The 144,179-nt window shown below is 49.7% G+C and overlaps 1 protein-coding gene across 2 annotated transcripts; it reads right to left on the reverse strand.

Moving 5' to 3' along the window:
- Positions 1-4,160: 4,160 nt before the first annotated feature.
- faah (fatty acid amide hydrolase) lies at positions 4,161-113,947 on the reverse strand. Of its 2 annotated transcripts, none has more exons than XM_072510681.1 (15): positions 113,686-113,947; positions 92,234-92,347; positions 83,372-83,512; positions 77,499-77,632; positions 74,197-74,403; positions 70,833-70,873; positions 68,686-68,822; positions 57,425-57,550; positions 49,843-49,940; positions 48,839-48,938; positions 33,009-33,052; positions 31,556-31,595; positions 26,640-26,748; positions 18,850-18,995; positions 4,161-4,612 (listed from the first exon to the last, which is right to left on the reverse strand). In XM_072510681.1, the coding sequence occupies exons 1-15, from the start codon at positions 113,902-113,904 to the stop codon at positions 4,487-4,489; spliced, it is 1,782 nt and encodes a 593-aa protein (XP_072366782.1). In that variant the 5' UTR covers positions 113,905-113,947; the 3' UTR covers positions 4,161-4,486. The 2 variants fall into 2 exon arrangements, with proteins under 2 accessions (XP_072366782.1, XP_072366783.1); XM_072510682.1 differs by having other exon boundaries at positions 68,698-68,822; positions 113,686-113,946.
- Positions 113,948-144,179: the final 30,232 nt, after the last annotated feature.

Genomic DNA, 144,179 nt, shown 5'->3' on the forward strand with positions numbered 1-144,179 from the left:
TTAGGGGACAACAGAAAGCTACTAAAAAAGCCATAAAGAAGAGTAAGGTAGACTATGAAAGTAAACTGGCTCAAACATAAAAGCAGATAGTAAAAGCTTCTACAAATATATAAGACAAAAAAGAGTGGCTAAGGTAAATATTGGTCCTTTGGAAGTTGAGAAGGGAGATTTAATAATAGGAGACGGGGAAATGGCTGAGGAGCTGAACAGGTTTTTTGGGTCAGTCTTCACAGTGGAGGACACAAATAACATGCCAGTGACTGATGGAAATAAAGATACGATAGGTGAGGACCTGGAGATGATTGTAATCACTTAGGAGGCAGTATTGGGCAAGCTAATGGGGCTAAAGGTAGACAGGTCTCCTGGCCCTGATGGGATGCATCCCAGAGTGTTAAAAGAGATGGCTAGGGAAATTATAAATGCACTAGTAATAATTTATCAAAATTCACTAGACTCTGGGGTGGTCCCAGAGGATTGGAAAGTAGCAAACGTGATACCACTGTTTAAAAAAGGTCGGCAGAAAGCGGGTAATTATATTGGGTAAGCTTAACTTCGGTTGTAGGGAAAATGCTGGAATCTATCATTAAGGAGGAAATAATGGGGCACCTGGAGGGAAATTGTCCCATTGGGCAGACGCAGCATGGGTTCACAAAGGGTAGGTCGTGTCTGACTAATTTGGTAGAATTTTTTGAGGACGTTACCAGTGCAGTAGATAACGGGGAGCCAATGGATGTGGTATATCTGGATTTCCAGAAAGCTTTTGACAAGGTGCCACACAAAAGGTTGCTGCATAAACTAAAGATGCATGGCATTGAGGGTAAAGTGGTAGCATGGGTAGAGGATTGGTTAACTAACAGAAAGCAGAGAGTGGGGATAAATGGGTGTTTCTCTGGTTGGCAAACTGTAACTAGTGGGGTCCCTCAAGGATCAGTGTTGGGCCCGCAGTTGTTCACAATTTACATAGACGATTTGGAGTTGGGGACCAAGTGCAATGTGTCAAAGTTTGCAGACGACACTAAGATGAGTGGTAAAGCAAAAAGTGCAGAGGATACCGGAAGTCTGCAGAAGGATTTGGATAGGTTAGGTGAATGGGCTAGGGTCTGGCAGATGGAATTCAATGTTGCCATGTGTGAGGCTATCCATTTTGGGAGGAATAACAGCAGAATGGATTATTATTTAAACGGTAAGATGTTAAAACATGCTGCTGTGCAGAGGGACCTGGGTGTGCTGGTGCACGAGTCGCAAAAAGTTGGTGTGCAGGTGCAACAGGTGATTAAGAAGGCGAATCGAGTTTTGTCTTTCATTGCTAGAGGGATGGAGTTCAAGACTAGTGAGGTTATGCTGCAATTGTATAGGGTGTTGGTGAGGCCGCATCTGGAGTATTGTGTTCAGTTTTGGTCTCCTTACCTGAGAAAGGACATATTGGCACTGGAGGGAGTGCAGAGGAGATTCACTAGGTTGATCCCAGAGTTGAGGGGATTAGATTATGACGAGAGGTTGAGTAGACTGGGACTGTACTCATTGGAGTTTAGAAGGATGCGGGGGGATCTTATTGAGACATATAAAATTATGAAGGGAATAGATAGGATAGATGCGGGCAGGTTGTTTCCACTGGTCGGGGAAAGCAGAACTAGGGGGTATAGCCTCAAAATAAGGGGAAGTAGATTTAGGACGTAGTGTAGGAGGAACTTCTTCACCCAAAGGGTTGTGAATCTCTGGAATTCCTTGCCCAGTGAAGCAGTTGAGGCTCCTTCTTTAATTGTTTTTAAGAAAAAGATAGATGCCTTTCTAAAGAATAAAGGGATTCGGGGATATGGTGTACGGGCCGGAGAGTGGAGCTGAGTCCACAAAGATCAGCCATGATCTCATTAAATGGCGGAGCAGGCTCGAGGGGCCAGATGGCCTACTCCTGTTCCTAGTTCTTATGTTCTTATGATAGTGGCGTTTAAGGGGCATCTTGACAAATACATGAATAGGATGGGAATAGAGGGATACAGACCCCGGAAGTGTAGAAGATTTTAGTTTAAACAGGCAGCATGGTCGGCGCAGGCTTGAAGGGCCGAAGGGCCTGTTCCTGTCCTGTTCTTTGCTCTTTGAGATAGACAGATTTTTAGTAAGCTAATCAAGGGTTCTGGGGATAAGGTGGGAAAGTGGAATTGAGGATTATCATATCAGATCAGTCATGATCCCATTGAATGGCGGGGCAGTCCCGGTGGGCCGAATGGTCTACTTCTGCTCCTATTAGAGTATAGGACAGACTTGGTAACTTGTGCATCCTTGCAAATCTCTCTATGTCTGTAACGGTATATTTGTGGATGGTGAAGTAGTGAAATGTAGTTATTTTTTTCGTTTAATAAATGTTTTATTCAAAAGTTGATCAGCTGACTCTGTTCAGTATACACTTTCTACATTTCTGAACAAAAAATAAACACTAGGATTTGTCTGTCCTAGTTCCATCCCAGGATCTGACTTGTGCAGTAGTAAACACCAGCTGGGATTGTAGCACGCTTCAAACAGTGAGAATGGGGTCATTTTCAAATCCGCACTAATTTCAAATGGTCCTGCTGAATTTGGGTGTCTCACATGGGCGATACACACCCAAGGCCCCTCCCCACGTCATGTATCCCGCTGTCACCCAGATTTCCCATTGAATCCATTCCTTGCTCGCCACTAGGAAACCCATGGTTGGGGGAGGGGAGGGATGCTGGTCATCGGCAGGACTGGAGGATCCCATTTGTGAGAATGGTTGGAAAATCCTTTGCCCAGCCCTCCTTTTTTACTTTTTACTGCACACCCAAGGAGTGATTTTCTTATGAGACTCTTTCTCTGGTATGCAAAGTTGATGTAAGGCTGGTGTAGGCTAAAAGTTTTCTCTGGTATGCTGAGTTGACGTAAGGCTGGTGGTGTAAGCTAAAAGTAAAGGTCATGGAGCTGAGGCAAAAAGGAGAAACCAGTGTTACAGATGTTAGGGAAGGACCAGGGAACCAGTAATTGCAGTGTGAGGCCTCCCGTAGTTTCCCTATCATTGCTCGTTTTCAACAAGCCACATTCTCTCGAATAAAGTCTATCAATTAAGACTCTGCAGCTAGAACTTTCCTGGCACTAACATTTTTTTTAAAAATCAATTCATGGAGCAATTTAGCATGTCCAATCCACCTACCCTGCACATCTTTGGGTTGTGGGGGCGAAACCCACGCAAACACGGAGAGAATGTACAAACTCCACACTGACAGTGACCCAGAGCCAGGATCGAACCTGCGACCTCAGGACTAACCCACTGCACCACCGCGCTGCCCTCCTGGCACTAACATGGCAGTTCCTATTAGTGGGCAGCATTAACATTCCCAATTACAAAGGTTGTGTGTTCAATTCCTATTCCAGAGGCTTCGCCACGCCACCTAGACTTGACATGGACAGGATGGTAGCACAAGTGGCTAGCACTGTGGCTTCACAGCGCCAGGGTCCCAGGTTCGATTCCCCGCTGGGTCACTGTCTGTGCGAAGTCTTCACATTATCCCCGTGCCTGCGTGGGTTTCTTCCTGGTGCTCCGGTTTCCTCCCACAGTCCAAAGATGTGCGGGTTAGGTGGATTGGCCATGCTAAATTTCCCTTAGTGTCCAAAAAAAAGGTTAGGAGGGCTTATTGGGTTACGGGGATAGGGTGGAAGTGAGGGCTTAAGTGGGCCGGTGCAGACTCGATGGGCCGAATGGCCTCCTCCTGCACTGTATGTTCTATGACACTATGACACCCTCCTGATCTTCGGGCACTCGGTGTGGGTATTGGGGGGGCAATGGCAAGGAGGGAGCTTGAGCCTCTTCCCTCTTTCCTTATCTAAATTCATCATTGTTGACTAACCCACACTTCCTGGGAGCAGATCAGTCTTATTTCCAGTCCATCCAGCAGTGGATTTAGTTCCTATTCCAGCTGTTTCTTCACCTATGACGCAACCCCAACCCACCCATATTTGGGAATGAAGGTTCAGGCCCAAGTGTTTTCCCAAATAATCAGTCTAAACTGTTTTACTAATTCTTACACACTCGAGGAACAAGAACATCCAAGCGCCCAATTAGTCAGTTTCTAAGTCACATCAGTTATCCAATATTGTAATTTCCGTTTGTCAATTGAAAGAAGCCGTAAAAAAAAAGAAGCTGAAGCCTGATGTTACCGTTCTAGAACCAAGTGTCAATTTATTTTGTATCGGGTTACATTTCAATAAATTCCCTATCAGTTTAACAGACCAATGTTTTATAAATTATAATGATGCGTATGGAGAAATAAAGCATAGCCAATATCTTTCTAACATGTCATCGCTTGATTTCAATCTTTTAAAATCATAAAATTAAACCTATTACTCTCAAATTAAATATCGATCACCCAATTCCAAAGATTGTTGCTGTATCCCTGATATCCCGGAGTAGAGCAGCATCTGAGTGGAGGTTCAGCCAGGAGCAGCTATACTTGAAAGGCTGCTCCAATGACTGATGTAGTTAAATGGTCCTCTTCTTTTGACTAACTCTTTCCACCTCTCTCATCAGGCGCAGGCAGAGTTCATCCTGCCAAGGCAAGGCTACACATTGCACAGCTAATGGGAGACCAACAGCTCCTGATACACCCTGGAACACAGGAGAGGAACAAGAAAATAAGATCATATGCACATGAGATGATAAGTCTTTGTACAAATTAATTATCATCTTAAACTGTTTACACAGCAAATATTTTATTGATTTTGGGAGATAATCAATTATTACATTAGTTCTTAGAGGCAAAACCAAATGTAAACATAAATCATATAGCATTAGCTTCCCCAATCATTCTCACACTGGATTAGAGCAAATTATATTTCAAGTATGTCTCAATGCAAGGTAACCTCCTTTGTGCTCCGTTGCTCACTCCACAGAGTCAGAGGTCTACAGCACAGAAAAGGCCATTCGGCCCATCGAGTCTGTGCCAGTCAAAAATAACCACCTAACTATTCTCATCCCATTTTCCAGCACTTGACCCACAGCCTTTTATGCCTTGACATCGCAAGTGTACATCTAAATGTTTCTTAAACGTTATGAGGGTCTCTGCCTCCACCACCCATTCAGGCATTGAGTACCAGTCTCCTATCCCTGCCCCTTAAATCTACGTCCCTGGTCTTGATCCCTCCACCAAGGGGAAAGGTTTCTTCCTGTCTACTCTATCTATGCCCCTCAATGTTATGCATCTCAGTCATGTGCCCCCTCAGTCTCCTTTGCTCTACGGAAAAGAACCCAAGTCTATCCAAAACTCTTCAGCCCAGGCAACATCCTGGTAAATCAACTCTGCATCCTTTCCAGTGCTGTCATATCCCTCCTACAATGTGGATTCCAGAACTGCACACAATACTCTAGCTGTGGCCTAACCAACATTTTATACAGTTCAGCATAACTTCCCTGCTCATAAACTCTATGCCTTGGCTGAAAAAGGCAAGTATACTATATGCCTTCTTAACCACGGTATCCACCTGCCTTTCTACCTTAAGGGCCTGTTGTACATGCACACCAAGGATCCTTTGATCCTCGGTGCTTCCCAGAGTTCTACCATTCATCATGTATTACTTTGCCTTGATTGTCCATTGTAAGGATGCCCTCATTACCAAAACGATAACCAGTGCAGATGACTTGCTGGACAGACCACTGGCTCATCCACTCCTCTTGGGCGTCATTCTCCGACCCCCCGCCGGGTCGGAGAATGGCCGTTGGCCGCCGTGAATCCCGCCCCCGCCCCCGCCGAAGTCTCCGCTCCCGGAGATTGGGCGGGGGCGGGAATCCAGCCGCGCCGGTTGGCGGGACCCCCCGCTGGATTCTCCGGCCCGGATGGGCCGAAGTCCCGCCCAGAAACTGCCTGTCCCGCCGACGTAAATCAAACCTGGTATTTACCGGCGGGACCAGGCAGCGTGGGCGGGCTCCGGGGTCCTGGGGGGGGGCGCGGGGCGATCTGACCCCGGGGGGTGCCCCCACAGTGGCCTGGCCCGCGATCGGGGCCCACCGATCCGCGGGCGGGCCTGTGCCGTGGGGGCACTCTTTCCCTTCCGCCTCCGCTACGGCCTCCACCATGGCGGAGGCGGAAGAGACTCTCCCCACTGCGCATGCGCGGGAAACTTTCGGCGGCCGCTGACGCTCGCGCGCATGCGCGGGGAAACTGACAGCGGCCGCTGACGCTCCCGCGCATGCGCCGCATTTCCGCGCCAGCTGGCGGGGCAACAAACGCCATTTCCGCCAGCTGGCGGGGCGGAAATCCCTCCGGCGTCGGCCTAGCCCCTCAATGTTGGGGCTAGGCCGCCAAAGATGCGGAGACTTCCGCACCTTTTTGCCGGCGCGATGCCCGTCTGATTTGCGCCAGCTTTGGCGCCAGTCGGCGGGCATCCCGCCGTTGGGGGAGAATTTCGCCCCTTATGTCCATCAAACTCCACCAGAACCAGCAGAAGGTGAAGAAACAAAGAACAAAGAAAAGTACAGCACAGGAACAGGCCCTTCGGCCCTCCAAGCCCGTGCCGACCAGGCTGGCCGACCATGCTGCCCGACTAAACGACAATTTTCTACACTTCCTGGGTCCATATCCCTCTATTCCCATCCTATTCATGTATTTGTCAAGATGCCCCTTAAATGTCACTATCGTCCCTGCTTCCACCAGCTCCTCCGGCAGCGAGTTCCAGGCACCCACTACCCTCTGTGTAAAAAAACTTGCCTCGTACATCTCCTCTAAACCTTGCCCCTCGCATCTTAAACCTATGCCCCCTAGTAATTGACCCCTCTACCCTGGGGAAAAGCCTCTGACTATCCACTCTATCTATGCCCCTCATAATTTTGTAGACCTCTATCAGGTCGCCCCTCAACCTCCATCGTTCCAGTGAGAACAAACCGAGTTTATTCAACTGCTCCTCATAGCTAATGCCCTCCATACCAGGCAACATCCTGGTAAATCTCTTCTGCACCCTCTCTAAAGCCTCCACATCCTTCTGGTAGTGTGGTGACCAGAAATGAACACTATACTCCAAGTGTGGCCTAACTTAGGTTCTGTAACAGCTGCAACATGACGTGCCAATTTTTATACTCAATGCCCCGGCCAATGAAGGCAAGCATGCCGTATGCCTTCTTGACCATCTTCTCCACCTGTATTGCCCCTTTCAGTGACCTGTGGACCTGTACACCGAGATCTCTCTGACTTTCAATACTCTTGAGGGTTCTACCATTCACTGTATATTCGCTACCTGCATTAGACCTTCCAAAATGCATTACCTCACAATTTTCCGGATTAAACTCCATCTGCCATCTCTCCGTCCAAGTCTCCAAACAATCTAAATCCTGCTGTATCCTCTGGTAGTACTCCTCGCTATCCGCAATTCCACCAACATTTGTGTCGTCTGCAAACTTACTAATCAGACCAGTTACATTTTCCTCCAAATCATTTATATAGACTACGAACAGCAAAGGTCCCAGCACTGATCCCTGCGGAACACCACTGGTCACAGCCCTCCAAACAGTTTAGAAAAAAGATCAACGATATCAGCTTCAAGAAGGAAGCATGCAAGTGAACTTCCAACAATGTCTTCTCCAAAATCTCCAAAGTGCATTCTAATGGAGCGGAAGACAGCCATCATCTCCGGCTGCGAAGAAACAATCGGCCACAAGACCAGGAAAAACCAAGGCTGGTTTCACGAGAATGATCACACATTACAAGGCCTCAGCGACAAGAAAAGGAAAGCTCTCCGCACCTGGCAAAACAACATAACCAGCAAGGCAAAGAGGAGAGTTCATCAATTAGCCAAGGTGGAGGTACAAAGAACTAGGGAAATCAGGAAGCAATGGTGGATGGAGAAAACTAAGGCGCTGCAACTCCGCACCAACAAGCACAACACCCAGGGCTTCTTCCAGTCCTCTGGCACCTCTCCTGTGGCCATGGAGGAATTGAAAATTATTGCCAGCTATTTCTTCCCTTGCCTTACTCAAAAACCTGGGTAATATTTCATCTGGCCCTGAAGATATATCTACTTTTAAGCCTGCCAGGCCACGTTCTGTTAATTTCTATTTTATCACAATCCTTCTTTCTGATTGCTATACCCACATTGACGCTCTCTAATGAATACCAACACAAAGTATTCATTGAGAACCCTACCTACGTCCTCTGGCTCCACAGACAAATTACCTCTGTGGTCCTTAATGCGTTAAGACGTTTTAGTTGCTGTGATATGAAGAGTCTAGTTCTGTTCCTTTTTCACAAACACACATTTATTTCCTTCCAACAGCCTTTGCACAAAACTCTCACTATACATCACCCGCCAGAGGCCACCAGAAGCCCCTTTACAGATCAGTGTCAATTAATGGATACTTAACATAAATGAGACAACTAATTGCAATGTCTCTTAACCCATTACTTAACATAATTCTTCCAATTCTTTCCCTAGTTGTCCTTTTACCCTTAATGCACTTGTAAAATTACTTAGGATTTTCCTTTATTTTACCTGCAGGATTTTTTCATGTCCCGTTTTTGCTTTCCTAATTTCCTTTTTAAGTTCTCTCTTGTGCATTCTATACTCCTCTAGGCATCTGCTGGATTCACCCCTCGATATCTGACATAGCCTCCCTTTTTCGCTTTATCCAATGCTGTATATCCTTTGATATCCAGGGTTCACATGACTTTTTGGTCCCACCCTTTTTCTTTATTGGAACTTGTTGGTTCTGTACTCTCCCTATTTCCTTCTTGAATGCGTCCCATTGTTCTGTCACAGATTTACCCAAAATCTGCTCCCAGTCCACTCTGGCCAAATCATAGCTGATCTTAATCAGTCTTCCCCCAGTTTAGAACTTTGATTTCAGGCCCATCCTTGCCCTTCTCCAGGAAAATCTTGAATCTAATGGACTTATGATCACTGTATCCAAAATGCCTGTCCACTGATACTTCAACCACTTGCCCAGCTTTGTTACCTAAAATGAAGCCCAGGACCACCCCCTCTCTTGTAGAACCTTCTACGTACTGGCTTAAAAGGTTCACCTGGATGTTCCGCTCCCTCTAAAGCCTTTCACACTCTGACTATACCAGTTAATATTGGGGAAGTTGAAATCCCCACCATTACTACCCTATTACTTTTACACTACTCAGAAACTTACCAACATATCTGCTCTTCTATTTCTCTCAGACTGTTTGGGGGCATATAGGACATTCCCAGCAATGTGATTCCTCCTTTTCCGTTTTTACAATCTACCCATTTGGGTTCATTTGATGAGCGTTCTAAGATGTTATCCCTCCTTACTGCTGCAATTGATTCCCTGATCAAAATTGTGACACCCCCACCTCTTTTACCTCCTTCCCTGTCTCGCCTGTAGACCTACATCTAGGGGCTGGTTTAGCACAGGGCTAAATCGCTGGCTTTGAAAGCAGACCAAGGCAGGCCAGCAGTACGGTTCAATTCCCGTACCAGCCAGCCCAAACAGGCGCCGGAATGTGGCGACTAGGGGCTTTTCACAGTAACTTCATTTGAAGCCTACTTGTGACAATAAGCGATTTTCATTTCATTTCATCTGGGAATATTGAGCTGCCAATCATGCCTCTCTCTTAACCATGTCTCAGTAACAGCAGTGACATCATTTCCCCCATGTTGTAGTTTGTGCCCTCAACTCATCTGCCTTGTTCGTCAGACTCCTTGCATTAAAATACCATCAAATCTTGCGAAATTCCCCGTGACCTATTTGGCCTATAACTTTGACACCTACCTGACTGATTTGCTGTCTGTTCTAATTTTGGCTGTGCAGCTCCCCCTCCTGAACCGTCCTCTCAGGATTCCACCCTCCACCAAGTTAGTTTAAGTCCACCCCAACAGCATTAGCAAACCTTCCTGCAAAGACGTTGGTGGAATTTTGGTTCAGGTGCAAACCGTCCGTCTTGTACAGGTTCCACCATCCCCCAAAATGGTATCACTGTCCCAGAAATCTAAAGCCCTACCTTCTGCACCATCTCTCCACCCACACCTGTCTTTACTCACCAGCATGTGGTACTTCCGCTCCTCACTGGCATGGAGCTATGGTTTACCTCGGACTCCTGAGGGGAGGGGGGCTAGGTCTTCTGTGAGGCATCATGGCTGAAGTGTGGCAAGTGGAGCTGCCAGGCTCTTTAGTGCTAACTCTGACACAGCAGTTAGAATGCCCACTGAATTCGCGCCAGCAGGATGCTGGCCCATTTGCATGTCCTGACTCTCTTACCGAATAGCGCCCCCAATGGGAATGTGAACTGCAAGCAATTCAGTCCCTGCGTCAACACGTAAACATCTTTCCGGAGAATCCCGCCCTAAGTGTGGTAGGGAGCGGGAATTGCCACGAGCTTCCCGGTGCTCGGTCCAGCAAGGCCAGAAATGCCATTCAACGTTAGCTGGTCCACTTAGAGGCCCCACTGGCTTCTCGCCGCAAATGAAGGCTCGCCAGCTATCAAGGTCGAGCAGCACTTAAACAGTCAACCCCAGCCAGCTCGCAACAAAGGCGCCCATGAGACCGGCCCTAAGATTCGGGGATGCAGATTTGGACAGGATCCTAGATGCAGTGAAGGCCAGGAAGGATGCCCTGTTCCCCCGAGGGTCCTGGAGGGTCAGTCACAGGCAGCCACTGCTGCCTGGGATGAGGTGGCAGCGGCTGTGAGCGTGACCAGGAGGACAGGCCTCCATAGCTGGAAAAAGGTTAACAATCTACACCAGGCAGCACGAGTGAACAGATACCAATGCCCCTCCACCCCACCGAAACCTTTCCATCCCACACGAGCATCCACACCGAATTCTCAATGACACCCCCAACCCTCCCTCCATCTTCCCTCTCCCTTCAACCCCCCCAACCCTTCCATCATATCCCTCCTCCCACCACTGTGAACCACGTGTGTGGCTAACGATGCCTTCTCTGTGTCTGCTCAGGAAAGCTCTCCCATAACCATCAGGAGATGGCCCAGACTGGCGGTAGGATGCCGGACGTAAGAATCCTCACGTTCTTTGAAGAACGAGCCTTGGAGGTGACTGGAGCTGCCGAGGACAGCGCGGTCACCCACACAGAGGCTGGTGGATGCCGCAGAGGTGAGGAACCACTGAGCTCCACCTGAAGGACCTGACAAATGTAAATTGTTATTGTCTTACTGACTGACCCATCCCTCACACTGACCACATGTCCATTCTCCCGCAGGTCCTCTAACCAATGGCGCTGGCCCATCCAGCATCGCACCCTCTCCAGCCTCCCAGGAGGCCACCTCAGAGGGGAGCACTGAGGAAGACACAATCGAGGCATCACAATCATCCCCACCCTCCACCAGTGCAGATACACGCACCTTGGTAGGAAATGAGAGGGGCCAGGCTTCTGGGGCACAATCTGGAGGGCACCACACAGCTGCTGATGCACATCAGGTGGAGTCAGGAACGCCCAGGCCATTTAGCAGTCGGAGGTCTGCTGGATCCCAGGACCCTGCTGGGTCCCAGCCTGATGCTGAGCCTCTGGAAGAGGTTGTCCAGGAGCTGATGGAGACGTTGGAGTGCAGCCAGGACATTCAGAAGGCAATTTAAGCAACTCTCCAGCAGGTCCATAGCTGATTGGAGGAGTCCCAGAGGCTACGGGTGCAGGAGATGTCACCGGCAATGCCTGGCACTGAGGCCAACACTGCTAGGGTGGCGACGGTAGTGGAGAGCCTGGTGCACAAATTTAGCACCATTAGTGAAGGTGTCACGCAGTCGTTGACGGCCATGGCTGAGGGTCTTGACAAAATGTCTGCCTCACTGGGGGGGGGGGGGGGGGGGGGGGGGGATGTCACCCAATACTAGACTGACCTTGATGAGGTTCTGCAGGACATGTTTCACTCTCAGATGGGAATGGCCGAGGCGCTGCGGAATTTGTCCCAGTCACAGGTGGGTATTGCCGAAGTGCTACACATTATGTCCCAGTCACTGAGGAGCGTCGCCGAGGGCGTCGACACGATGGTGCAGACCAAGGGAGCCGCCAGGGCTGGCAGGGCCAGATGATGCAGGGGTAGCCTGGACTCTAACTAGTTGCCCCTCCGTCCCATGGTGAACCCCAGGGCCCTTTGGGCACTGAGCGGGAGGAGGGGCCGCTGAGTGCCAACTCGGACTGGTCCCACGGAGTGGGGGTGGTGGTCATCAGAATCCCCGAGTTCCACCCCTCTAATGAGGCTGCATATCACAGCCAGCACATGGGACAGTGTGGCATGGCTGTACATGTACCGCCGACAAATGAATCGGGCCCTCCGACCCCAGAGGACGCCCGCCAGGGGCATCGAAATAGCGAATTGGCAATCATGGTTAAGTGAGCACTTCACACAACCTAATTGGGTTCCCATTGGTGTGCGGGCCATGTAGCATGTGGGAGTCATTGCCTAGCATCCCAATCATACCTTGCTGCCTGGACACTGTGCCTGAACACTGCGGGAGGCAACACCACACACGCAGCAGACAACATCCGAATACCCCGAATAATCCGAATAATAATTATTATATTATTATTATTTTTTATAAAAAATTTAATTTAGTTGTTAGCCAGATCTTGGTAGAAAGTTAGAGGAATGGCAGGGAAGGGAGTACAATGTTCCTCCTGCAGGATGTTTGAGGTGAGGGATGCAGTTAGTGTCCCTGCTGATTTTACCTGCAGGAAGTGCTGCCATCTCCAGCTCCTCCAAGACCGAGTTAGGGAACTGGAGCTGGAGTTGGAAGAACTTCGGATCATTCGGGAGGCAGAAGGGGTCATAGATAGCAGCTTCAGGGAATTAGTTACACCAAAGATTGGAGATAGGTGGGTAACTGTAAGAGGGACTGGGAAAAAGCAGTCAGTGCAGGGATCCCCTGCGGTCGTTCCCCTGAGAAACAAGTATACCGCTTTGGATACTTGTGGGGGGGACGACTTACCAGGGGTAAGCCATGGGGTACGGGCCTCTGGCACGGAGTCTGTCCCTGTTGCTCAGAAGGGAAGGGGGGAGAGGAGCAGAGCATTAGTAATTGGGGACTCTATAGTCAGGGGCACAGATAGGAGATTTTGTGGGAGCGTGAGAGACTCACGTTTGGTATGTTGCCTCCCAGGTGCAAGGGTACGTGATGTCTCGGATCGTGTTTTCCGGGTCCTTAGGGGGAGGGGGAGCAGCCCCAAGTCGTGGTCCACATTGGCACTAACGACATAGGTAGGAAAGGGGACAAGGATGTCAGGCAGGCTTTCAGGGAGCTAGGATGGAAGCTCAGAACTAGAACAAACAGAGTTGTTATCTCTGGGTTGTTGCCCGTGCCACGTGATAGTGAGGTGAGGAATAGGGAGAGAGAGCATTTAAACACGTGGCTACAGGGATGGTGCAGGCGGGAGGGATTCAGATTTCTGGATAACTGGGGCTCTTTCTGGGGAAGGTGGGACCTCTACAGACAGGATGGTCTACATCTGAACCGGAGGGGCACAAATATCCTGGGGGGGAGATTTGTTAGTGCTCTTTGGGGGGGTTTAAACTAATGCAGCAGGGGCATGGGAACCTGGATTGTAGTTTTAAGGTAAGGGAGAATGAGAGTATAGAGGTCAGGAGCACAGATTTGACGTCGCAGGAGGGGGCCAGTGTTCAGGTAGGTGGTTTGAAGTGTGTCTACTTCAATGCCAGGAGTATACGAAACAAGGTAGGGGAACTGGCAGCATGGATTGGTACCTGGGACTTGGATGTTGTGGCCATTTCGGAGAAATGGATAGAGCAGGGACAGGAATGGATGTTGCCGGTTCCGGGGTTTAGGTGTTTTAGGAAGCTCAGAGAAGAAGGCAAAAGAGGGGGAGGTGTGGCGCTGCTAGTCAAGAGCAGTATTACGGTGGCGGAGAGGATGCTAGATGGGGACTCTTCTTCCGAGGTAGTATGGGCTGAAGTTAGAAACAGGAAAGGAGGTCACCCTGTTGGGAGTTTTTTTATAGGCCTCCTAATAGTTCTAGGGATGTAGAGGAAAGGATGGCGAAGATGATTCTGGATAAGAGCGAAAGTAACAGGGTAGTTATTATGGGAGACTTTAACTTTCCAAATATTGACTGGAAAAGATATAGTTCGAGTACAATAGATGGGTCGTTTTTTGTACAGTGTGTGCAGGAGGGTTTCCTGAAACAATATGTTGACAGGCCAACAAGAGGCGAGGCCACGTTGGATTTGGTTTTGGGTAATGAACCAGGCCAGGTGTTGGATTTGGAGGTAGGAGAGCACTTTGGGGACAGTGACCACAATTCGGTGGCGTTTACGTTAATGATGGAAAGGGATAAGTATACACCGCAGGGCAAGAGTTATAGCTGGGGGAAGGGCAATTATGATGCCATTAGACGTGACTTGGGGGGGATAAGGTGGAGAAGTAGGCTGCAAGTGTTGGGCACACTGGATAAGTGGGGCTTGTTCAAGGATCAGCTACTGCGTGTTCTTGATAAGTATGTACCGGTCAGGCAGGGAGGAAGGCGTCGAGCGAGGGAACCGTGGTTTACCAAGGAAGTGGAATCTCTTGTTAAGAGGAAGAAGGAGGCCTATGTGAAGATGAGGTGTGAAGTTTCAGTTGGGGCGATGGATAGTTACAAGGTAGCGAGGAAGGATCTACAGAGAGAGCTAAGACGAGCAAGGAGGGGACATGAGAAGTATTTGGCAGGTAGGATCAAGGAAAACCCAAAAGCTTTCTATAGGTATGTCAGGAATAAGCGAATGACTAGGGTAAGAGTAGGGCCAGTCAAGGACAGGGATGGGAAGTTGTGTGTGGAGTCTGAAGAGATAGGCGAGATACTAAATGAATATTTTTCGTCAGTATTCACTCAGGAAAAAGATAATGTTGTGGAGGAGAATGCTGAGCCCCAGGCTAATAGAATAGATGGCACTGAGGTACGTAGGGAAGAGGTGTTGGCAATTCTGGACAGGCTTAAAATAGATAAGTCCCCGGGACCTGATGGGATTTATCCTAGGATTCTCTGGGAGGCCAGGGAAGAGATTGCTGGACCTTTGGCTTTGATTTTTATGTCATCATTGGCTACAGGAATAGTGCCAGAGGACTGGAGGACAGCAAATGTAGTCCCTTTGTTCAAAAAGGGGAGCAGAGACAACCCCGGCAATTAGAGACCGGTGAGCCTCACGTCTGTAGTGGGTAAAGTCTTGGAGAGGATTATAAGAGACAAGATTTATAATCATCTAGATAGGAATAATATGATCAGGGATAGTCAGCATGGCTTTGTGAAGGGTAGGTCATGCCTCACAAACCTTATCGAGTTCTTTGAGAAGGTGACTGAACAGGTAGATGAGGGTAGAGCAGTTGATGTGGTGTATATGGATTTCAGCAAAGCGTTTGATAAGGTTCCCCACGGTAGGCTATTGCAGAAAATACGGAGGCTGGGGATTGAGGGTGATTTAGAGATGTGGATCAGAAATTGGCTAGCTGAAAGAAGACAGAGGGTGGTGGTTGATGGGAAATGTTCAGAATGGAGTACAGTCACAAGTGGAGTACCACAAGGATCTGTTCTGGGGCCGTTGCTGTTTGTCATTTTTATCAATGACCTAGAGGAAGGCGCAGAAGGGTGGGTGAGTAAATTTGCAGACAATACTAAAGTCGGTGGTGTTGTCGATAGTGTGGAAGGATGTAGCAGGTTACAGAGGGATATAGATAAGCTGCAGAGCTGGGCTGAGAGGTGGCAAATGGAGTTTAATGTAGAGAAGTGTGAGGTGATTCACTTCGGAAGGAATAACAGGAATGCAGAATATTTGGCTAATGGTAAAGTTCTTGAAAGTGTGGATGAGCAGAGGGATCTAGGTGTCCATGTACATAGATCCCTGAAAGTTGCCACCCAGGTTGATAGGGTTGTGAAGAAGGCCTATGGAGTGTTGGCCTTTATTGGTAGAGGGATTGAGTTCCGGAGTCGGGAGGTCATGTTGCAGCTGTACAGAACTCTGGTACGGCCGCATTTGGAGTATTGCGTACAGTTCTGGTCACCGCATTATAGGAAGGACGTGGAGGCTTTGGAGCGGGTGCAGAGGAGATTTACCAGGATGTTGCCTGGTATGGAGGGAAAATCTTATGAGGAAAGGCTGATGGACTTGAGGTTGTTTTCGTTGGAGAGAAGAAGGTTAAGAGGAGACTTAATAGAGGCATACAAAATGATCAGGGGGTTGGATAGGGTGGACAGTGAGAGCCTTCTCCCGCGGATGGAAATGGCTGGCACGAGGGGACATAACTTTAAACTGAGGGGTAATAGATATAGGACAGAGGTCAGAGGTGGGTTCTTTACGCAAAGAGTAGTGAGGCCGTGGAATGCCCTACCTGCTACAGTAGTGAACTCGCCAACATTGAGGGCATTTAAAAGTTTATTGGATAAACATATGGATGATAATGGCATAGTGTAGGTTAGATGGCTTTTGTTTCGGTGCAACATTGTGGGCCGAAGGGCCTGTACTACGCTGTATTGTTCGATGTACCCAGGGATAGGACACAGCTCCGGGGCTGGAGGGGCAATTGGTTAAAGTCCCGGCTACCCCTGCATCATCTAGCTCTGCCAGCCCTGGCGGCTCTCTTGGTCTGCGCCTCGGTGATGCTCCTCAGTGACTGGGACATACTGTGCAGCACTTCGGCAATGCCCACCTGTGATTAGGACAAACTCCGCAGCGTCTCGGCCATTCCCATCTGAGAGTGAAACATGTCCTGCAGAACCTCATCAAGGCAGTCTAGTACTGGGTGACATCCCCCCAGCGAGGCAGACATTCTGTCAAGACCCTCAGCCGTGGTAAACAGCTGGCTGCCTCCTCCTCTGATGTGCATCCTGGGGACATACCTAGATGCAGTGGTAGAGCTAGGAAGGCAAAGCACATTGAGGATCACTGAGGGCATTGGGGGAGGCACCATCGGGAGAGTGGGGAATTGTTACACACAATAAACACCGTATACAACCAATATGATGCCTGTGTCATTTTCGTCCGCATTGCGGACCGACCTCTGAACCCTTGGCCCATATCTCCAGACAACCTCTTTCCTCGTGGTACTCACCCACCCTCCAACCTCGGAGCTGTGTCCCATCCCTGGGTTTTCGGATGTTGGCTGCTGCGTGTGTGATGTTGCCTCCCGCAGCGTTCAGACACAGTGTCCAGGCATCAAGGTATGATTGGGATGCTAGGCAATGACTCCCACATGCTACATGGCCTACCCACCCACTGGGATCCACTTGGGTTGTGTGAAGTGCTGACTTAACCACGATTGCCAATTCTCTATTAGCAACAGCATTCAGCTCCACGGCCAGAGACCTCGGCAGTCGATGGTGGTTATGAGTGGTCGGCGGGGCAGATGGGCAGGGACAAGGGTTACCCCTGGAACGGGTACACACTATCCAGGGATGGGCATGGTGGTGCCACACGCTGTTGCTTCCCAGTTGCCCCCTATTACCTACCCCAACCTCCCATGGCGGCCCACCCTGCAGAGGGTCCCCTAACCTCAGCCGAGGGTTTGCCACCCCTCGCCGAGCACTGGGGTGGCAAGCGCAGTACCCCAGGCTCTTTGCCTGTGAGGGAAGATGGCTACTCACCTCCTAGGGTCCCCGCCTGGTTCACGTTTTTCAAAAGGGATACTAATCGGCACCAGCATGACCATTTGCAGGAGAGGCCGATGAATCGGAGGCCGTTGGATATGGGGTCGCTCTCGTTAATTGTATGGAAATAGTGCTTTATGTGGTGATAATTGGTTTCTCTCCATGCCACGGCGAGATCCAGATATCGCCTAGGGAAGCAGGCGGTTGCATCGTAAACTGTTTGGCGCCTGGCACGGTTCTAGTTTTCTGCCTCTCCCGCTATTCACTGACCTCGTTTCACTTGAGCGAGATCGCAACAAGGCATAAGAATCGCATCCTTAGTCTCCCAAATGGAGAATCCTGCCCTTAGTGGCAATACTGTGACCATTAAGGAGATCAGACTTGCTTTGGGAATACCAGCCACAGAGGACTATGTTGGCCACCGATTGGTCTCCTGGCGGAGCACAGGAGCACCCCAACGTTTGCTACTGTCTTCTCATTTAAATGATACACTGGAGATAACTCCCTTGCTCTTCTTCTAAATAGTTTCATGGTATCTTTTACATCAACCTGAGGGAACAGACAACACATCTCATCCAGCAGCATCTCAGTACTCCATTGGAGTGCCAACCTAGCAGTTTGTACTCTAGAGTGGGGCTTGAACCCACACCTTTTGACTCAAGAGATGATCAAACAACCAACTTAGCAACGCTAATGCCCAGGCACAAGACAGGATAGTTTACGCCAGATAATTAATTTTAAATGGTGCCGTCAACCTGTAAAGTCGAAACCAAATGATAGGAGCCGAATAAGCTGCTTAGTCAAAGGAAGAGGTAACTGTGCACGGCAAGAAACCAACAATATCAAGAAGCGGTGATGGCGGTCATCAAAAGGCCAGTACTGATAGCTTTGCAACTAATGTTGTTGCTATGACAGGTGCAGGGATGTGCAAAGCTCCAGAATTAAAGAGCTGTCACTCTCCTGCTCGTGGGGAGCACACAGGAATTCCCAGACCCCAGGGAAGATGACTCCACATGAATGCATGGATGAGTCTGTCACTGTGGATCAATGCAAACAGCCCCACTCCACCGGAAAACCCAGGTTTCCGGCAGCTCCAGCAAAAATAGATATCGGGTTTCTCTCCATGAGTTCCAAGTTTATTTGGCACATGCTGATGGAAGGTTATGCAACAAAAACTAACAGGATAGGACTTCCAAACCTTGGAGCGAGGTATCTTGGACTAATATCATCAACTTTCTGGACATGATATGAGCGTTTCATTGCAGAGACTTTAGAATCGAGGCTCGTTTTTTCTGATCAGGCGCACTAACCTTTTTGAAATTCCTGTCCCAGAGATCATTACAGTAACCTACGTATCCCTTCAGCTCCTCTTCATCCTTCTCGGTTACTGTACTAACTGGCACAATACCAGCTGGGAAATCCAACAGGTTGAAAATCACGTGGAAGCTGGCTAGAGCTGTGAGAGGAGAAAGAAAAAGTATGTTTATCCACAATATTTTAAATGATCCTCAAGTGAATGTCACAAGGTGTTAGGAATTAAGATAGTGAGATGGCAAGGTGCTGGGCATGAATACGGGTGGAGGAGTTTACATGGAGGGAGAGATTAAGGGAGCGTACCAGTGCAGTGCACTTCAAGAGGAGGGAAAGCTTGATGAATTGAGATGGAGGTTGAAATCATGTGGGAGGAGAAGTCTGTTCAGCGCAGAGACCAAGGGGGGAAAGGAGGGAAGATATACATCCCTTGAACCAATCTTGATCACGCAGATGATGCAATGCTGTGGGTGTGGAAATAAACGGCCTTAACAATGGAAAGAGGTTTGGGCTTTAAAGCTCTGCTCCTGGATGAACAACATGCCAAGACTGCAAATGGTATTGTTTAGCCCGAGAGAGCGACAGAGGCAAAATGGTATTGGTGACAAGGGAGTCAAGGATGTTTCATTACAGGGAGGGAGCCAGAGAAGTTTTGAAGCATCACCGCCACTTTAGAGGAGGAACTACAGTTAATATCGTTCTGTAATCTAGTGAAAAGTGCTTTGTTTTTCTCATGCCGCCAATAATGCAACGAAATCTTAATGAATCTGATTCATAGTTCACAGTCTGAGATATACATGGTCTGTAGGAGTGTTATTTATTTGTCCACCTGTCAGAAAGCTCCAAAAGCTTTAGGGAAATTTGTACTATGCTGAATGAGATAATCAGCAGCATAATGGCTCCATTGTTCATCCCAGGGTACTACCTCCCTGATTACTTTGTGTATTACGCTTTGGTTCATAAGAAATGTGAATTTGCCCATGGAAGCTGCACTTTGAACTCGGCTTGTTAATCCAGAACCCTTTTGTATCGATTTGAAGCAAGTCAAGTTTTCCTGTTCCAGTGATTCCATATTACACCCCACTGAAATATTCAAAGGAAGAGTACAAATTTTCCAAGTCCCTCAGCTCCTGATGCTTCTCTCAACAAATAACACTAACAAAATAGATTAACTCATCTTTCATCTGATAGTCGCTGTGCAACATGACTTTGTGTAAAATAGTTGCTGTTGTGTTTGCCTAAAACACAGTGGCCACGAGCCTTCCGGGTGCGGCGATGACCAGCTGAGTCGCACGTTTCGGCAGCTCCCGGTGGAACGGACTTTTGGGCTCTTAATAGGAGCCCCATCGGCAATTTTAACGGCAAATAACACTGTGCGGTAATCCAGAAGGGAATCCCCCCGGGACATGGATGGAAAAAAGAGAGGAAAGTAGCCGGATTGCGGTGGATCCTCTAGAGCAGCGGCCAGGAAGGCAGGCACAAAGCAAGATGGCGTCGGAAGGAGGCAGTTTAATATGGGGCCCTGACCAACAAGAGTTCCTGCGGCGTTGCGTAGATGAACTCAAAAAGGAGATGAAGAAGGAGCTGTTGGCCCCGATATTACAAGCGATTGAGGGGCTAAAGGAGGAGCAAAAGACCCAGGAACAGGAGCTTCGGGTCGTGAAGGCAAAGGCTGCTGAGAATGAGGACGACATACAGGGCCTGGTGGTGAATACGGAGATCCACGAGGCACAACACAAAAGATGTGTGGAAAGGCTGGAGGTGCTGGAGAATAATGCGAGGAGGAAGAACCTAAGGATTCTTGGTCTTCCCGAAGGTGCAGAAGGGGCGGACGTCGGGGCATATGTGAGCACGATGCTGCACTCGTTAATGGGATCGGAGGCCCCGACGGGTCCGCTGGAGGTGGAGGGAGCCTATCGGGTTATGGCATGAAGACCGAGGGCTGGAGAAATTCCTCGAGCAATAGTGGTGAGATTTCTCCGATATAAGGACAGAGAGATGGTCCTCAGATGGGCAAAGAAAACTCGGAGCAGTAGGTGGGAGAATGCGGTGATCCGCGTATATCAAGATTGGAGTGCGGAGGTGGCGAGAAGGAGGGCAAGCTTTAATCGGACCAAGGCGGTGTTGCATAAAAGGAAGGTCAAATTCGGAATGCTGCAACCGACAAGACTGTGGGTCACACATCAAGGGAAACACCACTACTTCGAAACGGCAGATGAGGCGTGGACATTTATTGTCGAGGAGAAGCTGGAGTGAGCGGGCCAGAAAAAAGAACGTTTGGGACAAAAGTGGGGGGGTGAATTTGTGGGATGAAGGGGGGAAAAGGGGGAAGAGAGGACTTCCCAAGTTGTTAAACCTGCGACCCTGTAACTTCTCTCTCTTCCCCATGTCGTGGGGGAGGGGGTGAGGGAGGATGAGGAGCTGAGGGCGCCGGCCATTGGGGGCGGGGCCAAAAGGGAAGCGCGGGCTTGGTTCCCGCTCTATGGTAATCATGGCGGGAACAGGGAAGCAGGAAGGAGGGGGCCTCGCACAGTGCGAGCCGAGGTCACGGGGGGGAAGCCGAGGTCGGCCAGAGTTTGCTGACTTCTGGGAGCAACATGGGGGGTGCAATTACGCTAGCTTGGGATCTAGCAGGGGGGGGGGGGGGGTTAACTGGGTTGCTGCTGCTGGGGAGAAGGGGGAGCTGGTATGGGATGGGGGGGGGGGTCGGGGCGGGGGGGCGCCGCCTGGGGGGGGTACAGCTACGTGGGAACCGGGTGAGGAGCTGGATTGAAAAAGAAAATGGCTAGTCGTCAAGGGGGGGGGGGGTAAAGAGCCCCCCAACCCGGTTGATCACGTGGAATGTGAGAGGGCTGAACGGGCCGATTAAGAGGGCACGGGTACTCGCACACCTAAAGAAACTTAAGGCAGATGTGGTTATGCTTCAGGAGATGCATCTGAAGCTGATAGACCAGGTTAGACTTCGCAAAGGATGGGTGGGGCAGGTGTTTCATTCTGGGCTAGATGCAAAAAACAGGGGGGGTGGCCATACTAGTGGGGAAGCGGGTAATGTTTGAGGCAAAGACTATAGTGGCGGATAGTGGGGGCAGATACGTGATGGTGAGTGGCAAATTGCAAGGGGAGGCGGTGGTATTGGTGAACGTGTATGCCCCGAACTGGGATGATGCCAATTTTATGAGGCGTATGTTAGGACGAATCCCGGACCTAGAAGTGGGGAAGTTGGTAATGGGTGGAGACTTTAATACGGTGCTGGACCCAGGGCTGGACAGATCGAGGTCCAGGACCAGAAGGAGGCCGGCTGCAGCTAAGGTGCTTAAGGATTTTATGGAGCAGATGGGAGGAGTAGATCCCTGGAGATTTAGTAGACCTAGGAGTAAGGAGTTTTCGTTTTTCTCCTATGTACACAAAGTATTTTCACGAATAGATTTTTTTGTTTTGGGAAGGGCACTGATCCCAAAGGTGACGGGGACGGAGTACACGGCTATAGCCATCTCGGATCATGCTCCACACTGGGTGGACCTGGAGATAGGGGAAGAAAAACAACAGCTTCCACCCTGGAGAATGGACATGGGATTATTGGCAGATGAGGGGGTGTGTTTAAGGGTGAGGGGGTGTATTGAAAGGTACTTGGAACTTAATGATAATGGGGAGGTACAGGTGGGAGTGGTCTGGGAGGCACTGAAGGCAGTGGTTAGAGGGGAGCTGATATCTATTAGGGCACATAAAGGAAAGCAGGAGGGTAGGGAAAGGGAGCGGTTGCTGAAAGAACTTCTGAGGGTGGACAGACAATACGCGGAGGCACCGGAGGAGGGACTGTACAGGGAAAGGCAAAGGCTACATGTAGAATTTGACTTGTTGACTACGGGTAATGCAGAGGCACAATGGAGGAAGGCACAGGGTGTACAGTACGAATATGGGGAGAAGGCGCGTAGGTTGTTGGCCCACCAACTGAGGAAAAGGGGAGCAGCGAGGGAGATAGAGGGGGTGAGAGATGAGGAGGGAGAGATGGAGGGGGGAGCGGAGAGAGTGAATGAAGTGTTCAAGGCATTTTATGAAAGATTATATGAAGCGCAGCCCCCGGACGGGAAGGAGAGAATGATGTGCTTTCTGGATCAGCTGGAATTTCCTAAGGTGGAGGAGCAGGAGAGAGTGGGGCTGGGAGCACAGATTGAGACGGAGGAAGTAGTGAAAAGAATTGGGAGCATGCAGGCGGGGAAGGCCCCGGGACCAGACGGATTCCCAGTTGAATTCTGGAAGAAATATTTGGACTTGCTGGCCCCGCTACTGATGAGAACCTTTAATGAGGCGAGGGAAAGGGGGCAGCAGCCCCCGACTATGTCAGAGGCAACGATATCGCTCCTCCTAAAGAAGGAAAAAGACCCGCTGCAATGCAGGTCATACAGGCCCATTTCCCTCCTGAATGTGGATGCTAAGATTCTGGCCAAGGTAATGGCAATGAGGATAGAGGATTGTGTCCCGGGGGTGGTCCATGAGGACCAAACTGGGTTTGTGAAGGGGAGACAGCTAAATACAAATATACGGAGGCTGCTAGGGGTAATGATGATGCCCCCACCAGAGGGGGAAGCAGAGATAGTGGTGGCGATGGATGCCGAGAAAGCATTTGATAGAGTGGAGTGGGATTATTTGTGGGAGGTGTTGAGGAGATTTGGCTTTGGGGACGGGTATATCAGGTGGGTACAGTTGCTGTATAGGGCCCCGATGGCGAGCGTGGTCACGAATGGACGGGGGTCTGACTATTTTCGGCTCCATAGAGGGACGAGGCAGGGATGTCCTCTGTCCCCGTTATTGTTTGCATTGGCGATTGAACCCCTGGCCACAGCACTGAGGGGTTCCAGGAAGTGGAGAGGAGTACTTAGGGGGGGGGGGCAGAAGAACACCGGGTATCTCTGTATGCGGATGATTTGTTGCTATATGTGGCGGACCCGGCGGAGGGGATGCCAGAGATAATGCGGATACTTGGGGAGTTTGGGGATTTTTCAGGGTATAAACTGAACATGGGGAAAAGTGAGTTATTTGTGGTGCATCCGGGGGAGCAGAGCAGAGAGATAGAGGATTTACCGTTGAGGAAGGTAACAAGGGACTTCCGGTACCTGGGGATCCAGATAGCTAAGAATTGGGGTACATTACATAGGCTCAATTTAACACGGTTGGTGGAACAGATGGAGGAGGATTTCAAGAGATGGGACATGGTGTCCCTGTCATTGGCAGGTAGGGTGCAGGCGGTTAAAATGGTGGTCCTCCCGAGATTCCTTTTTGTGTTCCAGTGCCTCCCGGTGGTGATCACGAAGGCTTTTTTCAAAAGAATTGAGAAGAGCATTATGAGTTTTGTGTGGGCTGGGAAGACCCCGAGAGTGAGGCGGGGATTTTTGCAGCGTAGTAGGGACAGGGAGGGGCTGGCACTACCGAGCCTAAGTGAGTACTACTGGGCCGCCAATGTTTCAATGGTGTGTAAGTGGATGGGAGAAGGGGATGGAGCGGCGTGGAAGAGATTGGAGAGGGCGTCCTGCAGGGGGACTAACCTGCAAGCAATGGTGACGGCGCCGTTGCCGTTCTCACCAAAGAAATACACCACAAGCCCAGTGGTGGTGGCTACATTGAAAATTTGGGGGCAGTGGAGATGGCATAGGGGAGGGACGGGAGCTTCGGTGCGGTCCCCGATAAGAAACAATCATAGGTTTGTTCCGGGGAGAATGGATGGGGGATTTGGAGCATGGCAAAGAGCTGGGGTAGTACAACTAAGAGATCTATTTGTAGATGGGACGTTTTTGAGTCTGGGAGCGCTGACGGAGAAATATGGGTTGCCCCAAGGGAATGCACTTCGGTATATGCAATTGAGGGCTTTTGCGAGGCAACAGGTGAGGGAATTCCCGCAGCTCCCGACGCAGGAAGTGCAGGATGGAGTGATCTCAGAGACATGGGTGGGGGACGTTAAGGTGGCGGACATATACAGGGAGAGGAGGGACGAGGGGGAGATCATGGTAGATGAGCTGAAAGGGAAATGGGAAGAAGAACTGGGGGAGGAGATTGAGGAAGTGCTGTGGGCTGATGCCCTATGTAGGGTAAACTCATCGTCCTCGTGTGCCAGGCTAAGCCTGATACAATTTAAGGTGCTACATAGGGCGCATATGACTGGAGCACGGCTTAGTAAATTTTTGGGGGTAGAGGATAGGTGTGCGAGATGCTCAAGAGGCCCAGCGAATCACACCCACATGTTTTGGTCATGCCCGGCACTACAGGGGTTCTGGGTGGGGGTGGCAAGGGTGCTTTCGAAGGTGGTGGGGGTTGGCTATATTTGGGGTTGCAGAAGAGCCGGGAGTGCAGGAGGCAAGAGAGGCTGACGTGTTGGCCTTTGCGTCCCTTGTAGCTCGGCGCAGGATATTGTTAACGTGGAAGGAAGCCAGACCCCCGGGTGTGGAGACCTGGATAAACGACATGGCAGGGTTTATAAAGTTAGAACGGATTAAGTTCGCGTTAAGGGGTTCGGCTCAGGGGTTCACCAGGCGGTGGCAACCGTTCGTCGACTACCTCACAGAAAGATAGAGGGAATGGAAAAGAAGTAGACAACAGCAGCAACCCAGGGGGGAGGGGGGGGGGGGGGGAGGAACTGGATGGACTCTCAGGGATGTTATTGTATATGTATATATGTATAGGTGTTTGGTATATGTAATTGTATATTGGATTGTTGGATTGTATTTTTGGAGAGTATTTATTTTGGACAAGGCAGTTGCCATTTAGTTTTGTTTTTTTTTGTTTTTGTTTATATATTACTTATTTATTTGTTTAAAACTGGCCACGGTTATTTATACTGCTTTATTGTTGTGTAAAAGAAACACTACGTATTGTTATGTTTGGCCAAAAAGCTTGAATAAAATATATTATTTAAAAAAAAAACACAGTGGCCACACTTGAAAAACGCCTCGAAGAATGTTAAGACGTTTCTGTCAGATGGCCCAATATCAATAACTCTGTCAAGATTAATTCAGATGTTTTATTTCACTAACAGTGCCTCTTAGTCACTTTTGCTGTCCAGGTTTCGATATTCAGCAGAATATCATATAAACTACAGAAATTACATAAAAACAATCAGAATTACATCAAGTGGCATTTACACTGCGTGGCTGTCAATCTAACTGACAGCCCAAAGAGAGCTCTAACCATTGTTGCTTAACATGCATGTGTAAAACGCTGCTCCACACAGTTCAATTTTAGATCGTTTTACACCTTCTGAAAATAATGAAGTAAATTCTGCTTCCATTCATAAGTGCCTGGAAGAACAAAAGACCTCCAAGGACTTTTTAAAACGAGGTTCCAGGCCTCAATAGAGCCATACTCCATAGAACTCCTACAGTGCAGAAAGAGGCCAATTGGCCCATCGAGTCTGCACTGACCCTCTGAAAGAGCACCCTACCTAGGCCCACTCCCCCGCCCTATCCCTGTAACCCCATAACCCCACCTATCCTACACATCCTTGGACACTAAGGAGCAATTTAACATGGCCAATCTACCTAGCTTGCACATCTTTGGACTGTGGGAGGAAACTGGAGCATCCGGAGGAAACACACGCAGGCACGGGAAGAATGTGAAAATTCCGCACAGACAGTCTTGCGTTTGATATTAGATGCACAGGGCAAATGAGTTGCCTTTACCATGGACATTTAGTGATTAGATTTTATCTTCGAATGCCGCCAGCCCGACTGAATGTAAAAATATTGTATTCCCTACAATACCATTTTATTCTCAAAGTGATGATCACTGGATTGTTACCTACTTGTTAATTTCCCAGCATATCCGGCAGTGAGAGCTGGACCTAGCGCTGGACAAAGTAAGACATCAAGGTTTGCGCTTTTCCACTTGCTGATGTACTCCTCACAGTAAGCCTAGACAAAACACAAAAACTGAAGTTTTCTTAACGGTGAGCCGCTTGACTCAGAAATTAATTCAACCAGGAAACTGATGAGGGAATTTTAACCCAGGTGTAATTTTAACTGGGCCAGTTATAAGTTCCACTCAGCAGAAAACATGCTCAGTGAAACAGAACGAAATTTGCTTCCTGACTAGATGCTGAATTTAAAGGAGCACTCATAAGGAATCTGTGAATAGTACATTTGGAAGCCAGCTTCCAATTTGTTTTCTTCTATTTTTTTCCCATCTTATCTACCCTCTGTAAGCAATCACAGGCTATCATGTGTTGATGAACAGTTAGAGGAAGAGGAGCAACAATCTGAAGAACAAAGACTAGCAGCAACCGGGCCTGGTGAAGACAGCATTTGTGATAGGGTGGGGGTCAGGGAGAGGTGGGTCCGCTTGTCAAAGGCTTCACCCAGCCCACAGGATTTATAAATGAAGACATAAGTCTGAAGTGGCCAGAATTCCAGGGAAGGAGAAAGCAAATGCTTCTGAAGTACTCCAAAGGTCTCCCTGAAGCACGACAACCGTGACATCAGTGACCGGGAAGTGCTCGCTACCAATCATTCAAAATGGCAACAACTTGTCGGTTGAGTTGTATTACAGTTGAAGTCAAATTGTTTAATGATGAGGAACAGCGGTGGCAGAGAAGAAAAGGAAGCAATTCCGGCACTCTGGATCCTACTACCTAGTGGGATGTTCTGCTCGATGTGCTCAAAGATTTGTGGGTCGAGAATCGGCCTGTTCAGACAAATGAAGAGCCATGGCAGAAATTCACAACCCCGAGTAGTCATTATCCTTGAATCAAAAGACAGCCAGCTATAGCCTTCAAGTTGACTTTGCACCTGCAACTCATTCAATGTGTCCCTCGGCGCTCTTTTTTGGGTTTGGGCCTAAAGTATAATTTCTCACTGTTACTCTGCACTATTCCCTTTTGTTTGTTTTTGAGATATTTTTAATACTAGCTTTACCACTTGAGCCCTCCCTCCAATTTCCTATTTAAAGTCCTGTGACATCCCCACCTACCCTAACTCCTACTGTTTATCCTTACTCCTAAGACCCTGGCCTCAGTTCAGTTCAGGGACATCACCAACATCCTAGGAGTATCCACTGACCAGAAGCTTAACTGGACCAGCCATTTAAATACATAAAAACTACCAAGAGGTTGGGAATTCTGTGGCAAGTAACTCACCTTCTGACTCCCCAAAATCTGTCCACCACCTACAAAGCACAAATTATGCAATATTCTCTACTTGCCTTTTTGCCTTGTCGCAAAAAGTTGGTTTATAGGTGCAACAGGTGATTAAGAAGGCAAATGGAATGTTGTCCTTCATTGCTAGAGGGATGGAGTTTAAGATGAGGGAGGTTATGCCGCAATTGTATAAGGTGTTAGTGAGGCCACACCTGGAGTATTGTGTTCAGGTTTGGTCTTCTTACTTGAGAAAGGACGTACTGGCACTGGAGGGTGTGCAGAGGAGATTCACTAGGTTAATCCCAGAGCTGAAGGGGTTGGATTACGAGGAGAGGTTGAGTAAACTGGGGCTGTACTCGTTGGAATTTAGAAGGATGAGGGGGAACTTATAGAAACATATAAAATTATGAAGGGAATAAATAGGATAGATGAGGGCAGGTTGTTTCCACTGGCGGGTGAAAGCAGAACTAGGGGGCATAGCCTCAAAATAAGGGGAAGTAGATTTAGGATTGAGTTTAGGAGGAACTTCTTCATCCAAAGGGTTGTAAATCTATGGAATTCCTTGCCCAGTGAAGCAGTAGAGGCTCCTTCATTAAATGTTTTTAAGATAAAGATAGATAGTTTTTTGAAGAATAAAGGGATTAAGGATTATGGTGTTCAGGCCGGAAAGTGGAGCTGAGTCCACAAAAGATCAGCCATTATCTCATGGAATGGCGGAGCAGGCTCGAGCAGGCTCGAGGGGCCAGATGGCCTACTCCTGCTCCTAGTTCTTATGTTCTTATGAATGCAACTTTCACAACACTCAAGAAGCTCGACACTATCCAGGACAAAGCAGCCTGTTTGATTCATATCCCATCCAGCACCTTAAACATTAACTGCCTCCACAGTGCCTGGAGTATGTGCCATCAACAAGATGCACTTGCCAATATCCAAAAAGGACCATCCTCTACCATCTAGAATGACAAGGCTAGTATATTTACAGGAGCATCACCAGCACGTGCACATTCCCCTCCAAGCCACACAAGATCCTGATTTGGAACTTTATCACCGTTCCTTCACTGTTACTGAGTCAAAAACACGGAACTCCATTCCTATCAGCCCTGTGGGTGTACCTACACCACTCTGACTGCAGTGCTTCAAGAAAGCAGCTCACCATCTTCTTCTTAAGAGCAATTAGCGATGGGCTGTAAATTATGGCTTTGCCAACGAAGCCCATATCCCTGTACGAATAAAAAAAATGGAGCCTATTCTAATGGTAGTTGCTTCTTGTCTTAATACTGGTCCTAATGCCCCACTAAATAGAAACCCTCTTTCCCCAGCATTCCTTCAACTACATCTTCACCTCCTTACCCCCATGCCAATTGACACACGAATCAGCTAATAATCCACTGGTCCCGATACGCAACCCTCAAGGTCCTGCTCTTCAATTTACTTGCTAAACAGGACCTTTTGTCTAATCTTCCCAATATTGTTGTTCCCAACATAAATCATTAGAACTAGATCCTCCTCCCTCACCAATATCGTTTTAAACTGGTTTGAGATGTTCCTCACCTCAGCACCGGGCAGGAAATCTGCCATGTAGAACTCTCCATCCTGCTTACAAAAGGTTCTATCTGTTCCCCTACAACTACCACATTAACTTACCCTCCTCCTCCTCCCTCTTTGGATGGCATCTTGCTCCAAGGTGGCTTGATCTGTATTCTGGCTGTCATTCCAACAATCTTTACCCTATCCTTTCAGGCAGCAAGTATGGTGAACTTATTGAATAGGAAGTTTCTGCAGCTCTTCATTCACTAGCTTAACTGGGTCCCTATTACTCTGCACACTATCTTTCATACCAAACCCTTTGTGAACCTGCATCTCTATATGATACATAAACTGTTGAAATACAGTTTCCCCCTCCCTTTCATCTCAGAGCATCTCCAACTTGCACTCAATGACTCGGAACCGGAGAGATTCGAGACAGAAATATCTACTGCGGAGTGCTCACTCGCAACAGTTTCACCATCCACTACCTCCCACATTGGGTTGGCCAGACACACAATCTGCTCTGCTGTATTTATTTTGTGGTTTGTTTTGTCTACACACTTAAACTTGTACTGAGCAATAAAATAAAACATGAGACCAAAATGTTTTAACGTTTACTGCCTCGAGTTTACACGAGCCACGACAAGTTTTGGAGGCTAAAGGCAGCCTTTACGCCCCAATTCCCACTTGAATGAAATTCCCAACTTCAGCACTCTGTTTACAACACAGTTTGAGCCACCAACTCAGACATGCTGGTGAGTGGCTGCCCGCCTAAGCAGGGGCACAAAATCATGAGGGGACGGCGCAAGTTCAATCCTGCACAACGTGTAGTCAGCCTGCAATTCTTAAAGGGAGGTTCATTTTGGCTGGACGAGGGCCTGGAAGTCACTTCAGTTTGACCTGGGAAAAACACAAGAATGGGATTACAGTTGGGAGTGCGCTCCAATATTTTCTGATGCTGCACTGGAGGCCTTGGTGCAGGAGGTGGAGAGAATGAGAAATATAATTTGTGCACAGGGAGCCTCGAGGCCCTCCAGACAATCCTTGTGAAGGCAGTAGGCACAGATAGCCATTGTGATCAATGCCAGCAGTCTAGTTCCTGACGGCCTGGACATAATGGAAGTTCAATAACCTCACAGGAGTGGTCAAGGCCAGTAAATGCATTTTCAAATGCCATATCCTACCAACTGCATCGCTAGACTCAGACACTGCTCAAAGAATCACCTCAGCTACCAAGAATCTCTATAAACCATGACATATACGCCACATATATGGCTTCACCTCATCCTCACCTACTTAGCACTGCTTTAAGCCTCATATCAAATCACACAACCTGCAACGTTAGCTATTCAACCATGAAAACCGCTTCATCCAGCTGAATGGTGAGAGACTGAAATCCATTTCCATTGAAGAACATCTCAACAGTTGACTTCCTGTGCCTGCAAATTGTGTTTGTGAGTGTGCTGTCATTGAAACCCGACACCATGCAGAAGCTGGCAATCCCCACAAAGCTGTTGGCACACCTCGGAGGAAAGAATGAAATAAAAGGTAAATGACAAACTCTGTGATGTTGCAAATCTCTTCTATGCAAACCTGGGCGGAACCAGGCAGTACAGGTTTGTTGCCATGGTCTGTCACAGCCCATGACACTGCTGGCTGCCCCACTGTCATTTGTTGCTGAGAGCAGCATTACTAAGCTCAAGGCAAGACTTCCACTTGTATCTGGGGAGGAAGCACAGTCAACAGAACTGCCGGCCAATTGAATGGTTGGCATCTCAATAGGCCCAAGTGCAAGTGGACGCCTGCTTGATCTTCTTAAATTTGAGATAGTTAGCAGGCAGGTAGGCTGTAGAGGCCACATAATGCATTTACCGAGCACCCCCCCCTCAAACTCACTGAGTATAAAATCCAGCCTATTACAGCATGTGCACTTACAGATAGTCATTGATTCTCTTGGACCCCTCACTCATTCACATTTAAAATATGCAAAATATAAGCAAAAATGTTTCAACTGAAGAGCAAATTGAGCAAAATCTGAAAGATACAAAAGTTAATCTCACCTCGATTGCAGTGTGCAGCTTCCACAGTTCATCAATTGATCTAGAAGGATATAACAAGAAGACACAGCGAATCCAGAAAGGAGGAAGGCACAAGGAAAGAGAATGAAGGTTTAGAGTAACTGCATTCATTGTAAGTCTGGAATGCTGTAATATTACCAAAAATAAACCAATGTTAAAAAAATTTAATTGTAAACCATTGGATATATTCAGAATCAAAATGTTTTACTTTGTAATTTTGTCTTTAACAATTACACAATTATATAACTACACAGTTAAAATTAGTTTTTTAAATTTAGTATGACAGGGGGTTAGTAATCTGCTGGCAGGCACCAAGCACAGAGTAACAGTCAGATCACCCAACCATAGTCCCAAATGACAATAGGAATCTCTCTCCATTAAAACAAGATAACTTGGCAACTCCTTGGGTGAAATTCTCCGGTATCGGCGCGATGTCTGCCGACTGGTGCCCAAAACGGTGCAAATCAGTCGGGCATCGCGCCGCCCCAAAGGTGCGGAATGCTCCGCATCTTGGGGGGCCGAGCCCCAACCTTAAGGGGCTAGGCCCGCGCCGGACTAATTTCCGTCCCGCCAGCTGGCGGAAAAGGCCTTTGGTGCTCCGCCAGCTAGCGCAGAAATGACATCTCCGGGCGGCGCATGCGCGGTAGCGTTAGCGCCCGCTGACGGCATTCCCGTGCATGCGCTGTGGATGGAGTCTCTTCCGCCTCCACCATGGTGGAGACCGTGGCGAAGGCGGAAGGAAAAGAGTGCCCCCACGGCACAGGCCCGCCCGCGGATCGGTGGGCCCTGATCGCGGGCCAGGCCACCGTGGGGGCACCCCCCAGGGCTAGATCGCCCCGCGCCCCCCCCCCCAGGACCCCGGAGCCCGCCCGCGCCGCCTTGTCCGCTGGTGAGGTAGGTGGTTTAATCTACGCCGGTGGGACAGGCATTTTAGCAGTGGGACTTCGGCCCATCCGGGCCGGAGAATCATTGGGGGGGGGGGGGGGGCCGCCAACCGGCGCAGCGCGATTCCCGCCCCCAGCCGAATATCCGGTGCCGGAGAATTCAGCAACCGGCGGGGGCGGGATTCACGCCAGCCCCCGGCGATTCTCCGACCCAGCGGGGGGTCGGAGAATCTCGCCCCTTGTTTGAGGGTTGCCGCTCTGCAATCGTGGGGCAAGACAGTAAGGCACGGCTTTCCAAGAAATACCACAACTGGTATAGAGACTGACGTAAGGGGCACGGGCATCATTCTGCATCAAGCCAACAGAGCTAACCACCCGCCAGACCATACAATGTACAACATACACAAATCTGCAGCAATTCCACAGAGTGCTGATAGTTGCAAAAAGGTTTCCTGAAGAATTATCACCACACTCAAAGACAATTTTCTAGGTGTGTTCAGCCAGAATACAAAATCAAAATATGGAATGAATGAGGGTGTTCAAAGCCTTACCTTACTCCAGACAGGTATCTGCAGGTTTCTGCAATCCTAGGACACTAAAACAAGTAAAAGGTTGCATGCACTTTAGAAAAGTACTGATTGAACCCAAACAATAATTATTCAGATATACTTCATAGAATTCCTACTGTCAGAAGGAGGCCACTCGGCTTATAGAGTCTACACCAACCCTCTGGAAGAGTACCCTACCTTGGCCCATTCCCCCATCCTATCTCTGCAACACCATAATTCCACTTGACCTTTGGCCACAAAGGGGTAATTTGGCATAGCCAATCCACCTAAGCTGCACACCTTTGAACTGTGGGAGGAAACTGGAGCACTCGGAAGAAACCGACGCAGGCATAGGGGGAATGTGCTAACTCCGCGCAGTCACCCAAGGCTGGGATCGAACCTGGGTCCCTGGTGCTTTGAGGCAGCAGTGCTAACCATTGTGCCACCGTGCCGACCCCCCTCCACCCGCACCATTTCCCCACCTCACCCTTTCTCTAGCCACCTAGCTCTCTCTACCCCATAAACACACAGACCTTTGCAACTCAACACACAATGTTGGATAGCAGCCATAGGATATTCTGGTTATTAACATATACATGTAGATATAGTCCCACATCCCTCAAGTAAAGACAGTGATGCATAATACAATGTGTGAGATCTTCCACTTCTTCACACCGGCGGGATCATCTGATTCCACCGATGGCACATCCCCGCCGCAGGTTTCCTGGCAGCATGGGGTAGAATCAATAAGAAATCCCACCCACTGCCAAGAAACACGCCTCAGCGAGGCCAGCAAATCTCATCCAATGGTTATCTACAGATAGGTCCCGCTATATTGTGGGTTCTTAAAAATCGGGCGGCGCGATGCTGCAGTGGTTAACACTGCTACCTCACGCCGCAGAGAACCCAGGTTCAATCCCAGCCCCGGGTCACTGTCCGTGTGGAGTTTGCACATTCTCCCTGTGTCTGCATGGGTCTCACCCTCACAACCCAAAAATGTGCAGGGTAGGTGGATTCAGTTATGCATTTTCCTTTTTCAAGAGGCCCAGCAGAGATTTGATAACGGCCACAATGGAGAAATGCCGCCCGTAGACATACTTATGGAACTTCCTGATGCCAAATATCACCGCCAAGCTTTCCTTCACTATTTGGCATTGTATCGTTCCCCCGTCTGCAGAGTCCTCGAAACTGAAGCAAGAGGCTGCTCCATCCCATCATCCCATCGACACCACCCTGATGCCAGAGAGGGAGGCATCACAAGCCAGAGCTAGCGGTCAAAATGGGTCAAAATGGGTGAAGAGCTGCGAGGATGACAGACGCTTCTTTAGCCCAGCAAATGCTTCTTCCCGTAAGGCAACACAAACCCACTTCTGGTTCTTCTTTCGTAGTATGTGGAGGGGTGCCAACAGGGTAGCTAGGTTTGAGATGAATTTTCCACAATAATTCATTGGGCCCAAGGATGACTGGAGTTTATTGCCATCACTCGGGGTTGGGGTCCCTTTTATGGCCTGAACCTTCACCTCCACTGGGTTTAGGCCATCTCGGTCCACCCTGAACTCCAAATACGTTACTGCCTTTGGTCTGAGCACACATTTGCTCCTCTTCAGCTGGGTGCCAACTTGGCCGAATTATCCGAGCACTTCCTCCAGGTTTCCCATGTGTTCCTCGTCGGTGGCATCTGTGACAAGCACGTCCTATAATTATACAGCTACCTTTGGCAGTCCTTGAAGAATACCTTCCATCACTCATTGGAAGATTGCCGGAGCTGACGAGGCCCGAACGGGAGGTGGATGTACTCAAATAACCCTCTGTCGGTGTTTATACTTGGATATTTCTTGGATGCAGAGTCCAGTTCCACCTGCAAATAGGCAGGGCTCATATTGTAAAGGAACATCCTCCAGCCAGTTTCGCGTATAAATCTTCCACCCTGGGCATCGGGTAACGGACCAGGCACAAAACCCTGTTTACCATGGGTTTGTAATCTCCTCAGAGTCAGACATACTTGTCCGGCCTCATGAGGCCCACTCCGCAAACTGTACTGGGCATATGATTTCCAGATTTTGTAGGCATTGCAGCTCTATATCAACTTCGATGAAGACGTAGGGTCTTGCCCTAAATTATGTGGGTTGAGCCTCCGGGTCCATGTGTATATGTGGTCCCCTTTATTCTGCCCAGATCCTCCTCAAGTACATCAGGTACTTTCCCAGGACTTCCATACAATTTTCTGTTCCCTGCACCATGACTAAGGGTAGCTTGACCAATTGCTGTCAGTGTGTCACCGGAGTCACAGTGGTCCACCCGATGCTCAGTGGTTTGCCTGGATAGGTTGCCAACCTGGCCTTGGTAGCTTGCAGTGTAAGTGGCAAGATCCCAGAACGGAGCTGGGGAAAGGTCTGTTGGTCCGCAATGGAGACAGCAGCTCCCGGGTCCATCTCCATCACCAGAGGATGCCCGTTCACTTGCGACGTGACCCAGTTCGGCGCCACCTTTGGGGCGGTGATGCAATTCAGCTGCATCATACCGACTTCTTCTGGTGGAGCCATCTGCAAGGCCCTGGCTCATGATGACCTCATTGGCTGTCCTGGACAGCTTTTTCACTGCTGATTCCGGAAACCCTGATCACCAGGTGTTCTCCAGCCACAAATCTGGCAATGTGACCTCCCTTTCGTACTCAGGGGAGATAACCAGCAGGTCTTCAGTGGCTCCTGAGTATTGGATCCGTCTGCGTAATTGCACCTTGGCTTACCTCTTGGTAGATGATCTGGCTATTCTGGTACTGCCCTGTGATGTTGCGGGAGTCCAATACGGAGGTCAGGTCAAACTATGGACCCCGTAGTCCATGGACCCATAAGACCATAAGACATAGGAGCAGAATTAGGCCACTTGGCCCACCGAGTCTGCTCCGCCATTCAATCATGGCTGATATTTTCTCATCCCCATTCTCCTGCCTTCTCCCCATAACCCCTGATCCCCTTATTAATCAAGAACCTATCTATACCTGACCCTGAAGCTCCTTTACCCCTTTGCATTTTCGCGGGGTAGTGACGACTCAATGGCCCATTTCAAGTCTAACATGGGCTCCCTCTGGGGATTTCCTTTCAAAGGCATTTGCTGTAGGCCAAAAGAAAGCCTACATCCCGCTGTTCTTCCCACAGAACTCAGTCCGTTGACAATAGCGATCAACCACATGGATTGTCTCTGAACTGCTCAATTGGTGGCCCTAAATGGACACAATACACAAGGACGTGGCTTGATCTGAGCTGCATGCTGTTTGCGCAGGACACCCTCAGGACTGTTCCAGTCATGTAGTTCAACATTATGGGTGGCACGGTGGCACAGTGGTTAGCACTGCTGCCTCACAGCGCCAGGGACCCGGGTTCGATTCGGACCTTGGATGACTGAGAGGCATTCTCCCAGTGTCTGCATGGGTTTCCTCCAGATGTTCCGGTTTCATCGCACAGTCCAAAGCTGTGCCGGTTAGGTAGACTGGCTGTGCTAAATTGCCCCTTTGGGGTTGCAGTAATAGGAAGGGGGATTGGGCCTAGGTAGTGTGGTGTTCTAATCAGAGGATGGTTGGCGTAGTGTTCACAAAGACCACAACTAGCTTTTATATTGAACAAAGCTTAAGATTTATTTACACTACTTAATTGGATTCGACACTTACTGCTATATAATAAACAGTTGATAATAAACATTCACAATCTACACTCATCAACAATCTAGTCATCTACTACTAATCTCTACACTAATACAATAACTATGATCTACTCTCACTCACACTATCTTTCCTACAGTCTGTCTTCTCACCTTCTCCTCAACCACTTACCCAGAAGGTTCAGCATTGATGCCTTATATAGTTCTGCATCTAGCTCCCCCTAGTGGTTGATTTGTATATAACATTAACCCTTACAGTTCTGTACATTTATCATGTCACATTCCCCTTTCTTCGGAAAAAAGTTATAAACTCTAACTTTTTTTTAATGAATATTACATTAGTGAGCATGAATGATTATCCTGTTTTACATTCAGTTGCAAAAATAAATGTCATATCACTGGAGTGATTACAGAGGAATAGTTATGTCATTACAAATTCAGTCTATTCGGTGGTTTCCTCGTTCTCGTTGATCTTTTCAGTGGTCTTGTCGAAGTATTCAAGTTGTCTTCCAAATTGTCTTGATTCGTTGTTGATAATGAAGAATTTGGAAAGTCAATGTTTTGGAAAATGGCATCCTGAGCAATAATGTTCGGAGTGTGAAATGGAACATAATTCTTTATCTTCAGTAATGCTCTTCTATTTCTTTTAAACATTGTTCCATTTTCAGTTTGTGCCAAATATGATCCTGGTGAAATTTGTCGTAATACTCGAGCAATATGTGACCATCCTCCACCAGGATTTTGTATTAGAATGTAGTCTCTTTTTTGCAATGTCGTTAAAGGTTTTGTGTGCCTGTTGTAGCAGTCTTTTTGTTTTCGTTTTTGTAACCTCAGGCGGTTATGTAGTTCTTGTTCATCCATATGCTGAATCGTGATTTCTGGTAACGTGGTACATATTTTTCTTCCCATCAACATCTGGGTGGGCGGAGCTTCCGGTGGCGCTCGCGAGCGAAGTGGCTGCGTCGAGAAGAGGCTCCTGCTGGTCCGCGATATTTCGGACTTTTTCGGGGGTTTCCCAGTGATTCTTTCTTCCCGGGTTTCTTCGGCCTTTGGGGCCTGAGGGACGGGCGTCGGGTCGGTCCGGTTTGGAGCCGGTGAGGAGCCCCGCGGGAGTGTCCAGCAGCCAGAGCGGGAGGCATCGATCCAGAGGTCGGATGCATGGGCGGAGCTTGACACGAGGCAAGGCAATCGAGGTGGCAGGCCCGAGTCCAGAACGCGATGTAGAGGGGGACTAGAGCCACATTGGGTGGCTCCCACTGAAAATGGATCCTTGAGGAGTTTGAAGTCCGGTCCCCAGGGGAAGAAATTTTTTGATTTTGGAATTTTTGGAAAAAATGTTTTTTTGAAAATAATTATTTATTTTTTTTCGGATGAAGAAAGAAAGAAAAAATAATAAGTCGTTAGAGGATGCGAAAAGCAGCTAGGAAGAAGGAAGAAAACCCGGGCTCGCCGTTGAATGAGAAGGCCAGTAAAAGCGCTGACAAGATGGCGGCGGATGCCGGACCGCATGGTGGGGCCGCACTACTTACGGTGGAAAGGATGACCAAGGTGATGGCGGTGGAGCTGGAAAAGTAGTTTGCGAGGCATATGGAGGTTCACTGGAGGGTGAAAGACCAGGTGAGACTTAAAAAGGTCTGGGTTAGTCAGGTGTTTCACTCTGGACTTGACGGAAGGGCTCAAGGGGTAGCGGTAATGGTCAGCAAAAGAGTACGCTTCCAGATGGAGAAGGTGGTGGCAGATCAGGGGGGTAGATATGTGATTGTGACAGGGGCGCTGGAGGGGAGGTTAGTGGAGCTGTTAAGTGTATACGGCCCCAATTAGGATGATGTGGGATTCGCAAAGAAGGTGTTTGGGGCCATACCCGACTTGGACATACACAAACTGACAGTGGGGGGGACTGGAACTTGGTGTAGGAGCCAAGGTTGGACAGGTCATGGCCACGCTCGTTGGTCCCATCAGGAGCGGTGAAGGCGTTAGCTGGGCTGATGGTGGAAATGGGAGGGGTGGACCCTTGGAGGTTTCTGCACCCGAGGGAGCGGGAGTACTCGTTTTTCTCAGCAGTCATAAGGTATATTCGCAGAGTGACTTTTTCATGGTGGGGAAAGCTTTGCTGGCTGGGATTAAGGGGTCGGAATACTCGGCAATTCCGCATTGGGTGGATATGGTGCTGGAGAAGGGGGTAGCGCAGAGGCCGGAGTGGAAATTAGATGTGGGACTTTTGGGGGACCAAGGGTTCTGCGACAAAATTGAAAAGGTAATTGAGGAACATGTAGGTTTCAATTGTACAGGTGAGGTGTCGAAGGCAGTGGTCTGGGAGGCTCTAAAGGCGGTGGTGAGGGGGTGAGGTGATTTTGTTTAAGGCCAGGGTGGACAAAGAGGAGAGATTGGAGTAGCAGAGGGTAATAGATGAGATGTTGGAGGTAGATAGAAGTTATGCAGAGGATGGGGACTCAGCAAAGCTGGAAAAGTGGAAGGAACTACAGGCGAGCTTTGACCGACTATCTACCAGGAAGGCGGTGTGCCAACTGAGATGAGCAAGGGGTGCAGTTTATGAACATGGAGATAAGGTATGTTAGCAGGTCAGCTCCGGAGGGAAGAAGCGGCAAGGGAAATTGTGCAGGTGAGGGATAGGACAGGGAAGTTGGTGGTGGCTCCGGATCTGATTAACAAGGTTTTTGAGGAATTGTATGAGAGGTTGTACAGGTCAGAGCCACCTGGGGGAGACCGTGAGATGCAGGAATTCTAGATGGGTTGGAGTATCCGAGGTTAGGGGAGGGGGACAGGGCTACATTAGAAGGAGCGATAGTGGAGCAGGAGATAAAGGGTGCGCTTGGGAGGATGCTGTCGGGGAAGGTGGCAGGGCCGGATGGGTTTCCGGTGGAATATTATAAAAAATTCAAGGATAAGCTGGCACCCCTGATGGTGGGAATGTTTGACGAGGTGATAGGGAGGGGGGTGTTGCCACAAACTTTGGGGCAGGCATCGATTTCCCTGTTGCTAAAAATAAGATAAGGATCCGATGGAATGGGTGTCGTATAGGCACATATCACTTCTGAATGTGGACGCAAAAGTATTGGCGACAGTACTGGCAGGTAGGCTGGAGGAGTGCCTTCCGAAGGTAATAGGGGAGGATCAGACGGGGTTCGTGAAAGGTAGGCAGCTCTTTTCAAACATTAGAAGGGTATTGAACGTCATTATGGCACCGGCAGAAGGGAAGGAAACAGAGGTGATTGTGGCACTGGAGGCTGAGAAGGCATTTGACCGGGTAAAATGGGAGACTTGATGGCAGTTCTGGAGCGATTTGGGATTGGACCAAGATTTGTGAACTGGGTAAAGCTACTATATAAGGAGCCAAGGGCGAGTGTCCACACAAACAACATCAGCTCGAGATACTTTTCTCTCCACCGTGGGACTAGGCAGGGATGTCCTATGTCCCCCCTGCTGTTTGCACTCGCGATTGAGCCATTGGCCATCGCATTAAGAACATTAAGAAGTTCGGGGGTATGCAAAGGAATAATGCCGGGGGGGATAGAGCATAGGGTATCCTTGTATGCCGATGACTTGCTGTTATACGTGTTGGAACCGAGTGTGTTGATAGGGGTAATATTGGAGCTGCTTCGAGTGTTTGGGTCTTTCTCGGGGTACAAACTAAATCTAGATAAGAGTGAGTATTTTGTGTGTCTCGGCCGGGGGTGGGGGCAGGGGTGTGGGGGCTGCCATTCCGTAGGCAGGGACTCACTTTAGGTACCTGGGGGTGCAGGTTGCCCGGGAGTGGGGGGGCTCCACAGGTACAACATCAATAGTTTGGTGAAGAGAGAGTGAAAGCTGATCTGGCAAGGGGGGATGGTCTCCCTTTGTCACTGGCGGGTCGAGTACAGGCGGTTAAAATGAACGCGCTGCCACGATTTCTGTTTATTTTTCAATGCCTGCCTATTTTCCTGCCAAAGGCTTTTTTCAGAGAGATAGAGGGAAGGATTACGTTGTTCATATGGGGAGGGAAGGTGACCAGAGTTAGAAAGGTGCTACTACAGAGGGGAAGGCAGACAGGGGGTTTGGTTCTTACGAATCTGTTGTATTACTACTGGGCGGCGAATGTGGATAAAGTGCGGAGCTGGTTCAGAGGGGTTGATTCCCAGTGGTCCAGAATAGAGGAGAGTTTGTGCAGGGTGTCAGGATTGAAAGCACTAGCAACAGTGCCGCTCCCGCTAGCCCCGGGGAAGTACTTCGTCAACACTTCGGATTGGGGGGCAGGGTCAAGGGAAATGCCCATTCAGGGGAACCACAGATTTAAGCCAGGGAGGTGGGATGGAAATTTCGGAAATGGGAGGAGAAGGGGATTAAGACACTGAAAGATTTGTTTCTTAGGGGTCGGTTTGCAGGATTGAAGGAGCTGGGGGGGGGGGAATCACGTTCATATGTTTTGGTCCTGTCCAAAGCTAAAGGATTACTGGAGGGAGGTTTTTAGGGTCATTTCTAAATTGGTGCACGTGAAACTGGACCCGGGCCCCCGGGAGGCCATATTCGGCGTGTCGGACCAGCCAGGGTTGGAAACGGGTGCGGAGGCAGATGTTGTAGCCTTCGCCTCGTTAATCGCCCGAAGACAGATCCTGATGGGTTGGAGGACAACCTCTCCACCCTGTGCCCTGGCGTGGCGGGGGGACCTGTTGGAATTCTTGACTCTTGAGAAGGTTAAGTTTGAACTGAGGGGAAGGATGGAGGGGTTCTACAATTCATGGGCATTATTCATCATGCACTTTCAAGAACTGGATAACATCGAACATTAGTTGGGGCGGGTGGGTGGGAGGGTTGGGGGGAGGCGGGCGGTTTGTGTTGATGGTGACTGTGGGTGATTCTGATTCCTTTTTGTTATTTGTTTATGTGAACATGCGGGCTACTGTTTGGGGTTTGGTGGGAGGATGGGATCGTTGTTATTGATATGGGGATTGACATATTTGTTACTGATTATTGTTTATTGTTGGTGGGCGTAAATTTGGGAGAAAATGTGAAAAAGGAGAATAAAGAAATATTTTCAAAAACATCTGGGTGGGTGACAAACCTGATGACAAACGACCCTCTGTATGTCAACAGTGCTAATGATAAATCTTTGTTGTCATCTAGTGCATTGCTGAATGGCTCCTTATCTGTTCCTATGCCTTTCTCAGCTTTGCCATTGGATTGGGGGTACAATGGACTTGATGTTATATGGTTAAAATGATAACGTTCTGCAAATTGGTGTCCATCACCAGCTGGTGAAGCAAGGACCATTGTCAGAGACAACGTATAATGAAATTCCTCATCGAGTAAAAACAGATTTCCCTGCTCGGATTACAGATCGAGTCGTTGAATCATTGATGCACAATCAATGACCACTAAAACGATGTGGAGATGCCGGCGTTGGACTGGGGTGAGCACAGTACGAAGTCTTACAACACCAGGTTAAAGTCCAACAGGTTTGTTTCAAACACTAGCTTTCGGAGCAATGCTCCTTCCTCAGGTGAATGAAGAGGTCTGTTCCAGAAACACATATATAGACAAATTCAAAGATGCCAAACAATGCTTGGAATGCGACCATTAGCAGGTGATTAAATCTTCACAGATCCAGAGATGGGGTAACCCCAGGTTAAAGAGGTGTGAATTGTACCAAGCCAGGATTGGTAGGATTTCGCAGGCCAGATGGTGGGAGATGAATGTAATGCGACATGAATCCCAGGTCCCGGTTGAGGCCGCACTCACGTGTGCGGAACTTGGCTATAAGCTTCTGCTCGGCGATTCTGCGTTGTCGCGCGTCCTGAAGGCCGCCTTGGAGAACGCTTACCCGGAGATCAGAGGCTGAATGCCCTTGACTGCTGAAGTGTTCCCCGACTGGAAGGGAACATTCCTGCCTGGTGATTGTCGCGCGATGTCCGTTCATTCGTTGTCGCAGCGTCTGCATGATCTCACCAATGTACCACGCTTCGGGACATCCTTTCCTGCAGCGTATGAGGTAGACAACGTTGGCCGAGTCGCACGAGTATGTACCGCGTACCTGGTGGGTGGTGTTCTCACGTGTAATAGTGGTATCCATGTCAATGATCTGGCACGTCTTGCAGAGATTGCCATGGCAGGGTTGTGTGGTGTCCTGGTCACTGTTCTGAAGACTGGGTAGTTTGCTGCAAACAATGGTCTGTTTGAGGTTGCGCGGTTGTTTGAAGGCAAGTAGTGGGGGTGTGGGGATGACCTTGGCAAGATGTTCATCGTCATCAATGACGTGTTGAAGGCTGTGAAGAAGGCGACGTAGTTTCTCCGCTCCGGGGAAGTACTGGACAACGAAGGGTATTCTGTCGGTTGTGTCCCATGTGTGTCCTCTGAGGAGGTTGGTGCGGTTTTTCGCTGTGGCGCATTGGAAATGTCGATCGATGAGTCGAGTGCCAGTTCCCGTTCGTACGAGGGCATCTTTCAACGTCTGTAGATGTCTGTTACGCTCCTCCTCGTCTGAGCAGATCCTGTGTATATGGAGCGCTTGTCCATAGGGGATGGCTTCTTTAATGTGTTTAGGGTGGAAGCTGGAGAAGTGGAGCATCGTGAGGTTATCCGTGGGTTTGCGGTAAAGCGAAATGCTGAGGTGACCGTCCTTGATGGAGACGAGTGTGTCCAAGAATGCAACTGGTTTTGGAGAGTAGTCCATGGTGAGACTGATGGTTGGATGGAACTTATTAATGTCATCGTGTAGTCCTTTAAGTGATTCTTCGCCGTGGGTCCAAAGGAAAAAAATGTCATTGATGTATCTGGTGTATAACGTCGGTTGAAGGTCCTGTGCGGTGAGTAGGTCCTGTTCAAACTTGTGCATGAAGATGTTGGCGTATTGGGGTGCGAATTTGGTCCCCATGGCTGTTCCGTGCGTCTGGATGAAGAACTTGCTTTCGAAGGTGAAGACGTTGTGATCCAGAATGAAGCGGATGAGTTGCAGAATTGCGTCTGGAGATTGGCAGTTGTCAGTGTTGAGTACTGAGGCTGTTGCAGCAATGCCGTCGTCATGGGGGATGCTGGTGTAGAGTGCCGAGACGTCCATTGTGACGAGGAATGTTCCTGGTTCAACTGGTCCATGGGTGCTGAGTTTCTGTAGCAAGTCCGTCGTGTCGCGACAGAAGCTGGGCGTACCTTGTACGATGGGTTTCAAGATGCCCTCGATGTAGCCAGAGAGGTTCTCACACAAGGTCCCATTGCCTGAAACGATAGGGCGGCCTGGTGCGTTGGCCTTATATATTTTCGAGAGGCAGTAGAGATCTCCAATGCGGGGAGTACGTGGGATGAGAGCACGTAGGGTGCTCTGAAGATCTGGATCCAAGGTCTTGATCAGTCTGTTAAGTTGGCGGATGTGTTCCTTGGTCGGATCTGCGGGTAACTGTCTGTAGTGTTCTTGGTTGTTCAGTTGTCGGTATACTTCTTTGCAGTAGTCCGTTCTGTTCAGTACGACAGTGGCCCCTCCTTTGTTTGCTGGTTTGATGACGATGCTGTGGTTGGTCTTGAGCGCGGATGGCATTGCGTTGTGCTTGGGTGACGTTCGGGGCTGTCTTGTGAATGTGACTGATGAATCTGGCATTGACGCGACTCCTGACGGCTTGAGCATACATGTCGAGTCTAAGGCAGCGGCCTTCCGGAGGGGTCCAATTCGACTCTTTCCTCTTCGGTTGCCGCACCGCAGATCTGTCGGTCTGCTGTTCCGGTTCATTGATAGTCTGTTTGGGTTCGCTGTTGGCCTCTTGGGGTCTGTGGAAGAATTCCCGGAGCCTCATTCGCCTGATGAATTCCTCCGTGTCTGCCGCGAGACTGATGGGGTCCATTTTGGTGGTGGTGCAGAAATTGAGCCCTCTGCTGAAGACTTCGATTTCGTCTGGTTGAAGGGTGTAGTCTGACAAGTTGACAATAGATTTCCCTGTATTGTTTTCTACTGTGGCACCAGGGGTGGCTTGGTTGCTGCCGGTGGTGATGCCAAGTTTCTCAAGCTTTCTGTTCTTGGTGTGCATATAGGTGGCATAGTATTGTTGTCTCATCTGTTTGGCGGTGTTCCGCAGCTGGTCTGCTGCATCCTGAGCGCAAGTTGAGAATATGGCCTCTATCTTGGTTTCCAGGTTGCGTATTCTGCTGTAGAGCTGGCGGACGAGGTGGTTGAGGAGTGCGAGAGAGGTGCGACGGCAGAGTTTCTCAGCGTAGTCTGTGCTGTAGGTCGACTTGAGTGGGTTTGTGATCTGTTTGTGATCCTTTCGGGATCTTGTCTGCTTTCTTGCATCTTTGTAGAAACTTAATGTCAGTGTCTATATGCGCGATCTTCCTGGAGATCCTCTCCACTTTGAGCCGGCAGTTTGCGGTGTCGATGGTAACCATGATGTGGAGATGCCGGCGTTGGACTGGGGTGAGCACAGTACAAATATTATTTGTAGCTCTTGATAAGGTATCAGCAGCAACTAATTCTTGTCCTGGCTCTTTAAGCTTGACTTTTGAATTCTTGGTTGTGTGTATCCTTTCATTTATCGCAAGCATCCGCCCCAAGTAGCGATGATTTGTCATTTTCTACTATTTGAAAGTCAATTGGCATACTGATGTCTCCATTCTGAACAATGAGACAGCAGGAACTTCTCGTGGCTATGGTATTTCTATTATAGTCAGTCAACCAACAGGTTGATTTCTTTAATGTGGTGTGCTATATGCTCGTCTTAAATTCTTTTCCATTATTAAATTTGTGTGTGCTCTTATATTTATCTTAAATAGAATTTCAGTCTCATTTATTTCAAGTAGTACAGTCTACTCTTTAATAATTATTGAAAGCCGTAGTACTGGTTTGTAATTACATTCCAGTGCATTAATCCTAGTAATTGCATCAACCATTAAAGTATCCTTTAGTGCATATTGGGAGGAATCATCATTATCAGTCAAGATATTCTTTCTTTTCCTTCACTCTGCACACTCTGAATCTTCCTATAGCCATTGTAGGATTTTTAAAATTTATTCGCTGTAAAAGCTGTTGCGAAATGGCACTGTGCTGCAAAGTGATTGAATTTGCAACAATTGGAACATTGTTTGTCTTTTGTTTCTGTGGGCGTGGCCAAAGCACGTGCATGTCATCATGCTTGTGAAATCACTCTCAAAATGGCCACCAGCCATTGTATGCAGTTTTCTATGCTGCGACACAGCATTATTGGCGACAGCCACATTTCCCAACTTTGCACCTTTTTCGTTTGCCCAGAACTCCGCATAGTCAGGGGATGCTTGTTCACTGGCTTTGCACATATGAATCGCTTCATCCAGCGGTCGTCTCAGCAAATTTTCTCGCAAACGTTCGTCATTAATCCCAAAAACAAGCATTGAATCAGCAACGGAGGAGGTTACACAACTGCGTTAACTTTAAAGCAGTAATAAAATAATCTACCAACCCCCCCTTTCAGCTGCAGCCTTTTTCTGAACATGTAGCGCTCATAGGTCTCGTTCACTTGCTTTTTGCAGTGAGCACGAATTTCTGTAGCACTATGTTATACTTTGTTTTATCCTCATCTTCAGCAAATTCAAAGGAGTTAAACAACTGTAATGCCTGCAGTCCAGCCAAATTACGAAGAAGCACTATTTTCTCTGATCGCAAGCATTTTCTAGCGCGGAGGCAGATATGAAAACTCCAAACTGCCATTTGAAAAATGTCCAATTGTGACATTGTTTACCGACTGTTCAGAAGTAGTCAGGTTTCTTCAGACTTTCCATCGTCTGTGTAGATTTTTTGATCGGTGTAGCTGGGTGATTGTTTTCCTCAATTCTCTTAAAGCTATCCTGTCTAATCTAACTGCTTATTATTTTTAGAAATATACTTTTGCCGCGAAGTTGGGAAATGTGGCTGTCGCCAATCATGCTGTGGTGTTCTTTGTGGTTCTAATCAGAGGATGGTTGACATAGTGTTCACCAAGACCACAACTAGCTTTTATATTGATCAAAGCTTAAGATTTATTAACACTACTTAATTGGATTTTACTCTTACTCCTATATAATAAACAGTTGATAATAAACATTCACAATCTAGTCATCTACTACTAATCTCTACACTAATACAATAACTATGATCTACTCTCACTCACACTATCTTTCCTACAGTCTGTCTTCTCGCCTTTTCCTCAACCTCTCACCCAGAAGGCTTAGCATTAATGCCTTATATAGTGCTGCATCTAGCTCCCTCTAGTGGTTGCTTTTGGACAGCAGTTCTGTACATTTATCATAATGTCACAGGTAGGATGGTCTTTCAAAGGGTCGATGCAGACTCAATGGGCCAAATGGCCTCCTTCTGCACTGTAGGCATTCTATGATTCTATGATTCAAATGTAAATTAGCTCAGTAGAAAGGTTTGCAACAGAGTGAGGAAAACGGTCATGTGTATAGAAAGGGGGATGATTTGTGCGTCTGCCTCAATGTTGAGCTACTATAATGTTTCAATTCCTAGCCCTGATAGCCTGCAAAATAAGGCAAGATTTTCACATTGAAGAAGGAACTAATCTTAGAGAAAAACAAGCAGTCTCCCACAAGAGATACATAATGTAACATTTTGCACACACTGTCACTGAATGTAAAATTTGGCTCTTTAAGTAAATTCTAATCCTGAAAAAATGCTGTGCAAAGATTCACCTGTGAGCGTGTAGGTTTTTCCAGGATTTAAATGAAGGAATTAGACCTTTTATTTAATAATAATAATCTTTATTAGTGTTACAAGTAGGCTTACATTAACACTGCAATGAAGTTACTGCGAAACTCTCCTAGTCACCACACTGAAGATTATTATTATTATTACGGCGCTGTTCGGAGAATTCAGAATGCCCAGTTCACCTATCAAGCACATTTTTGGGACTGTGGGAGGAAACCGGAGTACCCGGAGGAAACCCACGCAGACCACGGGGAGAATGTGCAGACTTTGCACAGACAGTGACCCAAGCCGGGAATAGAACCCGGGTCCCTGGCGCTGTGAAGGATCAGTGCTAACCACTGTGCTACCGTGGAGGTAGTGCATCTGTCACCATTATTTAGTCAAGAAAGGGGATGGGGTTGGGTGGACAGACCTGCAAGATCCTGATTAAGTTCAGCTTGAAGGGGTTGATACCTTCCCCTATCTTGAGTCATCATCACGGACGATATAGAGGCTATCAAAGAAATCTGGGCTAGATGGAACAAGTGTCAGGCATTGTGAACTCATTAAAAAAATTGTGGTGTAGTCATAGCATCTCGAATACAATGAAAATTCATCTTCTTAACCCTTTTTGCGGCCGGTGACGATGTATAGCTCTAAAAGCTGGACCATCGGGAAAAGCCACGAAACTTGAATTTGAAATGAAAGAACTCAGACGGATATTGTGAGTGTCATGGACAGCCAAGCGGACAAATTTGTGAGTGCTCGAGAAAGCTGCTGTTTATAGGAACGTTATCTGAGGCAGTGATGTCAAGGAAGCTCACTTACTTTAAGGCATGATGCAAACAGGAAGGGAGCGTTTGGAAAAAAAAGAGGTATTGCAAGACAAAACACCAGGAAAACGTGCACAAGGAAGACCCAAGATTAGGTGGATGGATAATAACTGAACGTGGATTGGCCTGTCTATCAGACAGGGAGTATGGAAAATGACTGCTCATAGTGCGGCCATCCCTCGGAAAGAGGACAGATAAAGTGCCTGGATAAGTGAAATTTGATAGGAAGGCATTGTATTCATTCCAAATGTTTGCAAAATGTAATTTTAAATCCTCTTTTTTTCAAACATCTATTTTTATATTTATGCATGCACATATAATACGGGGTTATCCAGGGCAGCACGGTAGTACAGTGGTTAGCACAGTTGCTTCACAGCTCCAGGGTCCCAGGTTCGATTCCCGGCTTGGGTCACCCGGTGCGGAGTCTGCACGCGCTCCCAGTGTCTGGGTGAGTTTCCTCCGGGTGCTCCAGTTTCCTCCCACAGTCCAAAGATGTGCAGGGTGGGTGGATTGGCCATGATAAATTGCCCTTAGTGTCCAAAAAGGTGGGGTGGGGTTACTGGGTTACGGGAATAGGGTGGAGCTGTAGGCTTGGGTATGGTGTTCTTTTCAAGGGCCGGTGCAGATTCAATGGGCCGAATGGCCTCCTTCTGCACTGTAAATTCTATGATTCCATGATTCTAAATGGCTCACATTTTGGAGAATGTTTTACTTACAAAAGGTTTCAGAAGAAAGCCGATGATCCTCTTCAGTAATTTAGGCAGCTTCTGTATCATAAACAGATCATTCAAAGTCGGATCGATTATGTCTCCTTTACTAGAAAACATAAAGTCATGTAAGAATCAGCCGTGTTCCCTTGTTTGTATGTGGACATGTCAAAGCACATAAGATGGTTGGGAAAGGTCAGAGGAACAAAGCTTTCTACCTATCGAGTGCTCACAGATCAGAGTTACATCCTGAACCATTCTGTGAAGATCCCTAATTTGCTGCAAATCATCCGTTTATATAAATGACACCGAACATCGAAAGAACAAGAACTGAAATAATGCTAACAACAGCAACTTTCTTAGCCACTTCAATAAAGGAGACCGAGAAAGAATGATCATAATAGGCACGCATTAGGGCACTGGCACAATTTTGGAGTCCGAACCACTGACCATATTCCTTGGACTTGATTTCATTTGACCTTTGATCCCTGCAGATGGATGCCCTTAACTTTTCTTACTTAACCGAATCGTGTGATATTTCCGATACTGAGCACGAACTAAGGTCGAGTGGTCAGTTGTCTAATATGAATTCAGAATGATTAGGAAACCACGAACAGACTACACCAGACAACAGCCAAGTTAACTGATAACATCTGAAGATAATTAGACCATAAGACATAGGAGCAGATTTAGGCCACTCGGCCCATCAAGTCTGCTCCGCCATTCAATCATGGTTGATATTTTCACATCCTCATTCTCCTGCCTTCTCCCCATAATCCCCGATTCCCTTATTAATCAAGAACCTATTTATCTCTGTCTGAAAGACACAAGTGATTTGGCCTCCACAGCCTTCTACGGCAAAAAGTTCCACAGATTCACTACCCTCTGGCTGAAGAAATTCCTCTTCACCTCGGTTTTAAAGGATCGTCCCTGTAGTCTGTTGACAAATCTGAATGTTTCAAATTGCACTGAAAAGACATTTTCTTCAACTCTTTTGCTAAAATGAGACTTACAATCTTTGCACCAGTGTAGCGCCTCCATCAGCCCCCATGCCCCTTAATATCAACTCATTCCACGCATATTGAGCTCTCAGATGTGTGAAGGGAACCAGCTGAAAAATAAAACATGAAAAGTTCATGTAAAGGTGAGCAATAATAATGGAGAATAGCAACACAATCTGCTCAGAAGTAGCTGTCATTCTTCCCACCAACCAAAATGATTTAATATTTCAGTTGAAGTATTTAGAATTCTTAGTTCCACTTATAATCACACTTTAGGAAATAAAAATCAATGAATACAAACCTTAACATAATCAGGAACAAACTGAACTAATCTTCACTCAAGGGCCTAGTCTTGACCAATGTGGTGTGGAATGAAGACTCACTCTTAACTGAGTTAATATGGTTCTTCTTAACAAAAATTGAATCTGCTCCTCATTGCCCACCTATTTCACTTCCAGCCAGACGATTAGGACATGAATTCACCCTGCACCATTTTTGCAAGGATTTGGTCACATCACATACATAATACTATCAAGGATACATCTTTATGGTTGGTCACAAATAATTAAAGGTTAGAAAACATTTCTATAATAATAATAATCTTTATTGTCACAAGTAGGCTTACATTAACACTGCAATGAGGTTACTGTGGAAAGCCCCTAGTCGCCACATTCTGGTCCCTGTTCGGGTCACAGAGGGAGAATTCAGAATGTCCAAATTACCTAACAGCACGTCTTTTGGGACTTGTGGGAGGAAACCTGAGCACCCGGAAGAAACCCACGCTGACACAGGGAGAGCATGCAGACTCTGCACAGATAGTGACCCAAGCCGGGAATCGAACCTGGGACCCTGGAGCTGTGAAGCAACAATGCTAACCACTGTGCTACCAAGCTGCCCTTTTCAAATAAAGGGTGAGATCTTCAGGCCTGCAATTTATTCTGGTCCCACCGATGGCGCACCCCAGCGGCGTAGGGTGGGTTCAATGACAGCGGTGTGACCAGAATATCGTGCAGGCGTGGCCGCCTCCCGCCATTCAAAACACGCCACGAGGAGGCCAGAGAATCTCCCCCAAAGAGATTAAGCACATGCTATCCAAGTTGCTCACTCCCCTCGATTTTAGGTTGGTCAGACTTATTGATCTGCATTTCATCTCCCCTCCCCCACCCCCACCCCCACCCCACCCCCTCAACCCCTCAACTTCACCCGGCAATTCAGTTGCACCCCAAAAGAACTCCAATAAGTTTTTTAACTGGCTTTAATGAACCCATTTTGGCTTTTATTTACTGCCTTGCCCCAGTCGAAAAGACAGCAGAGAATTGATAGCACGATCAGCTATGATTTTTATTGCAATGCCAATAGCTCATTCATTCATACTACAGGGCTGTACCCGCTGGCTGTCCACGCACCCGGTTTAGAAATAAGCAATATTTTTAATAGTTTAGTTTAATCAGATATATTTTGTACCACATATCCTCAACCTTGAAACCCAGATTGCACCACTGGCCAATTCATCGAAATTGCTTCTTCATACGTCATGTTATCAGGGGCGTCATTCTCCGACCCCCCAGAGGGTCGGAGAATGGCCGTTGGCCGCCGTGAATCCCGCCCCCGCCAGTTGCCGAAGTCTCCGAAGGGAGAAAAGTCGGCGGGGCGTTAATGGCGCCGCTGCCGCGGAGAATGTCACGGGTCTGCGCAAGGCAGCCGATTTTCGGCCTGCTGATATTCTCCCTTCCGGATGGGCCGAAGTCCCGTCAACGTGATAACCGCCGGGGTGGAGGTTGGGGGGGGGCCGTGCCGGGGTGGAGGTTGGGGGGGGCCCGTGCCGGGGAGGGGGATGGGGGTGTCCGTGCCGGGGTGGAGGTTGGGGGGGGGGTCCGTGCCGGGGAGGGGGATGGGGGTGTCCGTGCCGGGGTGGAGGTTGGGGGGGGGGTCCGTGCCGGGGAGGAGGGTGGGGGTGCCCGTGCCGGGGTGGAGGTTGGGGGGGGGGGGGGTCCGTGCCGGGGAGGGGGATGGGGGTGTCCGTGCCGGGGTGGAGGTTGGGGGGGGGGGGGGGTCCCTGCTGGGGAGGGGGATGGGAGGGCAAGTGAGTTGGTCCACCTGGCCAGGTGCCAGCCTCCAACAGTTGGACCAATGCGGTCCATGCCAACTGGCTGGGGGGAGGAGGGGATATGGGCAATGATGACATGTCGTCGTTCCCCTCCCCCCACCAGGCCGTCATGTTTTCAGATCATCCAGCGATGTTGGCCGCCGTGGCGGCAGCCGCTCATGTCTATGTTGCCCTGGATGAGGAGGAGGAGGAGCGTGCCAGAGAGGCGGCGCAGGCTGCTGCAGAGGGGCAGGCGGCAGCCGCCCAGGCTGGAGGGACACCCGACCGACAGGACGAGGAGGGGGAGGAGGACGTCGCGGCCCCACGGCAACGGAGGCACCCGAGGGCGCCCCGTGTGTACCGGCCCAGGCAGTCATACCAGGACCTCACGGACCGGGAATGCAGGAGGAGACTCCGGATGAGCCGGGAAACCGTGGCACACATCTGCCACCTGCTGGCACACCTATCACCGCGTGGCACTGGCGGGGGACACCCTCTCCCCGTGTCCGTCAAGGTTACGGTGGCCCTGAACTTTTATGCAACGGGGTCATTCCAGGCACCGAGTGGGGACCTGTCCGGCATATCGCAGACATCGGTGCACCGGTGCATCCGGGCAGTGACAGATGCCCTATATGCCATGGCGCACCGCTACATCCGCTTCCCCGTGGACCAGGCCAGCCAAGATGCCCGGGCCGTGGGCCTCTCTGCCGTGGCCGGGTTCCCCATGGTCCAGGGCGCGATCGATGGGATGCACGTCGCCGTGCGGCCACCAGCAGATAACAGGGCCGTGTTCACTAATAGGAAGGGGACCTATTCGATGAACGTACAGGTTGTCTGCGACCACCGCATGATGATCCTGCACGTCTGCGCCCGTCACCCAGGCAGTATACACAACTCATTCGTGTTGTCGCGGTCATCCATCCCCGGCATGTACGAGGGACGCCATCCCCGGCTGAGGGGCTGGTTGCTGGGCGACAGGGGCTACCCATTACGATCGTGGCTGATGACGCCTGTACAGAGGCCACGCAATGAGGCGGAGAACCGCTACAATGATGCCCATGTAGCGACAAGGGGAGTGATCGAGAGGTGCTTTGGCGTGCTGAAGATGCGTTTCAGGTGCCTGGACCTCTCTGGGGGCGCCCTCCAGTATCGGTCAGATAGGGTCGGCCGCATCATTGTGGTGTGCTGCGTCCTGCATAACATAGCCCAACAGAGGGGCGATGTGCCGCAGGCAGAGGAGGGCGGAGTGGAGGAGCAGCAGGAAGAGGCGCAGTCCTCCCCAGATGAGGGGGATGGGGGTAATGGTCAGGGCAGACGGGGTAGACACAGGCGGGTGGCTGTCCACCGTTACCGGCTGGCCCAGCGGGCACGGGACAGACTGATAGACGCCCACTTCACTGACTAGATGGGCGTAGGAATCGGGTAGTATGGCCACAGACCGCACACCGTGGCAACAGCCGACCACCCACACCCCCCACCCACCCAGCACCCTCACCCCTCTCCCCAACCCCCCCCCCCCCCCCCCACCCCCCCATTGCCGATCCACCTGCGGCGCAACGGGCCGGGCTCACACAGTTGCGGGTGGACGCGTGTCTATCGCAGGCCATGGAGGATGATGACAACCCGCCCTGCGGTGAGCTCCTGGGTCTACATCGTTGGACTATGTCTGACCCATGGCCACAGTACCACCATCCACCCGGACCATCCCTGCATGCGGCTGTGACACTGCAGCGCACGGTCCCGTCCTCTGCCCGGGGGATGTTGATGGCGGCCCAGGGGGAAGGGGGCAGACTCACCTGGGGCTGAAGTAAGACCACCCCTCACACACACACTTGCGCTCAATGTACATGACACCCCCGCACACTTTGGACAGAGCACAAAGGCAGCTTCTGTAGGTGTAACATTGACTTTAATAACCAAAGGAGTTCATGCACGTGCCCTAGCCCCTAAAACTCATCTGTGCCCTGCAACCATGCCAACTTACTCAGTGTCTAATTGTTTGGCCTTACGGGCCCTTTGACTACGTCTACGTGGTTCCCCAGGCGGTACAGCAGAACTGGAGGTGGACTCCTGTGATTCCTGCCCTCTGACACTGGATCCCTTTGGCGGCCGTTTCCTGGGGCGTCCTGGCCTAGATGGGCCAGGCTGCGGCCCGGGCGACTGGGATGACCGGGCTGCCAGCCTGTCCTGCCCGTTGCCCACCCGATGCACCTGGGACGGAGGGGGGGGGGGGGGGGCGGGCGGAGGAGGGGGGAGTCCGAGGTGTCACGGTGTACCGGGACCTCCCCTACAGAGGGAGCCGGGACGGACCACACCACCTCCTCCTCCCTCGGGGTGCCCGATGGCCCCCAGGCCTCTACATGGGTGGGGGATGCAAACGGACTGGCCATCCGACGACCCCCCCGACATCTGGCGCTGCCAGTCCTGGAGGCCCGTGCTGGTATCGACAGGGGTCTGCAGGTTTGCAGCCATGGAGCCCAGGGGGTTGGCAAACCCTGTCTGTGACAGTGCGACGCCGGCTCGCACATGGCCACTGGCGCCGATGCCCTCAGCGATGGCCTGCAGAGACTGGGCCATGGCCTGCAGAGACTGGGCCATGGCCTGCAGAGACTGGGCCATGGCCTGCAGAGACTGGGCTATGGCCTGCTGAGACTGGGCTATGGCCTGCTGAGACTGGGCTATGGCGTTGAGCGCCTCTGCCATCTGGCGCTGGCACTGGCTCATGGCCTCCTGTGAGAGGGCAGCCATTTCCTGGGCCACAGACGCCGCCTGCACGGAAAGCCCCAGGCCTCGCAAACCGTTCCCCATGTCTGACACCGTCGCACCCATTGCCTCCACCGCGGACGCCACCCGTGCGGTGTCGGCCTGGGTGGCACGCATGACCGGCACCACTTCCAGCTCCTGGACGCGGGTGGACTCCTCCACCTGCGACCGCAGCCGCCGCAAGCCGCCCGTCACCCTCTTCGCTTGTCTCCGTGTCGGTGGTTGCATCGGATCTATGTGTGGGTGTGGTAACTGCAGGAACCCGGGATCCATCTGGGCGGCAGATGTTCGCTTGGGCTGGGCTGCCCTCCGACCGCCCGGCCCCTCTGCTGCTCCTACCTCCACCTGCTGTACCGGGACGACTGTGTTGTGCGCACCAGTGAGTGTACCAGACGCATCATCACTAAAGTGCCCAACCGAGGTGAGTGTTTCTGCGATGGTAGAGGGTGTTGGTGACAGCCATGGCGTTGTGTCGTGCTCTTCGTCCCACTCTGAGTCCATGGCACTTTGGGGTGGGGGTTCGTCTCCACCCATCCACTCCGAGTCACTGTCCGGTATTTCGTCTTCCTGGGTAGTGCTGTCCCGGGTAGTGCTGTCCCGGGTAGTGCTGTCCCGGGTAGTGGTGTCCCGGGTAGTGGTGTCCCGGGTAGTGGTGTCCCGGGTAGTGGTGTCCCGGGTAGTGGTGTCCCGGGTAGTGGTGTCCCGGGTAGTGGTGTCCCGGGTAGTGGTGTCCCGGGTAGTGGTGTCCCGGGTAGTGGTGTCCCGGGTAGTGGTGTCCCGGGTAGTGGTGTCCCGGGTAGTGGTGTCCCGGGTAGTGGTGTCCCGGGTAGTGGTGTCCCGGGTAGTGGTGTCCCGGGTAGTGGTGTCCCGGGTAGTGGTGTCCCGGGTAGTGGTGTCCCGGGTAGTGGTGTCCTGGCTCGGATGTGACGGGGGCCTGTGGCTGCCCCCCTCATCGCTGGGTGGTCGCTCCCGCACGTGACGGGGGTGTCGTCTCCCTGTTGCTCCAGGTCTCTCCGTCTCCCGAGGCCTCCGAGGGGCATCCTGCGGGCGTCGCATGCCGGAGGGTCCGGGTCTCTCCGTCTCCCGTGGCCTCCGAGGGGCATCCTGCGGGCGGTCTGCATCTGCGGGGATGGGTGCCTGGACGTTTGGTCCTGCGATACACAATGAAGCATGCATGGTTAAACATCAGGCAGTGATCAGGTGATTCGGGGGAGGGGGATATGGGGACGGGCTGTCGGTGGCTCACTTGCTACTACGCCCCCGACCTCTGCATCAGCACCCTCCCGGTCCTCAGGTCCGCCAGCCAATTCCAGGGCCCTTTCCTGGTGTTCGGTCAGTGGCCTCTCATCAGCGGGGCCTCCTCCAGTCCTCACATGCTCCCTATTGTTGTGTGCGCGCTTCTCCTGTGGGGGGGGGGGGGGGTGGCAGGGGTAAAAGGCAACACTGTTAGGCAGGTATATGAATGCACGCCATCGGTTGCGCGTGCATTGCAGAGGTTAAGGTTAGGGCTGGATTCACTTGGGGATATGGGGGAGGGGGGGGATATGGGGGAGGGGGGATATGGGGGAGGCTCACCCTGCCTGCTCTGACGAGGTCGTTCACCTTCTTGTGGCACTGGGTGCCTGTCCGTGGTGTCAGGGCCACAGCGGTGACAGCCTCTGCCACTTCCCTCCACAGACGCCGGCTGTGGCGTGGGGCAACTCTGCGGCCGTGCCCGGGATACAGGGCGACCCTCCTCTGCTCCACTGCATCCAGGAGCGCCTCCACATCGCGTGACTCGAACCTCGGGGCTGAGCGGCGGCCAGCCATCCAGTCGGGTGTTGCGGTCGGGTATTCCGGTCGGGTGGCGGGGAGCAGCGCGGCCTTATGAGCCGCACGCCGTGCGGCGCATATGACGCTGCACGGCGTGAACCACTGCGCAAGCGCGGATCCCATTACGTCGCTGCTAGCCCATTTCGGGCCGGAGACCATCGACCCATTTTTCCGACGTGACGCAAGTCGGATTTGCGCCGTTTTTTGCGCCGATCGGCGGACTTTCCGCCGATAACGGACAATTTCGCCCCAGATTCCTCATTGGTAAGTTCTGCAGCTATGTTAGGGGAAACTGTTGCAAAGATTTGACTACAATAAAGACAGATGTGTTCCAGACAAAGTTTAAAAAATATATTTTGCAATTGTTTCCCTTATTTCTTCAAATAAGGGAAGACTACTAGTCTCCACTCAGTAGTCTCCCCGTGCTTTTCAGTTTGGCTTTTGACAGCAAGTGTCAGAAAACTATCTGATGTAAGCATTTGTGTGAGGGCCATGAAGAGTCCAGTGCGAGTTTGTAGAGTCAAACAGAAAGTAACTTTTATTTCCAACAATATTTACAAAGTACCAGTAGTTGACGACTGGTTCTCCCTCTCTAGCCAATACAATACTGGCCAGATCTATTTATACAACTGAAAGGGTAACGATTGCAGCACCCTGCCCCCCCCCCCCCCCCAACAAGACCAAAATGGAATAAATGGCTGAAATAAAAACAATTGCAAGGATATAGGGAGTGACCTGGGGAGTGGGACTGAGGAGGCACAGAGGTGATGGGCTGCCTGGCCCTCCTTCAGTGTTGTACTTGTCCGATTCTAAAGCACACTCCTCCTGAGGTAGAATCATCATAGACTGTTTTTATTTTATCACAAGAACATTCATTGTGTCTCTGGTCCCTATGACTATTGTCTATCCTTTGGCATAAATCAGTAAACCCACCGTGTGTCCAGCTTCCTCCAGCAGTTGTTTGGTTTCTACAACTGCACGTTTCATGCTGGGATTGGAGATCCAAAATGCATCATTCTCATAATAGCCTATCCTCAACCGCCTGGAGCTGGAAAACACCTAAAATGAAAGAAAATAGTTTCAATTATATTTACACGATGAGTTGTGCAAAGCATTGTGGGCAGCACGGTAGCATTGTGGATAGCACAATTGCTTCACAGCCCCAGGATCCCAGGTTAGATTCCGGCTTGGGTCACTGTCTGTGCGGAGTCTGCACATCCTCCCAGTGTCTGTGTGGGTTTCCTCCGGGTGCTCCGGTTTCCTCCCACAGTCCAAAGATGTGCAGGTTAGGTGGATTGGCCATGCTAAATTGCCCTTGGTGTCCAAAATTGCCCTTAGTGTTGGGTGGGGTTACTGGCTTACGGGGATAGGGTGGAGGTGTTGACCTTGAGTGGGGTGCTCTTTCCAAGAGCCGGTGCAGACTCGATGGGCCAAATGGCCTACTTCTGCACTGTAAATTCTATGAAAAGATTCATTCAGATAGGCCTTTTGTGAATTGAGTTTCTGTCAGAATAGGTAAACGACTCTGAATTCTGAGGCCAGCAGAGGAAGAGCCCAGATTTTCAGGCCTCCTTCATGTCGGAACAAATGGAGAAAGGCTTTAAAAAATGGTGGGCTGGTCCAGCTTATGGGATTCCTGCCCCCAATTCCCATTTGTAGGGAGCCCACACTAAGCACTCCTGTTCTTGCCAGCTCCACTGAAATTCCAATTGAAGAAACATTTAGTCTTGTCCAAAGAAACATGCAGCCATTGAAAGACTGGAAGAAACTGTCTGGTCATCTGCTCAACCTGTTTTTATTGATTCATTTATCAGATGGCTTCATTATGAATGCGTGGCTGAGTTCCAAAAGCTAAATGAGTCAGTCTGGCAGGTGTTCTGTTTACACAGTTCAAAGAGGATGGCTAGTGTCATTTAATAGACAGCTTTATTCCCATCTAATAACTTGATCGTTCTTTGTGGTGGTTTTTCAATATCTCTGTGCATACTTAGAACAAATTAAGATCTCTATAATGTAAACTTCACAGGCTATGTTTGATCAACAGCTTTAGAGAAGGGAAGATAGGGAATGTTTTTCAAAGGGATTTTGAATAGCTGTTTTGTTTCCTTCATGTGCAACCTACTTGCAAGTGTTATTATATGGCTGATTTGTTAAGTGCCTAGCACATACTGGGTGAGTGGGCATGGGAGATTTAAGGGAGCATAGGAGATGGGTGGGGAAAAAAGGGTAATCTCCAGCATGCCGAACAAACATGAATTGAACTGAGGCAATGTCAGGGGCATTTAAATCTGCTTGCCTCATCATCCAGCTGCATCTGTCGCTGCCTTGGCCTGGTTTCAGAAGCAGCTGGTCAGCCTCCAATAATGTCTGTCTCCCCAACACTAAAATAGGGCGACACAGAGTTGGGAAGCATGAGTCAGACATTTCCAACTCCTGCTTCCTGTAGCCTTGATGGAAGTCCAGCCCAGAAGGTGTGGAGGAAATATCTTTCACTGGCAATTTGCATGCAATTTAGGCCCAGGGATGTGTCAAGTGGTCTTTATCTGAAGACTTAAGGAGGTTGAGAATGCCTGTGTGATATGCAACTGTCCCTACCGCAACACCCAGCTAAATGCGCTCATTACGGGGCTCTGCACCCATTCGGTTAAATCGCGTTCATTATCTACGTCACAGGGTCACTACATCATTAATGCCTATTCCATAATGACTTCCCTAATTGTACATGGTGTAGCTGTGCCTGACATATGTTTTGTACAAAAGGCATCATGAGATCTTTACACTTGAACTCCTTTATTAACAAAAAACCATTAACAATTACTAATAGGTTATCTACCTGCACTTGCATTTTACAGAATTGTGCATCAAATATTTAAGATTCTTTGTTATTTCTCAGCCCTCATTTGCTTTTCTTGAAATATATATGCCTATTTCTTCTTTATTACTTGTATTGATTTATTTATCCATGGTAAATGGCTTTTACCACCTGTTATTTTTAAACCTTTAACACGTTTGTGCCATTTTTCTTTTGCAGTCCTCCTCACTGTTTTACCAAACTTCATAACTAAAATGAACCCCATGTATGGAGCAACATAATAAAGGTGCTTGCTCTGAAGCAGATATGTTAAATAAATCCGTTCTAACACGAATCCCAGAGATTGGGGAGAAAGGAGGGGGAAGAGCAACCGATGTCGGTTCTTGCTTATAAAATGCATTGAAGTAGTCATCTTATAAAAATAACCAAACGAAAAAAAAAACGAACAAATATTCAGCACAGACAACAAATAAGTGCAGATAGACAGAAGGAAGAAAGATGTCCAAAACCCAAAGGAAAGCTGCCGTGAAGAAGGGGGCGAATGAAGGGTCAGCTTGGCAACTGGAAGGATGGCGGAGGCTGGGTCGCTGGGTGGCGCCGCACTGTTCATGGCAGAAAAGATGACCGAGGCGATGGTTGTAGAACTTGAAAAACAGTTTGCAAAGCACATGGAGGTGATGAGGAAGGAGATGATGGCAGCATTGAAGGTGCTGGTGGAGGAGGCGATTGCCCCGGTGAAGGCGGCGATGTCGAGGGCATCGGCCAAGGCGCGGGAGCAGGGTGAGAAACTGAAGGGAGTGGAAGAGGCCTTGTCACAACACAGTGATCAACTCACCTTGATGGGTGAGGAGCTGCAGAGGGTGGTGGAGGCTAACAAGGATCTGCGAGCCAAAGTGGGAGGACCTGGGAAACAGATCTAGGCGGCAAAATCTGAGGATCGTGGGCCTGCCCGAACTGGGGGGTCTCATAGGGCGTGGAGGCCTAAACCGAAGGCAAATGAGCCGCCAAGAGCAGTGATTATTTGTTTCCGTAGGTACCGCGTGAAGGAGAAGATTCTGTTTTGGGCAAAGCAGAAGCGGGAGGTGCAGTGGGCTGGAGCTGGACTTATATACCAGGACTTTATTGTGGAGTTGGCGAGGAGGCGGGCGGCCTTCGGCCGAGTGAAGACGGCACTGTATAACAGCAGTGTGCAGTTCGGCATAATGTACCCAGCTAAGTTGAGGGTGACCTACAACTCCCAAAGACTTTTATTTTGAGACGATGGAAGCGGCAGAGGCGTTTGTGAAGGCAGAAGGACTGGGGCAGAAGTGAGAAATGGGACCTCGGATTGGTCTTGGACTGAGGGTAGGGGGTGGAGGAGTGTATGTAGCTCTATTTTTCACTGCATGTTGCTATATGTGTTAAATGAGTTGAAATTGCATATTTGGACAAGGTAAGAGTTGGCATTTTCTTTTGTAATGATGGCTCTTTGGGGTTTGCTGTGTTTACGCTGGGGTTGCGTGTTGAAGGGAAATTTCTTGGTTTTCCTGAGAACGGGCGTGGGGGACGGGGTTGGTGGGGAGTGGGGCCTAGACAGGGGCCTCCACACTGACGAGCTCAAGCTGGCCAGTGAACGGGAGTGTGGTGGGGGGAGGGGGGGGGGGGGGGCTGCGGCCATCAGAGCCTGATAGAACAGGTTTTGATGGGCCTAGGACAGGCATTTTCAAAGTCGGGTGTCGGGAGGGTCGGGAGGGTCGGGGAGCCGTCCGTCGCAGCGCTCCCAATTGTGCAAATTTGCGCGCAACAGCCTCAGCAGGCGGCTTTTAACAATGTCGGCTGCGAGCGGACTTCAAAACGACAGCCGCGACCATATAAAAAAATGTAGGCACACTTCGCATGCATGCCTGCTCATCAGTCGTTTTTATACGGTCGCGGCCATCATTTTGAAGGCCACTCGCAGCTGGCAGTGTTAAAAACCAGCTGCTGCGGCTGCTGCTCTAGAATTTGCGCAATCGCAGACGCAGGAGAAGTTTTTTTTATATTCAATGTAATCTTCCTTCCTGAAGGGAGGCAGAGGGCAGGTCACACCCCTCCCGAACGTCGATGTCACATGCTTTGGGCGCGAGTGCGATTCCTCCATTCTGTCAGCAGCAAACAAGTAAATGAGGACCAAGCAGGCTCACCACTCGCTTTAAAGAGAAAATGGTGGGGCGCGAATGTCAGCCGGCGTGAGTAGCGAAGGTTGGCTGGTGTGGGTCTCAAAGGAAACAAAGTTTGAAAAACACTGGCCTAGGAGGTGTGAAAAGTTGGGGGAGTGGGCCGATACTGGGTGAGGTGTTTTCGATAGGAAGTGGATGGGAGGATTCTGGGATGCGGGGGGGGGAACCGGCTCGGGCGCAGACTGGTGCGGGGGCAGATGTTAGCCTTTGCCTCACTTATAGCCCAGAGGCGGGTCCTGTTGGGGTGGAGGTCAGCTTCTCCATCCTATGATACGCCTTGTCAGGGGGGAACCTACTTGAATTTCTTTGACTCTCGGGAAGGCGAAGTCTTAGCTGAAGGGGGTGAAGAAAAGGTTTCACAATTCATGGGGGCTGTTTATTATGCACTTCCGAGAATTGGTTGCCATTGAACATTAGAGGAGTTGGGGGGGGGGGGGGGGGCAGCGGTATTGTTGTCTTTGGTTACACTGTTTATGGATTGATTGTTAATTTGTGTTTTGTAACTGGAATGTTTTGGTCTGTATATTGAGCAGGTTGCGGTTTGTGTGTGGGAGATCGTTATTGAAATTGTTTTTGTTTGTTTATTGATGAAAATGTTGAAAATGAGGAGAATAAATAGATTTTTTTTAAAAACTAATATTCAGCACAAATTTATCAGGAACCAACCCACACATTGGGCAAAGTGTCAGGAAATTACTTTCAGCCGTGAAATCCAAACCTAAATTAATGGAATGAAGGTTTTCTTTTAATCTTTGCAAACATCAGCTTCCTGCATGCACTGGCATAGAAATTTAACTAAGTCGGTGGTAGCGAGTGCAGTTACATGACAGTACAAAGCGACCCATTATTCGTTTCGAATTTGTAAATCAGGTCAGCCAGTGTGACTATTGGGGAAACAAAAACGTCAATGGAAATACTAATGGATTCGTTAATAAGGTGGTGTCGAAGATTATTTCATTGGAGCAGAATCAAGTAAAGTTTACCAGAATAATTTTACACTGTGAGCCCATGTAAAGAATTCAAGTCTGCACTTGCCATGATTTTCAGCCTGTTAAAAAAAATGGATACAAAATCCTGGGACTAACGGATGAATTCCAAACAAACGTTCCCATGAATATGAAGCCCATGTTGGGACCACAAATTCATAACATTTCCCTTGTATCTGTCAGGATAATTTAATTTAGACTTCCGGGTGCGGCTATGCAGAGCTAGGTCGCATATTCGGCAGCTCCCGCTTGGAATGGACATTTGGGCTCTTTTACAGGGCCCCCACGGCATTTGTTTGACATTTCCCGGTGTGGGAAGAAGGCTGCAGCATTCCCCTGACAGTGTCCCCCAGGAGTGTTGTGTCTTTTGGCTACCAGACCCGGCAGAAACAGTGAAGGATTTGGCTTGAGCTGCAGCAGTAGACGAGGGCCTCTTCCAGCATGCAGGCGGGGGAAGGGCAAGCTTAAAGCTGCAATCTGGCTTGACTCTATAAAAGGTGAATTCTAGCAGCAGAGGGAACAACTGTGAAAAGATCTACCAGGGCCATTGAAGAAGCAGGGACGAGGCTTCTGGTGGCGGCCATGGAGGAGTAGGTCGCGCATTCGGCAGCTCCCGTCTGGAGCCGACTCGCAGACCTTTTTCAGGAGTTTCCATAGACTTTTTGGGGCAGACTGGTGAAGCAAACACTGCCAACTTCTATGAAACGGACCAGAAGTGTAACGGCCAAAGGAGCGACACTGGAGCAACGGGAGAAGCGAGGGAAAGAAAACAAAATGGCAGCGGCCAAGGACAAAGGGGAACTGCAGGAGTTCATCAAGCGCTGCTTCGAGGAGCAGCGCGAGGAGATGCGCAAAGAGATGTTGGCGCCTATGCTTTCGGCAATTGAAGGACTCGGGATCACGCAGAAGGCCCACGAAGCTAAGATCTAGGAGGTACAGAAAAGAGTCAGTCAGAACGAGGACGAGCTCGTGGGCCTGGCGGTGAGAGTGGAGCAGAACGAGGCGCTACACAAGAGGTGGGCGGGAAGACTCGAAGACCTGGAGAACAGGTCGAGGAGAAGGAATCTACGAATCCTGGGTCTACCTGAGGGAGTGGAGGGGGCTGATGCCGGGGCATACGCGAGTACAATGCTCGAGGCGATGATGGGCACGAAGGCCCCTTCGAGGCCGCTGGAGTTGGACGGGCCACATCGGGTGCTGGCGAAGAAGCCCGAGGCAAATGAGCCGCCAAGGGCGATGGTGGTGAGGTTCCACCGGTTCACGGACAGAGAGTGGGTCCTGAGATGGGCCAAGAAGGAGCGGAGCAGTAAGTGGGACAATGCAGAGATCAGAATATACCCTGACTGGTTGCAAAGCGGAGAGCGGGTTTCAACCGGGCCAAAGCGGTGTTGCACCGGAAAGAAGTGAAATTTGGAATGCTGCAGCCAGCGCGACTGTGGGTCACATACAAGGGCCAACACTATTACTTCGAAACGCCTGAAGAGGCGTGGACCTTTGTACAAGCCAAAAAGTTGGACTCTAACGGAGGGTTTGCGAGGGTGGGGGGGATGTTTTGGGGTTTGATGTGTGATGGTTGTTGTATATAGGGGGTCAATCACGCGCAGGAAATGTTACATGGGCTGGGGGAGAGAGACAAGGCCGCGACAGGAGCTGAGCCAGAGGGGGCGGAGCGGGCTTTGGAAAGCGTGGGTTTTTTTCCCGCGTGCGGGAAGAAAGGCAAGAAGGGGAACAAAGGAATGCATATGGATTGGGAGACTCCCGCGCGGGGAGGTCAATGGGGCGGCGGGGGAAGCCGGGGTCAGCAGGCATCAGCTGACTTCCGGGAGTGATATGGGGGGAGCAAAAAAGCTAGACAGGGGTCTAGCGGGGGGGGGGGGGTTTGCTGCTGCACTGGCCGAAAGGGAATGGGACACAGAAGAGGTGGTCGGGACGGGGTTCCCCCCTCTGAGGGACTGGAGGGTGAGGGAGGCGTGGACACGGGACTGGCCCAGAAAAGGAGATGGCTAGTCGGTGGGGCGTGTGGGGGGTGAGAGCCCCTCCAATCCGGCTGATAACGTGGAATGTGAGGGGCCTGAATGGGCCGGTGAAGAGGGCTCGAGTGTTCACGCACTTAAAGGGACTGAAGGCGGACGTGGCCATGCTCCAAGAGACACATCTGAAGGTGGCGGACCAGGTCAGGTTAAGAAAGGGATGGGTAGGACAGGTATTCCACTCGGGACTGGACACGAAGAATAGAGGGGTGGCAATATTGGTGGGAAAGCGGGTGTCATTTGAGGCCAAGACTATTGTAGCGGACAATGGAGGGCGATATGTAATGGTGAGCGGTAGGCTGCAAGGGACGTGAGTGGTGTTGGTAAACGTATATGCCCCGAACTGGGATGATGCAGGATTCATGAAGCGCATGTTGGGGCGCATTCCGGACCTGGAGATAGGAGGCCTGATAATGGGAGGGGACTTCAATACAGTGTTGGATCCAGCACTGGACCGCTCCAAATCAAGGACTGGAAAGAGGCCGGCGGCGGCCAAGGTACTTAGGGGGTTTATGGATCAGATGGGGGGAGTGGACCCATGGCGGTTTGCAAGGCCGCAGGCCAGGGAATTTTCTTTCTTCTCCCATGTACACAAAGCCTACTCCCGGATAGATTTCTTTGTTCTGGGTAGGGTGCTCATCCCGAGGGTGGGGGGGGAAGGAGTATTCGGCTATAGCCGTTTCGGACCATGCCCCGCACTGGGTGGAACTGGAGCTGGGAGAGGAGAGGGACCAACGCCCGTTGTGGCGGCTGGATGTGGGAGTGCTGGTGGACGAGGTGGTGTGTAGAAAGGTGAGGGGGTGTATCGAAAGGTACTTGGAGGCCAACGACAACGGGGAGGTGCGGGTGGGGGTGGTATGGGAGGAGTTGAAGGCGGTGATCAGGGGAGAGCTAATTTCCATTCGGGCTCATAGGGAGAAGACAGAGGGTATGGAAAGGGAGAGGTTAGTGGGGGAGATTTTGAGAGTGGACAGGAGATACGCAGAGGCCCCGGAGGAAAGATTACTTGGGGAAAGAAGACGGCTCCAGACGGAGTTTGACCTGTTGACCACAGGGAAGGCGGAGGCACAGTGGAGGAAAGCGCAGGGGGCGACCTACGAGTATGGGGAAAAGGCTAGTCGGATGCTGGCACACCAGCTCCGTAAGAGGATGGCAGCGAGGGAAATAGGGGGAGTCAAAGATGGAAGGGGAGCCACGGTTCGGTGTGCAACGAAATTAAACGAAGTATTCAAGGCCTTTTATGAAGAGCTGTACAGATCCCAGCCCCCAGCGCGGGAAGAGGGGATGAGACGATTCCTAGATCAGCTGAGATTCCCGAGGGTGGAGGAGCAAGAGGTGGCTGGTTTGGGGGCACCAATTGGGTTGGAGGAGCTGAGCAAGGGTTTGGGGAGCATGCAGGCGGGGAAGGCCCCGGGACCGGACGGATTCCCGGTGGAGTTCTACAGGAAGTACGCAGACCTGTTGGCCCCGCTACTGGTGAGGACCATTAATGAGGCAAGAGAGGAGGGGACCCTGCCCCCGACAATGTCGGAAGCGACAATTTCTTTGATCCTAAAGCGGGACAAGGACCCACTGCAATGTGGATCGTACAGGCCGATCTCGCTCCTCAATGTGGATGCAAAGTTGCTGGCAAAAGTGCTGGCCACGAGGATCGAGGACTGTGTCCCGGGGGTAATCCACGAGGACCAGACGGGATTTGTAAAGGGCAGGCAACTAAACACCAATGTGATAATGATGCCATCGGAGGAGGGAGTGGCGGAGATAGTGGCAGCTATGGACGCGGAGAAGGCCTTTGACCGAGTAGAGTGGGAGTACCTCTGGGAGGTGCTGCGTAGGTTTGGGTTCAGGATAGGGTTTATCAATTGGGTTAAGCTCCTTTACAGAGCCCCGATGGCGAGTGTAGTGACGAACAGGCGGAGGTCGGAGTACTTTCGACTGTACCGAGGGACGAGGCAGGGGTGACCCCTGTCCCCCCTGTTGTTCGCATTGGCGATCGAACCATTGGCCTTGTCATTGAGGGAGTCTAATAAATGGAGGGGGGTGGTCCGAGGGGGAGAAGAGCATCGGATGTCGCTATATGCGGATGACCTGTTGCTGTACGTGGCGGATCCAATGGAGGGGATGGTGGAGGTCATGCAGACTCTAAGGGAGTTTGGGGAGTTTTCGGGCTGTAAGCTCAATGTAGGGACGAGTGACCTCTTTGTATTACAGGCGGGGGACCAAGAAAGAGGGATAGGGGACCTACCGCTGAGGAGGGCGGAGGGGAGCTTTCGGTATCTGGGGATCCAGATAGCCAGGAGTTGGGGGACATACATAAACTGAATCTGACGAGGTTGGTGGAGCAAATGGAGGAGGATTTCAAAAGATGGGACATGTTACCGCTCTCGCTGGCGGGTAGAGTGCAGTCGGTCAAAATGGTGGTCCTTCCGATGTTTCTGTTTGTGTTTCAGTGCCTTCCCATCGTGATCACTAAGGCCTTTTTTAAGAGAGTAGGCAGGAGTATTATGGGGATTGTGTGGGCGAATAAGACCCGAGAGTAAGGAGAGGGTTCCGGGAACGCAGTAGGGACCGAGGAGGGTTGACGCTGCCAAACCTGGGGAGCTACAACTGGGCAGCAAATGTGGCGATGATCCGCAAGTGGGTTATGGAGGGAGAGGGGGCGGCATGGAAGAGGATGGAGGTGGCGTCCTGTAAAGGAACGAGCCTGGGGGCGTTGGTGACGGCACCGCTGCCGCTCTCGCCGACAAAGTATACCACGAGCCCAATGGTGGCGGCAACGCTAAGGATCTGGGGCCAGTGGAGATGGCACCGAGGTGCAATGGGAGCATCGGTGTGGTCTCCGATCAGGGGTAACCACCGGTTTGTCCAGGGAAAGATGGACGGGGGGTTCCAGAGCTGGCATCGGGCGGGGATTGGAAGAATGGGGGACCTGTTCATCGATGGGACGTTTGCGAGCCTAGGGGCACTGGAGGAGAAGTTCGAGTTACCCCCGGGAAATGCCTTTTGATATATGCAGGTGAGGGTTTTTGTGAGGCGACAGGTGAGGGAATTCCCGTTGCTCCCGGCACAAGAAGTTCAAGATAGGGTGATCTCGGGTGTATGGGTCGGGGAGGGCAAGGTGTCGGAAATACACCAGGAGTTGAAAGAAGAGGGGGAAGCGCTGGTAGAAGAGTTGAAGGGTAAATGGGAGGAGGAGCTGGGGGAGGAGATCGAGGAAGGTCTGTGGGCTGATGCCCTAGGTAGGGTTAATTCCTCCTCTTCGTGTGCCAGGCTCAGCTTGATCAATTTAAGGTGGTCCACAGAGCGCACTTGACGGGGGCGAGGTTGAGTAGGTTCATTGGGGTAGAGGACAGATGTGGAACGTGCTCAGGGAGCCCGGCGAACCATGTCCATATGTTTTGGTCATGCCCGGCACTGGAGGGGTTCTGGAGAGGAGTGGCGGGAGCAATATCTCAGGTGGTGAAAGTCCGGGTCAAGCCAAGCTGGGGGCTAGCAATATTTGGAGTAGTGGACGAACCGGGAGTGCAGGAGGCGAAAGAGGCCGGCATTCTGGCCTTTGCGTCCCTAGTAGCCCGGCGAAGGATCTTGCTAATGTGGAAGGAGGCGAAGGCCCCCCAGCCTGGAGGCCTGGATAAATGATATGGCTGGGTTCATAAAGTTGGAGAGGATTAAGTTTGCCTTGAGAGGGTCTGCGCAGGGGTTCTACAGGCGGTGGCAACCGTTCCTAGACTATCTTGCGGAGCGTTAGAGGAAGGTTGGTCAGCAGCAGCAACAACCTTGGTGGGGGGGGGGGGTATATATCTTGCTCTGCGCGATTTCTCATTTTTTTGTGTTACGGGGCGGGGGGCGTGGTTATTGTTTGTAAGGGAGAAAAATGGTGTTAAAAAACTTTAATAAATATATTTTTTTTAAAAAGGATAATTTAATTTACCTGGATGTGTCGGACATGGTGAAAAAGCCCAAAAGAATTTCCATTCTTAACAGTCACATCCCTCACCTAGAGTAACATAATTACTGGGGGGAGGAAAGCAGGCACATGCTTACCACAATAACCCTCTTCCTATTCTGAAGAAATCTTTGGACATCCTCTCTAATGTTATGTGGTGGAGAGGGGTGGTGGGGGTGGACAGGAGGAAAGACAAAATTAGAAGATAAATATAGAATTCACCTCACACGTTACCTCGTTATTGAAGGGGATAGGTGGCACTGTGGGGTCCAACTGGAACATGTCTTCACATAATAGAGCTTTCATGCACAATACCAAGCTATCCACATCCTTGGCCAATGGGCCAACTGCACTCTCAACTAGAAAACAATAACGGTTGCATTACTTAAAAACATCTTCTTGAGTTCTACTGTGGTGAGCACTTTCTTTCACTTAATCGCTCTTTCATTATTATCAGTTTTCCCCACAAAATTATTTTATTTGCCTTTTACCCTCATCGTTTTGCTGTGTGGTCACCATTCTGGACAGGGGTGCAAATTTTTCAAATGCTGTGTTTTCATTGGCCGATGTAGATTAGCAGAGGATTGACTTTCCCAGGGTTGACCGAGGCGGAGGAGCAAATTGAAACTCAATAAGGATTCACTGCAATCAGAAATTTGTGACTCCACTCCACAGAAGCAAAATAGGAACTCATGCTGCATGTGTAGAGGTACAAGTCAGCAGAGGTACATTGGGTTGAATGGCTTCCATCTGAGCTGTGATTATAGAATAGTTACAAAACAGGAATCCATTTGGTCCATTGTAACCTCCTCAGTCAATGAATGGCTACCCAGCCTAATCCCACCTTCCTGAACTCAGTCCGTAGTCCTATAGGTCACATGCTCCTAATGGTGAGATCCTAGTGTTTTTTAAATGTGGTGAGAGTTTCTCCTTTCATCACTTTTCCAGGCAGTGTTCCAGCCTCCCACCATATAGTGAGGCCACTGGCTCAGTTGAGGCAGCTTCCCAGTGGCTGGCCATTGGCGCATCAGAGTCTGAGGCTCCATGCCTCAATGACAGTCATGAGGATGATAGCATGTCAGCGAGGCATTTCCCTCATATCTCAATTTCCCTACTGTCTTTGGAAGTCTTCACTTCATTGCAGCCTTTTGGTGCTGACCACCAAAAGCATCCTCATGGTCCCTGACCTGATTCTGCACTGCCCACCTCTTGCGGGGAGGCTGCCAAAGCTCCAAATCTTCTGGCTCACTGATTGAGCCAGCAGCTTTCTATTGTATTTAATAGGATGGTGAATGTGGAGGTGGCCAATTAGGAGACCACCTTTTGCTGCCAACAAGTGCCAGTCTAATAATCTGGATAAATTGCAAAGTATTTAAAAATAAAAATAAACTTAGAGTACCCAATTCATTTTTTCCAATTAAGGGGCAATTTAACGTGGCCAACCCACCTACCCTGCGTATCTTTGGGTTGTGGGGGCGAAACCCACGCAAACACGGGGAGAATGTGCAACTCCACACGGACAGTGACCCAGAGCCGGGATCGAACCTGGGACCTCGGCGCCGTGAGGCAGCAGGGCAAAACCCACTGCACCACCGTGCTGCCCTGTAAATTGCAAAGTTCGTGAAATTTTGCATTCATGCATGGTCAAGGTGCAATGTTAAAGTAAAAGAAGCAGTTAAAGTACTGGGATTTGTTAGTAGAGAGAAAAAATATAAGTAAGCAGATAGCATGTTATATTTGTAGATAAGTACAGGTACATTCTGGTTAACTAATTCAAGAAAAGAAGATTATTACTTGTGGAAGTATAGAGTCAAAGTAGTACAGGAAAATATCTGTTATCCAGCATGCTCTGGAAATGGGAGGGGCCGCTTAATCAAATCTGCCAGTTAACTGAGATGTAAGGTGAGTTCCAAATTTCCAACCAATGAGAAAACTCCAGGATGGTCATGCAAGTGTTGAGGTTTCACAAGAGGTGCAGGAGCATGCAAATAGAGTGAGCGGCCCCAAGGAGAAATGGTGCTGCAGGTTGAGAGCAAGAACTGACTGCCAATAACTGTTACCAGCGAGTTTGGCATCCTCACGCAAAACATAACCCGGAATTCTGGTTGATCGAGTTAGAGTGCTGGATAACAGAAATTTGACTGTAAAATTATTCTAGGGATCTTACAATTAAAATGACAATGGAAGGACAAGAAGCTAACCTTGCTCTCTTCAGAAGGAATGGAACTTTGAGGTGACCTTGGAGTAAAAATTTTGATCGGGAGTTAAAAAGTTGTTTCAGGCAAATTGTTCGCTATAATGAAGGGTAGGCAATTCCGGCAATAAGAGGAAACAAACTAAACATCAGCTGGAATTCTGTACAAACTCACCAGCACTCTGTCCAGGCATTGATGATCTGAGTCCTTTCTTGCTATATAACAAATCAATGAAAAATGTTACCAAAAAAAAAAAAGTTTCCTCTTCATGAACATTAACAAGTGCTCTAATGTGTTGGTCCATAGCAGTGAGATAATTGAGTTTAAATGGAAACTGGCACAGAGAAACTGAAAAAAAACATGAAAAACAGTGGAGTATCCTCCATTAACTGAATCATAAACTCTCAAAAACAGGTGGCTTGGGGCTGGTTCAGGGATTAAACATTTTAAAAGACTGAAACACGTCCACTTAAATTTTTATTGGAGGTGGGGTGAAGGATAGGCGACCACTCCAGTAGCAGAAAATATGTTGGTCATTTCAATATGTTAATGAGGCCATTTGCCTTCATTTTAACAGGAATGATGCCTCAACACCTTTTCTTAACCGTTCAAGATCACCTCTTCACTATCTATGATCTACCCATCAAATGTCCCACAGGAGGAGATTACTCACTCTGAGGACGCACCATCACACGGCTCATACACACTGTCCACCAACTCAGCTACACACACCCATGGTTAGACCAGCAAGGTAGTTCTCGGGTTTTTACATGGCATCTCACACTTCACAAGTATGCAAGATCAAATGGTGGAGATGAAGGCTGCAGTGACGAGTCCAAGTTGGTGGGAGCAGGACACTCCGAGCTCGGTTCAGCTGGACATGGATCAGTCTCTTCAGGGCGGTCGACATGAAGGATAATTCTGAAGCAGTAGGGGAGAATGTGTACAGTTCTGTCATCCTTCCGAGTCGCACTGCGCAAGATTGGAGAGAGAGTGGTAGAGTCTCTCTCTAATACGAGTGCCATGATGTCACTGGCCTTCACGGTGATGTGTATATTCTCATGAAAAGAGTGGCCATTTGCAATAGCATCCTGGTAGTGCAGGCACTGGAGTTCATAGCCCCTCACTCATAGCCTTTCCACTCAGAATGCCACCTTAGGCAAAGTTGATGAAAACCAAGCCTTGGCCATTCAACAAACTGATGCGCAGAAAAGTGTTCTCAGATCATTGTTATCGGTGGTGTCAGAGTGGGGGCAAGAGGTAGGAGATGACATTTAGGTGTAACTCTGTTCAAAGTGCTCCCACTTTTCATCATTGTCCCTCACCCCCATTCAGAGGCCTCCATGCTGCCTTCAGGCTCGAAAACCCAGAGGAACAAGACCATCTGAGCAGTCAGAGCAGGGATACGAGCAGCCTGCCGAAACCAGAGGTAGCACCATGTAGGAATTGTTAAAAAAAATAAAGAATTGTAGTTGCACGATGGTGTTTAACACAATGTTAGATAAGTTTCTGCGTGTTTCTGTAAGATTTAAATTATTTGTTTGCACCATGTTGTTAATTTTTACCTGCTGTCTGGCTTGTGGCAAAGTTGAATGTGAATTGGGTGACTATGACAGGGATACCTCATTGATTGTAGGGCTGGGGTGGGTGGGTGAGAGGGTTCAGAATTTGGCTGTAACGTGGGTGTATTGTTTCCATCTCACTAAATGATGCCAGAATTAAGGCCATCCATGTGCCATAATGGTATCCTTACCACATCAAAGTTTCTCCTCAGTGTGCTCCTCACCTTCTGCAGCTCCAGTCTTCCTCACTACTATTTTATGCAAGGTGCAGCAAATGTTGCATATCCAGGTTGAAAAGTAGTGAAGAGCAGCCCACCCCCAGAACCTTCTAGGCACCTGAAGTGCATCATCAGCATCCTGACTGCACATTCGCCTACAGCTCTTGTGGTCAGATGGCTGTGACTGTGTCTCTCATAGGCTCGCCTCCACCTGTGTGCTGCTCACAGGTGTCATCGGCCAGGTCTTCAGTGGCTCGTTCCTGTCTCTGAAGTGCCAGCTCTTAGCCCTGCTCTGAGATAGGATTAGCTCAGGGGAGGTGAAAATCATCATGGTGATCTTTATGCGTTTGGACACAAGCCATGCGTTCATGGAAGGGAATCGCCTGCGGTTGTCCAAGACTTCCAGTGTGGTCTGGGAGATCCTTGATTCACACATGTGCAGTGGATGACTCCTGGACCTGTTGGAGGCCAGTCAGAGCTGCAAATCCGAGTGCTCGCTCTAGCTGACAGGCTTAAACAGTTACAAAGTGCTTACCAGTCCGAGCGATGCCGTAGGTGCATCCCTCGAGATGTGTTAGTAGGCAGAAGATTCTGCAAATATTACTTGCTGATTCCTTGTAGCAGCCAGAGGTGAAGAAATCAAGGGCAGTGGTGACTTTGACTGCTACTGGCCATGCATGCCGAACAAGAGGCTTGACAAGAGATCTTTTTCCAGTGGCTGTAAATGTCAGTGGCCATCATGTCAAATCCTGAGCCTCTTAAGGATCATGTCCAGAAAGCTGATCATCTGTTTATAAACTCCTTGAATGGGGTATTGTGAATGGATAATGCCTTCAAGGGCTACACCTCTGTTCCCTCTCACCTTAGGGACAGAAGGTTGGTGAGGAAAAACCTGCAGCTGGAGCTGGTCCTGCTGCTTATCTTGGTCCTCACCGAAGGTTCAAGGTAAAGCAGCACATGCGGCACTCGTTCTGAACTGATGTTTGCCAGATGGGAAGTATAGATCAGGGTCTGGGTTCTCCGGTCTCCCAGCCACGTGTTTCACTGCGGCGCCCCAATGCTGGCAGCTGGATTCTATACTCTCTCTGCTTGCCAACGGGATTTCCCACTGAAGCCACCCCATTCCTCTGGGGAACCCGTCGGCGGGGTGCACTGCCAGCGGGAAGAATGAATGAATCCCCCAACGGCCAGAGAATTCCAGCCAAGATGCACACTTGTAACGGATAGTAAAATTACCTCCACAATTATTGCAAATGGCCTCCAAAGTAACGAAAGCACGTGCTCAGAGAATAAGTCCTGCGAAGAAGTGCCTTTCAATGCCACGTCCGACAACTTAGCGAACTCGCTCAACCCCCTCAATTCCTGCAGTTGTCTCGCCTCGGATTTACTGGCACGTTCCAAGAGGGTGGGAAACCCCTTCCCTCAGAATATAATTTAAGGAGCACAGTGCAAATGGCTGCAGAGTGCCTTTAAAGTGTCATAACTGGTAACCCACCTCTTCCAAAGTGGTTTCACATGCACAGTAAGAGTGAAGTTGAAGATGGAAGCCTGCAGATTGCTGCACACTGGCCATTCCAGCCCGTTTAACCAGCCATCCACTCTCACATCCACTCACTTCCAGCACCCACCCCCAAACACACACACACACACCTCTGCAAGATTTTGACATCCTGATGGCGCGAGGATTATGAGGAAATCGCCATTATTGAGAGTAAAATTGTGGTTGAACAAAAGGAAAAATAATTGATGCGTTTTTACCTTAGTCGTTTCCCAGTTGATTTGAAACCACAGATTCCACAAAATGCAGCTGGCACCCGGATACTGCCACCGATATCACTTCCGATGCCAAGAATAGAACCACCAGCTGCGATCAAGGCCGCTTCCCCACCAGAGGACCCACCGGGCGTGCGCTTGTTATCATGTGGATTGACAGTTTGCCCAAATATGGGGTTACTGCACTCATAGCTTTAGCAAAGAACACATCATTATTCGTCTCATGAATTGTTTCATATTTCCCTGCCTTTCCTACATTTTGATTTCTTACAACAGTTAATATAGCAACAGATTAGTACAGCCCCTTTCCAGATTCATGACAATGTTAACCAATAACCAGGGCAAGGAGCTGATTCCCCCATAGATTTTGCTCCCTTTAAGCAGCAAGCCTATCTGGCTCATACCCTGACAGCATAGGTGTAAAAATGATGTGTAAAATTTAATTTGATTGGCCGAGAGACCAGAGGTCTACAAAATTGTGAGGGGTATAGACAGAGTGGATAGTCAGAGACTTTTTCCCAGGGTAGAGGGGTCAATTACTGGGGGGCTTTGTTTTAAGGTGCGAGGGGCAAGGTTTAGAGGAGATGTACGAGGCAAGTCTTTTTGCACAGAGGGTATTGGGTGCCTGGAACTCGCTGCCGGAGGAGGTGGTGGAAGCAGGGACGATAGTCACGTTTAAGGGGCGTCTTGACAAATGCATGAATAGGATGGGAATAGAGGGATACGGACCCCGGAAGTGTAGAAGATTTTAGTTTAGACGGGCAGCATGGTCGGCGCAGGCTTGGAGGGCCGAAGGGCCTGTTCCTGTGCTGTACTTTTCTTTGTTCTTTGTAATAATCTGGTGAGTGAGTTTCTTTACACAGGTGCAGTGAACTTTCATTGTCTGACATCTGTATATGGTGATAATATGGGGCGGAATTCTCCGGAAACGGCGCGATGTCCACCGACTGGCGCCCAAAACGGCGCAAATCAGACTGGCATAGCGCCGCCCCAAAGGTGCGGAATGCTCCGCATCTTTGGGGGCCGAGCCCCAACCTTGAGGGGCTAGGTTGGCGCCGGACTAATTTCCGCCCCGCCAGCTGGCGGAAAAGGCCTTTGGTGCCCCACCAGCTGGCGCGGAAATTACATCTCCGGGCGGCGCATGCGCGGGAGCGTCAGCGGCCACTGACAGCTTCCCACGCATGCGCAGTGGAGGGAGTCTCTTCTGCCTCCACCATGGTGGAGTCCGTGGCGGAGGCGGAAGGGAAAAAGTGCCCCCACGGCACAGGCCCGCCCGCGGATCGGTGGGCCCCGATCGCGGGCCAGTCCACCGTGGGGGCACCCCCCAGGCCAGATCGCCCCGCGCCCCACCCAGGACCCCGGAGCCCGCCCGCGCCGCCTTGTCCCGCCGGTAAGGTAGGTGGTTTAATTTACGCCGGCGGGGCAGGCATTTTAGCGGCGGGACTTCGGCCCATCCGGGCCGGAGAATCGAGCGGGGGGGCCCGCCAACCGCGCGGCCCGATTCCCGCCCCCGCAAAATATCCAGTGCCGGAGACTTCGGCAACCGGCGGGGGCGGGATTCACGCCAGCCCCCGGCGATTCTCCGACCCGGCGGGGGGGTCGGAGAATTTCGTTCAGGATTTTTCTTTTGTGATCTCTTTTGTCAGTGTGTCAATCTTTATTTGCACAAGGTTAAGAGCTGTCAAAGAAGTGTCAATATTTAATGGTCTGTTTCATGTGACACATCTATAGGGTTCAAACAAAATTATGAGTTGCTGCTTTCTTTTCTAAGCAATTTCACAATGCCATTGTCACAATCGTATCATAGAATTTACAGTGCAGAAGGAGACCATTCAGCCCATCAAGTCTGCATAGACCCTTGGAAAGAGCACCCTTTTGTAATCCCACCGCCCCCACCCAACCCCATAACTTAAAAATGCCACCTAACCTTTTTGGACACTAAGGGAAATTTAGCATGGTCAAACCACCTAACCTGCACATCTTTGGACGTGGGAGGAAAACGGAGTACCTGGAGGAAACCCACGCAGACAAGGGGGGAAAGTGCAAACTCCACACACAGTCACCGGAAACCAGAATTGAATCTGGGTCCCTGGAGCTATGAGGCAGCAATACTAACCACTGTGCCACCGTGCTGCCCAGAATCAGTGATACCTATCGATATAACTATAGATATCATTGATTCTGTAGACAGTATGCACTGAGGGAATTGGCATGGAAGGGCCATGGGTTGGCCTGGAGGATATGAGGGGACATAATAATAATAATAATAATCATCTTTAGTAGTGTCACAAGTAGGCTTACGTTCAAACTGCAATGTTACTATGGAAATTGTCCAGTCGCCACACTGCACCCTGTTCGACTACACAGAGGGAGAATTCAGAATGCCCAATTCACCTAACAAGCACGTCTTTCAGGACTTGTGGGAGGAAACCGGAGCACCCGGAGGAAACCCACGCAAAGGGAGATTTATTCAGTCACTTTAAAGTAATGGCTTTACTCCTAGATATTTATTTTGTGTTGTTTTTAAACTGTGCTGAGTTTTAATACCTTTGAAGCTTTAATGAGGTTTTCAGATTGCTGTTTTTTTTATGTATGTCTGTCAGATCTGAGGCACTGGTTGTGCAGACAGATTCAGAATTGAACATGAACATTTTAGACTGATGCAGAACTGCACTATCCAGCCCCACTACAAGGCACATGCTTTTCTTGCAAGTGACATTTAACTTCTTGTCACTCGAGAGTCATTTTCATCTTTTCAATTATTTGCTATATATAAGCAGCAAAGGATTTTGATTGCTCCATCCACTCTGATCACAACAAAGTATGAACTGTGCTACAACCTATCGAGAGATATTAAGATGCTGGTTTATATCATTGCCCTATGCTTCTTGTTGAAATCTTGCTGAACGAGATTCCTCTTGGACTATGAGTGACTTGGACATAGTTTGTATTAAGTTTTCATTTTGTGGTAAGTAACATCAACTCTCTTTGCACTTTTTGTGCTCTGCTTACTATGGTCATCGCTGATCTGGTGCCATGCTTATGAAAAAATGAAATGAAATGAAAATCTCTTATTGTCACAAGTAGGCTTCAAATGAAGTTACTGTGAAAAGCCCCTAGTCGCCACATTCCGGCGCCTGTTCGGGGAGGCTGGTACGGGAATTGAACCGTGCTGCTGGCCTGCCTTGGTCTGCTTTAAAAGCCAGCGATTTAGCCCTGTGCTAAACACAAGCATTAACCCTTTACAGGTGTCACCAGCCTCCAATTGCAGCTCAATAATATATTACCTTAGCATGGACTGAGGGATATTAGTTTTCACAAAAGGAATAGCGCCTTGTTTCTTCAGCACTTGCACTATGACACTGTCCTTCATTGCAGGCTGCTGTAAGAATGTCTTAAGTCCACAAGTTGAATCATGATCCTGTGTTAAAAAAATGAAATGCTTTTTGACAAATAATACGTTTTTACTGTTTTACTTGTGTGACAGCATAAACTGCTAAAAATCATAACAGAATATACAGATGGTTTTTGCTCCCTTACTCATTTAGCCTAGGCGGAGGTCTGATGGAAAAAATTTGAGATGCGCTCTGCTTGGAGAAATGAGAATCTGTCTGGATTTTCAGCTGTTTAGCGTTTTCCGAAGGCATACGCATGTCCCATCCTTGGAGTCTATGGGTAGGTATTGCCGACAGTTGGGCACTTGCACAGCAGTGAACCCAGAAGAAAATTAGGAGGAGTACCAATGGGGCCCACGCATTTCATTTCTATGGCCTCTCAAAGCTTGTCTGGTCAATGCACAAACACTTTGCTCACCCAACTTGAAGGATCCCCAAGAAATATAAAGCATAAAGGACCTAGTCATGTGAAACTCTGCTCCTCTTTACTTATTTCCGCAAATGGGGAAAGGAATATCGCAGCCAATATGATCCAATTGTACAGTCATTATAATCATTGGTATTGTCACTAAACACCTCCAGGGATGCAATCACTTCTAGATCAGCACTGTCTCAAGGGAAGGAAGAAACATAACTCTTCATAACAGGCTTGCCCAAACTATCACTTGGTGGGGGGGCAAGGGGGTACATTTGCAGATTACTCTCACTCTGACAAATTCTGGAAAGATAAGGGGCTGGATTCTCCGGTCGCCGACGCAGAAATCGCGTTCGGCGAACATCCGGAGAATCACATTTCCGGACCGAATCGGGGGCACGCCACTTTCACGATGCTCCGCCCACTCCAAAGCAGCATTCACTGTGAGTACGTGGCCACGTATCGACGGCCTCAGCCCCCCGATGCTCCACCCCCGAGTTCCCGACGGCGCGGGACAAGTGTGGTCTCATCCTTCAGGAACACAGCGGGGCGGCTGCGGAATCAGTCCAGCGTCGCCACAGTCGAGGAGGGCCGATCCGTGGGCGGGGGGGGGGGGGTGATCCGGGGTGTGCGAGTTGGCCGAAGGGGGGACTATTTTGTGGGCCAGGTCAGCATGCGGCCTCCACCATGAAGCACGGCGCAGCCACAGACCAGGCAATTCTCCGGGACATATCGGCAGCTAGAGCCGGGTGCTCTACGCTGCCATCCTTCTAGTCCCCGGCCAAATGGGGAACGGTGGCTGTTTTGCGCCAGTTTTTCTGGTGTAAAACGCCACCGTACCCATGCCACCTTGGGGACATAGCCCCAGAATCGGAGAATCCAGCACAAGGTTTGGCACAACAATGTAGATGACCACTTGAAACATCTTAGCTACGGACCAAGTGCTGGAAAATGGGATTAGAATAGCTAGGTGCTTGATCACCAGTGCAGACAAGATGGGCTAAAGGCCCTCGTTCTGTGCTGTAAAACGTTATGACCGTATAAATTGAAATTCAAAACAAAATGTTGAGGTTTTAAGGAAAGAAACAATTGTTGAACAAATTTAAACAATGTCACATTGTTGAGCTTAAAAAGTTAGAAAATAAGTAAATAGACTAAAGAATGCATGAAAAAGCTTTGGCGGGTTCAATAAAGAAAAACGCCTTTGACTAAGATCAAATGTAGGATCAAACTCAAGGTCAGGTCTAATGCCTGTTCTGGTCAGTTGGGATCTAGTGTGTCTTTCTTGTGGGGACCATGAATTGGATTCAATTTGAATTGTTTTTTGGAGCAAGCAAGGTGATGGATTAAAGGTTTTCGCTGTCCACTCTGCGCATTGTCTTTGTAACTCTGAGAAAGGAATATAACTTTTTAAAAGAGCTAGAGAATAACTCAGGAAAGAGTAAGGCCATATAGGTAATGTGTGTGTGGACCTGGAAGATGTGGGTACAGTCATCAATGAATACATTGTATTGGTCTTCACAATGGAAAAGGAAGACATATGTGGACATCAAAGAATCCCTACTGTACAGAAGGAGGCCATTCGGCTCATAGAGTCTGCACCGACTCTTCGAATGAGCACTGTACCAATGCCCACTCCCTCCTATCACTGTAACCCCATAATCTAACCTGCACATCCCTGGGCACCAAGGGGAAATTTATCAAGGTCAATCTACCTAATCTGCACATCTTTGGACCGTGGAAGGAAACCGGAGTACCCGGAGGAAACCCACACACACATGGGAGCATGTACAAACTCCACACAGACAGTCACCCAAGTCCAGAATTGAACCTGGTCCCTGGCGCTGTGAGGCAGCTAACCAACGTGCCACCCATCAGGGCGGATGACTGCGAAATATTACAGGAAATTAACAAAGAGAGAGGCGGTACTAGCATGTTTAGCAGCCTTAAAAGTGGATATATCTGCAGGCCCAGCTGAGATATAATAATAAAAATCTTTATTGTCACAAATTGGCTTACATTAACACTGCAATGAAGATACCGTGAAAATCCCCTAGTCGCCACATTCCGGCGCCTGTTCAGGTGCACGGAGGGAGAATTCAGAATGTCCAATTCACCTAACAAGCACGTCTTTCGGGACTTGTGGGAGGAAACCGGAGCACCCGGAAGAAACCCACGCAGACATAGGGAGAACGTGCAGACTCCGCACAGACAAAGGTAATAATCTTTATTGTCAAAAGTAGGCTTACATTAACACTGCAATGAAGTTGCTTGCGTGTCTGCGTGGGTTTCCTCTGTGTGCTCCGGGGTTTCCTCCCACAGTCCAAAGATGTGCACCCGGAGGAAAACTAAAGCAGACACAGGGAGAACGTGCAGACTCCGCACATTCAGTGACCCAAGCTAGGAATCGAACCTGGGACCCTGGTGCTGTGATGCAACAGTGCTACCCACTGTGCTACGGTGTGCTGCTGAGGGAGGCAAGGGAGGAGATATCAGGGGAACTGACAGTAATTTTCAATTTCTCTCTGGCCACAGGCGAGGTGCCAGAGGATTGGAGCGTTGCTAACATTGCACCATTATTAAAAAAGGGAGGGAGGGATAGACCAGGACATTATTCAGTAGTCAGTCTAACCTCGGCAGTGGGGAAGTTACTAGAAATAATTCTAAGGGACAGAATATATCTGAGTAGAGACTGATTAATCAGGGATAGTCAGCATGAATTTGTTATGGGAAGGTCATATTTGGCAAATGTAATTTTCGAGGAGTAGTGTTAATAAGGGTATTGCATTTGACATGGTCTATATGGTCTTGAGCAAGCCTTTTGAAAAGGTCCCTCATGGCAGATTGGTCATGAAACTAAGAGTCTCTGGGATCCAAGGCAAAGTTGAGTATTGGATCCAAAATTAGCTGAGAGGCAGAAGGCAGAGGGTGATGATAGAGGGATGCTTCTGCGGTTGGAGGTCTAGATTCCAGTGGAGTTTTGAAGGGTTTAGTGCTGGGGCTCTTGCTGTTTGTGGTGTATGTTAACGATTTTGTCTCCATCTCATTATTGCTTAAGAAGAACAAGGACCCTGGGGTGTGTGAGTTGTACAGGGACATATCTCTGTTGAATGTAGACGCCAAGATATTGGCAAAGGTGCTGGCATAAAGGTTGGATGGATGCCCTCCAATAGTGATTGGGGAGGATCGAACGGGGTTTGTAAAGGGCAGGCAGATGTCCTCGAGTGTGAGGAGGCTGTTGAAAGCCTGCTCTGCAATCATACTTTCCTCTGAAACGGAGACAAACATTCAAATCACAGACATGAAACTATCAAAAACGGATCCAGAAACAGAGGTTGGGTGTTGGGGGATAATCTGTTATCATCCAAAACGGGCATGCAGGAAGTGACTGCATGCATCTGAATGGACAGGTGTGGCCTTCAAACCATGTTTCTAGGCTGCTCACCAGTGAAGAGGCCTCGCAGATCAGGTTACTGTATCACCAGCAGCAGTCCTCAGCTAATGCCTTCAGACTGAGAACGAGGTGTGACAAAGAGTGAAGGGAACGGTGGTTGGGATCAGGGTGGGTGGAATTGGCGATGTGGTAGGCGGGTGGCATAGGGTTGAGGTCAATGTTTCCAAGGAGAGAAATAATGGCCCAAAGTTTGTGAGGTTGGGAAAAGCATCCAGACTCCTCCTGGTCCTAATTATTTTGACACAATCACGTTTTTGACAGCAGTATGCCATGGTGTCTTTACGTTCTGCTGATTAGATCACATGTAGACCAAGCCAAATTGTTAAACAATTAAATGCACTTTTCTTATCTGAGGGTCAAATTTGTAGGCTAATGTTTTTCTCTATACGAGGGCCAGACAAATTCTCACCTCCCAAGTGAGAATTCATTCCCTGTGAACTCCACTAACTCCATTCAGGACCGCTCCAAACTATCACATTATTAACAGTGGACCAACCCATTACCTCACCAACTCATTCTCCAGCTCTTTGGAGCTTCATATTTTATATCAAGTTCCATAACAAGTAACTATCAAATTAAAGTTAGAAAAGTTAGAAAACTGGTTATCAAAAAAGGTCCAAAATGCATAAATTAGTCTTCATACGGTGTAGTTTAATACAGGAGTAAAAAGGGTTTTACCCAGACAGATGAAAGAGTAACTACTCAGAGACACAAACCACACAAAACATGCTGATCAATGAAAGCAACCGCTGAGCCCGTGTTTGCCGATTTAACATCATGGCAGAAAACTATGTTTGTCTTGTTATAAATGTCAGGTCAGCTTCCACAGGTTTGCTGACCACACCCAGCTGAAACTCATTTCAACCTCTCCACTGTCTCAGATCTGTCACACTGCTTGCTCAGCATCCAGTACTGGATGAGCGGTAATTTCCTCCAACTAAATACTGGGAAGAACCAAGCCATTGTCTTCCATCTCCACCACAGACTCCCTTTCTTAAACACCAATTCCATCTCTCACCTTGGCAACTGTATGAGGATGAGCCTTGCTGTTCTGTTTGAAATGAGCTTCCAATCATATGCCCACACCAGAACCTGCTACTTCCACCTGCGCACCTGACTCCAAGTCCTATCTCAATTTATTTCCTATTGAAACCCTTGCTATGCCTTTGTTCCTTCTCGGCTTCACACTCCTGGTGGACCTCCCATTTTCCACCCGACATAAACTGGAGTTCATCGCAAACGTACCTTCTACACATGTCCTTATCTGCCAAACACCTCTGTGCTCAGTGACCTACATTGGCTCCCAGTCTGGTGGCACTTTAATGTTAAAATTCCCATTCATGTTTTCAAATTCATGGTCTCGCCCCCTCAGTATTTGTGTAACCTTCTCCAGCTTTATATGCATTCAATATCTCTGCACTCCTCCAAATCTGATCGCTTGTGCATTCCCAATTTTTATTCCACCACCACCGGTTTGGCTCCATCCTATGAAATTCGCACCTTAAACCTCTTCACTTCCTCCTATTAGACATTTCTTAACACCTTCCTCTTTGTCCCTCTATCCCAGTATGCCCTTAAGTGGCTCATTGTCAAATCCTCCGATAAAAGTACCTTGGGAAGTTTTAATATTGGGACAGGCTACAAAAATGCAAGTTGTTGTAAAAATAACATCCTTCTCAAAGTGATTGTCATTAGATTTAATAGCACTCATCCACTGTTGTCGCAAATGGACAAATTCACCATTTCCTGCAAAGTCTTATGTTCCCAACTGGGTTGAAGTTTATCTGCTCCCTCATCTCCCCAGCCTATTTATCACTCTCAGCGGCCAGCTCCACCATGGGTGCATCTTTACCATTCTCCAACATACTTTCAGATCTCTATCAGTTGAGCCTCTACCTTGTAGTTAACATTGTCCTTAATGCTGACAGGGATGCCGTATAGAAGTCCTTTCTTATTCTGATGGAGATCCTGAAGCTGTGTTTGACATTCTGGAAGAAAATCTGTGAGGCAGTTCAGCTGCTTCGTGACTTCCAAGGCCTTCAAAAGAAGAAGAGTGCAAATCCAACATGACAAAGTAACTCTAAAATCATTTCTTCACTTTTGATTTGCTCATAGCATCGGAGCACCATTGGCTTGGGCAGCATTTATTGCCCATCCCTAATTGCCCTTGAAAAGGTGTTGGTGAATAGACTCATTAAATCGCCGCAGTGAACGTGGTGCAGGTATCCCCACAGTGCTGCTAAGAAGAAAGTTCAAGGATATTAACCCAGTATTAGTGAAGGAATAGCGATATTGTTCAAGTTGGGATGCTGTGTGATTTGGATGGGAACTTGCAGGTAGTAGTGTTCCCATGCTTCTCTTGCTCTACCATGCGGTGGAGGTTGCACATGTGGAATGTGCTGTCAAAGGAGTCTTGGCAAGTTGCTGCAGTGCACCTCATAAGTGGTACGAGGTGCCAATCAAATAGGCTGCCTTCTCCTGGATGGTGTCAAATTTCTCTGGTGTTGCTGGAGCTGCACTCACCCAGGCATGTGGTGAATACAACAACGCACTCTTGCCCCAACTGAGATCAACTTACTCAGAGCATATTGAAGAATAAACCTAGAACCTTGCTGATTGGTATGATTCAACATTGTCCTGCCCCCTGACACTGTCCGACCACACCCCTCCCCCACACGTCCTGGCTACTGCACATGGGTTCACTAAGCTATTGAGGGAGGTGCTATGAGAATTAAATATAGTCAGGCGAACAGAGACCAGGAGTGGACGGGGCCAGGAACGGAGACAGTCGGACGAGCCGATCAGCGCACGAGGCGGCGGAGCGCAGGTTTCACCGGAGCGAGAAGGGCAGACCAGCCACGCACAAAACCCTCACTCACTGTGGGGGAACTGGATGGCATCCCTCTCGGAAGCACCTAGGGAACACCGAGATAAAAACAGATATTCAGGCCGCAGTGAAAGACGCGGTGGCCGAAATGCTGGCACAGATACAGCTCGCCCTGCACAGAGCAGAAAAGAGGCTGGAAGTCCAAGAAGCAATAATCAAAGACTTCGAGAAAGCCGCCACTGACCAGAGCGAATGGATCGTGGCACTAGAGAAAGAGGTGGAGAGGTTGGTCGCGACACAGGGCAGTCTGAGGGGAAAACTCAAGGATCAGGAGAACCGATCAAGAAGACAAAACCTGCTAATAGTGGGCCTACCGGAGGGAATCTAAGATAGGGAACCCACAAACTATGTGGCCCAGATGCTGGGCAACCTGGTGGGATGGGAGACTTTCCCCAACCCACCAGAAATAGACAGGGATCACCGCTCGCAGCGACCAAAGCCCAAAGCAGGGGACCAACCAAGGGCAGTAATGGCAAAACTGCACTGATACCAGGACGGGAGCGAATCTTGCGCTGGGACAGACAGTCCAGGAATTGCAGTTGGGAAGGGCACGGTATCAGAATCTATCAGGACATTAGGGTTGACCTGGCCAAGCGCCAGGTGGAATTTAACAGGGCAAAGGCCGCGCTGTACAAGAATGGCATACACTTTGGTGCTGTACCCAGTCAAGCTCTGGGTCACATACCAGGGCAAGGAATATTTCTTCACAGCCCCTGCCGAGGCCGACAGGTTCATCGCGGAGTGTGGAGAAGCGATAGTTAGCAAGGAACGACAGCGCAACAGCAAGCCGACATGGAGGGGTGGGGGGGTAGGGGCAGTAGCGAAGTACCTATCTCCCCCCCACTAAACACAAGCAGCAAGCCACCATCTGAGAGACCGCTTCACATGGGAGAATGTGGCCTCATTATACAAAATGAGTAGCGGCAGAAGGAACGCAGAATGGCAATCAGGGAAAGTGCAGGATAATACAGGGAAAGAACAGGAAATACAGAAAGTGGGCAAGGGCAATATGGGACAGTAACTCCCGGGAGGGGCGTAATCACACAAGCGGGAAAGTGAGCGGCGGGAGCATGCAGCAGACAGAGGTCACGGCGCACCCCCAACAGAGGGGACAACGCCTGGCGGGGGAGAAGAGAACAAACAGCGGGGACAGGAGAGCAAAGGGGGAGAGAGAAAAAGCTAGGTGCAGAGCGAAAGCGACATTATGGCTACACAGGACCACAACCAGGGGGCTGGAGCAAAGAAGCACTGCAAGCAACCACTTTGCACCGTCTCTGGACGAAGGGAGATCCCGGAGTACAGGAGCCTAGCCACATGGTCCGCGGACGCACAGTTGATGGCCATGTTGGGTGCCCCCTGGACAAAGGGCAACCCAGGAGTGCATGGGCTCCCCAGGCAGGGAGACTGCAGACGATCAAAATTAATGTGCTGCCCAGAAGGGCCTACAGAAAACAAAATCCAGGGGGGCTAGCCCTCCCAAACCTACAATACTACCACTTGGCAGCGACAGTAAAATGAGTGATGGGATGGATAAAGGTGCCAGGTGCTGAGTGGGTGCGCACGGAGGAGGCAGCACTCCAATCCCCACCCAGAAAACATTCCAGCAGTCCAGTGGTGGTAGCTACGCTCCAGTCGTGGAACCAATTACGGCAGCAATTCGGCCTGACCGAAATGTCCGACAAGGCCCCCATCTGCAATAACCACAGGTTCACGCCGGCACTCACTGACGCCACCTTTAAAAGATGGAGATTGGGGATGGGGGGGGGATTGACAGTTAGAAACCTATACATCGATTGTAGGGTCACAACACTGGACGAACCGATGGAGAGATTTCAACTAGCAGGGGGCAATGACCTCAGGTACCTGCAGCTTAAGAACTGGATAAGGACATACCCACGACCACTGCGACAGACTCACGACCACTGTTACAGACACTATTAGAAGAACCACTGGACGCAGACATACTAGGCAGAGGGAACTGCAGTGACATGTACGAACGACTGTTAGAGAGGGCCGACACCGAACTGGATGTGAAGAGGAGGAAATGGGAGGAAGACCTGAGGTTTGAAATAGGGTGAGGACTCTGGACAAAGCACTACATAGGGTCAACTACACCTCCACATGCGCAAGACTAAACCTAATGCAACTAAAAGTGGTACATAGAGCCCACTTAACCAGAACCCGAATGAGGAGGTGGAGGACAGATGTGAACGGTGCCAAGGAGGTCCGGCCAACTATGCCCACATGCTCTGGTCTTCCCCCAGACTTGTTGGGTACTGGACAGCCTTCTTCGAGGCAATGTCCAAAGTGGTGGGGTTGAGGGTGGAGCCATGCCCGAAAGTGGCGGTCTTTGTGGTATCAGACCAGCCAGAACTCTTCATGGGGAGGAGGGCGGATGCCCTTGCCTCCCTGATCGCCCGCCGTAAAATCCTGTTCGGCTGGCGGTCAGCAGCACCACCCAAAGCTGCAGACTGGCTGTCCCACCTATCGGAATTTCTCCAAATGGAGGAAATCAAATTTGCCATCCGTGGGTCGGAAGATGGCTTCCACAAAACATGGGAGCCATTCACCCGACTGTTCCGGGACTAATTTGTGGCCAACCACTAAGTAGCCATGAGCTAGGAAGAGGTAGCCAGGGCACGATAAAAGAGGAGTGAGGAAAGACCCGGTGCTAGGGTCAAGGGTGTCTCGGAGGGGGTACAGGACATTCTGGATCACGCCAGTGATCGTGGTACACATCAGTACAAACGACATAGGTTTAAAAAAAAAAAAGGGATGAGGTCATAAAAGCAGAACACAGAGAGCTAGGAAGGAAGTTAAGAAATAGGACCTCAAAGGTAGTGATCTCAGGAGTATTACTGGTGCCACGTGCTAGTCAGAGTAGAAATTACAGGATGAATACGTGGCTGAAGAGATGGTGTCAGGCAGAGGGTTTCAGATTCCTGGGGCATTGGGACCGGTTCTGGGGGGAGGTGAGACCTGGACAAACTGAACGGGTTACACCTGGGCAGGACTGGAACTGATGTCCTGGGGGGCTATTTGCTAGAGCTTTTGGGGAGGGTTTAAACTAATATTCCAGGGGGATGGGAACCGATGCAAGAAGTCAGAGAAAGAGGGAGCAAGGACAAAAGCAAACGGTAGAAAAGTGAACAAGAAAAGTGATAGGTGGGCAAAATTCAAACAGGGCAGTAGAAAAATATATTGGGAGCAAGACAAACATTGTGAAAAAGACAAACTTAAAGGCTCTAATCCTTAATGTACGGAGCATCTGCAATAAAGTGGATGAACTAATCGCACAGCTATATAAATGGGTATGATATTATTGGGATTATGGAGATATGGCTGCAGGGTGAACAGGGATGGGAACTGAATGTCCCAGAGTTTTCAGTATTTAGGAAGGACAGGCATAAAGGAAAAGGTGGTGGTGTGGCGCTGCTGGTTAAAGAGAAATTAACACAGTAATGAGAAAGGATATTAGCTCTGAAAGTGTGGAATCTGTATGGGTAGAGTTGAGAAATACCAAGAGACAAAAAACATTAGTGGGTGTCATATATAGACCCCCAAACTGTAGTGGTGAGGTTGGGAATGGCATTAAACAAGAAATTAGAGATGCATGTAACAAGAGAGTATTGGTGATCTCTTTGTGATTTTAACCTTCACATAGATTGTGACTAATTTGATTTGCCCAATGTCATAGAGGAGGAATTCCTGGAGTGTATACGGGATGGCTTTCTTGACCAATATGTGGAGGAACCAACTAGAGAGAAAGCCACCTTAGACTGGGTACTGTGTAATGATAAAGGAATCATTGCCAATCTGGGATGAGCAACCATAACAACAGGATAGAATTTTTTATCAAGATGGAGAGTGAAGTAGTTGATTCGGAGACTAGGGTGCTGAATCTCAATAAAGGGAGCTATGAGGATATGAGGCATGAGTTGGCGTTGATAGATTGGGGAGAGTTACTTAAAAGGGATGATAGTGGATAGACAATGGAAAACATTCAAGGAACGCATGGGGGAACCAATTGCAATTGTTCATTCCTGTCCGGCACAAAAGCAAAGGGGGTAAGAGGGCCAATTCATGGCTTACAAAGGAAATTAGAAATAGAATTCGAAACAAGGAAAAAGCATACAGATTGGCCAAGAAAAATAATAGGTCTGAGGATTGGGAGCAGTTTAGAATTAAACAAAGAAGGACGAAGGGATTGATTAAGAAGAGGAAAGTACAGTACGAAAGGAAGCTTGCATGGAACATAAAGACTGACACTACGAGTTTCTATAGATATGTGAAGAGAAAGAGATTGGTAAAGAGAAATGTAGAACCCCTACAGACAGAAACAGTGGAATGCATAATAAGGGTCAAAGAAATGGCTGAGCAATTGAATACATACTTTGGTTCTGTCTTCACAAATGAGGACACAAATCAGATTCCAGAAATGTTGGCGAATGAAAGGTTTAGTGAGAGGGAAGCACTGAGGAAGATCAACATTAGTACAGAAATGGTACTGGGAAAATCGATGGGATTGAAGGCGGATAAATCCCCAGGGCCTTAGAATCTGCATCCCAGAGTGCTTACGGAGGTGGCTCTGGAAATAGTGGATGCATTGGTGGTCATCTTCCGGGATTCTATAGACTCTGAAATGAAATGAAAATCGCTTATTGTCACAAGTAGGCTTCAAATGAAGCTACTGTGAAAAGCCCCTAGTCGCCACATTCCGGCGCCTGTTCGGGGAGGCTGGTACTCTGGAACTGTCCCTGCAGATTGGAGGGTAGCTCACGTCACTCCGCTATTCAAAAAGGGAGGTAGAGAGAGAGCAGGGAATTATAGACCAGTAAGCCTAACAGTGGGGAAAATGCTTGAATCCACTATCGAGGACTTTATAGCGGAACATTTAGAAAGCAGTGGCAGGATCAGTCAGAGTCAGCATGGATTTATGAAGGGAAAATCATGCTTGACAAATCTGTTGGAATTCTTTGAAGAGGTACCCAGTACAGTTGACAAGGGGGAGCCAGTCGATGTGGTATATTTGGACTTTCAGAAGGCGTTTGGCAAAGTCCCGCATAAGAGATTATTGTGCAAAATTAAAGCGCATGGGATCGGGGGAAATGTACTGAGGTGGATAGAAAACTGCTTGGCAGAGAGGAAACAAAGAGTAGGGATTAATGGGTCCTTTTCAAATTGGCAAGCATAACTAGTGGGGTACCACACAGATTGGTGCTGGGATCCCAGCTATTCACAATATATATTGATGATTTGGATGAGGGAACAAAATGTAACAACTCAAAGTTTGCAGATGATACCAAATTAGGTGGGAGAGTTAATTGTGACGAGGTACAGCAAGATCTGGACAGGTTGGGCGAGTGGGCAAATCAATGGCAGATGCAGTATAATTTGGATAAGTGTGAGGTTATTCACTTTGGAAGCAAAAACAGGAAGGCAGATTACTACCCGAATGGTTGTAAATTGGGAGAGGGGAGTGTGCAGCAGGACCTGGGTGTCCTTGTGCACTATTCGCTGAAGGTAAGCATGCAGGTGGTAAAGAAGGCTAATGGTATGTTGGCCTTCATTGCAAGAGGTTTCGAGTATAGAAGCAGGGATGTGTAGCTGCAATTGTACAGGGCCTTGGTGAGGCCACACTCGAGTATTCTGTTCAGTTTTGGTCTCCTTCTCGGAGGATGTTCTTGCTCTCGAGAGAGTGCAGGGAAGGTTTACCAGACTGATTCCAGGGATGGCGGGACTGTCATATGAGGAGAGATTGACTAGGTTGGGATTGTTCTCGCTAAAGTTCAGAAGAATGAGGGGGCCTCTCATAGAGACTTATAAAATTCTAACAGGACTAGACAGGGTAGATGCAGGGAAGATGTTACCAATGATGGGTGTATCCAGAACCAGGGGCACAGTCTGAGGATTCAGGGTAAACCATGTCGGACAGAGAGAAGGAGACATTTCTTCACACAAAGAGTGGTGAGCCTGTGGAATTTATTACCACAGGAAGTAGTTGACGCTAAAACTTTGAATATATTCAAGAGGCGGCTGGATATAGTACTTGGGGAGAATGGGATTAAAGGCTATGGGAAGGAAGCAGGATTAGGCTATTGAGTTGGATGATCAGCCATGATTGTGATGAATGGCGGAGCAGGCTCGAAGGGCCAAAAGGCCTCCTCCAGCTCCTATCTTCTATGTATCTATGTATCTATGAAACAAGAAGAGGTAGCCAAATCCAGCAAGAGAAAAAGGGGGTAGCAGGGAAGAAGGTGAGGGGAAGGGAGGGGTTGGGGAAAACAATATAGAGGGGTACCAGAAGGAAGAAAAGAGAAGGGATCACAAATGGGGTAGAAAGCACAGGGGAGGACAACGGACACAACAAATACAGCAGGGCAAAAAGAGGAGAAAAGAATGGGAAGAAGGAATGATCCAAGCCGAAGGAATGATCCAAGCATGCAATTAAACAGGAATAAAAAGCTAATCAAAATGTAAATAGCATTAGGGCCCTCACCCAGGTGCCCCCCCCCCCCTTATGTAAAAAAAACCTTTCTCATTATTTGTTTTTTCTTCTATTGATTTGTGTGTGTTTACTTGTATTTATACATGTACAAAACCCAATAAAAACATTTTTTTAAAAAGAAATGATTTACACAATAAACTAATGTATATCCCATTATCACAAGAGGTGGGGAATCACTCATATGTTTTTGCCAGCTTATGAGAATCTACATACAGACACAAATGTTCCAGATCAAATAGAAAGTGTTGGAAATGTGAATTGGCTAACAGAAAATGGCTAGTGAGCACTTTGCATATTGCTCAAGGTGTATAGGATGCAAAATTAAGCAACATCACAAAATAGCATCTCTGAAAGCTGATAAGATAGACCTGCCAACATCATAGAAATGTGAAAAGAAAGAAATAATACTGTTCCCAAGATAAAACATTTTAACATTTCAAGTTCTGGTCTCTCTCTGGTCATTTAAAAAAAGTTAAAGATACTTCATAGTACTCCTTTATCAACTGATAACTATTAAGCAGATTCAAAACGCATCTGGGTGTCTTTGTTCATGAATCGCAGAAAGTCTGCATGCAGGTACAGCATGTAATAAAAAAGGCAAATGGAATGTTAGCGTTTGTTGCAAAAGGACTGGAAAATAAAAGTAGAGAAGTGTTGTTGCAATTGTCTAGGTGTTGTTGAGACCACATCTGGAGTATTATGTCGTTTTGGTCTCCTTATTTGAGGAAGGATATGGTGGCATTGGAGGCAGTTCAGAGGAGATTCACCAGGTTGATTCAGAGGATGAAAGGGTTGGCGTACCAAGAGAAATTAAACAGTTTGGACTTATACTCGCTGGAGTTGAGAAGGATGAGAGAGGATTGATCGAGCTATATAAAATCTAAAAGGGATTGATGAAATAAACATAGACCAAATGTTCCCCCTTGTGGGGCAATCAAGAACGAGAGGTCACAATATAGGTTGGATGGCGATAGATATAAAACGGAGATGAGGAGGAACTACTTCTCGCAGAAGGTGGTGAATATGTGGAACTTGCTGCCCCATAGTGTGTAGTCTGAATCATTAAATGATTTCAAGGAGATAGATATATTTCTGATTTTAAAAACGGGTTAAAGGGATATGGGGAACAGGTAGGAAGGCAGATTTGAGACCAGGAAGCAATCAGCCATGTTCTGATTGAATGGCAAAGCAGGCTCGAAGGGCTGAGTTGCCCACATCTGCTCCTAATTCCTCTCCTCACAACCTGTTCACCAACAGCGGAGCAGAGGAGTACTCCAGATTCAATGTATAGCGATTACTGTACTGAATAGGATCTCTAACCATGTGGTGGCATGGCTAGCCATTTGAAATGACATTTTCATACCTTCTCCATGTAAGCATGCAACACGCCATCGGGAGAAAGAGAATCTTCCTGCAATTGTTTCTGTAGTTCCAGGAGAGATAGCGATAGAATAGATTCAGTGTCTCCAGATCTGCCCTGAGAAGAGAAACTTTTAGTTACATTTTGAATTCAAGTATCAGAAACAGTATTCAAGTTTGATGTTAATTCAATAAAAACGTGCTTGAAAAATGTGACTGGGTTCCAGGTTCAATTCCTGACCTGTGCTGAATTATCTCATTTGAATTAGGACATTATAGCTCAATGTTGTACAGTAAACAATATAGTACAATAAAATATTTAGCATAAAGAACCCTGGAGCTAGGGAAAGGAAAATAAACATAGAAACATATGAATTAGCAGCAGGAGTAGGCCGCTCGAGCCTGCTGCACTATTTAACACGATCATGTTTGATCTGATTGTAACCTCAACTCCATATTCCCGTCTACCACCGATAACGTTTTATCTCCTTGTTCAGCAAGAATCAATATCGCTCTTCCTTCAAAGACTCTGCTTCCACTGCCTTTTGGCGAAGAAAGTCCCAAAGACTCATGATCCCTCCGAGAAAAAAATACTCATCTGTCTTAGATGAGTGACCCTTGTTTTTAACCCATGACCCCCTCGTTCTCGGATTCTCCCACAAGAGGAAACATGAACTCTGTCCAGACCCCTCAGCATCTTATATTTTTCATTAAAGCCGCCTCTTCCTCTTCTAAAACTCCAGTGGATACAAGCCTAGCCTGTTTAACCTTTCGTTATAAGACAACCTGCCCATTCCAGGCATTAGTCTCATAAACCATCTCTGGACTGCTTCCAATGCATTTAGATCCTGCCTTTAACAAGGAGGCCAATACTGTGCACAGTTCTCCAGATGTGGTCTTACCAATGTCCTGTACAACTGAAGCATAACCTTAATCTTCTTACTTTTGGCCAGAATTCCCCATCCGTTCACTCTGGTGGGATTCTCTGGTCTCGGTGCAATTAATGGAGTTTGCACCAAATTCTACATTCTCGCTGGCAATGGTGACGGGACGAACTCAGATTGGAGAATTCTGGCCCATGTATTCAATTCCCTGCACAATAAACGATAACATTCCTTTAGCATTCCTAATTCTTGCTGTACCTGCATAGTTACTGTTTGCTATTCATGCAGTAGGACACCAGACCCTCAAAATCCCAAAGCTCTGAAATCTCTCATCTTTCAGATAATATACTTTTTTATCTTTCCTTCCAAAATGGACAATTTAATATTCCTACTTATACTCCATTTGCCAGATCTTTGCCCACTCGCCCAAACTATCTATTTTTAGCCTCATGTCCTCCTCACGGCTTACTTTCCGACCTATCTTTGAGTTGTCAGAAATTTTAGCAACCCTACCTTCTGTCGTTTCATCCAAGTAATGTATATAAATTGTAAAATGTTGAGGCCTCGGCATGGATTCCTGAGGCACCCCACTTGTTACAACTTGTTAGCCTGAAAATTACCCATTGGTGCCTACGCTCCACTTCCTGTTAGCTAGACAATCTTCTACAAATGCCAATATGTCACCCCCTATACAATGAGCTTTTATTTTTCACAATAACCATGGAAATGCCTTCTGCAAATCGAAGTACAGTGCATCCTCCATGTAAACTGGGTGATCATGTGGATGCTGCTATGATGCAGCGGTCGTGTGGGAGTTCTCCCTGGAGTGCGGGCAGAGATACAGCATGTGAGCTCTGCACCCATATGCAACACCAGCCCTTAATAGCCAGGTGGACCTTGTGGTCTGTAGCAGACATACTATCCAGAGATGAGGTGTGGCCACTCTCCATTGCACACAGGGTAGCTTCAAGTTTCATACAGTCAACCAAAATGTAAGTCCACTGTTGGGTCTTCGGGACAGCATCACACTGGGGCTCATCCACTTTGGTCCAGATGTACATACTCTGCAGCACCAGGCCCCTAAACGGATAGAGTACGAAGACCTATTCAACTATTATGTCATTGGTAAACTACCTGTAATATGCCACACGAGGCTAGGTGACTCAGTACCACCAACAGTTTGTGCTCCAAGAAGAGTACACTTAGCTATGAAGCAGAAGGTCGTCGATGAGCTACCATGGATGACAACACTGGGTGTCATAGCCCCCATGAACGAGGCCACACAGTGGGTTCAGCAGTGGTGGCTGCAGTAATGAAAGATGGCACGGTCAGGGTTTGCATCAATCCAGTCCTTTTAAACAAGGTGCAGCTCCAACCTCATCATCCTATGAAGACATGCCCAATGCTAAGGTTTTCAGCATCTTGAATGCAAAATGTGGGTTCTGGCAAATTCCGCTCAATGAAGAATCCTCGGAACTCACTACATTCACCTCTGGTGGGCATATCTTTCGCATTGCCTTTGGGACCTTAACTGGCAGTGAGGTCTTCCAATGGTGCATGGAGCAACTCTTTGCAGGCCAACCCTGCAAAATCATCGAGAGTGTGATGAGGCCGTTAAATAGTGGGAGAGGCAAGAAACAAGAATCCAGCAGGCGCTACTCTACTCAAGATCTAACCAGATCTTCCCGAGGCAGAATCCGGATCTCGCTTTAACGGAACGAGAAACCAATAATTACCACTAAAGGCCAATCTCCATACTATTAACGGGAGCAACTCCCTATCTAACAGCCCCCTAATGATCTAACCACCTACCCAGCAAGTGGTCACACAGGCAGCGATTAGTACTCCTTTTTAAAAACAAACAAACTAGCAGAGGGGCTGCTGCGGGGAACCGAGGAGGTGAGTAGCCATCTACAGTCACAGGCAAGGAGCCCAGGGGCTCTGGGTATGCTTCCCTGGTGCCCAGAAGGGGTGGGGGAGCAACTGGGGGGCCAGCCCAGGTCACGCAGGGCCACCATGGGTGATGCGGGATGTGGAGCGACGGAGTGGCCGCCATGGTCTCAGGCTGGAGGACCAGCCTGCCAGTCCGCCATACCAATCCCTGGACTGCGTGTACCCTTTATGGGAGCAACCCTAGTCCCTGCCCACCTGCCCCACCGATCACCCATTACTCCCACTGACCATAGAGGCCTCTAGCCACGTGGCGGAAGGCTGCTAATTGGGAATTGGCACAGGAGTTAAGTGAGCACTTCACACATCCCAATTGGATTCCCGTGGGTGGGCGGGCCATGTAGCATTGGGGGTTATTGCCTAGCTTTCCAATCAGACCGTGATGCATGGACATTATGCCTGAACACTGCAGGAGGCAACACCATGGATGCAGCGTCCAACATTCGAACACAGAGGAGCTGGGCCCCAGCACCGGGGACATTCCCACAGCCGGAGGGTGGGTGAGTGCATCGGGGAGGCGACCTGCACCCGATCCAGGTAATGTTACCTGTGGGTCTCTGGAATGCAGAGTGCGGGATCTGGTGAGCAGGGGCCCCCACCGTGGCCGGGGCTCGTGGGCAGTGCATGCGGGTCATGGAGAGGTGGGATAATGGGGGGACTAAAGGGTCACCCCGATCTTTTGATTTGCACCTCCACTCCTGCACCTCAGCCTCCAGATACCTCACTGCCCAACGTACCTCTTAGGGGGTCCATGAGAACCCCCTTCCCCCCACTTCAAAAGCAAGGTACTCCCAGACCCGATCCCTGGCAGTGCCAAGGTGCCCAGATGCCAGGGCACCACACTGCCCAGAGTCCAACCACCCTGGGGCCTCCAGTGGCCTGAGCGACCCCTGCAGGTGACATTTCACCTGTCCACATTAGTGTGGACCAGTGTTAGCCCCGCCCTGGCGAGGTCTTTCCAGGTGGGTCAGTTAGTTTCCAAGCCAATCTGACATAGACATATTTAAATGAGCCTAATGGTTCACTTAACATTCTAATCTGGATCTCGCATGGGCGAGACTGCGTCACTGAGTCGGACACGACGAGGCCATTATATAGCGCCCAAAGTGTTTCCTTCTATTGTTAAGAATTCTTTAACTGTTAATTGTAAGCTATTTTTTGTGATGTTAATGCATTTGGTCCTGTGTTAAAAATAAAGTTTGTTTTAATATAAAATCACTGTTTGCCAGTGGAATCACTTCAAAGTACAAAATCGTTGGGGTTTCTCGTCCAGTTTCCTAACATGCATTGGGGGTCTGGTCCAGTACTATAACACATCAGCCGCAACAGTCTAATTTGTGTTTTTCACAAACGTGTTGCGAGCCTGGTCAATTTGTATGTTACAGAATAGTTTACATCCAGTGACTGTTCTCGCACATTGTTGCTCACAAAATTTGGCAGATTGAGTTTAATGTAGATTCGTAGATAATGTAGATAAGGGCAGCACGGTAGCATTGTGGATAGCACAATTGCTTCACAGCTCCAGGGTCCCAGGTTCAATTCCGGCTTGGGTCACTGTCTGTGCGGAGTCTGCACATCCTCCCAGTGTGTGCGTGGGTTTCCTCCGGGTGCTCCGGTTTCCTCCCACAGTCCAAAGATGTGCAGGTTAGGTGGATTGGCTATGATAAATTGCCCTTGGTGTCCAAAATTGCCCTTAGTGTTGGGTGGGGTTACTGGGTTATGGGGATAGGGTGGAGGTGTTGACCTTGGGTAGGATGCTCTTTCCAAGAGCCGGTGCAGACTCGATGGGCCGAATGGCCTCCTTCTGCACTGTAAATTCTACGAAGTGTGAGGTTATCCATTTTGGCCGAAAAAAATAGATAATCAAATTCTCTAAATGGAAAGCAGATTCAAAATGGGTCTGGGTAGGTGGATCAGAGGTATGTATGTACAGCATGTATTAAAAAAGGCAAATGGAATGTTAACGTTTACTGCAGAAGGACTGAAGTTTAAAAGTAGAGAAGTGTTGCAATTGTATAGGGTGTTGGTGAGACCACATCTGGAGTATTATGTCCAGTTTTGGTCTCCTTATTTGAGGAAGGATGTGGTAGCATCGGAGGCAGTTCAGAGGAGGTTCACCAGATTGATTCCAGGGATGAAAAGGTTGACATATGAGGAGAGATTAAACAGTTTGGGCTTATACTCGCTGGAGTTTAGAAGGATGAGAGGGGATCATAGAGGTACATAAAATACTAAAAGGGATTGATAAAGTAAACGTAGATCAAATGTTCCCCCTTGTAGGGCAATCAAGAACAAGAGGGCACATATGTAGGTTGAGAGGCGATAGATTTAGAACTGAGATGAAGAGGAACTACTTCTCACAAAGGGTGGTGAATTTGTGAAACTCGCTGCCACATAGTGCAGTGTAATTAGAGTCATTAAATGGTTTCAAGAAGGAAATAGGTATATTTCTGATTTTAAAGAAGGGTGAAAGGGATGTGGGGAACAGGTAGGAAGGTGATTTGAGACCCGGAAGCGATCAGTCATGATCTGATTGAATGGCGGGGAGGCTCGAAGGGCTGAATTGCCTCGTTCTGTTCATAATTTCTATGTTCTATGTGTCCACTTCAGTACCGCAGGTTGTAATGGGGAGATGTAGACCCAGTGGCCATGTGGACAAAGGGATGACGTGGCTACTTAAGGGGTCACATGTCAGTAGAAGAGTTTTCCTCGGAGCACAGCCAAAGATACAGCATGTAACAGCTGCTCAGGGTACTTCATAAACTGTTGTTGTTCTAAGTCCTTGGCTGCCAGTCATTGGAATGCTGCACTTCTTCACACCAGTTCCCCTTTATCCACAGCATGTTAATTCTTCACACCAGTTCCCCTTTATCCACAGCATGTTAATTCTTCACACCAGTTCTCCTTTATCCACAGCATGTTAATGCTACACACCAGTTCCCCTTTATCCACAGCATGTTAATTCTTCACACCAGTTCTCCTTTATCCACAGCATGTTAATTCTTCACACCAGTTCCCCTTTATCCACAGCATGTTAATTCCTCAAAGGAAAGTTGGATAAACACGAGTTTCCTTTCATAAAAGCAGGTCGAAACTGCCTGATTATCATGCATTTTTCTAAGTGTTCTGCTATAACATATTTAATAATAGCTTCCAACACATTCCCTATGACAGATGTTAAGCTAACTGTTGTACCCTCAATAACGACATTTAGAGAGTAAAACGGTAAAGAAGGCTTCAATAAGCTAAGAACTAGCTTGGTGCCGAGTCGGATGCTTACTGTGTGCCGCTCACAAGGCTCCCAGGTGAGCGGAGCAGGAGACGGAGTCCCCCAGGGTTCCAAACCCGGTCATAAAGGGGACATCACCTTACATGATGATAAGGGTACAGTAATACAGTAACCGTTCATCACATTCACCCCGTTTAAAAAAAAGTCCGGGGGGGGTGAAGTGCCATCATGGTCACAGTCCATTCGTTTCGGCAGCCTGATCGTCCTCATCGACCTCCTCAGCTCGGGCAGTGGTCTTAGTTGAGGGTACGTCCGGGAGCACAGTGGTCGGAGTCTTGATCCGGGTCGGGGTAGGGGATCGGGGCGCTGGGGAAATAGCTGGGGGTAGCAGTGCCTGCGCCGGCGGGGTGTGTAGAGGGGGAGGGGGGGGGGGGCGCTAGGGGGCACGCGCAGTCGGTGTTCACCAACGGGGAGTGGGACCGGGTGGGGGGGGGGGGGCTGTGCCGGATCCCGCAGGGGAGCTGTGAGGGAGCTCCAGCGGGTGCCAGATCCCGGAGGGAAACCGTATCATGCCTGCCATTGGGGTACTCGACGTAGGCGTATCTGGGGTTCGCGTGTAGTAATCGGACCCTCTCGACCAGGGGGTCCGTCTTATGGCTCCTCGCGTGTCTCCAGAGAAGAACAGGTCCCGGAGCCGTCAGCCAAGGTGGAAGTGAGACCCCGGAGGTGGATTTCCGTCTCAAGATGAATAAAACTCTCCGTGCTCCCGGAGTCGAAAAGTCATGGTGTCGTGCCCGTTGACCTGGACTTTCATCATAGAGTTCTGCAGATGTTTTGGCCAAGTCTGGTCGAGGGTGATCGCTCCCAGTTGCAGGTAGTCGGAGTCCTCAGCCGAGTCGGATTCGTAAAATGGCCGCCGTCGTCGGTCGCACATGTCGGGTCGAGAAGATGGCCGCCACCAAGATGGCCGCCCCCATGATTCGCACGAGGCGGATGACGCGTCAGAAGGGGGAAGAGTCGGGTCGATGCGCAGCCGCATTGCGAAGCCTGCGGGCCTGATTTTCGGGCCTGCTGGTCTTTGTGTTTCTGGCCCTTGGGCCTGGCCAGGCAGACCCTCGCAAAATGCCCCTTTTTCCCCACAGTCACTGCAGATGGCGGAGCAGGCTGGGCAGCGTGGGCGTGGATGCTTGCCCTGCCCACAGATGTAGCATGGTGTGCCCCCGGTCTGGGCGGGTCGCCGCGCGGTGCAGGCCCGTAACGTGCCCAAATTATGTCGGGCCACTTCCAGCGAGGAGGCGAGCATTAGCGTGTCCTGGAGGTCTTTTGCCCCGTTTTCAAGTAGCCGCTGCCGGATGTAGGTCGAGCTGTTGCCGGACACGAAAGCGTCTCTGATGGGCAGGTTCATATGGATTTCCTCTGTCATATCCTGATGGTCACAGTCCCTGGCGAGCGCGGTGAGTTTTTCTACAAATTTGTCTAGCGATTCCCCAGAGCGCTGCCGGCAGGTAGAGAGCAGATGCCGGCATGTACCTCGTTGATGGGTTTGACAAACTGCTTGCGTAGTAACCCGACCACCTCTTCATAGGTAGTCGCCTTTTCAAGCGTGACGGAGAATCTGTGACTCACCCGGGCGTGGAGTAGGCGCAGCTTGCATGGCCCCAGGATGGGAGTCTCTGAGGAGTCCAGGTAGGCCTCGTACATCAGAGCCAGTATTTAAAAATTTCCTTTGCCTCCGATGTCCGTGCTTCCAGATTGAGCTTCTCTGGTTTTAGGCCTGCGTCCATCCTGATATAGTTTAGCTTATTAAATTGTTGTACCCTCAATAACGACGCTTAGAGAGTAAAACGGTAAAGAAGGCTTTAATAAGCTAAGAACTAGCCTGGTGCAGAGACGGGTGCTTACTGGGTGCCGCCCACAAGGCGGCCCCTTATATACGGCTCCCAGGGGGCGGAGTCCCCCCAGGGTTCCAAGCCCGGTCTTAAAAGGGGACATCGCCTTACATGATGAAAAGAGTACAGTAATACAGTAACCATTCATCACAATAACTATCTTTTCTTCCTCTCTTTGTTCCTGCTAATTGTTACCCACCTGGAATCAGCACTGCATGAAGATGCTGGTGAGAACAAAATGGGGTTTGTTTGTGATGCTCTTTATAATGAAAAGCAGGCTCACAACACACACAAAAGATGCTTTCTCCTTGAATATAGTACCTCTTTGTTTCAAAACTATCATCGCTCCCTCCTCAAACCTAAACCATAGTCAATCACATGTGTCCGAACAAACCACTGGCAAATCTTCCTTTCCTCTCGAAGGTTCATGGGACCACTCTAATACTACACGCCCCAAAAAGGATCGGCTAGTAAAATCATCGGCGCACAGACAGGGCCCTCGGCCCAGTTGACTCCATGGGGACCGATTTCAATTTCGAAATGGACAGTCTTAGCAAGAAGTCAGTGTGATTTTCCAGGGTCAGGTAAAAACTGTGAATAATGCAAAGCAGTGCCAGATTCGTCCTCATATTATGCCCAGAGAATGAGCACGAGTGTTGCTTTGCACCATTTGTAATGACCATTTTGAACTGTTATGTTTCGTTGACTGTGTTGAAAGAACCTCAAAGAGTGCAACAACATGGCGTATGTAGAAATCTGGAATACGATTGCACTGCGTGCGATGGCCACTCAGAGTGTTTGTATTTTCTTTCAGATATTTTACAAATAAAGTATATTTTTGCAAAAATAAAATGAGCAGGATGCCACAGTGAAATCTTAGAATAATAGTTATAATCTTTAATATTGTCACAAGTAGGCATACATTAACACTGCACTGAAGTTACTGTGAAAATCCCCTAGCCGCCACATTCCGGCGCCTGTTCGGGTACACAGAGGGAGAATTCAGAATGTCCAATTCACCTAACAAGCACATCTTTTGGGACACGTGGGAGGAAACCGGAGCACTCGGAGGAAACCCATGCAGCCAAACGGAGTATATGCAGACTCCGCACAGACAGTGACCCAAGCCAGGTATCGAACCCTGGTGCTGTGAAGCAACAGTGTGATGCACTATCAATTACTACTAAGACAAGAGTAGTGAATAATCGAGGCTTTATTGAGCAAAGATGTGTGGCCTCCTGTAGCTGCTACCAGAATGGGAGCAGCCCCGGCGAGCACACATATTTATACGCCGCCTATTGGGCGGAGCCAGCAGGCAGGGATTTACCCATGTACCTCTAATACAGGAGTCTTACCGTACTACATCTAATCTCCATCTAATAGTTAGTGGTGGCTACCACCACATTCACCCCCTGTTAAAAAAAAAGAGTCCGGCGGGGGTAGTGAAAAAATTTACAAGTTCAGTCAAAATTTACAAGTTCAGTCTGTCGGGTGCCTTGATCTTCCGCTGTGATCACCTCGGTCCCGATGGTGATGCGGGCACCGACTTGTTCACCTGTGACTCCAGGAGCGTGTTGTCCTCGTCTTCATCGACCCCGAGTGGAACCAGTGGGAGGACGGATCCTCCTGGGGCGGGGGCTGCGGTGAGGTGCGCGGGGGGAGGGGGAGTGGCGCAAGGGCAACCGGAGGGGGCGGTGTCGGGTAGTGGGCCGTGGGTGGGGATCCAGCGGGTGCCAGGTCCCGGAGGGAGAGTGCGTCCTGGCGCCCATCGGGGTACGCGCGTACTGTGGGTTCGCGTGCAGTAGTTGTACCCTTTCGACCAACGTGTCCGCCTTGTGGATCCGTACGTGTTTGCGGAGGACGGGTCCAGGAGCTGCCAGCCATGTTGGGAGCGAGACCCTGGAGGTGGACTTCCTGGGGAAGGCAAGGAGACGTTCATGGGGGGTTTCGTTAGTTGCAGTGCAGAGGAGTGATCGGATGGAGTGTAGCGTGTCGGGGAGGACATCCTGCCAGTGGGAGACCGGGAGATTTTTAGACCGTAGGGCCAGCAGGACGGCCTTCCAGGCAGTCCCGTTCTCCCTCTCCACCTGCCAGTTTCCCTGGGGGTTGTAGCTGGTCATCCTGCTTGAGGCAATGCCCTTGCTGAGCAGGAACTGACGCAGCTCATCGCTCATAAGGAGGATCCCCGGTCGCTGTGGATGTAAGCGGGGAAACCGAACAGGGCTAAGATGCTGTGGAGTGCTTTAATGACCGTGGCAGAAGTCATATCGGGGCATGGGGTGGCGAAGGGAAACCGGGAGTACTCATCGACCACGGCCAGGAAGTACGTGTTTCGGTCGGTGGAGGGGAGGGACCCTTTGAAGTCCACGCTGAGGCGTTCAAAGGGGCGGGAGGCCTTCACCAGGTGCGCTCGATCTGGCCGGTAGAAGTGCGGTTTGCGCAGACCTGGCAGTCTGGTGACAGTCCTGACCTCCTCAATGGAGTAGGGCAGTTTGCGGACTTTATGAAGTGGAAGAACCAGGTGACCCCCGGGTGACAGAGACCATCGTGTAGGGCCCGGTGTCGGTCCACTTGTGCGCTGGCACATGTAACTCGGGATAGGGCATCGGGGGGCTCGTTGAGCTTCCCGGGGCGATACAAAATCTCGTAATTATATTGGGGTTGGAGCTCGATCCTCCACCTCAAGGTCTTATCAATTTTTATCTTGCCGTGCTGTGTATTATTGAACATGAAGGCAACCAACCGTTGGTCAGTGAGGACAGTGAATCTCCTGCCGGCGAGGTAATGCCTCCAATGCCGCAAAAGCTTCCACAATGGTTTGGGCCTTCTTTTCGACAGAGGAGTGCCAAATTTCGGAGGCATGGAGGGTGCAGGAAAGAATGCCACGGGCCTGCCTGCCTGCTTGAGGGTGGCGGCAAGAGGTACGTCCGATGCATCGCTCTCGACCTGAAAAGGGAGGGACTCGTCGACCGCGTGCATCGTGGCCTTGGCGATGTCTGCATTGATGCGGTTAAAGGCCTGGTGGGCCTCAGCCGTTAGGGGAAAAACTGTGGAGTGAATGAGTGGGCGTGCCTTGTCCGCATAGTTAGGGACCCACTGGGCATAATAGGAGAAAAACCCCAGGCATCATTTCAGGGCCTTGGGGCAGTGGGGGAGGGGGGAGTTCCATGAGGGGTCGCATGCGGTCGGGGTCGGGCCCTAGAACTCCATTTTCCACAACATAGCCATGGATGGCTAAGCGGTTGGTTCGGAACACGCACTTCTCCTTATTGTACGTGAGATTAAGGAGTTTGGCGGTGTGGAGAAATTTGCGAAGGTTAGCGGCGTGGTCCTGCTGATCGTGACCGCAGATGGTGACGTTGTCTAGGTACGGGAAGGTGGCCCGCAGTCCGTACCAGTTATCCATTCAGTCCATCTCACATTGGAAGACCAAGTCCCTGTTAGTGACGCCGAAGGGAACCCTAAGGAAGTGATAGAGTAGGCCATCTGCTTCGAACGCAGTGTATTGGCGGTCCTCCTTGTGGATGGGGAGCTGGTGGTAGGCAGACTGCAGGTCCACTGTGGAAAAGACCCGGTACTGTGCAATCTGATTGACCATATCAGATAAGCGTGGGTGGGGGTATGCGTCAAGCTGCGTGTACCGATTGATGGTCTGACTGTAGTCAATGACCATCCTGTGTTTCTCCCCAGTCTTTACTACCATCACTTGGGCTCTCCAGGGGCTGTTGCTGGCCTCGATGATGCCTTCCCGCAGTAGCCGCTGGACCTCCGATATGATGAAGGTCCTGTCCTGGGCACTGTACCGTCCGCTCCTGGTGGCGACGGGTTTGCAATCCGGGGTGAGGTTTGCAAACAAGGAAGGTGGATCGACCTTAAGGGTCGTGAGGCCACATATGGTGAGGAGGGTAGGGGTCCGTCGAAATGTAAAGTTAAGCTTTGGAGGTGGCATTTGAAGTCTAGACCGAGTAACAGGGCAGCGCAGAGGTTGGGGAGGACGTAGAACCGGAAGTTGCTAAACTCTACGCCCTGGACGGTGAAGGTCACGATGCAGTACCCCCGGATTTCCACGGAATGGGATCCGATGGCCAGGGTGGTTTTTTTGGGCAACGGGGTGTACCGCGAGGGAGCAGCGCCTTACCGTAGAGGGGTGGATGAAGCTTTCCGTGCTCCAGGAGTCAAGAAGGCAGGAAGTCTTGTGCCCATCGATTTTCACCGTAGTCATTGCGGTTGCGAGGTCGGGACTGGTCGAGAGTGATCGAGGCGAGTTGCGGCTGATGCTGTGAGGCCCCGGGCTGGTCAGCGGTGGTGGCAGACGATGAGCGGCCAGACGAGCTTCCCGATGAGCAGGGGTCCCGAGACGGCATCCAAAATGGTGCCGAAGATGGCGGCGCCCACGGGGCGCACATGGCGGGCGGCATGAAAGATGGCGGCGCCCACGGGCCGCACGTGGCCTGCGGAGAAGATGGCGGCACCCACGGGCCGCACGTGGTCTGCGGAGACGAAAATGGCGGCGCCCACTGGCTGCACGTGGGGGGTGTAGGAACGCTGGGCCTAGAAACAGCGGCGATCGACCGGGCCTGGCATACCGCAGCAAAATGTCCCTTCTTTCCGCAGCCCTTGCCGGTTGCACACCGCGCCGGGCAGCGCTGCCGGGGGTGTTTGGTTGGCCCACAGAAGTAGCATTTGGGCCTCCCGGGATTGGCTTGCTGCCGCGCGGCACAGGCTTGTGGTGGGCTGGGTCGGTAGCTGGTGGGGCCCACAATGTTCATGAGGGTGCCGTGCGGTCGGGGGCATACGGCTGGCCTTTACGGGAGGCCACTGTTAGCAAGTTCGCGAGCTGCCTGGTTCCTGCAAGATCAAGCCTACCCCCTTCCATGTACACCGACCCCTTGCCCGTAACAAAATAGTCTCTGATTAAAAGTTCTGTATGTTCGACTGCCAAAACTGCCTGGCAGTCACAGTTCCTCGCCAGGATGTCGCACGCCAGAAATCGTCTAGGGACTCACCAGGGACTTGCTGTCTCGTGGACAGGTGGTGCTTGGCGTAGAGTTTGTTAACCGGCCGAACGTAATGTCCTTTCAGGAGCTCCATTGCTTCAGAGTAAGCGGGCGCATCCCGGATGAGAGGACAAATGTCAGGGCTCACCCGTGAATAAAGGACCTGGAGTTTCTGTGCGTCCGAGGGTCCTTCGGCGGATGTTCGGAGGTAGCTTTCGAAGCAGGCCAGCCAGTGGTCAAAAGCGGACGTAGCATTGGCTGCTTGAAGGCTCAGCTGTAGGCGATCAGGCTTGATGCGAAGTTCCATCGTTTAAATTCTTTGCTCAATAAATTGATACACTATCAATTACTACAAAGACAAGAGTAGTGAATAATCGAGGCTTTATTGAGCAAAGATGTGTGACTCCTGCAGCTGCTCCCATTCTGGGAGCAGCTCGGTGTGCACACACATTTATACGCCGCCTACTGGGCGGAGCCAGCAGGCAGGTATTTACCCATGTACCTCTAATACAGGAGTCTTACCGTACTACATCTAATATCCATCTAATACAGTCAGTGGTGACTACCACACCGTGCTTCCAACTGTGCTACCGTGCCGCCCAGGGAACTCCCCTTCTGCACATGTACACACACAGGCAGACTGACAAGACACGACAACGATACAACACACAGACAGATGCGAGGCTGCCAGCAGAGGCTGCAGAGCCGATCCCCAAGTGGGCAAAATCCAGGCCCTGTGATTCTCCACACAGGAATTCGTCCAGCAGGAATTGAACCTGGTCCGCCCCCATTCTGATGGACCACATTTCAAATCTGTGGTGAATGTATTGCTGTAACAATTCACCATGTACATATCTGTATTACGCTGTTGCCCATGTGGGCTCCACCTATGGACCGTTGTAAGGTATTACCTATGATGAAGCATGTTGGGGCCTGTGCGGGCTCCGCCCCTGGCTCCACCCCTTGAGGGGAGCTGCAAGAACAGTCGACCTGTAGGCTGCTCCCACTAACAGATCAGTCAGAGGCAGGCACTGTTCTAGTTGATTAAAGCCACAGTTTACTTCTACTCCTGGTTTCGTGTGAATTGATGGTCGCATCAATTTAATCAACTACAACGCCACTATGGAATCAAACCTGACCGACTGGAACTCGATCCGCAGGCCGCGGAGGCGAAAGGGATTTTTTCACATTGGCTCCGCTGTTTCAAGGCCTACCTCGCCGCCTCCTCCTCGCCTTCCGTCACCGACAAACAGAAGCTGAGTCTCCTCCACGCACGGCTGAGCCACTGGATCTCTGTTCAATTTAGGAAGCCTCCACCTACGCAGACGCCCTTGTGCCTCTACGCAAGGCCCGTGAACCTATATGCAGGGCATCTCCTCACCTCTCGCCGCCAGCATCCCAGGGAATCGCTGGAAGAGTACCTACGCGACCTCAACGTCCTTGCACAAAGCTGCAATTACCAGGCCGTTACGGCCACTCAGCATATGGACCTCACCATCCGGGACACCTACGTGGCTGGAGTCAGGTCCAACTACGCGAGACAGCACCTACTCAAAAAAGGTGCCCTAGACCTGGAAGAGACGGTAAAATTAGCATCCTCTCTGGAAGCAGCATTCCAAAGCCTTAACGCGTTCCCGTGACCCCCTCGTGGAACCCCGACCAAAGAATATCCCAGGCCTGTGCCGCGCAGCTTCAGCCCACCATGGGGGGCTACCCTGTAATTTCTGTGGCCAGCCTCAACAGCGCTGCCCTGCCCGGAACGCAAACTGTAGCGACTGCGGGAGAAATGGACATTTCGCTAAAGTTTGCCTGGCCAGGTCCAAAAACTCTAAATCGCAGGCCTGACCCTCAGACTCACAGGTCCCGCAGTGTGGCACCGTGTCTGCCGGCTCCGCCACCCCCCCGGACTCGTCATCGGCCTCGTGTTGTCCGTGGGGGCAGCCATCTTCCAGCCCGCACAGCGTGTGCGACTGATGGGGGCCGCCATCTTGGCCATCCTCGCCCACGCGGCCCGCCACGTGCGATTCATGGGGGCCGTCACCTTGGATGCCATCTTCCTCACCGCCCAACACGTGCGACCGAGGGGGGCCGCAATCTTGGCCGCCATCTGCAACGCCGACCGACACGGGCGATCAGTTATCTTGGAACCGCCGCAGCACCTCCGACCACGCCGCTACCCGCAACTCAGTCGCGACCCAAACACCTCCGGAGGTCTATGATGACCGCCGGGTAAATGGACACAAAACGCCCTGCCTCTTCGACTCCGGGAGCACAGAGAGCTTCATTCATCCAGGCATGGTAAGACGCTGCTCACTCCCTATCTTCCCGGCGCATCAAACCATCTCCCTTGCCTCCGGGTCGCATTCGGTGCAGGTCCGGGAGTGCACTACCGCAACCCTCGCAATATAGGGTGCCGAGTACGCCAATTTTAAATTATATGTACTCCCTGACCTCTGCGCTCCTCTTCTATTGGGACTGGATTTCCAATGTAACCTCAGGAGCCTAACCCTGAAGTTCGGCGGGTCCCTACTCCCTCTCACCGTCAGTAGACCCGCGACCCTAAAAGTCGACCCTCCCCCGCTCTTCGCAAATCTCACCGCCGACTGAAAACCAGTTGCCACCAGAAGCAGGCGGTACAGCATCCAGGATAGGATTTTTATCAGGTCCGAGGTCCAGCGACTCTTGCGGGAGGGAATCATCAAGGCCAGTAATAGCCCCTGGAGAGCCCAGGTCATGGTTGCCAGAACCGGGGAAAAGAACCGGATAGTTGTAGATTACAGCCAAACCATAAACCGGCCAAGCCATAAACCGGTACACGCAACGCGATGCGTACCCCCCTTCCCCAGATCGCAGACTTGGTTAATCATATCGCGCACTACCAGGTGTTCTCCACAGTGGATCTGAAGTCTGCGTACTACCAGCTCCCAATCCGCCCGGGGGACCACCACTACACGGCTTTTGAGGCAGACGGACGGGGTCTCGGTCTTCCAAAGAACGATTAACCGAATCTTGGACCAGTACAGGCTGCGGGCCACATTTCCGTACTTGGACAATGTCACCATCTGCGGCCATGATCAGCAGGACCACGATGCTAGCCACCAGAGGTTTCTCCAAACAGCCCGAACCGTTAACCTCACTTACAAGGAGAGGGGCTGGTTTAGGTCACTGGGCTAAATCACTGGCTTTCAAAGCAGACCAAGGCAGGCCAGCAGCACGGTTCAATTCCCGTACCAGCCTCCCCGAACAGGTGCCGGAATGTGGCGACTAGGGGCTTTTCACAGTAACTTCATTGAAGCCTACTCGTGACAATGAGCGATTTTCATTTCAATTCATTTTCTAATGTGTTTTTCGCACAACCAGACTAGCCATCCTCGGCTACGTCGTGGAAAACGGGGTTCTAGGACCCGACCCCATGTGCCTCCTCCTGCAACTCCCCCTTCCCCACTGCCCCAAGGCCCTGAAAAGGTGCCTCGGGTTCTTTTCATATTACACCCAGTGGGTCCCCAGCTTTGCTGACAAAGCCCGCCCACTAATCAAGGCCACCATCTTCCCACTGGCAGCTGAGGCCCGCCAGGCCTTCAGCTGCATCAAGGCGGATATCGCCAAAGCCGCGATGCGCGCGGTGGACGAGTCCGTCCCCTTCCAGGTGGAGAGCGACGCATCAGAGGTTGCCCTCACCGCTACCCTCAATCAGGCAGGCAGGCAAGTAGCGTTTTTTTCACGAACCCTCACCACCTCCGAAATTCAACATTCCTCAGTCGAAAAGGAAGCCCAAGCCATTGTGGAAGCCGTGTGGCACTGGAGGCACGACCTCGCTTGTAGGAGGTTTACCCTCGTCACCAACCAACAATCGGTAGCCTTCATAGAACAATACAGCGCAATACAGGCCCTTCGGCCCACGATGTTGCACCGAAACAAAAGCCATCTAACCTACACTATGCCATTATCATCCATATGTTTATCCAATAAACTTTTAAATGCCCTCAATGTTGGCGAGTTCACTACTGTAGCAGGTAGGGCATTCCACGGCCTCACTACTCTTTGCGTAAAGAACCTACCTCTGACCTCTGTCCTATATCTATCACCCCTCAGTTTAAAGTTATGTCCCCTCGTGCCAGCCATTTCCATCCGCGGGAGAAGGCTCTCACTGTCCACCCTATCCAACCCCCTGATCATTTTGTATGCCTCTATTAAGTCTCCTCTTAACCTTCTTCTCTCCAACGAAAACAACCTCAAGTCCATCAGCCTTTCCTCATAAGATTTTCCCTCCATACCAGGCAACATCCTGGTAAATCTCCTCTGCACCTGCTCCAAAGCCTCCACGTCCTTCCTATAATGCGGTGACCAGAACTGTACGCAATACTCCAAATGCGGCCGTACCAGAGTTCTGTACAGCTGCAACATGACCTCCCGACTCCGGAACTCAATCCCTCTACCAATAAAGGCCAACACTCCATAGGCCTTCTTCACAACCCTATCAACCTGGGTGGCAACTTTCAGGGATCTATGTACATGGACACCTAGATCCCTCTGCTCATCCACACTTCCAAGAACTTTACCATTAGCCAAATATTCCGCATTCCTGTTATCATAGAATTTACAGTGCAGAAGGAGGCCATTCGGCCCATCGAGTCTGCACAGGCTCTTGGAAAGAGCACCCTACCCAAGGTCTACACCGCCACCCTATCCCCATAACCCAGTAACCCCACCCAACACAAAGGGCAATTTTGGACACTAAGGGCAATTTATCATGGCCAATCCACCTAACCCGCACATCTTTGGACTGTGGGAGGAAACCGGAGCACCCGGAGGAAATGCACGCACACACGGGGAGGATGTGCAGACTCCGCACAGACAGTGACCCAAGCCAGAATCGAACCTGGGACCCTGGAGCTGTGAAGCAATTGTGCTAGCCACAAGGCTACCGTGCTGTTATTCCTTCCAAAGTGAATCACCTCACACTTCTCTACATTAAACTCCATTTGCCACCTCTCAGCCCAGCTCTGCAGCTTATCTATATCCCTCTGTAACCTGCTACATCCTTCCACACTATCGACAACACCACCGACTTTAGTATCGTCTGCAAATTTACTCACCCACCCTTCTGCGCCTTCCTCTAGGTCATTGATAAAAATGACAAACAGCAACGGCCCCAGAACAGATCCTTGTGGTACTCCACTTGTGACTGTACTCCATTCTGAACATTTCCCATCAACCACCAACCTCTGTCTTCTTTCAGCTAGCCAATTTCTGATCCACATCTCTAAATCACCCTCAATCCCCAGCCTCCGTATTTTCTGCAATAGCCTACCGTGGGGAACCTTATCAAACGCTTTGCTGAAATCCATATACACCACATCAACTGCTCTACCCTCATCTACCTGTTCAGTCACCTTCTCAAAGAACTCAATAAGGTTTGTGAGGCATGACCTACCCTTCACAAAGCCATGTTGACTATCCCTGATCATATTATTCCTATCTAGATGATTATAAATCTTGTCTCTTATAATCCCCTCCAAGACTTTACCCACTACAGACGTGAGGCTCACCGGTCTATAGTTGCCGGGGTTGTCTCTGCTCCCCTTTTTGAACAAAGGGACCACATTTGCTGTCCTCCAGTCCTCTGGCACTATTCCTGTAGCCAATGATGACATAAAAATCAAAGCCAAAGGTCCAGCAATCTCTTCCCTGGCCTCCCAGAGAATCCTAGGATAAATCCCATCAGGCCCCTGGGACTTATCTATTTTCAGCCTGTCCAGAATTGCCAACACCTCTTCCCTACGTACCTCAATGCCATCTATTCTATTAGCCTGGGGCTCAGCATTCTCCTCCACAACATTATCTTTTTCCTGAGTGAATACTGACGAAAAATATTCATTTAGTATCTCGCCTATCTCTTCAGACTCCACACACAATTTCCCATCCCTGTCCTTGACTGGTCCTACTCTTTCCCTAGTCATTCGCTTATTCCTGACATACCTATAGAAAGCTTTTGGGTTTTCCTTGATCCTTCCTGCCAAATACTTCTCATGTCCCCTCCTTGCTCGTCTTAGCTCTCTCTTTAGATCCTTCCTCGCTACCTTGTAACTATCCATCGCCCCAACTGAAACTTCACACCTCATCTTCACATAGGCCTCCTTCTTCCACTTAACAAGAGATTCCACTTCCTTGGTAAACCACGGTTCCCTCGCTCGACGCCTTCCTCCCTGCCTGACCGGTACATACTTATCAAGAACACGCAGTAGCTGATCCTTGAACAAGCCCCACTTATCCAGTGTGCCCAACACTTGCAGCCTACTTCTCCACCTTATCCCCCCCAAGTCATGTTCGATAATACGCTGCGGGGAAAGATCAAAAATGATAAGATCTTGAGGTGGAGGATCAAACTCTCCACCTATAATTACAATATAGTTTATCGTCCTGGGAAGCTCAACGAACCCCCAGATGTCCTGTCCCGCGGCACATGCGCCAGCGCGCAAGATGACCGACTACATGCTATCCACGATGACCTCTGCCACCCGGGGGTCACGCGGCTTCTCCACTACATCAAGGCCCGCAACCTGCCCTGCTCCACTGAGGAGGTCAGAGCCATGACCAGGGACTGCCAAATCTGTGCGGAGTGTAAACCGCACTTCTATCGACCGGATAAGGCCCACCTAGTAAAGGCATCCCGGCCCTTTCGAGGGCCTCAGTATCGATTTCAAAGTGCCCTCCCCTCCAACAACCACAACACATATTTCCTGAACATCATCGACGAGTTCTCCCGCTTCCTCTTTGCAATCCCTTGCCCCGACATGACCTCGGCCACCATCATTAAAGCCCTACATAGTGTCTTCACCCTGTTTGGTTTCCCCACGTACGTTTACAGTGACCGGGGCTCGTCGTTCATGAGCGACAAACTACATCATAGCCGCTCAGCAAGGGCATCGCCTCGAACAGGACTACCAGTTATAATCCATGGGGAAACGGGCAGGTAGAGAGTGAGAACGCGACTGTTTGGAAGACCGTCCTCCTGGCCCTACGGTCTAGGAATCTCCCAGTTCCCCACTGGCAGGAGGTCCTCCCCGACACACTCCACTCTATTAGGTCCCTACTTTGCACGGCCACAAACGAGAGCCCTCATGACCGCCTATTTGTTTTCCCCAGGAAATCCACCTCCAGGGCCTCGCTTCCATCCTGGCTGAAGACACCAGGGCCCGTCCTGCTCCGCCATAAGTCCGACCCCCTGGTCGAGAGCTCCTACATTCCAACCCACAGTACGCATACATCGAACACCCCGACGGCCGACAGGATACAGTCTCCCTCCGGGACCTGGCACCCGCAAGTTCCACTACCATCGCCACCCCATCTTACCCTGCCCAACCTATGCTGACCAGCGCCCCCGCCCCTACATGGCACCCGCCCGCCATTTACCCTTCACCGACCCACAGGAATGAAGTCCCAGAAGACACGCTCCCGGAGTCCACGTCTGTGCCCGCACCGGCAATTTCACTACCGATGCCAGCATGGCCGAGTTCGACCATGGCCCGGGCCAGCTGCAATACCAGAGCTTCGGCGATCACAGCGCACAATCCGTGAGCCGGACAGGCTGAACTTATGAACCCTTCACGCCCGCCGGACTTCATTTTTTTAACAGGGGGTGAATGCATTGCTGTAACAATTCACCATGTACGTATCTGTATTACGCTGTTGCCCATGTGGGCTCCACCTATAGACCATTGTAAGGTATTACCTATGATGTTGCATTTTGGGACCTGTGGGCTCCACCCCTTTGGGGGGAGGGAGGTATAAGAGCAGTGGACCTGTAGGTGGCTCCCACTAACAGATCAGTCGGAGGCAGGCACTGTTCTAGTTGATTAAAGCCACAGTTTACTTCTACTCCTGGTTTTGTGTGAAATGATGGTCGCATCAAAGTCATCAGTAATATTCTTCGCCCTTAAACCAAATTTGGAAATGAGATCAGACTGAAGTAGCAAAACACACCCGGTGTCAGCAGTGCAGAGCAGTCAGTAGAGTTCGCGCGGTAAATGTGTGATTCCTGTCAAAACGGCTGCAGCGAGTCTGCGGCCCATTTTACACCTCCGCCCAGTTGTTAATCCTCCCAGTTTATACTGCCAATGGCTTCACTGGGCTGCTGAGTCCCTGTCACCCACTTACACCGAGGCCACAAAGTCCATCTCGACTCAGAAACCCTGCAGCAATCAGGTGGCAGCGCCAGCCAATCAGTCACCCAGCCAATCAATCAGTCACCAACCAGTCAGTCAGTCAGTCACCAATCAGCCAGTCAGTCAGCGGGGCGCATAGAAATCTGCTGCAAGATTATAGCGGCACATCTGCTCCCATTTCTCCATTCACTGATTGAAGACTCGCAACTTTCCAACCCAATACAATATATAGCAGCGGTTTCCACAGTCTTCTGTTTTAATTATGCTTAACGCGTTTTATTGGTTTAATCTCTCCAGTAAACGCGGGTAACCCAGGCACTCCCCGGATAAATCCGGACTCACCGACTCTTTAAACACCAGCACGGCTCTTTCCATCGCACTCAACGCTTGCTTCCTGTTTGCGCCAGCTTTTTCTATCTCCGCAAGACAGCGCTTTCTTTCCATCCATCTCAACAGTTTAAACATTACGACCGTGCAGCAGATTAAACCAGGGACTGCTTGATAGATCTGGGGCTTGAGAGCAAATTCATTCCCCAGCCAATAAAACACATCAGACACCATCGCTCCTCCGCCCGTTGCGCTCACAAACAAGCGAGAACGTGAAACGTCCTCCCTCCAGCAGGGCTACTCTTAAATCCAGGCATGGATTCCAGCAGGAGGCGGATCCTGAGATCCATAGGGCAATGCAAATCTTCCCATCCGATGAAAATCATTGTGGAAAAGTCAATGTATGAAACTACAGAGTGTTGTGAAACTCGCCCAGTCCATCACGCGAACCCGCCTCCCATCCATTGACTCTGTCCGCACCTCCTACTGCCTTGGGAAAGCGGGTAGCATAATCAAAGACCCCTCCCACCCGGTTTATTCACTCTTCCAACTTATTTTTTTCCAATTAAGGGGCAATTTAACGCGGTCCCCCCTCCAGTACATTGGTACTGAGGGAAGGTACCCTGTTTCTCCAACACAAAATTAGTGTTTGTACCGTTTAGCCTTATTTTACATTGTTTTAATAAGATATGGCCAATCCACCTAGCCTACACATCTTTGGGTTGTGGGAGCAAAACCCACACAAACGCAGGGAGAATGTGCAAACTCCATAGCGACAGTGACCCAGAGCCGGGATCGAACCTGGGACCTCAGTGCCGTGAGACAGCAGTGCTATCCACTGCGCTACTGTGCTGCCCTTGACTCTTCCAACTTCTTTCATTGGGCAGGAGATACAAAAGACTGAGAACACACACAACAGATTCAAAAACAGCTTCTTTCCCGCTGTTACCAGACTACTGAATGATCCTCTTTATGGACTGATTTGATCTCTTCACACATCTTCTCTACTGAGTAGTACTACACTCTTGTATGCTCCCCCCGATGACTGTGTCTATGTATTTATATTGTGTATTTATGTATGGCCTATGTTATCTTTCATGTATGGAACGATCTGCCTGGACTGCATGCAGAACAGTACTTTTCACTGTACCTCGGTACATGCGACAATAAACAAATCCAATTCAATCCAACGCACCCTATCATCAGGGCAGATCTGACACAGAGAGCAGTGTTCAGGAACCACTTACACTACCTTGGTAAACTCACTATAAAAGCTGCATCCGACTGCTGGATCAGATGAATTAACCATAGTATTGATGCGACCATCAATTCACACAAAACAAGGAGGAGAAGTAAACTGTGGCTTTAATCAACTAGAACAGTGCCTGCCTGCGACTGCTCTGCTACTGGGAGCCGCCTACAGGACTACTGCTCTTTATACCTCCCCTCAAAGGGAGGAGCCAGGGGCGGAGCCCACAAAGGCACCAACATGATACATCACAGGTAATACCTTACAATGGTCCATAGGTGGAGCCCTCATGGGCAACAGCGTGATACAGTTACATACATGGTGAATGGTTAATGCAATACATTCACCATATTCACCCCCTGTTAAAAAATGAAGTCCAGCGGGGGTGAAGGGTTCACAAGTTCAGCCTATCCGGCGCCCGGATTGTGCGCTGTAATCGCCGGAGCTCTGGTATCGCAGCTGGCCTGGGTGTCGAACTCATCCATGCGGGTGTGGGTAATGACGTTGCCGGTGAGGGTACAGACGTGGACTCCGATATCACTAATTGCAAACCAACATACATGCCTTTGTAATGATTGGATAGTGTAATTAAGCACAAGGACCCTTAATGTGATTGGTTAATTATTCTCGTATACTATGCATGATGCAACCTTAATCAATAGTCCTGATTGGACATAGATAACTAATAACAAATAATTGGTGTCTGCTAATTTATTGTTATCGAATCTTTTTTAAAAAAATATTTTTATTAAGGTTTTTTAACAACACAATTTTTTCCCCTTACAAACAATCCCCCCCCCCGTAACAAAATAACGCAAATTCTCCCTGAGCAAGATATATACATGGCAAGATGGTATATTTACATAGCTTTATACACTGGCTCTTGGCCGTGCGTACCGTTTCCCCCCACCCTCCATGCTATCTCCCGCTCGTCCATCCCCTCAAACAGTCTCTCGTTCCCCCCCCCTCCCCCCGCCCCCCCGCAGGGTTGCTGCTGCTGCTGATCGACCTTCTTCTAACGCTCCACGAGATATTCTAGGAACGGTTGCCACCGCCTGTAAAACCCCTGTGCAGACCCTCTCAAAGCAAACTTGATTCTCTCCAATTTTATGAACCCTGCCATGTCGTTAATCCAGGCCTCCATGCTAGGGGGCTTCGCCTCCTTCCACACTAGCAAGACCCTTCGCCGGGCTACTAGGGACGCAAAGGCCAGAATTCCGGCCTCTTTCGCCTCCTGCACTCCCGGCTCATCCACTACTCCAAATATTGCTAGCCCCCAGCTTGGCTTGACCCGGACTTTCACCACCTGGGATATTACTCCCGCCACTCCTCTCCAGAACCCCTCCAATGCCGGGCATGACCAAAACATATGGACATGGTTCGCCGGGCTCCCTGAACATCTATCCTCTACCCCAAAGAGCCTAATCAGCCTCACCCTCGTCACATGCGCTCTGTGAACCACCTTAAATTGTATCAGACTGAGCTTGGCACACGAGGAGGAAGTATTAACCCTACCCAGGGCGTCGGCCCATAGCCCTTCCTCAATCTCCTCCCCCAGCTCCTCCTCCCATTTACCTTTCAGTTCTTCTACTAGCGCTTCCCCCTCTTCTTTCATCTCTTGGTATATTTCCGACACCTTGCCCTCCCCGACCCATGCCCCCGAGATCACCCTATCTTGAACTTCTTGTGCCGGGAGCAACGGAAATTCCCTCACCTGTCGCCTCACAAAAGCCCTCACCTGCATATATCTAAATGCATTTCCCGGGGGTAACTCAAATTTCTCCTCCAGTGCCCCTAGGCTCGCAAATGTCCCGTCAATGAACAGGTCCCCCATTCTTCTTATCCCCGCCCGATGCCAGCCTTGGAACCCCCCCGTCCATCTTCCCCGGGACAAACCGGTGGTTACCCCTGATCGGGGACCACACCGATGCTCCCATTGCACCCCTGTGTCTTCTCCACTGGCCCCAGATCTTTAGTGTTGCCGCCACCACCGGGCTTGTGGTGTATTTTGTCGGCGAGAGCGGCAGCGGTGCCGTTACCAACGCCCCCAGGCTCGTTCCTTTACAGGATGCCATCTCCATCCTCTTCCATGCTGCCCCCTCTCCCTCCATAACCCACTTTCGGATCATCGCCACATTTGCTGCCCAGTAGTAACTCTCTAGGTTTCCTCCTCGGTCCCTGTTGCGTTCCAAGAACCCTCTCCTAACCCTCGGGGTCTTATTTGCCCACACATACCCCATGATACTCCTAACTACTCTCTTGAAAAAGCCCTTGGTGATCACGATGGGGAGGCACTGAAACACGAACAAAAACCTCGGAAGGACCACCATTTTGACCGACTGCACCCTACCCGCCAATGAGAGCGGGAGCATGTCCCATCTTTTAAAATCCTTCTCCATTTGCTCCACCACCCTCGTCAAATTCAGTTTATGTAGGGCCCCCCAACTTCTGACTATCTGGATCCTCAGATAGCGAAAACTCCTCTCCGCCCTCCTCAGCGGTAGGTCCCCTATCCCTCTTTCTTGGTCCCCTGCCTGTAATACAAAAAGCTCACTCTTCCCTACATTAAGCTTGTAGCCCGAGAACTCACCAAACTCTTTCAGAGTCTGCATGACCTCCACCATCCCCTCCATTGGGTCCGCCACGTATAGCAGCAGGTCATCCGCATATAGCGATACCCGATGCTCCTCTCCCCCGCGGACTATCCCCCTCCATTTCTGAGACTCCCTAAGTGATATGGCCAAGGGTTCGATCGCCAATGCAAACAACAGGGGGGACAGGGGGCACCCCTGTCTCGTCCCTCGGTATAGCCAAAAGTACTCCGACCTCAGCCGGTTTGTCACTACGCTCGCCACCGGGGGGCTGTAAAGGAGCTGAACCCATCTAATGAACCCTCCCCCGAACCCAAACCTGCGCAATACCTCCCAGAGGTACTCCCACTCTACTCGGTCAAAGGCTTTTTCCGCGTCCATAGCTGCCACTATCTCCGCCTCTCCCTCCTCCGATGTCATCGTTATCACGTTTAAGAGCCGCCGCACATAGGTATTTAACTGCCTGCCCTTTCCGAATCCCGTTTGGTCCTCGTGAATCACCCCCGGGACACAGTCCTCAATCCTAGTGGCCAGTACCTTCGCCAATAGCTTAGCATCCACATTGAGGAGCGAAATCGGCCTGTACGATCCACATTGCAGTGGATCCTTGTCTTGCTTTAGAATCAGGGAGATTGTCGCCTCCGACATTGTCTGGGGCAGGGTTCCATCCTCTCTTGCCTCGTTGAAGGTCGTCACTAGTAGCCTGGCCAGCAGGTCCACATATTTTCTATAGAATTCCACCGGGAACCCGTCCGGCCCCGGGGCCTTCCCCGCCTGCATGCTCCCCAAACCCTTACTCAACTCCTCCAACCCAATTGGTGCCCCCAAACCAACCGCCTCCTGCTCCTCCACCCTCGGGAACCCCAGCTGGTCCAGGAATCGCCTCGTCCCCCCTTCCCCCCCTGGGGGCTGGGATCTGTACAGCTCTTCATAGAAGTCCTTAAATACCTTATTTATTTCCATTGCACTTCGAACCGTGGCTCCCCTTCCATCTTTGATTCCCCCTATTTCCCTCGCTGCCACCCTCTTACGGAGCTGGTGCGCCAGGATCCGACTAGCCTTTTCCCCGTACTCGTAAGTCGCCCCTTGCGCCTTCCTCCACTGTACCTCCGCCTTGCCCGTGGTCAGCAGGTCAAACTCCGTCTGGAGCCGTCGCCTTTCCCCAAGTAATCTTTCCTCCGGGGCCTCTGCGTATCTCCTGTCCACCCGCAAGGTCTCCCCCACTAGCCTCTCCCTTTCCATTCCCTCTATCTTCTCCCTATGAGCCCTGATGGAGATCAGCTCTCCCCTGATCACCGCCTTCAATGCCTCCCATACCACACCCACTTGCACCTCCCCGTTGTCGTTGGCCTCCAAGTACCTTTCAATACACCCCCTCACCTTCCCACACACCACCTCATCAGCCAGCAGTTCCACATCCAGCCGCCACAGCAGGCGTTGGTCCCTCTCCTCTCCCAGCTCCAGTTCCACCCAGTGCGGGGCATGGTCCGAAACGGCTATGGCCGAATACTCCGTCCCCCCCACTCTCGGGATGAGCACCCTGCCCAGAACAAAGAAATCTATCCGGGAGTAAGCCTTATGCACGTGGGAGAAAAAAGAAAATTCCCTGGCCTGCGGTCTTGCAAACCTCCATGGGTCCACTCCCCCCATCTGATCCATAAACCCCCTAAGTACCTTGGCCGCCACCGGCCTCCTTCCCGTCCTTGATCTGGAGTGGTCCAGTGCTGGGTCCAGCACCTTATTGAAGTCCCCTCCCATTATTAGTCCTCCTACCTCCAGGTCCGGAATGCGCCCCAACATGCGCTTCATGAATCCAGCATCATCCCAGTTCGGGGCGTATACATTTATCAACACCACCCACGTCCCTTGCAACCTACCACTCACCATCACATATCTCCCTCCATTATCCGCTACGATAGTCTTGGCCTCAAATGACACATGCTTTCCCACCAGAATTGCCACCCCTCTATTTTTTGCATCCAATCCCGAGTGCAATACCTGTCCTACCCATCCCTTTCTTAACCTGACCTGGTCCGCCACCTTCAGGTGTGTCTCTTGGAGCATTGCCACATCTGCCTTCAGTCCCTTCAAGTGCGCGAACACACGAGCCCGCTTCACCGGCCCATTCAGGCCCCTCACGTTCCACGCTATCAGCCGGATTGGAGGGACTCCCCCCCCCCCCCCCGCCGACTAGCCATCTCCTTTTCTGGGCCAGTCCCTTGTCTGCGTCTCCCCCACTCTCCAGTCCCCCAGCTGGGGGACCCCCGCCCCAGCCACCTCTTCTGTGTCCCGTTCTCTTTCGGCCAGTGCATTAGCAACCCTTTCCCCCCCCCTTCACCCTCCCTCCTCTCCCACCCCCCCCCCCCCCCCCCCGCCACCGCTAGATCCCCGTCTAGCTTTTTTGCTCCCCCCATATCCCTCCCGTAAGTCAGCTGACACCTGCTGACCCCGGCTTCCCCGCCATCCCTTTAACCTCCCCGTGTGGGACTCTCCCAATCAATGTACATTCCTTTGTTCCCTTCCCACCTTTTTTGCCGTGCGCGGGAAAGACAACCCCGCGCTTCCCAAAGCCTGCCCCGCCTCCCATGGCGCAGCTCCTGTCATGGCCTTGTCCCTCTCCCCCAGCCCATATAGCATTTCCTGCGCGTGGTTGACCCCCTATGTACAACAACCATCATACTTCAACCCTCAAACACCCCCCTCCCACACAAATCCTCAATTAGAGTCCAATTTTTCAGCTAGTATAAAGGTCCACGCCTCTTTGGGCGTTTCGAAGTAGTGGTGTTGGCCATTATGTGTAACCAACAGTCGCGCTGGCTGCAGCATTCCAAATTTCACTCCTTTCCGATGCAGCACCGCTTTGGCCCGGTTGAAACCCGCTCTCCGCTTAGCGACCTCGGCGCTCCAGTCCGGGTATATTCTGATCTCCGCATTGTCCCACTTACTGCTCCGTTCCTTCTTGTCCCATTTCCGGACCCTCTCTCTGTCCGTAAACCGGTGAAATCTCACCACCATCGCCCTTGGCGGCTCTTTTGCCTTGGGCTTCCTCGCTAGCACTTGGTGCGCCCCATCCAGCTCCAGCAATCTCGGGGGGGCCTCCACACCCATCAGCGTCTCAATCATTGTGCCCGCATATAGAACATAGAACGATACAGCGCAGTACAGGCCCTTCGGCCCACGATGTTGCACCGAAACAAAAGCCATCTAACCTACACTATGCCATTATCATCCATATGTTTATCCAATAAACTTTTAAATGCCCTCAATGTTGGCGAGTTCACTACTGTAGCAGGTAGGGCATTCCACGGCCTCACTACTCTTTGCGTAAAGAACCTACCTCTGACCTCTGTCCTATATCTATTACCCCTCAGTTTAAAGCTATGTCCCCTCGTGCCAGCCATTTCCATCCGCGGGAGAAGGCTCTCACTGTCCACCCTATCTAACCCCCTGATCATTTTGTATGCCTCTATTAAGTCTCCTCTTAACCTTCTTCTCCCCAACGAAAACAACCTCAAGTCCATCAGCCTTTCCTCATAAGATCTTCCCTCCATACCAGGCAACATCCTGGTAAATCTCCTCTGCACCCGCTCCAAAGCCTCCACGTCCTTCCTATAATGCGGTGACCAGAACTGTACGCAATACTCCAAATGCGGCCGTACCAAAGTTCTGTACAGCTGCAACATGACCTCCTGACTCCGGAACTCAATCCCTCTACCAATAAAGGCCAACACTCCATAGGCCTTCTTCACAACCCTATCAACCTGGGTGGCAACTTTCAGGGATCTATGTACATGGACACCTAGATCCCTCTGCTCATCCACACTTCCAAGAACTTTACCATTAGCCAAATATTTCGCATTCCTGTTATTCCTTCCAAAGTGAATCACCTCACACTTCTCTACATTAAACTCCATTTGCCACCTCTCAGCCCAGCTCTGCAGCTTATCTATATCCCTCTGTAACCTGCTACATCCTTCCACACTATCGACAACACCACCGACTTTAGTATCGTCTGCAAATTTACTCACCCACCCTTCTGCACCTTCCTCTAGGTCATTGATAAAAATGACAAACAGCAACGGCCCCAGAACAGATCCTTGTGGTACTCCACTTGTAACTGAACTCCATTCTGAACATTTCCCATCCACCACCACCCTCTGTCTTCTTTCAGCTAGCCAATTTCTGATCCACATCTCTAAATCACCCTCAGTCCCCAGCCTCCGTATTTTCTGCAATAGCCTACCGTGGGGAACCTTATCAAACGCTTTGCTGAAATCCATATACACCACATCAACTGCTCTACCCTCGTCTACCTGTTCAGTCACCTTCTCAAAGAACTCAATAAGGTTTGTGAGGCATGACCTCCGGACTGGAGCGCGGAGGTCGCTAAGCGGAGAGCGGGTTTCAACCGGGCCAAAGCGGCGCTGCATCGGAAAGGTCATATGCCGCTGCATCGGCCCCCTCCATTCCTTCTGGGAGACCCAGGATCCTCAAGTTGTTTCTCCTTGATCTGTTCTCCAGGTCTTCGAGTCTTCCCGCCCACGTCCTGTGCAGCGCCTCGTGCTGCTCCACTCTCTCCGCCAGGCCCACGAGCTCGTTATCGTTCTCACTCACTTTTTCCTGGATCTCCTGAATCTTCACCTCTTGGACTTTCTGGGTTGCTCCAAGTTTTTCCACCATTGCCAGTATAGGCGCCACCATCGCCTTACGCAGCTCCTCGAAGCAGCCCTTGATGAACTCTTTCATCTCCTCTCTGTCCGTGGGTGCCGCCATTTTGTTTTTTTCTTCTTTCTTCTCCCGCTGCTCCAGGGCCGCTTTCCTCGCCGTTTCACTGCGGGTCCGGTCCATGCAGGTCTGTAGGGGACTTCCTCCGTTCTTCCCCACGGGTTTTTTTTTTAAAGGTCCGTTGGGGCTCCGTTAGCGGGCCCAAAAGTCCGTTTCTGCGGGAGCTGCCGACTCGCGCGGCTTAGCTCCGCATCGCCGCGACCCGGAAGTCTTGTTATCGAATCTTGAACTATAACTGTCTGTATTCTCATTAAATCTGGGCTTTTTGGTGTCCTAATTGGAATGCCGAGAACCCTCGCTATAGCTTGTAAATAAACTGGATCCTTTACTCAGAGAGTCTTTGTCTGGTTTCTCATGAGTGGAAGCGTGAAGTGCACTGAGGTCGAATAGCTGTATTTTTCTCCGCAACAGTTTTATAGCAAAGAATGGTTGCCTGGGCTATGCGTAAGGACAGGACCTCAATTTGCTGTGTATTATCTTTGATTATACTCCTGACTGGGTGCAGTCGTGTAGCTTTGCCAACTGGCAGGCAAATCCAAACTCAGAGTAAACCAGACCAGATTAAGGGAGTATGTGCAAAAGAGAGAGAGGCGCATCTCTCTAGAGAGATCCCAAAAGGAGCGTTTGATTTGTTATGATTTGTTATGTTCTAGGTGTAACATAAGCAGAGTCTTAGCAGGTTCACTGGAGTCAGCTGAGATTTCTTGAAGCTGCACGTCTGGAGTCGGAGCATGCAGGAATGCATTGACTTGTGGAGAGGTTCGAGCGAATGAGGGTGGAAGTATCGTGGTGTCACCGGGGTCACCAGTGGTCTCACAGTGATCGTCGAGTGCCTCTGTACACACTAGCTGAGGTCTGTCACTTTGCACATCTTGCATGGGAAGTGGGATGCTGTCATCACTCATCTCACATGCCGTGGGTAGAGCCTCAGTAGCTGCTTGTTGTTCACTTGGGTTGGGTAAATTGTCAGAGTCTTCATCTGATGGCGCAAACAATGTGGGTGGACTATCATTGTCTTGCTGTTGTCCTTCATTTGGGCTTGGACTGTCGCTTTGTTCTTCACTGTAGCATGATAGACCGTCATGGTCGTCCTGCTGTGCACTGGAGCGTGGAAGACTGTCATAGTCTTCTTGCTGTTTACTTGAGCATGGCAGACTTGTATCATCTGCCGCTAGTTGGTCAGAGGAGGTTGCTAGACCCTCATGGTCTTGTTCCTGCAAGGACTGCGCGTCGGAGTCTTGCATTGCTTCTGTCGTGGAGGCTGTCCACAAGCTCGCTGCGGAGGCTTGAGACACTGGAGTCACGTCTTGTGTGTGCAAGGACTGCGCTCTGGAGTCTTGCGTTTCTTCTATCGTGGAGTCTGTCCACGAGCTCGCTGTGGAGGCGTGTGACACTGGAGTCACTTCTTGTTCATGCAAGGACTGCGGTGTGGAGTCTTGCGTGTCTTCTTTCGTAGAGTCGGGAACCCTGAGTGGTGCGTGGACCACGCTCTGTGTGGCAGTAGGCCGCTCTCTGTGGGCTTGTACCGCTCTCTGTCTCTTGGTTTCAGGCCGCAGCATAATCCTGCAGTCACGAGTCGGGATGTCATATCTGCTGGGCTGAAGATCCTCAAATCCGAAGAACGAATCCGCGTCTGCGTCGGATTCCGTATGGGGTTCGCCAATGTGCAACACGTCTAGTTGTGGTTCGGATTTGGTACTGGGGTAGCCTCCCAAGGTGAAAGGTTCGTCCGAGTCGTAGTCTTCTAGGACCATATCATCATTGTTTGCGTCAGAGCTGGCATTGGGCTCGCGAGGTCCAGAGAAAATGTAAAGGTCGGTTTCGAAGTATTCAAGGTCGGAATCATCGGTTTGGGCGTAGGTAACTTCTTGTTGCAGGGTTCTTCGGAGGTTAATTTCATTCCCTGGTTCAATTTGAGTCATTGTGCTGTCATTCCAGGTGAAAGAAGGTTGTTTTACGGCTTTAAAAGATTTTTTCCTTGATTTGGGACGTTTCCTCTTTAAATGGACGTGGTCCGCGCGGCTTCTCGCAACTGCGCAAGTGCGTGGTCCGGGGCCTCTGACATCATGACGCATGTGATGTCATACGTAGGAAGCGTTTGCACATGCGCAGATCACTGTTCCTTTATTTTGGGCCTTGTTCTCATTTGCGCATGCGCGGCTTCTCGCAACTGTGCAAGTGCAGTCCCTTTAGAAAGATGGCTGCCGACCAAAATCGTTCTCTACTCCGGGATTTCGGCCTCGAGGTGAGTACTGGCGCTTCTCTTACCTTTTCTTGCTGGTTGGAGTGTGTTTTCCTCACGGTATTTGCCGAATTTGTCCAGGACTGCCTGGAAGTCGCTCCTGTTTTGCCCCTTGGAGAACTTGAATTTTTAAAAAGATTTCTTCTGCTCTGGCACCGGTGATGGTGAGGAGAAGCTCTGTCTTTTCAGCATCGGCCAGATCTTCTAGTTTTGCTGCTACCAGGAAGATTTCAAACATTTGCTGGAATACCCGCCAGTTTTCGCGGAGATAGCCGTGGCACTGGAGCTGCTGCGGAACCCGGATCTCGAACATCTTGCCTGGGTATCGTTGCTGGTTGTCACTGTTCGCTGAGGTATGGCTATATGGATTGAAACAGTTCAGTTCTGGTACCATGATTTGTTATGTATAGGTGTAACATAAGCGGCTTCCTTGTGGTGCACTTGACAAAGGAAGGTTCAGACGTGGAGATAACTTCAACACGTTTATTAAACTATTTACACTTCTATTACTCGGGTTCGACACTACTGCTAATTCTACTATAGCTACCTAGACTGACTAACCAGTTGCTGCAATCCACGTGGTGGGTGTAATATTGAATCAACCCTGTGTCTCTACTCACTGACTGTCTCCACTGGAAAGAGGCCGATCATGTGTAGGGTGTCCTTTATATATGGGTTGGTGTAATGCCCTCCTGTGGTGGTGTCACCTCTGTGTGTATCGTGAATGTCTATTGGTCGTGTCCTGTCTAACTGATCTATTGGTTGAGTGTGTGTGTGTGATGTCTCTAGTGCTCCCTCTAGTGTCTAGCTAGCCTACATGCATTTACATTGATGTACATCACCACAGCGTTGTGTTGCTGCTCTCTCGAGCGGGGGGGGGAATGAGATTCTCTACCTAGACAACCGAAAAAAGACCCCAAAGGGAGCAATGTATTTCTCCTCTCTAGATCGGTGGAGGGAGTGAGGTGCTCTGCCTAGAGAAACGAGATAGAGTAGTGAATTTTCCTGTGAGGGGGATGCACCAAATTCGCACAGTCTTTTCTATATATCTTTCTATCACTGTTAGATACTGCCTGGGTTTCTGACCGGGAGTAGCAAAATAAAATAGACATGACAGATGAGGAAAAGCTAAAACCGAAAGATAGAACTCCTGTGACTGTTCCTTTACCTTGCCCAAAAGCACCCTACTTGATAAAAATGTAATAACAGGGCAAATTCCAACACTCTGCTGTGCAAAAAAAACATCAAACGAGCTCTTTCAGGAATACCAAGGGTTTGGCAGTTCACCTTGCTGCGGTGCAGGTCGCCGTAGGTGACTGACTCCTCCCAGGAAGCTAACACGGTGAATGTTATAACAAAATTGATAAAATAACGAATGAATTAAGTTGTAAACAAAATACAGGCTTGTGTTAAACAATTCTTAAATTCAGTTCTGCATCAAGGTCAGGTAGCTTGCAGTTTGGCAGCAATCCAGTTTGAACTTTCAAACATTTGAATTTTAAAAATACTGTTAAAACTTCTTTCCAACATGGTGAAGTGACAAATTGAATGAGTTAAAAGAAAAAGATACAACGGCCGGGATTCTCCAATAATGGGGCTATGTTCCCACGCCCGCCAGAAAACGGGCGCGAATCACTTCAGACATTTTTCAAAAAGTCCAGAGTCATTCTCCGATTTTAAGAGGGATAGAAGGGCCCTGGCTTGCGGCATGCAGCTCCTGCTGCCGATATGGGGCCCTGCACTTCCGGCCGCGGGTCCGCGCATGAGCACAGCGGCCGTTTCCGCGCTAGGCCAACGCAACATGGCAGAGCCACACAGTGGACTGGCGTTGAAGAAGATAGGCGCCCTCCGGATCGTGCGCGCCCACTGATTGGTAGCCCCCAATCACGGGGCTCCCCCGCAGTCTGAACTCCCACCCACCCAAACCCCCCACCAGGACGGCCACAGCGGCCTCCTTTCCCCATTACTCCCAATCAAACCCTCCCCCACCCTTCCCCCCCGCACACAATGCATCCAACCCCCCCTTACCCCCTCCCAACCCGCTCATCCCAGTGACCTTCCAGTGGTCCCAAGCTCCCACCGGGTGGAACCATGTTGGAACCATGTCGGCAAAACTCTGCGGGAACTTGGCCGGTTGACCGCGGAGAATCGCCGCGGGGGCATCTTTTAACGGCCCCGACCGCGCCGCGTCGACCACGCAAGCGCGGCTGCCGCCGATTCTCTGGTCTGTGGAGAATCGCGTCCCGGCATTTGGTTTTAAATTGCCCAGAAACGTATGTGACTAAATTACTTGATATAACGTTTAATTGTGGATTTATGGGAATTCAATGAGTACTCCTTCTTAAAAACGAGAAGCTGGCAGAATGGTTGCTGTGGGGACCCCAGGAGGTGAGGAGCCATCTTCGCTCCCGGGCAATGAGCCCGGGGGCACTTGGCTTGCTGCCCCGGTGCTCAGAGGGGGGTGAGGGAGCCTGCGGGGGTCAGCCTTGGTCGGGATGGGTCATCATCAGGAGGGGAGGAGGAGTGGAGGTGGCTGCCTATGGTCTGGGCTGAGATGGTGGGGGGAAGATGGGTTGTCTCAGAGCCCATGGGTCTGCCATGCCAACCCCTGGATCTTGTGGTCCTATTCCGTGGGCAACCCCAGTCCCCGCCCGCCTGCCCCACCAACCACCCATAATCCCACTGACTGCTGAGGCCTCTAGCCATGTGGCTGAAGGCTATTGCTAATAGGGAATTAACAATCGTAGTGGCCTGATCCCTGTGGATGGGCGGGCCATGCAGCATGTGGGATTGCCCAGCATCCCAATCAGACCGTGATGCTGGGAATTATACCTAAAGACTGCGGGAGGCCACACAACAGACTCAATGGCTAACATCCGAACACCCAAGGGCAGAACCCCAGCACAGGGGATGTTTTTGTGCCCAGAGTGTGGGCGTGTGCGCCAGGTAGGGGACCAGCACCCGATCCAGGTAATATTATGTGCGGGTGTCTGTGGTACAGGGAGTGGGATCCAGTGCACAGGATCCCTGCTGCGGCTGGGGTGCATGGGCACAGCGTGCCGGAGGGGGTTGGGGGATGGGGGGGGGGGGGGGTAGAGGCATCCAGGACCTCTATGTCCGGGGAGATGTGGCATGGGATTGGTGCTCGAACCGCATTGCGGAAGAAAGTACCAGAGGCATCATACTGGTCGAGGTCAACAATTCTCATTATTTAACAAATGTGTCTACAACTGCCCCAATACCCCGATGGTGCGCTCCTCACTGCCCCATCACTCCCAAACACTACCACACCCCTCCCCCCCGCACACAATGCACCCAACCCCCCTTACCCCCTCCCAACCCGCTCATCCCAGTGACCTCCCAGTGATCCTCAACCTGTTTAGCCTTCTGTGCTCTACTGTTATGCCTAGATGTGTCCTCAGGATGAACATCAGAGGAGGAGGCAGCATGCTGCAACCACGTCTTGTGGCCTTCGATTCCCTTGGCAGGCGTCCCATGGGACCTCTGGATCTGGAGGACCCTGGTGCACTTGCTGGCGGCACATACCTCGTCGTGTCTCCCTGTTCTGGGTGCTGACTCCGGAATGCACTGCTGTCAGTGGGGTGGGTTTCGGGGGAGCAGGTGGCCGCCGTCGCCACTCTATAGGGTGGCTCCGGGTTGACACCCAGCGGACTCTCTTCCCGGTCAGTTCTCAGAGGGCCCTCGGGTTCACCTCGGGTTGGAGGGGTAGCTGGGTCATGCCCCAGTTGCCCCTGCGTCATCTGGCTCTGTCAGCCCTGGTGGTTCCCCAATGTCTGCAACACAGCTTCTATGCCCTCAGCGATGCTCCTCAGTGACTGGGACATGGTAAGGAGGCTACAGGATAAGGTGATGTCTAAAACAGGGGTTGGGGAGGGGAGGGTTTCAGAAATATATAAGGAATTGATGGAGTAGGAAGGAGTCCCAATTGATGAAGTGAAGAGAAACTGGAAGGAAGAGCTGGGAGGAGAGTTGGAAGTCAGGTTATGGGAGAAGGCCCTGAGGAGAGTCAAAGCATCCTCATCGTGTGCCAGGCTTAGCCTGATCCATTTCAAGTTTGTCCACAGGGCTCATATGACTGTGGCCCAGATGAGCAGGTTTTTTGAGGAGGTGGAGGACAGATGTGAGTGCTGTGGGGGAGATCCTGCGAACCATGTGCACATGTTCTGGGCGTGTCCGAGGCTGAGGGGATTTTGGCAGGGATTTTCAGATGTCATGTCAGAGGTCCTGGGAGCGAGGGTGACTCCGAGTCCTGAGGTGGCAATATTTAGAGTGTCGGAAGATCCGGGAGCCCAGGGAGGGAGAGAGGCCGACGTTTTGGCCTTTGCCTCCCTGGTGGCCTGAAGAAGGATTTTGCTGGGATGGAGGGACTTGGAGCCTCCAAAGTGGGGGTTTGGATCAGTGACATGGCAGGGTTTCTTAGGCTAGAGAAGATTAAGTTTGCCTTAAGGGGTTCATTACAGGGGTTCGCTTGGAGGTGGCAGCCATTCGTCGACTTCTTCAAGGAAAACTGACGGTCAGCAGGGGGCGGGGGGGGGGACGGATGTGGAGGGGAGGCATGGAAATCTAATGCATGGATAGTTAGGGTTTAGGGCTGGGTGAAATTGGGTGTGTTGTGGGGTTTTGCATGTGATGGATCACTCTGTGTTAAAATGTTAAAATTATAAATGACTCAATAAAATATTTTCTAAAAAAAAAGCGACTGGGACATGTTCTACAGCGCTTCGGCTATGCCCACCTGAGAACGCGACATCTCCCGCAGCACTTTGACTATGCCCACATGGGACTGGGGTCTCGGCAATATCCACCTGAGACTGGGACATGAATTGTCAGATATGTTCAGATTAATTAACCCAACTTGCCCCAAGCAAAATGGGTCTTTTATGTTTTACTTTATAGGTGGAACACGATTTGCTGTAGCTTCAAGAACTTGAGAACTAATTTGTAGACTTTCAATATTACAGCATTAGTTGGCCTGATTTAAAATCTAGAGAAGGCGGGAGGGGGTGGAGGGGGGGTTGGGGGGTGGGAGTGGTATCTGGTGAGAAGTTACAAAAGACAGAATAGATGGAGAAATGTGAGGTCACATTCACCAGTCTTAAACAAGCCCAAGCAACATCGCTGGCATTAGGGAAGCCAGATTTGACTTGCCCCCTTCCACATATAACAGGAATGACTACTTTGCCATAATGACCCAATAACATGGAGATTATTAGCATCCTATAGCTTATTATTCTAACAAGGAATCAGCAGTTGCTGTGGGATATAGAAAATCCGTACAGAACACTCCTTGGTGCAGATTCTGAACATGGGAAGATTGAAAGAGATCTCAGACGCTACAAGGGCTCAAGGGTAGTGTATATTACTTAAATGGATGGATTACAGTAGTTAAGGATGAGAGAAACAACCCAGTGGAATGTATGAATATTGAGGAAAAGAAACATGTATGTGATATGCAGATGGGAGTTGAGGAAATTAATAGGATAAGGGAAGGGCGATTAGAGGAGACCATTGTGACCCTGTTTATCGACAGGCGGAGTGAATGAAGAGCCAAGAACAGGATGGCCGATAGTTGAAAAGGATGGGACAAAATTAAAAGTGGAATCTATTTGATGGGTAACGAGAACAATGATGAAAATAAACCCTGAAAAATCTTAAAGGGATTTTAAGAAGACAATAAAAAAACATACACAGTTTAGGTAGTTTCCATGGATATAAGAGCTAAACGTCTTTTGAAGACGAGATGAATTCGGCATTACTGAAAACCTGAAAGCCAACAACTGTTGCTTGAATTTGGGGCAATTCTCAGATGTGAAAAAGGAATGTAATTTAGCACGTTACCTTTAAAAAGAAATGTAATTTAAGACAACGAACAAGCAATCAAAATATATTACTCTCTGGGATCAAATAGAAATGTTTGATTTCTGTTTTAAAATTAAGACATTTTATTGGAAAGCAAGATTTCTTCAGGGCTCATGATTGGGATAGGATTAAGCAATGGAGCGTAGATGATAGAGACAGGAAATCAACACAGCAAATGAGAATTGGGATATTAGGTACAATTCAATTAAATATTTCTATCTGGCATTGATATATATATAGAAAGGGAACATCTGGAGGAGGCTCGTAAATTGATAAACATTCTCTTGGTAATACTTATGTCCTTGTCAATGTTTTTATTTAAGAGAACAAAGTTTGAGACTCTGGCCACCACTCAAGACATCCGGACCATATGTGGAGAGATAAGTAACAACTTTGAGATCTTTTGATAAGATCACAAAGAATTCAAGAATGTGTGGCATGACATTTAGGGGACTGAATAAGTGTGCAGATGAGGTACATGTGAAGTAATTAATAGGCAGGAAACCAGTTCAAAATAGTCCCTTTCAAGGGTTTGAAATTCCTTGCAATTGTGCACTGAAGAGCACGTCCCATAATGCACACTGCTTCACAAATAGCATGGCCTGAATTGGTTAACTGGTCCAGTAGAGTGAAACAACACCTTTCAATTATCAAGGCACTGACACATACTTCATAGAGAAATTGGCTTTAAAACAAGTGAGATAGAATTAAACCCACCATTACCTGTCAAGAATTAGTAAAATTCTTGTTAAAGGTCATTTGGATCAGAATAATTAAGGGCCTTGTAGTAAATAAACCTGGTGGAAAGTATTCACAAGATGGATTCAGACGAATGGAGAGCTGGAGAATGTTTTAGGGTCCATGCATGATGTTATTTTGAATGATATTGGGCGCGATCAACCAGCCGTTCTACTCCCACTCGAGTTCAACGTAGCCGGTAGACCCTGGCAGAGACCATCCGTGGGCTTCCCGACAGTCTTTATTCTTTACGAGATATACCCAAGTCATTGCGAGACTTCAAAATCAGAATCCCACCCAAAGGGTGCATGACCTACTTCGGCAAGCTTATGCGGGATCGATTGGCCTCCCAGTGTCTACCAGCCTTTCCAGTCGGGCAGCATTCAGTACTGATCCACACAAACGTGGACCAGGCAGAACGGCACCTGGGGGTCACGCGGGCCATTGGAGGCCCCTTGGTGGTCAGGGAAGGTTGGCCCCCTGACCCTCCCCCAAGAATGAGACACCTTGGCACTGTCCAGCTGGCACCTTGGCACTGCCACCCTGGAACTGTCAAGGTGCCCGTATGGCACTGTTAAGCTGACAGGTGCACTGCCAGGGTACCAGGGTAGTAGTGCAAGGGTGCCAAGGTGGCACTACCAAGGGTCAGTTCCCAAAGGGGACAATGCCCATGAAAAGAGGGTGAAGAGGGTGCAGGGCAGGTATGAAGGGGTCTCTGGGTAGTTGGGGGGTAACAGGTGGAGGTCCTGGAGGAGGGCCTGTAAGGGTGTGTGGTGGGGCCTGAAGAGGGGGCCCCATAGCAGGGTGTGCACACTTGGGAGTTAGGGTGGCATCATGTCGATGTGTGTGGGGGTGACATTGCCCATGGGTGAGGGGTGTGGGGGACCCAAAATCTCACTTGGAAATTGGGGCACCCTTTCAAAATGGCAGCCCAATCTCTGACTTCAGCTCCCCAGTGCTGAAAAAAATTCTAAGAGCCGGATTTACCGGCCAGTCACGCCGGCGGGAAATTCCGGACACAAGTTAGCACACAGATTTCCTGGTGGTGAGGGGTGCTGTCAATGGGAAATCCCCTTGACAAGGACGGGATTGGTAGGTCCCAATGAAGAGCTGCCTCCCTCGCCGAAAAACACACGGCGTGTTAGTCAGTGAATCCCGCCCTAAGTGTGGGCGAAACCAGAGAGAAACTCCTCAGGGCCCAAAAATGGGCTGTTTGATAGCGACGGGGAGACTTCCTGCAAAGCCCGCCACAAATGCACTTAGAAATGTCTCTGTTAAATTCCGACCATTGAGTGAGGCGATTTCCAAGGGGGGATTATCAGAGCAAAAGGGGTATCAGTCTAATTATTCAGAGATCACACTCAAGTGATCTCAGGGATGTACCTCCGAGGCTATATAAGGCTCTGGTCAGACCCCATTTGGAGTATCGTGAGCAGTTTTGGGCCCCGTATCTAAGGAAGGATGTGCTGGCCCTGGAAAGGGTCCAGAGGAGGCTCACAAGAATGATCCCTGGAATGAAGAGCTTGTCGTATGAGGAATGGCTGAGGACTCTCGGTCTGTACTCGTTGGAGATAAGAAGGATGAGGGGGGATCTTATTGAAACTTACAGGATACTGCGAGGACTGGATAGAGTGGACTTGGAGAGAATGTTTACACTTGTAGGAAAAATTCAAAGCAGAGGACACAATCCCAGACTAAAGAGATGATCCTTTAAAACAGAGATGAGGAGGAATTTCTTCAGCCATGGTGTGGTGAATCTGTGGAACTCTTTGCCGCAGAAGGCCGTGGAGGCCAAATCACTGAGTGTCTTTAAGACAGAGATAGATCCAAACCTACAAATTTACCACTGGGCGGCGACGGCCGAGTGAATAAGGGGATGGATCAAGGAGCCAGAAGCCGAAAGGGTGCGCGCGGAAGAGGCCTCCTGCAGGGGGACATCCCTTCGGGCCCATCCCCACCCAAAAAACACTCCAGCAGCCCGGTGGTAATAGCCATCCTCCAGTCCTGGAACCAACTACAGCAACAATTTGGCCTGACCAGAATGTCGGGGAAAGCTTCCATCTGCAACAACCATAGGTTCACGCCAGCGCTGACTGACGCCACCTTCAAAAGGTGGGGACAGGACGGAGGGACACTGACAGTCAGGGAACTATATACAGATGGCAGGATCCCAACACTGGGCGAACTGACAGAGAAATTCCAGCTAGCCAGGGGGAACGAGCTAAGGTACCTGCAACTAAAAAACTTCCAACGAAAGGAGACAGGGACATACCCACAACAGACACTACTGGAAGAGTTACTGGACGCACGCATACTAGATAAAGGAAACTGTAGTGACATGTATGACCGACTGGTAGAAGGGGCCGACACCGTACTGGATGCAACAAGAATGAAGTGGGAGGAGGACCTGGGGATCGAAATAGGGTGGGGACTCTGGAGCGAAGCCCTGCATAGGTCAACTCCACCTCCACGTGCGCAAGGTTCAGCCTGACGCAACTAAAAGTGGTACATACACCCCACTTAACAAGAACACGTGTGAGTAGGTTCTTCCCGGAGGTGGAGGACAGATGTGAGCGGTACCAAGGAGGCCCAGCCAACCACGCCCACATGTTCTGGTCCTGCCCCAGACTTGTGGAGTACTGGACAGCCTTCTTTGAGGCAATGTCCAAGGTGGTGGGGGTGAAGGTGGGGCCATGCCCGAAAGTGGGGTTTCAGACCAGCCAGATCTATTCCTGGGGAGGAGGGCGGACACCCTTGCCTTTGCCTCCCTGATCGCCCGCCGTAGAATCCTGTTCGGCTGGCGATCAGCAGCACCACCCAAAGCTGCAGACTGGCTGTCCGACCTCTCGGAATCTCTCCAAATGGAGAAAATCAAATTCACCATCCGAGGGTCAGACGACGGCTTCCACAGAATGTGGGAGCCATTCACCCAATTGTTCCGGGACCTGTTTGTGGACAACAGACAAGCAGAAGAATAGCCAGGTAGCCAAGAAACAGGGGAGAGTAGCCAAAGCATGAGAGGGATAGACCGGGAGAGGGGGGGGGACAGCTAAATCTAAGAGGAAGGAAAGGCGAGCCACGGGGGTGGGGGGGGGGAGGGTAGAGGGAAGAGACAGGGAACAATAGAGGAGAGCCAGGGAGGGGGAGGGGGGAGGCAGGGAAACGTTAACAAACTTAACGTCTAAAGGAACAGAGAAACCGGGGAAGACGGGAGGGCCACAGAAGCAGAAGTGCGCAGAAGCGGAATGAGATGACAACGGCACCGCACTCCATTTGGGAGAAGCAAGGGACGACAACACCACCAACAGATGCCTACTTATGTGTGTAAATAATTTTGCCAAGTGTACAGAGCTGCTGCTGTTGAGTGGGGGCAGAATACCGTCCGATGGCTTCTCAGGGAAAATTAAAACATCAGCAGCAGCAGCGACCCATAGGGGAGTGGGGGTGAGTGTTCCGTTGGGAGGGTGTGGGAAGACTGAGGCACGTGGGGTCACGTCTAGTCAATTGCTATTGTATTTTCTCTTTTTGCACTATGTTAATGTTCACTCTATTTTGCTGTGTTAGTATTATTACTATTTATTATGAAAGATTTTGCAAAACTTTAATAAAAAAATATTTTTTTTAAAAACTGAGATAGATAGGTTTTTGATCAATAAGGGGATCAGGGGTTATGGGGAGAAAGCAGGAGAATGGGGATCAGAAACATATCAGCCATGATTGAATGGCGGAGCAGACTCAATGGGCCGAGTGGCCTAATTCTGCTCCTATGTCTTATGGTCTAAGTTACAATGGATAATGGAATAAAATGGAATTTAACACAAGTAATGTCAAGAGGGAACTAAAAACAAAGAAGTGAACTTTCTCCCTGCACAGATCACCCCACTCAAGGCCTAGAGAGAGAAAGTGATGGAGAATAATAATGAGATAAGTGGCGAAGGAGTAAAATCTCGTACTATGGAAACTGAAACCTTATTAAACGTGACTCACAAGTTTAAATTACATTTAATCCACTTAGGATGCAAGAAATGACATTAATAACATACCAACTAGTCAAAGTTTGTTAGTTTTAAAAGACTGGTGAGTTATAATGACATGGGTGAAGCCAGTCGATTACCCAGATTTACAGGAGGAAACTAAGTAAGACACACAACAATAAAGTTATTATGTGGAGCATCGAATACCCAGACAATCTCAGACTCAAGGTATGTCATGTGAGAGTACCGTTAAGAAATGGGTGTTTAAGGGGTTCCGGGTGCGGCGATGACCAGCTAAGTCGCACATTTCGGCAGCTCCCGTTGGTACGGACTTTTGGGCTCTTAATAGGAGCCCCAACGGCAATTTAAACGGCCAAAAACACTGTGCGGTAAACCAGAAGGGAATCCCCCCCGGACACGCATGGATAAGGGAGAGGATAGCGGAGGATCCTCTGGAACAGCGGCAAGGGAGGCAAGCTCAAAGCAAGATGGCGTCGGAAGGTGGCCGTTTGTTATGGGGCCCGGACCAACAAGAGTTCCTGCGGCGCTGTGTGGAAGAGCTGAAAAAGGAGTTGAGGAAGGAGCTGTTGGCCCCGATATTACAGGCGATTGAAGGGCTAAAGGAGGAGCAGAAGACCCACGAGCTGGAGCTTCGGGTCGTGAAGGCAAAGGCTGCTGAAAATGAAGACGAAATACAGGGCCTGGTGGTGAAGACAGAGACGCACGAGGCACAGCACAAAAGGTGTGTGGAAAGGCTGGAAGTACTGGAGAATAATTCGAGGAGGAAGAATTTAAGAGTTCTGGGTCTTCCCGAAGGCGCAGAAGGGGCGGACGTCGGGACATATGTGAGCACGATGCTTCACTCGCTAATGGGATCGGAGGCCCCGACGGGCCCTTTGGAGGTGGAGGGAGCTTATCGGGTTTTGGCGCGAAGACCGAAAGCTGGAGAAATACCTCGAGCTATAGTGGTGAGGTTTCTCCGCTACAATGACAGAGAGACGGTCCTCAGATGGGCGAAGAAAACTCGGAGCTGTAGGTGGGAAAACGCGGTGATCCGCGTATACCAGGATTGGAGTGCGGAGGTGGCGAGAAGGAGGGCAAGTTTTAATCGGGCTAAGGCGGTGCTTCACAAAAAGAAGATCCAGTTTGGAATGTTGCAACCGGCGAGATTGTGGGTCACACACCAAGGGAAGCACCACTACTTTGAGACGGCAGAAGAGGCGTGGACATTCATTGTGGACGAGAAGCTGGAATAGTCTGGCGAGAGAAAGAACTTTTGGGACAAAGTGGTGGGGTGATTATGTGGGGCGAGAAAAAAAGGGAGGGATTGATTTTTTAATTTGTTAATCTTGCGATCCTGTAACTTTTCTCTCTCCCTCTCTCCCCCATGTTGGGGGTGGGGGGGGGAGTAAGAGGAACTGTGGGCGCCGGCCATTAGGGGCGGGGCCGAGTGGGAAACGCGGGCTTTGTTCCCGCGCTATGGTAATTATGGCGGGAACAGGGACGCAGGAAGGAGGGGGCCTCGCACAGTGGGGGCCGAGGGTAAGGGGGGAAGCCGAGGTCAGCCAGAGTTCGCTGACTTCTGGGAGCAACATGGGGGGGTGCAACTACGCTAGAGGGGGATCTAGCAGAGGGGGGGGTGGGGGGGGGGGTTAACTGGGTTGCTGCTGCTAAGGAGAAGGGGGAGCTGTTATGGGATGGGGTGGTCGAGGCGGGAGGGCGCCGTCGGGGGGATACACGGGTACGTGGGAACCGGGTGAGGAGATGGGTTAAAAAAGGGGATGGCTAGTCGACAAGGGGGGGGGGGGTAAAGAGCCCCCCAACCCAGTTGATCATGTGGAACGTGAGAGGGCTGAACGGGCCGATTAAAAGGGCACGGGTACTCGCACACCTAAAGAATTTAAAGGCAGATGTGGTTATGTTGCAGGAGACGCATCTGAAACTGATAGACCAGGTCAGACTACGTAAAGGATGGGTGGGGCAGGTGTTTCATTCGGGTTTAGATGCGAAGAACAGGGGGGTGGCTATCTTAGTGGGGAAACGGGTACTGTTTGAGGCAAAGACCACAGTGGCGGATAGTGGGGGTAGATATGTGATGGTGAGTGGCAGATTGCAAGGGGAGGCGGTGGTTCTGGTGAACGTATACGCCCCGAACTGGGATGATGCAAATTTTATGAGGCGTATGTTGGGACGTATCCCGGACCTGGAGGCGGGAAAGTTGGTAATGGGGGAGACTTCAATACGGTGCTTGATCCAGGGCTGGACTGGTCGAGGTCCAGGACCGGGAGGAGGCCGGCAGCGGCCAGGGTGCTCAAGGACTTCATGGAGCAGATGGGAGGGGTAGACCCCTGGAGATTTAGTAGGCCTAGGAGTAAGGAGTTCTCATTTTTCTCCCACGTTCACAAAGTATACTCACGGATAGACTTTTTTGTCTTGGGAAGGGCACTGATTCCGAAGGTGACAGGGACGGAATACACGGCCATAGCTGTTTCGGACCACGCTCCACATTGGGTAGACCTGGAGGTAGGAGAGGAAAAAGAACAGCACCCACTCTGGAGAATGGATATGGGCTTATTGGCGGATGAGGGGGTATGTTTAAGGGTGAGGGGGTGCATCGAAAGGTACTTGGAGCTTAATGACAATGGAGAGGTTCAGGTGGGAGTGGTCTGGGAGGCGTTGAAGGCGGTGGTTAGAGGGGAACTGATATCCATAAGGGCACATAAAGGGAAGCAAGAGGGTAAAGAAAGGGAGCGATTGCTGAAAGAACTTTTGAGGGTGGACAGGCAATATGCAGAGGCATCGGAGGAGGGACTGTACAGGGAAAGACAAAGGCTACATGTGGAATTTGACCTGCTGACCACGGGTAAGGCAGAGGCACAGTGGAGGAGGGCACAGGGTGTACAGTATGAGTATGGAGAGGAGGCGAGTCGGCTACTGGCCCACCAATTGAGGAAGAGGGGAGCAGCGAGGGAGATAGGTGGGGTGAGAGATGAGGAGGGAGAGATGGAACGGGGAGTGGAGAGAGTGAACGGGGTGTTCAAGGCATTTTATGAGAGGTTATATAAGGCTCAGCCCCCGGAAGGGAAGGAGGGAATGATGTGTTTCTTGGATCAGCTGGAATTCCCTAGGGTGGAGGAGCAGGAGAGGGCGGGACTGGGAGCACAGATTGAGATGGAGGAGGTGGTAAAAGGGATTGGGAGCATGCAGGCGGGGAAGGCCCTGGGACCGGACGGATTCCCGGTGGAATTTTATAGGAAGTATATGGACTTACTGGCCCCGCTTTTGACGAGAACCTTTAATGAGGCTAGGGAAAGGGGGCAGCTGCCCCCAACTATGTTGGAGGCAACGATATTGCTCCTTTTGAAGAAGGAAAAAGACCCGCTGCAGTGTGGGTCCTACAGGCCCATTTCCCTTTTAAATGTAGATGCTAAGCTCCTGGCCAAGGTGATGGCGACGAGGATAGAGGACTGTGTCCGGGGGTGGTCCACGAGGATAAAACTGGGTTCGTTAAGGGGAGTCAGCTGAACACGAACATACGGAGGTTGCTAGGGGTAATGATGATGCCCCCACCAGAGGGGGAGGCGGAGATAGTGGTGGCGATGGATGCCGAGAAAGCATTCGACAGAGTGGAGTGGGATTATCTGTGGGAGGTGCTGAGGAGATTTGGTTTTGGAGAAGGGTATATCGGATGGGTACAGCTGCTGTATAGGGCCCCGGTGGCGAGCGTGGGTACGAACAGACAGAGGTCTGATTACTTCCGTCTTCATAGAGGGATGAGGCAGGGGTGTGTCCTGTCTCCGTTACTGTTTGCATTGGCGATTGAGCCCCTGGCCATAGCACTGAGGGGCTCCAGGAAGTGGAGGGGAGTACTCAGGGGAGGAGAAGAACACCGGGTATCCTTGTATGCAGATGATTTATTGCTGTATGTTGCGGACCCAGTGGAGGGGATGCCTGAGATAATGCAGACACTCAGGGAGTTTGGGGAATTTTCGGGGTACAAATTGAATATGGGTAAGAGTGAGTTGTTTGTGGTGCATCCGGGGGAGCAGAGCAGGGGAATAGATGACTTACCGCTGAGGAAGGTAACAAGAGATTTCCGGTACTTAGGGATTCAGATAGCCAGGAGTTGGGGAACCTTACATAGGCTTAATTTAAAAGATTGGTGGAACAGATGGAGGTGGATTTTAAGAGATGGGACATGGTGCCCCTGTCACTGGTGGGTAGGGTGCAGGCGGTCAAAACGGTAGTCCTCCCGAGATTCCTCTTTGTGTTTCAGTGCCTTCCGGTGATGGTCACAAAGGCTTTTTTCAAGAGAATTGAGAAAAGTGTCATGAGTTTTGTGTGGGCCGGAAAGACCCCGAGAGTGAGGAGGGGGTTCTTGCAGCGTAGCAGGGATAGGGGGGGGGGGGGGGGGGCTGGCACTACCGAGCCTAAGTGAATACTACTGGGCCGCCAATATCTCAATATTGTGTAAGTGGATGGGAGAAGGGGAGGGAGCAGCGTAGAAGAGATTGGAGATGGCGTCCTGCAAGGGAACCAGCCTACAAGCAATGGTGACGGCGCCGTTGCCGTTCTCCCCGAAGAAATACACCACAAGTCCAGTGGTGGTGGCAACACTAAAAATTTTGGGGCAGTGGAGACGACATAGGGGAAGGACGGGAGCCTCGGTGCGGTCCCCGATAAGAAATAACCATAGGTTTGTCCCGGGGAGAATGGATGGGGGATTTGGAGCATGGCAGAGAGCTGGGGTTGTGCAACTGAGAGATCTGTTCATAGACGGGACGTTTGTGAGTCTGGGAGCGCTGACGGAAAAATATGGGTTGCCCCAAGGGAATGAATTTCGATACATGCAACTGAGGGCTTTTGCGAGGCAGCAGGTGAGGGAATTCCCGCAGCTCCCAATGCAGGAGATTCAAGATAGAGTGATCTCAGGGACATGGGTGGGGGATGGTAGGGTGTCGGATATATACAGGGAAATGAGGGACGAGGGGGAGATCATGGTGGATGAGCTGAAGGGGAAATGGGAAGAAGAGCTGGGGGAAGAGATTGAGGAGGTGCCGTGGGCTGATGCCCTACGTAGGGTAAACTCGTCGTCCTCGTGCGCCAGGCTAAGCCTGATACAATTCAAGGTTTTACACAGGGTGCATATGACTGGAGCAAGGCTCAGTAAATTTTTCGGGGTAGAGGATAGGTGTGGGAGATGCTCGAGAAGCCCAGCAAACCACACCCACATGTTTTGGTCATGTCCGGCACTGCAGGGGTTCTGGGTGGGGGTGGCAAAGGTGCTTTCGAAGGTGGTGGGGGTCCGGGTCGAGCCAGGCTGGGGGGATGGCTATATTGGGGGTTGGCTATATTTGGGGTTGCAGGAGAGCCGGGAGTGCAGGAGGCGAAAGAGGCTGATGTCTTGGCCTTTGCGTCCCTAGTAGCCCGGCGAAGGATATTGCTTGTGTGGAAGGAAGCCAAACCCCCGGGCGTGGAGACCTGGATAAATGACATGGCAGGGTTTATAAAACTAGAACGGATAAAGTTCGCACTAAGGGGTTCGGCTCAAGGGTTCACCAGGCGGTGGCAACCGTTCATTGACTACCTCGCAGAACGATAAAGGAAATGGGAAGGTAGCAGCAGCAACCCAGGGGGTAGGGGGGGGGTGATGGCACGGGCGGGTCCTCAGGGATGTTTGTGTGTAGATATTTGTACCAGGTTATGTATATTGGATTGCTTGATTGTATTTTTGGAGAGTTATTATTTTTGATATGGCAGTTGCCATTTAGTTTATATATTATTTATTTATTTGTTAAAACGGCCACTGTTATTTATACTGTTTTATGTTGTAAAAAGGAAAACCTTTGTATTGTTTTGTTTGGCCAAAAAATTTGAATAAAATATATTTTTTTAAAAAAGAAATGGGTGTTTAAGAAATGTACCTTTAAGAAATGGGTGTTTATCAGTGATGTCAGAGTGTGGCTGGAGCTGGGCTGTCTGTCAGCTTTTTACTTTCGTTTTAGGCTGTTTGCTGCAGGGTGTGTTTTAGTTTCATTTTCAGTGTTGGAGCTGAAGCCAGCCAGAGCAGGTGCACTGTTGATCTTTTTGCCATGAAAAGACTATCTCTTGATCATTTGGTGAATTCAGAATTATAAATGTTCTCAGTAGTGAATGTAAACCTAATGTGCTTCGGTTAAAAGGTGTTTCTTTTGTCTTCTGGATGTTGTTTGGGAAGTTATTAAGGATTACTTAGTGTTGTATTCTTTGGGGGTTGTATTTGAATTGATGGTTGCTAAGATGTTCACTGTATGTTTTAAAAAGGTTAACGTGAGTTCATAGAATAAACATTGTTTTGCCTTAAAAAATACTTTTCCATTTCTGCTGTACCACACCTGTAGAATGGGCCATGTGCTCCCCATACCACAATCTATTAAAAGTTGTGGGTCAGGTGAACTCCATGATACACTTTGGGGTTCTCTAAACCCTGGCCCATAACAGTAGAGAAATCAAACTTAAAATTATTTATTTTAGTTCACACATAATCTAAGTATGTCAACTCAATATGATTTCATACTGAATTCTGGGACACAAGCTTATCTCATGATCAGCCTTAGCATCATAAGAACTTAATAACCAGGAGCAGGAGTAGGCCATCTGGTCCCTTGAGCCTGATCCGCTATTCAATAAGATCATGGCTGATTTTTTTTGTGGACTCAGCTCCACTTACTCGCCCGCTCACCAAAACCTTTTATTCCTTTGCTGTTCAAAAGTCTGTCTACCTTTGCCTTAAAAACATCAAATGAGGTAGCCTCAACTGCTTCATTGGGCAGGGAATTCCACATACGCATACTCAAAATTGCCTTGTGTATTGAAATGGTGCAGTTTAATTTGTGGTGTTTAAAAGAAGTCATTTTATTTTCACACTGTGCAAACATTTTTGATTTTGTAAGTTTAGAATTAAGTTCTGTAATGAACTCTTGTAATTTTTCAGTTCTTCAAAATATTGAATGTACTGTGTTATACTTGAACATTGATATGTATTTTATACAGACTTTGAGCAATTTACAAATAAAGTAACTCATTCCAAGTGACCAGAGAGGAGTAATAGCAACCTTCAGATAACCTGCCCAACACACCAAGTCATTAATGGGGGTCTGATTTAATACCAATTAAATCAATTTTTGTGACGATGTGCTCAAGATATCAAAATATTAATTAATCTCAGCAACAAGTAACAGAAACAAACTTTAATGAGAGGGATGTTCCTCAAGCAACTGACACCTCAGAAGGCCAATCAAGGAGACTAGGGGATCCCTGAGCTTATTGGATTTAGGGGACCCAGGGATCAATAGATGGCCATCACTCTCGAGAGATAAGTTAGAAATCGATCATGCCCATCTAGGTTAATAGCATGATTGGTCACACTATAGGCTATGGCTCCCAATTAGAGAATAAATTGCAGCTTTCACTAACCTTGTATGGAACTGAAGGTTTGTTTCTAATGCCTGCTGTCTAAAACGGAGTAACAATTGTCCAGTTTGGGTAAAACCAAGTGCCAAACAGGAGGGACTGAAGAGGACAATTTGGGTATTTTTAGAACCAGTTTAAAACCTACAGTTCCATTTTACTGGGCAAGTTAAATTCTGCAGTTTGGACTGTGGCATTGGTCTATTGTGACAGATATTACAAGGACACAATTTGTCTCTGAGAAGCCAGGTTTTAGGTAGAGAAACTGCATATGTTAGAATCAAGGTCTACTCTACAATGTGTAACAGGGTACCATTGTGATGACTTGAGTATGTCTGCTAATAACAAGAAGGGAGGGATGATGGATAGCATCCATGCCTCGATAAGAGTCATTAAACAGCAGAGGAGAAAGTACTGATGACCACACCCCAGATATCAGACCGCCGATATCACTAATTGCAAACCAAAATACATACCTTTGCAATGATTGGATAGTTTGATTAAGCATGCAGACCCTTAATGTGATTGGTTAATTATTCTCATATACAATGCATGATGTAACCTTAATCAATATTCCTGATTGGGCACGGTTAACTACTGACAAATGATTGGTAAATGCTAATTTCTTGTAATCGAATATTTAAGTATAACTGTCTGTATTCTCATTAAATCTGGGCTTTTTGGTGTCCTTATTGGAATGCCGAGAGCCCTCGCTATAGCTTGTAAATAAACTGGATCCTTTACTCAGAGAGTCTTCATCTAGTTTCTCATGAGTAGAAATATGAAGTACACTAAGGTTGAATAGCTGTACTTTTCTCTGCAACGTGCTGTAATTGATTCCCTGATCAAAATTGTGATGCCTCCTCCTCTTTTACTTCCTTCCCTGTCTCGCCTGAAGATCCTACATCCTGGAATATTGAGTTGCCAATCCTGCCTCTCTCCCAACCAAGTCTCAGTGACAGCATTGACAGTATACCCTTATGTTTTAATTTGTGCCCTCAACTCATCTGCCTTGTTTGTCAGACTCCTTGCATTAAAATACCATCAAATCTTGCGAAAATCCCTTTGACTTAGATAGAAAATAGAAGCAGGAGGAGGCCATTCGGCCCTTAGAGCCTGCTCCACTATTCATTACGATCATGGCTGATCATCAAGTTCAATACCCTGATCCCGCCTTCCCCCCACATCTCTTGATCCCTTTAGCCCCAAGAACTACATATAATTTCTTCTTGAAATTACACAATGTTTTGGCCTCAACTACTTTCTGTGGTCGCGAATTCCACAGATTCACACTCGCTGGGTGAAGAGATTTCTCCTCACCTCATTCACAAAAGGTTTACCCCTTATCCTCAAACTATGATGCCTAGTTCTGGACTCCCCCACCATTGGGAACATTCTTTCTGAATCTACCCATAGAATTCTGTAAGTTTCTATGAAGTTCCCACTCACCCTTCTAAACTCCAATGAATATAATCCTAACCGAATTCATCTCTCCTCATATGACAGTCCTGCCATCCCAAGAATCAGTCTGGTAAACATTTGCTGCACTCCCTCCATATCAAGAACATCCTCCCTCAGATAAGGACACCAAAACCGCACAC

This window comes from Scyliorhinus torazame, chromosome 7 (genome assembly GCF_047496885.1).
Source record: "Scyliorhinus torazame isolate Kashiwa2021f chromosome 7, sScyTor2.1, whole genome shotgun sequence".
In the NCBI taxonomy this organism is placed as follows: Eukaryota; Metazoa; Chordata; class Chondrichthyes; order Carcharhiniformes; family Scyliorhinidae; genus Scyliorhinus; species Scyliorhinus torazame.

Excerpts from the sequence above, each read along its gene's own strand:
- faah (XM_072510681.1), bottom strand. The coding sequence starts at position 113,904 with ATGGTGTCTGATGTGTTTTATTGGCTGGGGAATGAATTTGCTCTCAAG. Across the intron at positions 83,513-92,233 it reads TGCATGCTTACATGGAGAAG|GCCTTGGAAGTCACGAAGCA; the intron begins GTATGAAAATGT and ends CTTCTTTTGAAG. Across the intron at positions 77,633-83,371 it reads AGGACAATGTTAACTACAAG|GATCATGATTCAACTTGTGG; the intron begins GTAGAGGCTCAA and ends TTTTTAACACAG.